A 125000-nucleotide genomic window follows, 5' to 3' on the forward strand; every position below is an offset into this window, starting at 1 on the left:
GCTTTTTTTTTTTACTTTTAAAAGCATTTTTTTTAAAAGTTAAAAAAAAAAAAAACCTCTGATGATCGCGGGGCTCAGCTGGGCAGGGAGGGGGCAGGGATTTTTGCTCTCCGAACCACCCGCCACCATCGCTACCGGATCGGACGATCCGGTCCGAACCAGGAGCATTTCACCCCTGCCCCCACCCCCAAAGTGACCTAGTTAGGATATTGTGTCACCATCTTCCGGCCATCTCACATCCTCCTCCTTTGCCTCTCTATGAAACCACAAAACTCGATTGTCTGTTCTGCAAACATGAGACGTAACAAAAATGCCAGTTTGACTTCCTCCTGCTTCAGAGGGTTGGCATGGGGAAGAGACAGGATACAATCCTTCAGCATTTTAAGTTATTTAAGTATTTAAAAGATCCAGAGTTCCTGTTCCAGAGTCCAAGTTTTGGTGTTACAAAATTACCTGTGTTTGGAAAAAAAACCTCTTTCTTTTGCTCTAAGTCTTTTTGGCTTTTACAGTCCTTACATTCACAGTATGTTGTAGATTAGAGCAAGGGTCTCCAACCTTGGCAACTTTAAGACTTGTGGACTTCAATTCCCTTTGCTGGCTGAGGAATTCTGGGAGTTGAAGTCCACAAGTCTTAAAGTTGCCAAGGTTGGAGACCCCTGGACTAGAGTGACTCCTGTTTTCCCTTCCTGGGCTATTGGGTCTTTTGACTTACTTAAGAAGTTATGGAGGGCTTTGCAAGTAGTCCTCAGATTAAGACCAAAGTACATCCCAAAAGGTCTGTTGCTAAGCAAGACAGTTATTCAGGGAGTTTTCCTCCGTTTAACAATCTTTCTTGCCACGGTCCTTAAGCAAATCACTGCATCTGGACAGAGGTGGGTTTCAGCAGGTTCTGACCAGTTCTGGAGAACTGGGAGCGGAAATTTTGAGTAGTTTGGAGAACCGGTAAACACCACCTCTGACTGGCCCCGCCCCCATCTATTCTCTGCCTCCCGAGTCCCAGCTGATCGGGAGGAAATGGGGATTTTGCAGAATCCTTCCCCTGGAGTGGGGTAGGAATGGAGATTTTACAGTATCCTTCCCCTGGAGTGGCGTGGGAATGGAGTTCAATTCTGAGCTGTATATATGTTCAGCTCTTGGAAATTTTTGTTTTACAGTATTTCAAAGTCGTGCTGTACACTATTGACGTACCAAAACATTGCAGAAACGCTCTGGAGCTTTAATATTATTTTCTATCACTTGCATAGCATGAAAATAAGCCCCTCATTTTGCATTCTTTCTCGTAGGATGCAATTTTCCAGGTTTCCCTAACTCTCATAGAAGTGGGATGTTCCATTTCCTAATTCTTTGACACTCCATGCAAAATATTGCTGGCATATGAAGGAAGTCTGCTATATTTCCTCCCACAGAATGGACTGCATTCCAGCGCTGGCAAATATTCCTAATAACCTTGGCTTCCTGTTGGTTTTTTTTTTTTTTTACTTAATGAGAATTGCAAGGGTGACAGCAGCATCACTCTGCCAAGGACAGGATTAAAGATGGCCGCTGGATCTTTGCCAATCTATAGAACGTGTGCAGTCTTATCCTAAGAATTATGCAAAGAAATTAAGGCAGGAGTTCTAAATATATATGCGAGGAAATCCCTAAAACCAAGCGGCATTAGGACGGGATAAAAAAAAGAAGAAGAGCATCTGTTCTCTGCTGGATTAAATCTTGTTGCCTTCGTTTCCGTTTTCAGCTAAAATAACCCTGTCATTTTAGGATGTTGAGCTGGGCCTGTTCTTTTTTTTTTAATTATTCAAAAAGTTTTACAAAAATTTTTTTCCCCCTTTCCCCCCACCTCCCCTCCCCCCTCCCTTCACAACCCCCCTCCCCCCCCCGACTTCCCGGAACGAGCACAAAGTATAGTTAAAAATAAAACAAACATATGCTAAAAAATTTTCGTCCCAACTTAATTATACTCCTTCAATTCTCATCAGTTCCTAACTTCCCCCGAGAACAATCAAAAATAATACATCATAATCATTCAAAAGCAGTCTGATAACTCTTAGTCTGATATCTACTTTGAATATAGTCAATCCATTTTTTCCATTCCTTTAAGTATCTTTCTTGCATATTGTCTTTCAGAAAGACTGATATTTTCGCCATCTCAGCCAAATTGGCAACTTTCAATATCCATTCTTCTATTGTAGGTACTTCTTTTTTCTTCCAATACTGTCCTATTAATAATCTTGCTGCTGTTATTAGATTTAAAATCAGTTTAGTCTCAATTACTGTACAGTCCGTAATAATTCCCAACAGAAAAAATTGTGGCAGGAACTTTATCTTCTTTTTCAGAACATTTTGTAAAATCCACCAAATTTTTATCCAAAAGGCCTTTATATCCTTACAAGTCCACCAAATATGAAAATATGTAGCGTCATCACAATTACATCTCCAACATTTTGCTTGCATATCTGGATACATACACGATAATTTCTTAGGATCTAAATGCCATCTGTAAAACATTTTATAAAAATTTTCCCTCAAATTCTGTGCCTGAGTGAATTTAACATTTCTAAGCTGGGCCTGTTCTTGTCCTTTCATATGGGGACCGACATTTACTCTGCAAAATTAAAAGTGCAGCAAGGATTCAGGGCTACTGTTTCTGTTCTGGAAAACACTTCTTTCCTTGCCAACTATCAAAACCCTGGCTGGGACTCTTTGCTGGTGAAATACAATGCATGTACTCAACAATACCACCTTCTACCCTGTTTCCCCGAAAATAAGACCCAACTGAAAAATAAGCCCTAGGATGATTTTTTCCCAGGATGCTCATAATATAAGCCCTACCCCAAAAATAAGCCCCAGTTAAGATTGTCAGCAGACGGAGGCGCTGAGTACTGTATATCCCTCCCAAATAAGACCTAACTGGAAAATAAGCCATCATGCATCTTGTGGAGCAAAAATTAATGTAAGACCTGGTCTTATTTTGTGTTGTGGTCCCCCAGCAGCCTGCGGAGCTGGCAACGGAGTTGGACAATGATGAGGCTGAGGAAGAACATGGGCCAGTCCTGGAGGCTGGGGAAGGCCTGGATGAGGGCTCTGCATTGGAGGCAGAGATGGGACCAGGGCCATCTGGGAGTGATGTGCGGACTCCAGAGCCTCCAGAGGCTGGCAGTAGTGAGGCAGAGAAACAGGAGGAGCCTGTTCCTAGTGCACGCATGAGAAGAGCTGCCAGAAGGCAAGAGCAGCTCAAGCAAAGAGGACGATTCCGAGTAGGGCCAAGAGAGGATTGGCCCCTCCCATAAAGCTTAAAAGACCAGCAACAGCGTTCGGGCTCTTTGTCGGAAAACAACATTGATAGACTTGCTCCTTATCTTGCTGCATTTATTTCTTGTCGGCGTCTTCTGCTTTTGAACTTTTGCCAAGAAAGGCCTTTGGCAGTTTTCCTAATTAGACCAAGGTTGGTGATAACACTGAAGAATTGTGTTATGAAAAATTTGTTTTGATTTAGTTTGGACTATGCTGAGAATGAGTTCATTCTCAGCTGTTCTAATAAAGTCTGTTTTTGAACTGATTGCATCTGCTACTACCTACTTGGGCCTGGGTCACAACATTTTGAGGGAAACACGGTATAAAAGTAAAACAGATTGCAAACATAATTTACAGGTAGTCCTCAACTTACAACTGTTCATTTAGTGAATGTTCAAAGTTACGACGACACTGAAAAAATTGACTGTTTTTCACACTAACAATCACTGCATCATCCCATGGTCACCTGATCAGGATTCGGATGCTTGACAACTGGTTCATATTTATGACAGTTGCAGTGTCTTATGATGAGATGATGAGCTTTTGCGACCTTCTGATAAGCAAAATCAATGGGGAAGCCAGATTCACTTAACAACCGTTTTACTTACTTTAACAACTGCAACAATTCACTTAACAACTATGGCAAGAAAGATCGTAAAATGGGACAAAAAACTCACTTAACAAATGTCTTGCTTAGCAATATAAACGTTGGGCCCAATTATGGTTGTAAATCAAGGATTACCTGTACAGGTTTCTCTGGTGTGGGTGGTCCAAAGCAGAAGTTTTCTGCTTCCTTAGTATACCCACCAGATCACAACACACACGTACAAACTGTCTCATACAGGCAGTCCTTGACTTATGACCAATTGAGCACAAAATTTTTTGTTGCTAAGCGAGCCATTTGTTATGCGAGTTTTGCCCCATTTTACGGCTTTTCTTGCCACATTTATAATAATAATAATAATATCAGAGTTGGAAGGGACCTTGGAGGTCTTCTAGTACAACCCCCTGCCCTACACCATCTCAGACAAATGGCTATCCAACATTTTCTTAAAAATTTCCAGTGTTGGAGCATTGACAACTTCTGGAGGCAAGTTGTTCCACTGGTTAATTGTTCTAACTGTCAGGAAATTTCTCCTTAGTTCTAGGTTGCTTCTTTCTTTGATCAGTTTCCACCCATTGCTTCTTGTTCTACCCTCAGGTGCTTTGGAGAATAGCTTGACTCCCTCTTCTTTGTGGCAGCCCCTGAGATATTGGAACACTACTATCATGTCTCCCCTAGTCCTTCTTTTCATCAAACTAGACATACCCAGTTCCTGCAGCTGTTCTTCATATGTTTTAGCCTCCAGTCCCCTAATCATCTTTGTTGCTCTTCTCTGCACTCTTTCTAGAGTCTCAACATCCTTTGTTAAGTGAATCACTGCAGTTCAGTTAGTAACATGGTTGTTAAGTGAATCTGTTTTCCCCATTGATTTCGCTTGTCAGAAGGCCGCAAAAGGGGATCACATGACCTCGGGACACTGCAACCGTCATAAATAGGAGTCAGTTGTCAAGTGTATGAATTTTATTCGCAGGAATGCTGCAACAGTCCTATGTATGAAAAATGGTCATAAGTCACTTTTTTCAGTGCCGTTGTAACTTCGAACGGTCACTGAACCAATTGTTGTAAAGGAATGCCTGTAGTTTTAATGCAGGAGTCAGCAACCTGTGGCTCTGGAGCCGCTTGTGGCTCTTTCACCCCTCTGCTGCGACTCGCTGCCACTCAAAATATGCATCACCCGCCAGCATGCGATTTATTGAGCTTTGCAACCTCCAACCTCCAACCATGGGTAAATCCAAGAAAGGAAAAGTTTCAGAATGTTTAATTCAACTACATATGCTAGTTTTATGGCCGCTCACGAAATAGTCAGGCACCGGAAGGGTTTTGTGGCTCCCGGTGTTTTCTTTTCTGTGGGAAACGGGTCCAAATGGCTCTTTGAGTGTTTAAGGTTGCAGACCTCTGCTTTAATGGCTTGATCCCTATTCAAAATGCGGTTGTCCTGTGTTCTTTGAACCTTACCTAAAACAAACCAGAATTTTTTTCTCACAATATCATGCCCTTATGTTCCAGATTTTCATGATTTCCATTGCTCTGAAATTTAAGGGCAGGTGGTCCCTATTGATTACTAGCTAAACACCTGTGCTTCACTACGAAACAATGTGATTGGGCATGATAAATTGAACTAACCTGGGTAGATTCCACAATGGACATCCCTCTCATTGTCATCATCACCAGCAAAGTATATCTGGAGAAATGAAAGCTGCTGCTGAGGCCCCGCCATGATGCTCTTTATCCTGTGGTAGACCTGTCCCTGCACTTTGAATGGTGGCATATTCAGCTGTAGCTGCCAGATTAACGTAGGGGTTATCAGATGCATACTTTTTTTACAGCCTCTCTATTGATTTCGGGGTGACTTTGACAATACTTTTTTACAGCTTCCTTACTTGTGTTTTCCTAATCGCATCTGTAAATCTTTTCCTCGTTTTTTTCCTCTTTTCCTTTTAACTGGTGTTACAGTAGAAGAAACAGATGCCAGTTTGAACTGAGGTAACGGAATGTGAGGCAACTGGCAGTTGGAACAGAGTTCTTTTCCACTGGGGAGGGGGAGTAGAACGTCTAACTCCTTAGCATCAGAGCGTGTTAATATATTGTATATGCATATACTGTGTATGAAATACTAATGATCTGATGGTCATTTCGAAAAATCCTTTCTTAGCGAGCACCTAGAAGCCAAGAGGAACGTACATGTCAAATTTCAAGTTTGTAGGCTTTACTGTTCTGGAGATTTCGTGATGAGAGTGGATTTCGCTTTTAAATATATATATAAATTCAAAGGATACATTCTGTCTACTTCCAATACTGTCTTCCAATATTGGATAGATTACTGCACAGAAGGAGTTGACCTATTCTCCAAAGAACCTGAGGGCAAGAAAAGAAACAGTGGTGGAAGCTTATCCAAGAGAGATCGAAACTAGAAGTAGAGATTTCCCAACAATGGGAACAATTAATCAGCGGAACGACTTGCCTCCAGAGGTTGTGGGTACTGCATAGTGGTGGGTTTCAATTTTTTTTACTACCGGTTCTGTGGGTGTGGCTTGGTGGGTGTGGCATTGCTTGGTGGGCATGGCAGGGGAAGGCTACTATAAAATCTCCATTCCCACCCCGCTCCAGGGGAAGAATACTGTAAAATCTCCATTCCGTCCCCACTCCAGGGGAAGGATACTGCAAAATCCCCATTTCCTCCCGATCAGCTGGGACTTGGGAGGAAGAGAATAGATGGGGGCAAGGCCAGTCGGAATGTTTACTACCGGTTCTCCGAACTATTCAAAATTTCTGCTACCAGTTCTCCAGAACTGGTCAGAACCTGCTGAAACCCACCTCTGGTGCTGCATCATTAGGAAGAGATTGGACAACCACTTGCCTGAAATAGTATGGGGGTCTCTTGCTTTAGCAGGGGGTTGGGCTAGAAGACCTCCAAGGTCCAATTTTAGTATTCTGTTCTGTTATAACTTATTCATTCTTATTTGGAAACATAATAACAGAGTTGGAAGGGACCCTGGAGGTCTTCTATTTGGGCTAGTAGACTCAATGATGAGGATCCCACAGGGACACCAATGAAGACCCCATAGGGACTGCCACCGCCTCCATGTGACATACTGCATTAGAATTAGAATTATGAAAAAGTCATTCACTAAGAACGTCCATTTTCTAATCTTTCCTCAGCAGGCGTTTACATGGCACCAGAAGGCTGTGAAAACTCCAATATTGCTCTTTAATTACATCACAGTGGCCTTATCTCACCTCAGCGCCGTGCCTCAAAATATTATGCTGAGCCTTCTTGTCCTGTGAAATAATTAGCTTTTCCAAGCTAAGCTATCAAAGGGCCATGCTGAGTAAATTTGAAAATGCATCCTCCACATTGGCTTTTTTTTTTTTTTTACTTTCAGGCCATTTAAAAAGTGAAAATAATTCACTCTTACCAATCTTAAAAAAAAATAAAAAGCTGATGCTTCTAAGCCAGAAATTTCAGCTGGGACAAACAGCGAGAAGCGGAAATTGCACAGAAACATTGCACAGAAGCAAGATCTGGGAGACCAACAAATAGCACAGCTAGAAGTTCCCCTCCCCCTCAAAAATTGGTCATATCTATAAAATATCTATCTATAAAATACAAGAGAAAACAATAGATTCAAACTTAATGTCAACCGCTTCAAACTTGATTGCAGAAAATATGACTTCTGTAACAGAGTTGTTAAAGCTTGGAACTCATTACCTGACTCTATAATCTCTACTCAAAATCCCAAAATCTTCAACCAAAAACTGTCTACTTTTGACCTCACCCCATTCCTGAGAGGTCTGTAAGGGGCGTGCATAAGAGCACAAAAGTGCCTACCGTTCCTGTCCTATTGTTCCTTTTCATTATATCAATTTAACATAGTTATTCATTCTTTTGCTTATATATATATTTTTCTTATATGATGTGTTGTTGTTTTATGTCGATGTTTGTATACTGTTGTGACAAAATGAAATTTAAAAAAAAAATAGAAGCCACAGATGAAATGGTGGAAAAAGTCAACTCACACCAAATGAATGAATGAATGAATGAATGAATTAATTAATTAATTAATTAATTAATGAGTCAGGTCATGAAATGTTCAAGCTCTCACAGAGAAGGTCTCCTCAGGGTGCCGTCTGCCAAACAATGTCGGCTGGCGGCCCCCAGGAGTAGGGCCTTCTCTGTTGGAGCATCGACGCTCTGGAATGAACTTCCCCCTGGCCTACGCCAAATGCCTGATCTTCGGACCTTTCGCCGTGAGCTAAAAACATACTTATTTATTCAAGCTGTACTGGCATAATGGTTTTTTAACATTTTAAACTGGGTTTTATTGTTGTGGGGTTTTAAAATTTTTTTAAATTTTAAATTTAAATTTTTAAACATTGGCCACTTTGTAATATGCTTTATTTTAAATTTTGATTTTAATTGTATATATATTGTGTTTTATTTTGGCTGTACACCGCCCTGAGTCCTTCGGGAGAAGGGCGGTATAAAAATTTAATAAATAAAATAAATAAAATAAATAAATAAAGAGGAAGAAAACCAAACTGAGATAATATCAAGAATTCAGCCAGTTTAGTTTAGTGGCTAAGGCATCAGTCTAGAAACAGGTAGTTCTAGTACCACCTTAGCAGGGGTGAAATCCAGCAGGTTCTTACAGGTTCTGGAGAACCGGTAGCGGAAATTTTGAGTAGTTTGGAGAACCGGCAAATGCCACCTCTGGCTGGCCCCAGAGTGGAGTGGGAATGGAGATTTTGCAATATCCTTCCCATAGGAGGGAATGGGGATTTTGCAGTATCTTTCCCCTGCCACGCCCACCAAGCCATACCCACCAAGCCACATCATGCCCACCAAGCCACACCCACAGAACCAGCTGTAAAAAAAATCGGATTTCACTACTGCACCTTAGGTACAAAGCCACCTGGTTGACCTTGGACCAGTTGTTGTCTATCAGCTCTAGGAAGGAAGCAATGGCAAACCACTTCTGAAAAACCTTGCCAAGAAAACTGCAAGGACTTGATCAAACAGTCTCCAAGAATCAGAAACATTTGAATGGAAAATATACGCATATATATATATTCTGTGATGCTGGTATATCCTGCCATGTTGCCGAACGTCCAAAGTCAGTCTTGTAACCACAGAAGAGGGCCAACCATTGGAACTTCCTATTCAGGTAGACACCTTTTTTTGGGTCGGTCGTAACTTTGGTCACTAAGCGATTGGCCGTTAGTCAAGGACTATCTGTATAAGCGGGCACTCCGATTTGCAGAAATGTGCTATGTTTCACTTTGCACCACGTGGAACTTGTCTCGGCTTTTGGGGATGGACTGAAACATACCATTTGATCAGGAGGGCCAAAATATTTGCAGTGTCTTGATAGTCAGAGACAGCCAAGTCCTGAAATAAGGATCTGGGTGCCATCAGCCGCTTGCTTATTTATTTATCTATCTATCTATCTATCTATCTATCTATCTATCTATCTATCTATCTATCTATCTATCTATCTATCTATCTATCTATCTATCTATCTATCTATCACATTTCTATACCGCCCTTCTCCGAAGACTCAGGGCGGTTTACAGCCAAGATAAAATCGCACAAAAACAAACCTTAAGAACATTATTAAAAATCTAATTCAAAATTTGGCCCAATAATTTAAAACTAATAAAATATAAAATAAACCCTAATAAAACCACCCATGTTAAAATTGCGATTAGGCCAACCCTGCACAATGGAATAAGAGAGTCTTAAGCTTGCGCTTAAAGGTCCGGAGGTCAGGGAATTGGCGTAGCCCCAGAGGTAACTCATTCCACAGGGCAGGAGCCCCCACAGAGAAGGCCCTCCCCCTGGGAGCCGCCAGTCGGCATTGTTTGGCCGACGGCACCCTGAGGAGGCCCTCCCTATGGGAGCGCACAGGTCGATGGGAGGCTATTGGTGGCGGAAGGCGGTCCCGTAAGTAACCCGGTCCCAAGCCAAGGCTTAACAAATGTCTCACTTAGGAACAAAAATCTTGGGCTCAATTGTGGTCGTAAGTCGAGGACTACCCATAGCTAAGATCCTCTTTCGATTTTGATGAATTTCATGGAGAAACCAGATTTGCACTTAGACCCTGAAAAGATAAGATTCTGAAAAGGCATTGGAGACCCCCAACGAAGATTTCAGAAGTAAGGTAGCAGTTTACAAATTGCTGTGGAACAGCTGGGCAATTAATGTGTCTCTCTCTGAATCACATCCGAAGGAGATCAAGACCTTAAATTACTGTTATGGCTTGCATTCTTTACAAAGAAGCCTCTCAATAAATATTTTCCAGCGAAACCAGGAGCTTTAGTATTTATATCCTGTTTTAATTGTGCCTTAGAGTGGGCCTTGCCAGAAAAAAGGAGATATAGTATTAAATATGACTTAAAAAAAATCCAACCAGATTTATTTATTTATTTATTTATTTATTTAATCAAATTTTTATACCGCCCTATCTCCCGAAGGACTCAGGGCGGTTTACAGCCCGATAAAATACAAATATCATACAAGGTAAAAACATTAATTAAAAAACTTATTTAAATAGGCCAAAATTTAAAATTACAATTAAAATGTTAAAACCCCATTACCTAAAAATTAATAACTAACCCCAGTTAAAATTAAGTAAAACTTTTAATCCAGTCCCGCTTGGATAAAAAATGCGTTTTCAGCTCACGGCGAAAAGTCCGAAGATCAGGCACTTGGCGTAAACCAGGGGGAAGTTCATTCCAAAGCGTAGGAGCTCCAACAGAGAAGGCCCTACCCCTGGGGGCCGCCAGCCGACATTGTTTGGCGGACGGCACCCTGAGAAGACCTTCTCTGTGTGAGCGTACGGGTCGGTGGGAGGCATGAGGTAACAGCAGGTGGTCCCGTAAGTACCCGGGCCCTAAGCCATGGAGCGCTTTAAAGGTGATAACCAAAATCTTAAAGATGGTTCCAAAATTATTCCTAAAATGACTAATTCTAATTAAGGCATATACAGTAGTGGCCAAAATTATGGAAACCTTTTGGGAAAAGTGTATTTTCTAAAACTAGTTAATAACACTACTTTTTGGGGGGAGTAGTACCATTAAATTATATATCAATGGAAAGATAATTTAATCAAGGATGTAATGCAATAACTTTTATGAAGGATTTGCTATTAGAATAGCAGTTATAGTATAAAGAAAAAAAGTGAAAGATGTAGAAAAAATGAGACATACAAAAATTATCACCATAGGAAAAAATGGGTGATAATGATCTATTAACTGGATTTTATTGCTGGGTCGCTTCTGACTAACAAGTTTCTTCAGTTGTTTTCCATAGATTTTCAATTGGGTGAAGGTTTGGGCTATTCCCAGGTCATTCCAGCAGTGGAATAGGATTATCTTGAAACTCCAAAAAAAAGTGGTGTTATTAGCCATCAAACCTCAAAAGGTTTCCACAATTTTGGCCACTGTATATCTCCAAGCCCAATTGGTCAAAAATTGGGCAGATGTTCTGTCATTTCTTCCTCAAACAGAAAAACATGACTTACCCTAGTGGTGGGATTCTACGGGTTCTCCAAACTACTCAAAATTTCCACTATCAGTTCTCCAGAACCTGTCAGAACCTGCTGGATTTCACCCTTGCTTGTATATTTTTATTCTTCCTCTTGGGCCCAAAGATTTACCTTTGGCTGTTTTTCAGCGAGTGGAAATTTCATTCTCTTATGTTTTGTTGCCTCACAACAGACAGCAGCACAAACTGGATATCTACGTTTCACTGCTCCATTCTAAATTTACAAGTATAAAGGATCACTTGCTTAGTCTTAGCAAAGCTAGCTCTTTCTATCTATATAACAGTTTCAATTTCTGTATGTTCCCAAGAAGTTCGTTTTTTAACACAAGAATCAGAAAATCCACGTATTGTGCTGCTTTCCAAACGAACCTACCTCTTGATGTCATATCTAAATCCCGATATATATTTGTTTTTATTTTTGCACCAGTTATAGTTTCTTCAGTGCACTTGATCCGAGATAATTTTTTACCTTCTATTGCTTTAGATCCCTTTGAATCCTTCTATAATCTATTCCTTCGGCGGATGTGTAGAGTGTAGATCTCGGAACGCGACGGTTGTCTGCAACTTGGGTGGGTTTCCACATTCCAACGTGTTTCTTTCAGTATTTTATAAACATTTCTTTGATCATCTCGTGCGTTTTGTAAAATGCCAGCTGATGGTAATCTACCTCTCAAATGTCAACCCATCAATAATTGTGCTGGTGATTTTTTTTGTTGACCTGTTCTTATAAGCCCCAAAAAAACAAAAACAACCCAACCCAATGAAAATAAGAAGCATCCAAATTTGAGAATTGCAAGATTGACATCATCAGTCCTATCGGGTAAACCACACAGGAAACATAACTTAGATAAGCTAATTCTTTTTTTATTGTAAGGCTACATTATCAAAATCTTTGAAGTCTGAAGGTGCAAATTTCCTGCTGCTACTTTTAACCTAATCAGGTTAGGTTAGGGTGTTTCCTAAGTTTTTTTTTTCCCTCTGACTGTTAATCCATTTGGGGCTCCTCGTCTCTTATCTGATCATTTCCTGGGCAGCTTCTCTTCCCTTGGTCCCACAAGGCCATTTAGACGTTCCATTACAGAAGAAACCTTGATGTGGCTGAGGGAAGACCCCTCCTTTCCTAGAGGAATGAAATGTTTTGAGAAAAAGGCAGAATATTATACTTCTCTGGATGAGAAATGGAGTAACATGCTCTTGGAGACAGAAAGACACAGCCTCAGTGATGGAATTCAAATAATTTAACAACTGGTTCTCTGCCCTTATGACCAGCTAGGTGGGTGTGGCCATGGTGGGCGTGGCCAGGGGTGTGACAGGCAGCACTCGGCCTCCTGCACCTCCCAGGCTGCAGAGTAGGGGAATGCGTTATACCCCCCCATCCCCGTTTTGGGCCTAGGAGGCCTCCCTGAAGCCTCCTGGAAGCAAAAACGGGCCGCGGGGGAGCACACCATGCCCCTGTTCCCTGTTTTGGGCCTAATAGGCCTCCCTGCACTTACCAGGGAGCCAAAACAGGGCACGTGGAGACTCCTGGAAGGAGAGGAGAGAGCCGGGGCCAGCCAGCAATTTAACTACCAGTTCGCCCGAACCGGCTGAATCCCACCACTGGACAGCCCCCACCTTTCTTAATAGCTTCCAGCAGATATTTTTTGCCCATTAAGAAAAACTGGGCCATCCTATCTACAGAACAAAAGACCTTCCGCTCCAGGGTGATGGGATTAAGACATGACCCTCTAGGACGTAATAGGATTAACCCACTAGCAGCTGAGCTCACTACATTGCACAATCTCCTAGGGACATTGCATCAGGGTCCAAATTTCAACCAAACCTGAGAGCTCAGACACGCTACAGAGCTAGCTATGACCCCCTACAAAAGCCAATAGAATACACGTTCTTGCACAGGAACAGGAAGTTCAAGTGCAAAGCCCAAGAGAAGGTATAAATACCCCCCACACACTCTCTCAACTCCATGTGGTCAGCTGCACCAGGACCATGTGCCTGGTGGTTCTGTTCATCATTAAACCATCTTTCCAACCAACCTCCATGTTTCCAGTATCTTTCTCCCGGCTGGGAACTGAACCAGATGGATATTTCTTCCAACATGGCCTTGTGAAGGGCCAGGCTGGGCATCCTTGGTTAGCAAGGAGCAAGGTTGTGGTCAAGGTCAGCTCAGGTGGCAGATGCTGCAGAGTACAGGTGACCAAATGGGCATAGAAGGGGTTCCAAAGGTGCTTTTCGAAAGACAACAGGACTTTCTTAGTTTTGTTCCTTGAAGGTATTTCGCTTCTCATCCAAGAAGCTTTTATAGTTCTTGGTTGAGAAGCTTCTTCAGCTTCTTGGATGAGAAGTGAAACATCTTCAAGGAAAAAACAAAGAAAGTCCAATTGCCTTTTGAAAAACCCCTTTGAGGCAACCATGACCTGGGTGACTGAGACTCTCTATAGGCACAGAAGGCGGTTATAAGCGGATGGGGAGAGTTGCAATGCCCTGCAGTCATAACTGTGGGCAGTCTGCCAAGCATCCAAGTTTTGATCACATGACTGTGGCGGTCACTGCAAGATTTATAACTTCAGGGACTGGTTGTAATTCCCTTTGTTCAGTGCCGTTGTAACTCGGAATGGTTGTTGAATGAATGGACGTAAGTCGAGTTCTACCAGTAGTTACGTGACAATCCAAAAATGTGGGGCTATATGGGGATTTTATTATATATAGAAAATGCAAGGATGATAGTCTTTATCTGGCATTTGTACCTCACCTTGTTGTTGTTCTGTTGCTAAGTTGTGTCTGACTTTTGACGGCACCATCACCATAGCGTGCCAGGCTCCTCTGTCCTCCATTCCTCTCCCACAGTTTGCCCAAATTTGTGTTCATTTTAGTCTTTTGATACTGTCCGTGGGGTTTTCTTGACAAGGATCCTGGAGCGGGTTGCCATTTCCTTCTCCAATGGGGTATGTTTTGTCAGAACTCTCCACTATGACCTGTCTGTCTTGGTTGGCCCTGCATGGCATAGCTCATAGCTTTGTTTAGCTGGGCAGCACTTTTGCCATGACAAGCCAATGATCCATGAAGGGGCAGGGGTGAAATGTACTTATCTTTCCTCCTAGCTTGCTGATGTGCACACGCCATGCATCTATGTGCATGCCATCATCTGCGCATGTGCAAAGCTTTCTGCGCACGCGCAGATGGTCAAACCGAGACATGACGACATCCTGGTTTGGGGGGGGTGGAGCCTCCCGCCGCCGGTGCTACCGGCTCTCCGAACTACCTGCCGCCGCTGCTACCGGCTCCCATGAGCCAGATAGAGCCAACAGCATTTCACCCCTGTGAAGGGGGTGAGCCATCTTTTTCTGTTTGAGGAAGAAATGACAGAACATCTGTCCAATTTTTGACTGATTGTGTTTGGAGATATACAGTGGCCAAAACTGTGGAAACCTTTTGAGATAATTTTTGAGGTTTGATGGCTAATAACACCACTTTTTTTTGGAGTTTCAAGATAATCCTATTCCACTGCTGGAATGACCTGGGAATAGTTCAGACCTTCACCCAATGGAAAATCTATGGAGCCGACTAAAGAAACTTGTTAGTCAGAAGCGACCCAGCAATAAAACCCAGTTAATAGATCATTATCACCCATTTTTTCCTATGGTGATAATTTTTGTATATCTTGTTTTTTCTACATCTTTCACTTTTCTTCTTTATACTGTAACTGCTATTCTAATAGCAAATCCTTCATAAAAGTTATTGCATTACATCCTTGATTAAATTATCTTTCCATTGATATATAATTTTATGGTACTACTCCCCCCCCCAAAAAAGTGGGGTTATTAGCTAGTTTTAGAAAATACACTTTTTCCAAAAGGTTTCTACAATTTTGGCCACTACTGTATGCATTGGCCCTGTTATTTGCTGAGCAAAAATTACACTTGTGGAATGTCAAATTGAATTCTGTGGCTCGCCCCGAGGTTTAATTATAACCAAATTGTTTCAAACAATGTCGATGCAGGAAGACCGGCGCTGCCGGTTCTGTGCCAAGGTCTAAACAAGACATGCCCAAACTTCCTTACCATTGTTGTGAGTGTAAACAATGCCTTGTCAGGTTCTGCTGCAAGCTATAGCCCGGAGCAAGTAGCAGCCCATCCTTATTGAGATTTTTTTTTAGATAGCAAATGTTGATGGCTTTAGGACAGTGACGAGGGGCGCAGGGACCTAATGTGTGGCATCTATTTAAAGCCCGTTGGTTAAAACTTGCTGCCCTCAGGTGTAATGGAAGACATCACTGCCACATTCTCAATGCAGGCCAAAAAGGTTGCTTTCCGTACATAACTTCTCGCACATCTTGTCTTTTGCCACAGGCAAGAAACGTCTCAGAGGTTTTTCTCACTAAGGGATATCTAGCATCACTCATTATTTGCTCTACTGATATAGGCCTGTGCTTGGAAGCCCAGCTACCACTACTAAATGTATATAGTAGTCATATTACAGCAATAACAATAGTACTAAGAATTATATTCCGCTTCATAGTTTTACAACCATTTCTTAAATGGTTTAAAGCAGGGGTCGCCAATCTTTCAGTCCTCAGAGACCACTAAATTCATAATTTTAAATCCCGTGGACCACTAATATGAATCTTTAAAAAGATAAATAGTATTTAGTGCAATATAAAAATGCAAATAATTTTTTTGCGGACCATCAAAATTTTCTCATGGACCACCAGTGGTCCGTGGACCACCAGTTGGTGACCGCTGGTTTAAAGAGTCAGCCTATTGCCCCCAACAATCTGGGTCCTCATTTTAACAACCTTGGACGGATGGAAGGCTGAGTCACTCTTGAGCCTGGTGAGATTTGAACTGCCAAATTGCAGGCAGCCGGCAGTCAGGTCCTCATTTTACCAACCTTGGAAGAATGGAAGGCTAAGTCAACCTTGAGCCTGGTGAGATTCAAACTGCCAAATTGCAAGCAGCGGTCAGACAGCAGAAATACCCTGCAGTACTGCATTCTAACCACTGTGCCACCGTGGCTCAAAATTGAGCCAATGGGAATTGAACTCCTGGCAGCGAGCTGAATTTGCCTGCAATACTGCATTCCAAACACTGCGCCACCACGGGCTCCTTAAAAAAGGATAAATTATAAATTATAACCATAATGGAGCCTGCCCATCACAGTTGTAACTCGTGATACTGGTAAAGCAAGTCAGTCACATGGCTGACTTGATTGCATAACCTTTTTTTTTTTTTGCGGTGGTAAAGTCAATGCCACAGTTGTTAAGCAAATTGAACATTGGGCACTATCTAACAAAATGAAATTCAACAGTGAAAAAAGTAAGGTTCTACATTTAGGCCAAAAAAACAAAATGCACAGGTACGGGATATGTGGTACCTTGCTCAATAGTAGTAACTGTGAGAGGGATCTCGGAGTCCTAGTGGACAACCATTTAGATATGAGCCAGGAGTGTGCAGCAGCTGCCAGAAAAGCCAACACAGTTCTGGGCTGCATAAACAGAGGGATAGAATCAAGATCACGTGAAGTGTTAATACCACTTTATAATGCCTTGGTAAGGCCACACTTGGAATATTGCATTCAGTTTTGGTCGCCACGATATAAAAAGGATGTTGAGACTCTAGAAAGAGTGCAGAGAAGAGCAACAAAGATGATTAGGGGACTGGAGGCTAAAACATATGAAGAACGGTTGCAGGAACTCGGTATGCCTAGTTTAATGAAAAGAAGGACTAGAGGAGACATGATAGCAGTGTTCCAATATCTCAGGGGTTGCCACAAAGAAGAGGGAGTCAAACTATTCTCCAAAGCACCTGAGGGCTGAACAAGAAGCAATGGGTGGAAACTAATCAAGGAGAGAAGCAACCTAGAACTAAGGAGAAATTTCCTGACAGGTAGAACAATTAATCAGTGGAACAACTTGCCTGCAGAAGTTGTAAATGCTCCAACATTGGAAATTTTTAAGAAAATGTTGGAGAGCCATTTGTCTGAAATGGTGTAGGGTTTCCTGCCTGGGCAGGGGTTGTACTAGAAGACCTCCAAGGTCCCTTCCAACTCTGATATTATTATTATTATTATTATTATTATTATTATTATTATTATTATTATTATTATTATTATTATTATTATTATTATTATTATTATTATTATTATTACATACTGTGGTTATTAAGCAAACCAGCCAACGGTTTGTTATGGGGAGGTTTTCCAAAAAGCCAGTAGCAAAGGCTGATTTTTGGCAAAACCATTGTAAAACGCAGCCATATGATTGCAGGATGCTGCAAATGGCTAAGCAACAGAAGTGCGGCCATATGATCACAGGAGGCGCAACTGTTTGAATTTCAAATTCAGGTTGTAAGTACTCCCCAGGAAGGTCCACTGGGACTTTGAATGGTCACTAAGCAAAAAGTCATAAATCAAGGACTATCTCTAAAGCCTCTTTCAGTTTGTGCCACTTCCCACACCTACTGGAACAACATTCAAAGGCTTTCTTCATTAAGGATCTTGAACTGAATTTAGACTTGGCTGCATTAATTTAAAGTTTTCTCAAGGCAGCAACATCATGTGCCCCAAACAGCCAAGTGTTCCTCATCGATCCGTTAGCTTTGGGTAACCCAGAATGGATTGATCTTTCTTATAGTTCATGGTACCCTTAAGTATTGTCTCTAATTTCAAGGTTTGTATCAAAGTTTATTTATTTATTGATTAAATAAATAAACCTGTGAGATTAGATTTAAATCCCTACTTCATTGCACTTGCTATCTTTTATCTCTTTGTTTTACTGATTAGGACAGGAACGGTAGGCACGCTGGTGCTCTTATGCACGCCCCTTTCAGACCTCTTAGGAATGGGGTGAGGTCAATAGTAGATAGTCTTTGGTTAAAGCTTTGGGGATTTTGGGAAGAGACAACTGAGTCAGGTAGTGCATTCCAGGCATTAACAACTCTGTGACTGAAGTCATATTTTCTACAATCAAGATTGGAGCGGTTCACTTTAAGTTTAAATCTATTGTTTGCTCGTATATTGTTGTGGTTGAAGCTGAAGTAGTCTTCGACAGGAAGGACATTGTAGCAGATGATTTTATGAGTTATACTCAGGTCATGCCAAAGGCGGCGGAGTTCTAAATTTTCTAAACCCAGGATTTCAAGTCTGGTGGCATAAGGTATTTTGTTGTGATCAGAGGAATGGAGAACTCTTCTTGTAAAATATTTCTGGACACGCTCAATTGTATTAATGTCCGAAATGAGGTATGGGTTCCAGACAGGCGAGCTGTATTGTATGCTCTGGTTAGTAGTGTAATCTTTCTGGAGAAGAAGCTACGCAGGATTAGGTTTACAACTCTTAAAGCCTTTTTGGCGATGTAGTTGCAGTGGGCTTTGGCACTTAGATCATTTGATATGAAAACTCCAAGGTCTTTGACGGAGTGAGGGTCATCTACAAGGTAATGTCCATCAAGCTTCTATTTAGTGTTCTGATTCTTTTTTCCAATGTATAAGACAGAGCATTTGTTGGTTGAGATTTGGAATTGCCAAATTTTTGACCATTCCGACAAAAAGTCAAGGTCTTTTTGAAGGGTAGCCGCATTGTTGGTAGTGTTATTCTATTCTATTCTATTCTATTCTTTTTTTTATTTAATTTTGTCATAACAGTATACATAAACATTGTCATAAGTAAAAAAACATATCATGAAGAAAAAAAATATATATATATATATATAAATAAAGAATATGCATTAGCTATATTGGATATATATTATATATTAAATATATAGAATATATTATTCTATTCTATTCTATTCTATTCTATTCTATTCTATTCTATTCTATTCTATTCTATTCTATTCTATTCTATGGTTTGCATGTTTGTTTTAAATTCCTTCCAAAAACCAGTTCCTAAAACTGACAAATACAGGGTTTGTTCTTTATGAGCCCCAAAATAAAAGTGAATGGGAAAGAAGAAACAAACGGGAACGCGGGCAAGAGGCGCTTAGCGGCCGGCCGGCTCGCGCCAGCTGCACATGCGCACGGGGCCGCCTCGGACATTTTCCGACGGTGTGGCTTCTATTTTTTTGGGTGGGTAGGTGGGTGGGGGCGGGGGAAGGCTTTGCGACAGCAGAAGAGCGGGGCGGGGAAGCCGTTTGCGCTTTACGGCGGAAGAACCTACTCTACGGTGCGCCCGGCAGGCCTCTTCTGCCTCGGCGCGGGTCCTCGTCCGCGCTTTACGGCCGGGCGCGAGAGGCGGGGAAGATGTCTGAGAGGAGGCGTGGAGCCGGCGGGAGAAACGAGGCACCTGAAGCGGCGGCGGCGGCGGCGACGACGACGGCAGCGGCGGGAACGGAGATGCCGACCAAGAAGCAGAAGCTCAGCAGCGACGAGAACAGCAACCCCGGCGACCTCTCGGGAGACGAAAATGTGAGCGGCCCCCGGCGAGAAGGCGGTTGAGGGGCTTTTCAAAGCCTTCCCGGCCTCCTTGGGGAAGGTCCAAGGTGGTCGGGGCCCGGGCCTAGCCCGTCTCCTAGCAACCATGAGAGGAGGGGGGGCTGGGGACAGCCCTTCTAGCTGGGGATTGACCTTCAGAGAGATGGGGCTGCCAACCCCCATCATCTCCCCCCCCTCCACCCCGGGCCCAGACATGGGGATGGTAGGCCAGGAGAGCGAAAAAGGGGCTTCCAACTTCATTATTCCCAGCTTTGTGATGGGATTGTGCGGGTGATAGGGCTGGAAAGAGAAGGTGGAACTGTAATCCCATCATTCCCAGCCTTTTTATGTTATCTGGGGATGATGGGGTTGGAGAGTGAAGGGGGAACTGTAATCCCATCATTCTCAGCCTTGTTATGTTGGCTGGGAATGATATGGCTGGAAAGAGAAGGTGGAACTGTAATCCCATCATTCCCAGCTTTGTTATATTATCTGGGGATGATGGGGTTGGAGAGTGAAGGTGCAACTGTAATCCCATCATTCCCAGCCTTGTTATGTTGGCTGGGAATGATAGGGCTGGAAAGAGAAGGTGGAACTCTAATCCCATCATTCCCAGGCTTTTTATGTTATCTGGGGATGATGGGGTTGGAGAGTGAAAGTGCAACTGTAATCCCATTGTCGGTTCCAAGGAACACCCCCAACAAAATAAAGCTCTGAGGCTTGAGGTTCCTCAAAGTTCCAATTTATTAGAGATGTCATGTTGGCACAGCTGGGAAAACCCGAAACTGAAAGCTTCCAGGTTTTTCACACCCAGTTGACAGTTCACAGTCCTGCCCCACACCCACAAGTTCATCATATTGTCCAATCTTCACACTCAATTTGATACAATCTTCAGGCGGTCTCCATCAGATGCAGGATGTCCTTGAATACGGAATGTTGTTATGACTAACTTTCTACCGCTCCAACAACAACCCCCTCCCAACTTTCCCAGCTAAAATATGTGGCAGTTAAGAAGCAAAAAAAAAAATCCTTCCAAAACTGACACCCATTACTCTCAGCTGAAACACAGATAGTCCTCGATTTACAGCAAATCATTTAGTGACTGCTCAAAGTTACAATGGCTCTGAAAAAAGTGACATGACCTCACCTTTGCAGCATCCCCATGGTCATGTGATCAAAACTCAGAAGCTCAGCATCTGATTCATATTTATGATGGTTTCAGTGTTCTGGGATCATGTGATCACTTTTTGCAACCTTTTGACAAGCAGAGCCAATGGGGAAGCCAGATTCACTTAACAACTGGGTTACTAATTCAACAACTGCAATGATTCACTTAACAAATGTGGCAGAAAAAGTCATAAAATGGGGCAAAACTCATTTAAATTTCTCACTTAACAACACAAATTTTGGGCTCAGTTGTGATTGTAAGTTGAGGACTATATGTATTTTGACTGTGGATGTTAAAGGCGGAGTTGCAATTCCTATCATTGTTTGCATGTGTTGATTGGGGATGATGGGTCTGGAAGCACCAGTTTGAAAAGGGAATGGCTGTGCAGGTAGGTATGTTGAAATATAATCCTCCCTTAAATTATCACCTGGGGACAATTGGCATTCCCTGGTAATAGATTTTATTTTCATAGGTAATAAGCCTATGTTAAAATAAACTTACTGAAATAGAAAATAAACATGTCATAGATAAGCTTCTTAATTTGTCTCTATTCTATTTTCAGAATATTCAAGCATAAAATGGTCATTCTTGAATTCAGAAGTAACGCTGGCCAGACAGGGTTTCTATCTTAGTGAGAATTTAGCAACCCAGTCAAACCATTTTATTGGCCAATATTGAGAAGGATTCAGGAAGAAGTTTTTCTTTTACGGTGTTACCCAAGATTGTAGATTTTTCCCCCTGTAAAGTGTCTTCTTCCCCTTTCCAGAAGGATTCCTAAGTTTTTTGGAATTGGTTGACACAACTGAGAATTTTAAGAATACAGTGTGAGATGTTCTTCCAAAGGGGTGTTCATTTCATGAACAAACATGATTTACCATCAGTGTTTTTCAAACTTGGCAAATTTAAGATGTGTAAAGTTTAACTCCCAGTATTCCCTAGCCTTCATGTTGGCTGGGGAATTCTGGGAATTGAAGTCCCACATCTCAAATTTGAGTTTGAAAAGCACTGCACACCAGGAGGGCATCGCTAATTAAAAAGAGCACTTTATCATCTTAACTAATCTCTCTCACATATTTTCTCCTAAAGGATGCTTTTGCCTAGTTTTTCTTTCTCGATGCATATTTCCTAGCAAAGCCATCTATTGATTTTAATTTTAAAGCAAAGCTTGGTGCCCAGAGTCTGGAAAAAAATGCTGGAGGCTATTGCTTAAACTTGCAGCATTCCATACTGAACGTTTTATAAAATGAAACAAAAATGGCTATTTGCAGACATGCTGGTCCCTACTGGGTGCATTATTATTTTCAGTTGTTTGTTTGTAAGTGCCAGTATTATGAAGCAGGATTATAAGAGGCCGAGTATCTAGTGTTTGTAGAATACTCTTAGCTAATCTATTCAGAAACTTGTGTTTTTCCAATCATTCTGGAAAATGTCTGCATTTCAGGCATTGCTGTTGCTGGTTTTGGTTTGTAATGAAATCTATCTTGTTTTTTGTTTCCAGGATGACGCTGTTAGTATAGAGAGTGGTACTAATACTGAACGCCCTGACACTCCTACGAACACTCCGAATGCTCCAGGAAGAAAAAGTTGGGGGAAAGGAAAATGGAAATCAAAGAAATGCAAATATTCATTTAAATGTGTGAACAGCCTCAAGGTATTTGCAGGCTTAAGTATTTCATGAGTTTGCTGCTGCCTGATTAAATACTATTTATCTTTTTTTAATCAAATTTGTATGTCACAACATATTTTGATGGTTATCAAGGTACAAAAACACAATAAACACAAAAATCCTAAGACAGGTAAAAGCTCAAACATAATGTACAGCATCAGATCTTGCCAAAACTCTCTTGGAAAGCTCCATATTCAGCTCTTTTCTGGATGAAAGGCAATCTTGGAAACAAATGAAGGTCTCTCCAGAGCAGGGGTCTCCAACCTTGGCAACTTTAAGCCTGGAGGACTTCAACACCCAGAATTCCCCAGACAGCTTTGCAGTTGAAGTCCTCCAGGCTTAAAGTTGCCAAGGTTGGAGACTCCTGCTACAGAGGGTCAGCCTTATCACCACAAAACGGCTTCGATTCCCCCGTACCTCCTTAAAATGGATACTGATCCAACTTGGTAGAAAGCTTCTCCCTCCCAAAATTAGGAAAATTGTTAAAAAAATAAAGTGCTCATAGTGCATTCTCTTTGTGAGATAATAAGATTGTTCAAGATATATCCTCCAAGTACTAAAGTTAAGTTATATCACATTATTGTTACATTTTCAGAAAATCCATCTCTTCATAGTTTTTTAAAAAAAATATCTGTTACAAGTTCAGTTGCACTTTATTGTTATGGGAGGTATACCTAGATATAACTGGAACAACAGGAAATTGTATTTTAGCTGTTGACAGGAAATTGAAGGGTGCACTTTCTTTTTTGGGGAATGGCTAAGAACAGCAACTGAACATTATAACTTGAGTTTCCTTCATGACATTTTTAGAGAGGACTGTAGAAGCATAACCTTCATGCACAATACAGAAGCTTTATTTTGGATAAAAGATATTTAATCAAAACAGATTCTGAAGTAGTTTCTAGATTCAGTTATTGAATTCAGCCTCTACTCTCATCATTTTAGCCTCTTTTTTTTCTTATCCTTTCCTTCCTGTTCCTCAAATGTTGCCTCAAGAGTTTTATATAATATTAAAATGCCCTAAAGATGTCCTTGTCTCTCCGGCATTTCAGGAACATAATCTATAGAGTTTGCAATTGGCTCACCACTGCTGTTCTTCGGGATGCTTTTCTTTGTCCCAAAAAAGGCTGCTGCCTTGGTATCCCCGTAGTTGTCTTTCATCCAAATGCTGGTTGTCCTTGACTTATGACCGCAATTGAAACCAGCATTTTTGTTGCTAAACAAGGTGGTTGTTAAGTGAGTTGCACCCAATTGTATGACCTTTCTTGTTAGGGCTGTTAAGCAGATCACTGCAATTAAGTGAATCAGGTGCTTGTTCAGCAAATCTAGCTTCCCTTACTGAATGTCACGACTCCAGGATGCTGTCACAAACCGCAGCTTACTGCAGTCACATAATTGCAAGCCAGCATCCAAGCGCCTGGATCGTGACTGTGCGACGGCCAGAACTCCGAGGACTGGTTGTAAGTTCCCCTTGTTCAGCACTCTCATGATTTTGAAGGGTTCCTGAAAAATGGTCCTAACTCGACTACCTGTACAATAATTTTGTTAAGCCTATTTATGTCCCTCCCGAACTTGTTTTAATGCTGGATGAAATGCTATAGTTTGAATTTGACTTGCGGTTTCTTTTTTAGGAGGATCACAGCCAACCATTATTTGGGGTGCAGTTTAATTGGCACAGCAAGGAAGGTGATCCCCTGGTGTTTGCCACTGTTGGCAGCAACCGAGTGAGTAGCTTCTTAAAACTCACCTTGGGCATCTTTCTTTCCAATACAATAGACTATCTGTAGTTTAGAGAGGAACTTGGTACTCTCTGAGCTGAATTGTTTGCTTGCAGGCATTTCATTACTCAACCAGGTCACCTTAGCAGCAAACCCCACACTCACTTGGCGGTAATGTTGTTACCTGGTTGGGTAATGAAACAAGCAAACAACCAAGTTCAGAGAGCACAACAAACTCCACAACTTCTTTTCTTCTTTACTTCCGGGAGGGGGGTCTGCTGTCCCACTTTTGAAGGTTATAGGATGCCGTTTTCGGAAAAGCTGAACAGTGCTTTTGAATTCATGAGTTGACTCTTGGAACTTGTGATGAATTAAGACAGCAGGGAACAAAGTTGGTTGTGGTTTCTGACTGCAGCCTACGCAATGTGCCTTGGAAGCATAGGCTTTTGAATGAAAAGCAGTGGACTTGTTCCACTGGGGATATGGGGAGCAGAGAATTTCACCAGAGTTTAAAAATATAGCCTAAGCCTAAGCTGATTGAATTGTGACTTGTTATTTATTTGTATCCCATCTTTTAAAAGAATTTTTACAAGTAACTGAAGGCGGAAAATGTATCTGGATCAAACTGTCTTGTTTTAGTTAATTTTCTATGTTTTATTATACTGTATGATATAATTTTGCAGTGGGAGGACCATAGGTTTGCTTGGCTCCCCGAAGACTTATATTGTAACTGTTGTTAAACACATGCATCTATACGCACATAGATATTCAAGGTTACACTAATAGAGCTGAGCAGATCTGCAACAGGTGAAATAGATTATGGCTGGATAAATACATGGTGGGCCTGTTTAAATTAAGCTGTTTGGGTACCTTTTCTTTCTTTCCTGCTGCTGAGAAAAGTTAATTTTCGAAGTTTTCAACTTTGGTGTGGGAGGGCTTAGCTTTAACCTCTTGTGTTTCGCCCATCTGTAGGTAACTTTATATGAATGCCATTCCCAAGGAGAAATACGGTTATTACAATCCTATGTGGATGCTGATGTATCCTTCGTTACATACGTTTCTAGAATTGTTTCCAGGAAGGCATCATATTTCTCTTTTTAACAAGGTCCATATCACAAAAAAATCTGTTGATTTAAAAAAAAAAAATCTCCGAAGGGGGTGGTAGCTCAGGCTGTAAGAAGCCTGTTATTAAAACACAGCAGCCTGCAATTACTGCAGGTTCAAGCCCGGCCCAAGGTTGACTCAGCCTTCCATCCTTTATAAGGTAGGTAAAATGAGGACCCAGATTGTTGGGGGGGGCAATAAGTTGACTTTGTAAATATACAAATAGAATGAGACTATTGCCTTACACACTGTAAGCCGCCCTGAGTCTTCGGAGAAGGGCGGGATATAAATGTAAATAAATAAAATAAAATAAAATAAAACGATGCTGCGTCCTGTGGGATCTTGGATCTTACCGCTTATTAGTCCCAACTGCATAATGATTGTCTGTTTTCTTTCCCCCTTTGGTCCCCTTTTCTCATTTGTCCATGACACATGGTTTCCTTTGCATATGTTGTTGTTCCAAAGGGATTGACAGCATCGCTGTAGTTTTCTGCTGTGGTCTCTTAAGGGTGGTTTTGAGCACATCACATTTCCTGAACCTGCCTGGAAGAACAAGTCATTTCATAAGGTTCTGTTGTAGTAATAAGGGTTTATAAACAATGAGAAATACACTATCACTTATTCTATATTCAAGATGCTATTTAAGGATTTTGAATGCTTTGCCAAAATATTTCTTTTACTTTGAGGAAAGCATCTACCTAATTAAGAGTATTGCTGGGGGGAAAAAGTAAATGTTGATATGTATTTGTGATTTACAAATGGTCCTAACTATTTTGTGTAGTACTTCCTATGTTGTCATTTCTTCCTTAAAGTTCTTTTTGTTTTATCTCCTCTGTATTTTGGGGGGGGCATTTATCTTAGTGCTGTTTTTTTTTTTAAAAAAGGAAAAAGGACTTTGAGTCAGGAACCTGACTGAAATGGTATAGGGGCTCCTGCTTGAGCAGGGGATTGGCCTGGAAGACAGAGTCTCTTCCAACTCTGCTATTCTGTTTGGAGCTGCTGTGCCCAGTGTAATCGTGGGAGCTTAAGTCCCGCATGTCAAATTGGGAAATGCTGGCATAAAAGCTAATATGGTAGATTAGAGTATGCGATAAACCCCTCTGTATTTCAGAGTCCTGAGAATATAAGCACGGCTAGTAGGAGCGATAGTTAAGAACAGGATCAGGATTGCAATTTAGAGAAACGGGTTTCAGAAGGATTGAAATGACACCCAGGGAACAGTTTAATAGCTGTTTTGCAATTTCTAGCAATCCTTTCACTCATTTTCCAGCCTCTGCTGCCTCCAGATTTTATCCATTCCCTTGACCTTATATGAACTCCTCTGCCTCCTCTTTTAGCTCCCTGGAATAGCCTTCTCCATCTGGTGTCCTTGCATCGAATCAGTAACTATGCAGGGAATTTATGGGAATTGTTCTCCAGAAACATCTGGAGAGAACTAAGCCAGAGAAAGCTGCTGCAGAGCTGTGGGCTGTTAATATTTTAATGGCTGCTGCACATATTGAACCTAATCGTCCCTTGGCTCGTAATTGATTTTTATGTCAAATGGCAAATCATTTGGGCAAACGACCGAAGGGGTAAACATACTTTTTAAGCTGCCACTTTTCCCAAATGAGTGTCTTTAATTGTGCAAGCCTTTTTTTTTATCCCTGTCAGTGGAAAGTCCGCCGTTGTGTGTATTGCACTTAACTACATTCTTCAGGCAGATGAAAACTTTTATACTTGTGCGTGGACTTACGACAGCAATACAAGCCATCCTCTTCTGGCAGTGGCTGGCTCCCGAGGCATTATTCGAATAATTAACCCCATTACGATGCAGTGTATAAAGGTGAGTTGATCCCAGAGATAAATAATGAGGTTCAAATATTGTCTCTGGCCTCTTAGTAGAAAATATGTAGGGTGAGGTGGGGACCAGAGAGGTCAGGCTTTACCATGCAAAGAGGCTGAAGTTCAGCCTCTCCAGGAAAATCTGTGAAATAATCCTGCCTTAAACCCTTCAAGATTAATTACAGATAATCCTTGAGTTACAACCATAATGAAGATGTCACAGCAGGGGTGAAATGCTCCTGGTTTGGACCGGATCGCCTGATCTGGTAGCGATGGCAGCGGGTGGTTCGGAGAACCGGTAGCAAAAATCCCTGCCCACCCCCCCTCCCCCACAATGCCCAGCTGAACTGTGCGATCATCAGAGGCTTTTCTTTTTTTTACTTTTAAAAGCATTTTTTCTTCGGCCGAAAAAATGCTTTTAAAAGTAAAAAAAAAAGGCTCTGATGATCGCGTGGCTCAGCTGGGATCATCAGAACCCTTTAAAAGCATTTTTTCTACAACCTCTTCGGCCGAAGAGGTTATAGAAAAAATGCTTTTAAAAGGCTCCTCTAGCTATCCCAGCTGAGTTGCCTGATCATCAGAAGCTTTTAAAAGCATTTTTTCTACAACTTCTTCAGCTGAACAGGTTGTAGAAAAAATGCTTTTAAAAGTAAAAAAAAAAAAGTTGACCATGCCCACCCAGTCACATTCCCCCCACCAAGCCACGCCCACAGAACCAGTAGTAACAAATTTTACATTTCACCCCTGCGTCACAGTCATAATTCGTGATAGTCACCCCCATGATTGATACTATATTATACCTTTTTTGAGGTGCTGATAAAGTGACTGCCACAAACATTAAGCGAACCAATGGTTTAATATGAGTTATTTTTGCTGAAAACTGGTTCTCGGCAAAATGTTAGTAAGATGTGGTCATGTGACCGGGATGCAACTGTATTACAACTGTATTACAACTGTATATTCAGGCCTATTGCTGAGTGTCCAATGTTGTCATGTGACTGGGTGGGCTGAATGTGGTCATGTGACTGGGTGGGCTGGCCATTGGAACTTCAGAGCCAGGTTGTAAGCATCCCCAGGGAAACTGCCATAACTTTGAACAGTCACAAATGAAGGATTATCTGTACTTGGACTAGTTGCATCAGAACTCTGGGATGGGATAAGACAGGGTTGTGTGTTGCCACAAGGAAACTAATCTCTGGATTTGATTGCAGCACTATGTGGGCCACGGAAATGCAATAAATGAGTTGAAATTTCACCCGAGGGATCCGAATCTTCTTTTGTCTGTTAGCAAAGGTAGGAGAATAAATTCCTTTTAATAGTTTTTAGGAGTAATATACTGTATTAGTGGCCTTTTTTTTTTGTACCAGCAAGAAGGAGAGCAAGGATGGCTGTGAAATTAACAAAGCATCATATTAAAAAGTTATAAAACTTTAATGATGGATAGAGACTATTAGAAAAAGTGTTGTATCATTAGGTATTAAATTTGTACCCTATGACTATCATTAAGTGTTGTACCTTGATGAACGTATTTTTTCTTTTATGTACACTGAGAGCATATGCACCAAGACAAATTCCCTGTGTGTCCAATCACACTTGGCCAATGTTCTGTTCTGTTCTGTTCTGTACTACTCTACTCTACTCTACTCTACTCTACTCTACTCTACTCCTATCCTATCCTATCCTATCCTATCCTATCCTATCCTATCCTATCCTATCCTATCCTATCCTATCCTATCCTATCCTATCCTATCCTATCCTATCCTATACTTGTAAAAGAGAAAAGGCCACGTTGATAAATGAAAAACCACTATGAGCCACAGGAGAATGAGTACCTGGCACTCAAATCACCTGCTTGGTGGGTAGGCTAATGGTGGTAGTGCTGGGGCTGGCAGTAGTAGGGCCTAGAGGTATTAGAGCCACTCATTGGTGCATCTTTGGGGATGGCAGTGAATTTATTGACTTTTTAAAAACCACCAGTAGGGCCACATGTTCTGCAAGGCTACTCCAAATGTTGCTTATTTATATTTTTCTAGGAAGCAAGGACACTGCTGAGGGATGCTGGGATATGTATATGTGAAATAAGATAGGCTCGAACTATAGCCTTGAACCTTGTGTGGTTACAGCAAATGATACTTTTTTTTTCAAAGTAAATCTTGGAATTATTAAAAATTTTGCTATATTTCAGAGAGATAGCAGATGCTTTCTTTTTGTAGCTGCGCTGAAAATTTATACCATTGAAGATTTTTTCTTTAGAAGTAAGCTATGGTAAGCCTGAAGAGACACCCCCCCCTCCCCGCCTGTTAGATGGAAGCTCTTTGGCAGCCTAGATGCTTGAAATCTCATGTGATATCTGGGCCTATTTCTTTTAATTAAGCATTTGTATGTCTCTGGCATCTCTAACTAACTTTTGATGTCGTTCACTATAATATGTAGTTATAAATGAGGAATATGTTAATGGTGAGTTACATACGGATTACACAATCTAATTTGGTTTCTTGTATTTTACTAGATCATGCACTCCGATTGTGGAACATTCAGACAGACACTTTAGTTGCGATATTTGGAGGGGTCGAAGGACACAGAGATGAAGTTTTAAGTGCAGTAAGTGCTATACTATTATGTGGTTTGAGAAACTCTGGAAATCACCTTGCCTTTGATTTTTGTACTGAAATTAAACTTTATAAACTTGAGAAAACTTAAACAATTACGAACGCTTTGTGATAAGGTTTATTTGGAGATGAGAGTGTTTTCTGGAGTGTTGTCTTGCTTTGCTTTGAATATTGGATGCAAAACTTAAAAGCTGTGACTTGGTGTGTTTTGCATACAGGATTATGACCTGCTTGGTGAGAAGATTATGTCCTGTGGCATGGATCACTCTCTAAAGCTCTGGCGGATCAATTCAAAGAGAATGATGAATGCCATCAAAGAATCATATGAGTACAACCCCAATAAAACGAATAGGTAAGAAGCTGTCTTGATCCGGGTGTTACACTTCCCTTTTGAGTCTAAAAGTCACCTTACAAAATCATGTATCCTCTGATCTAAAACTGGTAAGTGCTTGGATTTAGAAATGGATTAATCTCAAAACTGAGAGTCCAATCCTAGGTAAGGAATAGGGACACCCAGGTTTTCATCCATTGTCAGTCACAAAAATACATTGGTTGTATGTGGACCAAACACTGCCACTTTGTCTTACAGGGTTGTTTTTTGTGGGGGAGGAAAACACTGTGGATTTATACTACTATATTACCATCATGTGCATAGGATTCCAACATTTGCATCTGTATTTCATTTTATTTGGTTATGTAAGACATGCTCTATAGAATTTTATAAAAACGCCCTTTACTGAAACACTGAAAGGGTAAAGCTTTATAAATCAATATCAGCATTAAAAACCAATTACCTGTTTTTGTTTTCATACCTTTAAACACTTAAATCAATTCCTTAGCTCACACACGTGAAAGGAAATTGTATTCCATACATAAATACATGCACATCATGCTGTTGCCTTTGGAGGCAAGCTGTGTTACGCAGACAGAAAAGGAGTAAGAAGTAGTGAAAAAAATGAGGACAAAAGGGGGAAAAGACAATAGACTAATGGTATTTTACAATACCATTCATTATGTCTCTCCATGCCTTTTTGTCATTTCCAAGTATCTTTATTTCTACCACGTACTTTACATTACCTTTTGTTTTTTAAAGTCAACCTCTTCCTGAGGATCACTTAAATATTCCGTTGCTAGTGCATTCAACTTAATGTATTTTTCGGAGTATAAGATGCACCTTTTTCCCCCCTAAAAGGGAATGAGAAATTGGGTGCGTCTTATACACCAAATGTAGTCCCACCCACCCACCCACTGGCCCACACCCTTTGGCTTCTGCCTCCCAGCAATTTACCTCCTTGCAGCAAGCAGCAAGAAGAAACAGCCCATTTCAGCTTCAGCACAGCCTAATTAGCACAAGTTGATTGTCCCTTGGATCGGCCTCCCGACTCTCAGCTGTTTCAGGCTGCAGGGATTGCCATGGCCTCTACTGCTTGCTGCAAGGAGGTAAATTGCTTGGAGCAGATTTTTTTTTCTTGTGCTAATCAAGCTATGCTGAAAATGAAAATGAAAGTAAAGCAGGCTGTTTGCTGCAACAAGGCAAAATCGCTGGGAGGCAGAGGCAGATTTCTTTTTCTTGTTTTCCTCACCAAAAAAGGTAGGTGCGTTTTATAGTCCAGAGCGTCTTATACTCCGAAAAACATGGTACTTATATGTTTCTTATTACATACCAGTTTTCTTAGATATTTAAGAAACCAGAATAGCTTCACTGAACCTGGGACATGAGAGGAATTGCACTAACGTTTGCCTTGTTTTTAGACTCAAAATACGTTACAGGTTGTTCTCGACTTACAATTGAGCCCAACATTTTGTTGTTAAGCAAAAATGTTAAGTGAGTTTTACCCCAGTTTACAAACTTTCTTGTTACAGTTGTTAAGTGAATCATTTCAATGATCATTAATCATTGAAATTAATCATTGAAATTAATAAAACAGTTGCTAAGGGAATCCGGCTTCCCCATTGACTTTATCAGAAGGTAGTCACATGACTGAGGACACTCATCATAAATATGAGTCAGTTGCCAACATCTGACTTTTGATCAGGTGATCACAGGGATGCTGCAACGGTCGTAACCGTGAAAGTCCCTTTTTTACAGTGCCATTGTAACTCCGACCAGTCGCTATACGAACTGTTGTAAGTTGAGGACTACCTGTATGTATTGTGTTTCAATCAGAGACCAATCATTGTATTTAAATGGTTGCATTCAGTGCAGGCCTTCTCCCGATTTTTCCTGGTTTTTTTCATGTCTCCTTTCTTTTATGTGCAGGCCCTTTGTTTCTCAAAAGATTCATTTTCCTGACTTCTCTACAAGGGACATTCATAGAAATTATGTCGACTGTGTGCGATGGCTGGGTGATCTGATCCTTTCCAAGGTATTTCTTTCATTTTAAAATTACTTTTTTTTTGGTTTCCATTATCTGTGTTTTGATACCTAGAAGGTAGCTTAAAAACAGTTTACTGTCGGAGGCAGTGGTAGTCAACCTGGTCCCTACCGCCCACTAGTGGGCGTTCCAGCTTTCATGGTGGGCGGTAGGGGTTTTGTCCAATACTGGAGCACTTTCCTTTTTTTTTAATTTAATTGACTGTTTAAAAATAAATTCATAGCATTATTTAAAAACATTTTCATTAGGTTTTCATAAAATTCCCCGGGACAATTTAAATTTCTGAAAATATACTATTTGTATTGCCCGCGGATAAGTTTAGTTCACGTTATGTAAGTGAAACCAAATGGCTCTATTGTGCGACCAGAAACAAAAGAGCCTCGTCCCAGAATAGCTCATGCATCTCCCCCCACACCACCCAGCTGTAACAGACAAGCAGAGCTGGTAGCCGGCGCCCCCCCCCCCAACCCAATCCACAATGCACGAGAGGCATGCACAGACGACAATACATGGCGCATTACTGTGGAACCGGTGGGCGGTTAGAAAATTTTACTACTAATAGAGATAAAAAAGTGGGCGGTAGGTATAAAAAGGTTGACTATCCGTGGTCTGAGGTAAATAAATTGTAGAGTATGGATCTATGCTCTGTTGCTATTTCTTTCAAAAACGCAGTTCTTCATGTATGTTAAATGTTTAATATTAGCTGCAGTTTGGATTAGGAAAACATTTTTGTCACTAATATTGCTTTTTCCCCCCCCATTTCTCTCTGCAGTCTTGTGAAAACGCCATTGTATGCTGGAAACCTGGCAAAATGGAAGACGACATAGATAAAATTAAGGCCAGCGAGTCTAATGTGACTATTTTAGGGCGATTTGATTATAGCCAATGTGATATTTGGTATATGAGGTTTTCTATGGATTTCTGGCAAAAGGTAAGAACCATATACGGTTGAGCAGTAGAATAATACAGGTAGTCCTCAACCTGCGACCACAATTGAGTCCAACATTTCTGTTGATAAGTGAAACATTTGTTAAGTGAGTTTTGCCCCACTTTATGACCTTTCTTGCCACAGTTGTTAAGTGAATCATTGCGGTTGGTAAGTTGGTAACGCGATGGTTAAGAGAATCTGGCTTCCTCATTGCTGACTTTGCTGGTCAGAAGGTCACAAAAGGTGATCACATGACCCTGGGACATTGCAACCGTCATAAATACGAGTCAGTTGCCAGACGTCTGAATTTTGATTATGTGACCATGGAGATGCTGCAGTGTTGTAACTTTGAACGGTCGCTAAACAAACTGTTGTAAGTCGAGGACCACCTGTATAAGGAGTAAACTGGGGTTTTAATTGAATGTAAGGTACTGTGAAGCACCTTGAGTGTATGAAGGGTTCATTGGGATTAAACAGCCCACCTATGTGTAGGAATTAACAATGAACAGGAAAATTCAGGGTGGGTGACTGAGTCAATCAACTGTAACACGCCTGTAATATGACAGACTTCAGGTTTTTGAGTCTGTCAGGATTGCATGATGCTCTGTGGTCTTCCATTACTGAATGCCTCGGTGATACGGGTGAATGAGAAACTGAAGGTAGTCTTCAGGTTACGATGGTCATTGGCACTGGGACATCACGTGACTGCTTCACATAGCAAAGGAAAATCCAGGCCATTCTAGTTGCCATCATAACCCTGAGATGCACATGTTATTAAGTGGAAAGCAGTAAGAGCTGCAGGTAAGGAACATGGGGATGCTGCCAGGTATGGGCCAAATGCAAGTTGCAGGAGGGGGTGGGTTTAAATCTCATTGATGTAATAGCAGTAGCACTTAGACTAGACTTATATACCGCTTCACAGTGCTTTACAGCCCTCTCTAAGCGATTTACAGAGGCAGCCTATTGTCCCCAACAATCTGGGTCCTCATTTTACCGATCTCAGAAGGATGGAAGGCTGAGTCAACCTTGAACCTGGTGAGATTCAAACTGCCAAATTGCAGTCATCAGAAGTAACCTGCAGTATTGCACTCTTAACCACCACCGAAGAGCACCACCAGAGCTCTTTGGATGATTTTTCTGGGAAACAGGAAAAGCAATTCAGGTGTTTAAAATAATATTGGCAAAGGAATGAGAACAGTAAGTCAATGGAGTGGATATCCCAAAGAAATAATTTAAAACTAAGGAGAAATTACCTGACAGTTAGAACAATTAATCAGTGGAACATCTTGCCTCCAGAAGTTGTGAATGCTCCAACACTGGAAGTTTTAAAGAAGATGTTGGATAACCATTTGTCTGAAGTGGTGTAGGGTTTCCTGCCTAAGCAGGGGGTTGGACTAGAAGACCTCTCAAGGTCCCTTCCATCTCTTATTCTGTTCTCAGCTTTTTCAAGAGGCAACTGGACAAAGACAACAGATAATTCGGTCAGACTTCATTCTCACTAATCAGCAATGTTTGCTGTTATGCCAATCCTGTGTTTCCCATGTATTTCTAAAGTGAAGAATTCAGTCTCTTGGATGACTATAAATATTTCCACTATGGAAAAGGAAAGCTTAGTACAGTACATTTCCATGACTGGGGAATGGAATTTTTCTGGAACGAAGAATGCTAGAGATTTCCAGGTTTGTTTTTTTTAAAAAAAGAACACACACAATGTAAATGGTTTCTGCAGTTGGGAATTTACACGTGTTCTTAATCGAGAACATGCTTGGCAGTAGCAAGCGATGACCTTATTAGTACACAATGACCTAGTTTTAAATAGCTGAAGCCTTTGAATCAGCCTTGACAAGTTTCTACAGCTTGGCAACATTTTTTATAAGTGGTTTGCAAATTGCTTCATTCGTAGGACGAGAAAGAGTGATGGACCCAAAATCACCCAGCCAGTTTCCATGCCCAAGGCAGATCTAGAACTTGAGCTTCCTTGTTCCTAGTCCAGTGCCTGAACCACTAGACCAAACTGCCTCTGTTATTTAACTGTATATTCACATCCCAAAAGTGGTGTTAATTATAATGGCTTCTTCACTTTGCAGACTCTTACCCAATCTGGCATGTTACAGCTGTGTTAAGCTACAATTTCAAGGCAGTAGTCTACATTTATGGAGATCACTGAACCAGGGGAAGGGTGACCTAAACCACAATGTGTAGGGTTTTATGAATTACTTCTGTTAAAAATGTTCAGCGGTACAAAATATTTTATTATAGCCTTACTAGAGAATAAGGGACATCACCAGGATAAACTTCATTTGTACAGGTAGTCCTCAACAACCACAGTTGAGCCCAAAACTTCTGATGCTAAGCGAGACGGTTGTTAAGTAAGTTTTGCCCCGTTTTACAATCTTTCTTGCAGTTGTTAAGTTAGCGATATGAGTTTTAAGTGAATCTGGCCTTCCCATTGACTGTCAGAAGGTGGCAAAAGGTGATCACATGACCCCACAATACTGCAACTGCCATAAATACATGCAAATTCTGATCACATGACTATGGAGATGCCACAAATGGCATATGTGAAAAATGGTCATAAGTCCCTTTTTTCAGTTCTGCTATAACTTTGATCACTAAATAAAAGGTGGCAAGTTGAAAACAACCTACATTACATCCATTGTAATGTCCTTCCTGTTAATGACATTTTTAGTTTCAATAACAATATAACAAGAGCTACCAACAGATTTAAACTCAATGTCAACCACTCCAGTTTAGATTGCAGAAAACATGATTTCTGTAACAGAATTATATATGCTTGGAATGCATTACCTGACTCTGTGGTTTCTTCTCATAACCCCAAAAGTTTTATTCTAAATCTATCCACGGTTGACCTCACCACTTTCCTAAGAGGACTCTTAAGGGGCATGCATAAGAGCACAAATGTGCCTACCGTTCCTGTCCTATTGTTTCTTCCCCTATATATATATATGTGTTTATAGTATCTTGTTTCTCCTCATATATATGTTTATATATTATATAATCCTCTATGTTATACTTGTATATATTGTTACGAAGAATAAATAAAATAAAATAAATAAATAAAATAAAACCTACATTACTAAACCATAGTTCAGGACCATGGAGAAAGCCATTTTTCTAAAATACTTACAAACATGAGGATTCTATTACTACATTAGTATACAGCTTGAACAATTTATTTGGGGCAGGAATTAAGCTCCAGGCATTTATTGAGTTGCCTGAATAAGAAGGGTTTGAATATACATTTGTTGAAGTAAATATGAATTACAACATCTCGCAGAGTTTCTCAATTGTGACAACTTGAAGAGGTGTGGACTTCAACTCCCAGAATTCCCCAGCCAACTGTGCTGGCTGGGGAATTCTGGGAATTGAAGTCCATACCTCTTCAAATTGTCACAATTGAGAAACATCTCTGTAACCCAAGGTAGTAGGCTGCGATATTGAACAATACATTTTAGATCCTTTGATCCTTGTGTCGGTGGTACAGGATTGAGTACATGTATCTTCCAGATGCTGGCATTGGGCAATCAAGTTGGGAAACTTTACGTATGGGACTTAGAAGTAGAAGATCCACATAAAGCAAAGTAAGCATATATAAATCTTCGATACTGTTCCAGTTCTTGTAAGCACTGTGAAACATGCATGTATACCTCTTAAACTGTGATGTTTAAAATTGGAGTTGGAAACATTGATAGTTTTAATTGGTATGCCTTTTGTTCAACAATGAGGGGGGTTGCCACTATAAAATAACTGGGATATAGGTACCTACTTGCGCCCCTTAATAACTTATGTATGATCTCCCTTTTATTTCCGATTAAGAATGTACAGTAAACCCTCGTTGTAATGCAGGGGTGTCAACTCAAGGCCTGAGGGCTGGATCCTGCGGGGCACAATGGAAACAGCAAAGGACTGGCCTGCAGTGCCTCTACCAGCAAAAATGGAGGATTACCTATGGCCCTCCTGAGCCCCTTTTTCATTGGCAGAGGGTTTTCAGGAGGCCGTCGCAGCTGAATATGGAGCTCGAGAGCCCGTTTTCGCTGACAGAGCGCTCGGGCCACCACAGGCATCTCCAATATGAGTGACATCAAGCTCCCCCCCCCCCGAGGTCAAACACAACCCTGATGCGTCCCTCAAATGAAATCAAGTTTGACACCCCTGTTGTAATGAGCTCATGGAAACCTCGTCTCTTAAAGCAGGGTACCATTAAATCTAAACAGTTTTACACATGCATATGTAATGGATTTTATGCATATGTAAAATGGAAATGGGATTTTGTCCACATGATTTTTCACCTTTTATATGTGCTTAAATTAGTTTTACACATTTAATGGATTTTATGCATATGTAAAATGGAAATGGGATTTTATCCACGTGATTTTTCAACTTTTATATGTGCTTAAATTAGTGAAGGGGCTTTATGAATGCATGGGAACATATAGTATATTAACATATTTTGGTTACTGCGTCTGAATCTCTAAACAAGTATTTGACAGATAAAAATCAGCACTTCATGATTTTCTAATATGCCTGTAACAAATTAAGGATTTCCAGAATCTGAACCTTTATAGACAGCAAAGATTTACCTGATATAACCCCCTCATGGTCATTTACCAGAACATACCTTTTATCACAATTCCAAAAATGTAAGCCTAGATTACAGCATCATCAACAACATGGTAGAAGTACTTTTCCCCTCTTTCTTGCATCAGCTTTTTTTTAGCCTGGAGAAATATTTCTTTTTGAATGAATCCATGTCTTTAATCTGAAGTTATTAAACCAGGATCCATTTTTTCAAATTCATTAAATCTTGATTTATTTTAACTTTGGGCATAGTATTCAGTGAGGTTGTGGGGAAGATGACTTCTTAAAATGAAGTTTAAAATATTTAGCTCGTTTTTTACATTGTCCAAGATGCTTTCTTTCCTTCAAAGAAATGTAATACTTAATTTCTTTTAATAGGTGCACAACTCTTACTCATCCAAAGTGTGCTGCTGCTATTCGACAAACCAGCTTTAGCAGAGATAGTAGTATCCTTATAGCTGTGTGTGATGATGCCAGCATCTGGCGCTGGGACCGGCTTCGATAAATGACGGCTTCCTGAGTCTTGTACAGCTTTTTTGCCATAATGATTTCTCACCTGCTGATACTGTAAACTGCTTTCAGAGTAATCTTTCCTTGCCTCTGTCAACAGCTGAACTTAGAGATGTTTACATTTGATTTGGTAGCATTGTCCTTTTTTTAAAAAAAAATACTGTTTTTTTAATAAAAAATTATTTTTGTACATTTGAAAAAATTATTTTACTTTTGGTGTTTGAAAGCTGGAGAACTTCCTCTGTATTAAATAATTGCTATTTTGTATATTTGTGAACTAAAAGACAAGCAGATAAAAGTTTGTGCATGTGAGAGAGACAGGTTTGATAAGATAAAGAAAGAGAACATTTTATGCAGGTTCTAGTCCCTTCAAATGTGGGCTTCATTATTTTCAAGTAGCTAATTTTTAACAATGAAAACTTGCTTGAAAGCATTGTGTTATTTGAAAAGTCAGTTATTGTGACTGAATCAGGCTTACCATAATTCAAGCAAGGTTCCACTCATGGCTTTTTCCCTTTATGACTTAAAATATGAAGGATACATTTTTATTTTAATGTGAATTGGCATGTAGAAACGAACAGATTGGACTGGTCAGTTTTATTTCATTCCTCTCCTGCAGCCCTTCCTTTTATTTCACCCCCCCCCCCCACTTGGCCTAGTTTTTCTGAAAGTTGTGCATTCAGTCAAAAATTATTAGGAAGCAGGGATAAAGGACTTTACAGAAATGCAATGTATTTATGAAAGCAACTTAAAATGTTTTGAAGCTTCCATAAGAACTTGAAAGAAAAGAAGATGTAGCTGTGTTAGTAGTTGCACTATGGAATCAACTTCTCAATATATTTGGGAAGACGCCCAAAATAAGAGGCACAGTTCTATTTTCTATATATTTATATTCTATTTTCTTCAAGCAACTCAAATGTAATATATACAATATATGACACTTATTACTCCAACTCCCTCCTCCTCCTCACCCCCAGCAACAACCCTATAAGATTGATTGGGCTGAGAGAGATACGTTACAGAAACATGTAAGATAAGCTACTTGCCATGAAGAAAATGTGAACGTGTGTAATTTGGTGATTAAATAAAAATTGGAACAGTATGTATAATTTTTAATCTTAAAATTGCTTGTTTTGACCACTTATATCAATTTTACTTTACTTTTTTGGCTATGCATAAAACAGAACAAGCAGTGTAAACTAGCCGATTGGTTAGCCCAAATATATAAGAACATTAAAATTCATTAAATTATTATCCTTACCTTATTTAAGTTGGGAATTAAATTGAAAAAGGCTACAATTTTTAGGTTTTAGGATAACCTTTTCTAATATATTTAAGTACAAGTAGTCCTTGACTTTTTCCACCCCATCAAGTTTTTTATTTTATAACGTATAAAAATTCCATTTTCAATTAAACTGTGTTGTCTGGGTACAAATAGTTTTAGGAGATAGTAATCAGAATATTTACAATAGTGTTCATTACATTAGTATTGATTCAATAATAATAATTACTTAACCATTTTAACATACCTCCCTTATATCATTGATTCTTTCCTTACATTTCCTGTTTCTAACTCCTGTTTTTATCAGCTAACCATTGATAAAATAAATCCCAGGTCAAAAAGTATTCAGTTTCTTCCTTTTCCTTAATTGTAAGTGTTAGCCTGTCCATTTCTGCACATTCTAGTATTTTTTTAATCACATTTTCGTCTGTAGGGATCTCCTCACTTTTTCACTGTTGTGCAAATACAATTCTAGCTCCTGTCAATGTAAAATCAGATATGCATTCCCCTTACATTCATCCGGTAAAATGCCCAGCAAAAAATATTTCTGGTTTCAAATCAATATGTAATCCTTGACTTAATGACCACAATTTTTTTTATAAAAGTTTTTTATTTTTTAACAAGCATACACAAATGAACAAACAATACATTTTTGGGGAACAGAGTATTGGCCGAGTCATAAATTTGTACAACTTTTAGTTATCTCCTAACATAATTTTATATATTTCACTTTTTGCCATGATATGCTTTCTCTCTAATTTTAATTTTCTTTTCCTTATTTGTTATATAACTAATCTTTCCATTCGCCCTAATCTCTAATCTTAAACAATTTTTCTCTTTTTCCCCCCCTCCTCTCATTGCTTCCTCCAAGTTAAAACGCTTTTAACAACCACAATTGAGCCCAAAATTTTCATTGCTAAGGAAGACAGTTGTTAAGTGAGTTTTGCCTCATTTTATGAACTTTCCCATCACAGTTGTTAAGCAACTCACTGCAGTTAAGTAAATCTTGCGGTCATTAAGGGAATTTGGCTTCTCCCATTGACTTTGCTTGTTGGAAGATTACAAATTGTGATGACATGACCCCAGGACAGTGTTTAACTGTCATAAATACACCTCAGTTGCCAAGTGCCTGAATCTTAAGTCATGTGAATATGGGGATGCTGTCATGGCAGTAAGTGAAAACCCATGATAAAGTCATTTTTTTTCAGTGCCATTGTAACTTCAAATGGTCACCAAATGAATGGTTGTAAGTCGAGGACTACCATAGACGTTATGGCTCTTTTTCAGGGGTCTCCAACCTTGGCAACTGTAAGACTTGTGGACTTCAACTCCTAGAATCCCTCAGCCAGCAAAGCTGGCTGAGGAATTCTGGGAGTTGAAGTCCACAAGTCTTAGAGTAGCCAAGGTTGGAGACCCCTGCTCTTTTTACACAAAACCTCTCTTTTCATTTTGCTTCAGAAAAATGAACAAAAGACCAAAAAAAACCCAAAAAGGATCAGTAGGCCTGCTTTTTGACAGCCTGCTTTCACTGAGGTATGAAAAAAATGGTAAGTGCGGAGACTTCCGTGGTTGATGCCTTTTGCGCACCTAAAAGAATTCTGTGAAATCGGAAAGCTTGCCCATTCCCTCCACAGTAGAAAGGGATAATAAAGTCTCTTATTTGCAGGGAGATAATAAAGTTGCATTCCGTAAGTTTCTTTTCCAGGGAGGAAGGAAGGAAGGGCAACATCTCCCAAGTCGAAGCATACAAGCAAAATACATTTTTACAAAGGAACTTCATTTCGTTATCTTCGTGCTCACACACATCCTCCACCCCTTTCATAGCCTCGAGCCTACATTTCCCAACAGACCCTTCGGCCTCCGCTGCGGAGATTCCTATAGAAACGGAACGAATGTTCTGCTGCGCTGCATGCTGGGATATGAAGTCCTTTTTTTTGTGTGTGCTTCCACCAGTTTTTAAATAATTTTCTCCTTCCGCCTGCCCCGGATGTACTTCCTTGGGGCGGGGTCGAGTGGGGGGCGTCACGGAGGGGCATTGGGGTGTTCGTCCGGGCGGCTTGTAGGTGTCTAGAAAGGCCACCTCGGAGGACCAAGCCGGGTGCTGGCGCCGTCGCCGCCATGTTTGGTTGCTTGGTTGCGGGGAGGCTGGTGAGTGGCTCCCGCCTGTGGCCTCGGAGGATGGAGTGGGCGGGCTCCTCGGCCTGGATCTCCGTGGCAACGAAGGGGAGGGGGAGAGAAGGAGAAGTGGTGACCATGGAAACGAGAGGGCCGGCTGGCCCTTTGGGGTTTCTATGGTGAGCGATGCGCGGGGCGACCCTTAAGCTCCGCCTCCTGCGGTTTGCGGCTCGAGGGGACCCGATGTCTTGAAACTACAACTCCCATCACCCCTCGGGCAGCCGTTACTGTGGTGGGTTGGTGGGAGCTGTAGTCCCAGTGCATCAAATGGTGCCTGAGGGAGGTAGACAAGGAAGGGTCTGAAGTGATGTGCGGGAATTTACAAACTTAAAATTGCATTTTTGGAAGTTTTCAACAGACCTCATGCCTTCCTTAACTGTGATTAAAAAAAACAACAGCTCAAGAGGCGGAATCCCTTATTGTTGTATATTTCTGAGGGGGAAACTTATACATTGGACATGAGGCTCCTGTTTCAAGCATATATATATATATCTTCCCCCTCAGAAATATATATATACATACATACATACACACACACATATATATATATATATACACACACATATACATATACATACATATACATACATAAATATGTCTGTCTGTCTGTATGTATGTATGTATGTAGGTCTTTGGTTATTGGGGTTTTCTCCCGCGTAAAATTGGAAGTGTCTTGGCGACGTTTCGACGAAGTCTCATTCGTCATCTTCAGGCTTCAGCTTCGTGCTTCTGGGAATGTTGCTCCCAGAATGTTCTGTAAGCACGAATATATATATATATATATATATATATATTCATTCATTTTATCTGTGCCTGCTTCCTCTCAGCTCTTACATAGCCTTTTTTTACAGAGCTACCTAAGCTCAGATTCATCCTTTAGGGATGAATTCAAAAAGTGACATCCTTCACCACCACTATTTGCACAATTTATATTGCAAATTGGGGGTTTTGCACGAAAGGTTGCAGCCCGATATCTGCAATTGGATGTCGGGCTTGTAATCTTTCATGCAAAACCTACTTTTTCAAGTTGTGAAATTGAACCCAATGCTTGCATTCTACTTTAACTAATTTTGGTATTTGGTATTTAAAATGGATTACAAATGTGATCAATAATAATAAAAAAAATGTGTCTGAACAGCGAATTAACAACTTGTGGTTTTTGCAGCCATGGCCATTATTTCCAGTGGCGCTTTCCTCAATTCATTTGGATGCATTGCATTTTCAGCGGAAATCGCTTTTTCGTGAGTCGGACTGATTTATCAGGTGGCTTAAGCATGTCAGAGATCATGCTGAACTTGCTAATGGAGAAGTGTTGTGCTACATATGGATTCCATTGAGCAGAAGGCTAGAGTAGGGATGAACCAAATTGCACAAAATGATGCATTGCGACGTGAGCCAGTTAGCCTAAAGATTTGTTCAGGGGAAAAGCGGATTGTTTACTTTTTTTCAGCAAATTAAAGTGACTCTTGTTGTGCAGAAACTGTCTGGACTATTCAAATGGAATTAATTAATAACCCTGAGATGTAAAGAGCTATGATTATTGAACTCTTTGATGAGCAAAACTGGGGAAAAGCGGCTGCCCATTTAATGGAGCTACCCTTGAAAAGTATCCAGAAGCTTGTTGTGGTCCACCAGCAGCCTGTGGAGCTGGCAATAGAGTCAGGCAGTGATGAGGCTGAGGAAGAGCATGGGCCAGTCCTGGAAGCTGGGAAGGCCCGAATGAGGGCTCTGCGTCAGAGGCAGAGGTGGGGCCAGGGCCATCGGGAGTGATGTGCGGACTCCAGAGCCTCCAGAGGCTGACAGTAGTAAGGCAGAGGAAAAGGAGGAGCCTGTTCCTAATGCACGCATGAGAAGAGCTGCCAGAAGGCAAAAGCAGCTCAAGCAAAGAGAACGACTCGGGAGTAGGGCCAAGAGATGATTGGCCCCTCCCATAAGGCTTAAAAGACCAGCAGCGGTGTTTGGGCTCTTTGCCGGAAAACAACATTGATAGCTTTGTCTTGTTGCATTTGTTTTGTATTGGCGTCTTCTGAACTTTTGTCAAGAAAGGCCTTTGGCAGTTTGCCTAATTGGACCAAGGCTGGGGAACTGTGTTGGGAGGAATTTAGTTGGACTACGCTGAGAATGAGTTAATTTTCAGCTGTTCTAATAAAGTTTGTTTGCTTTTACACTGACTGAGTTTTCTACTACCTACTTGGGCCTGGGTCACAACAAACTTCAATTGGTTCAGAATATGGCAGCCCACATCGTTTTGTGCAGGTCTAGATTTGCACATGTGTCACCTCTCCTGCGAGAGGCGCATTGGCTGCCAGTTTGCTTCCAGACCCAATTCAAGGTGCTGGTTGTCATTTTTAAAACCCCTACATGGCCTGAGGCCAGGTTATTTGAAGGACCATCTTTTCTCAATTACATCTATCTGACCCACAGGAGCAGGGAGGATGTTGCGGGTTCCCTGTCTTAGGGAGATCCATCCAGGGTTGAAATTCCGCTGGTTCTATCCGGCTCGGGAAAACCGGTAGCAGCGGCTGTGGGAGGCTCTGCCCACCCACGCGGACATCAGGACGTCCCTTTTTTGCAACAATTTTTAGCCTCTGCGTATGGACAGAAGGCTGCATGGACGGATGATGCGGCACGTGCAGATTTGCGAACTGGTAGGGAAGGGAAGTGAATTTCACCCCTGGGTCCATCTAATGGGACCAAAAAGAAGAATCTTCTCTGGTGGCTCACTCCCTGTGAAGCATCATACCCGCGGAAATAAGTTGGGCCCATCTTGACTCTCTTTTAAAAGGCCCTGAAGATATGGTTTTGCCAAGGGACCCCAGGTGATATGGAGCCTATCAAGGGGCTGATTGATTGTTGTTGTCAGAGGATGGGAGGTTTATGGGGTTGGGGTTTTATTTCTGTAAACCGTTTGGAGTCACCATGAGTTGGGCGGCCACATACATTTTCTAAATAAACTTTTTTTTTATAGGTTCAAACAGTGGCACAGCAAGTAGCGGAGGACAAGTTCGTGTTTAACTTGCCCGACTACGAGAAAATCAATCATGTGGTGGTCTTCATGCTGGGGACTGTGCCCTTTCCAGAGGGTATGGGCGGATCGGTCTACTTTTGCTATCCTGACGAGAACGGTGTGGCCGTGTGGCAGCTTCTTGGATTTGTCACGAATGAAAAACCAAGTGCCATCTTTAAAATTTCTGGTCTAAAATCTGGTAAGAGAGGGGAATACAAGTGTGTATAAGTGTGTGTTAACACAGGGCACAGCTGGGCAATCTTTTCTACATTTTCGCAGATTCCTGAAGTCCTCCCAAGACTTCAAACTTTAGAAATAAGAGCTAACTAGGTGTGCATCCAATAGGACTAACATATCTGTTTGACCAGGAAACATTGGAAGCCAGTTTAGTGTAGTAGTTAAGGTGCTGGCATAGAAACTAGGAGACCGTGACTTCTAGATTACCTTAGGTATGGAAACCAGCTAAGTGATTTAGAGCCAATCACCAGGAGACTGTGAATTCTAATCCAACCTTAGGCATGAAAGTCAGCTAGATTACTTTGGATCAGCCATTCTCTCTCAGCCCAACTTGCCTCACAAGGTGGTTGTTGTGGGAACAGGAGGAGGAAGGAGTATTAGGTATGTTCACCATCTTGAGTTATTTATAAAGAATAATAGGGGATAGAAATAAACATTAGTGTAGGGCTCAAGTAGTTGCTTAATCCTTACTCTTTTTTTCTGCAGAACGCAAAATAGGAAACAAATAACACACTCCCTTCCAAACCCCTGTCTATGTCAACTAAATAGCAGACTTTTATGAGATGTGTGCTTGCAAACACTTTTAAATCCTAATGTCAAAATAATTAAAAGCCAGTATTAACCACCCATTAATAGGGGAAAAAAGGTTCTAAGAAAATATATGTCCCAAAACGTAAGTTACACTAACTAGCATTTTAATAAGTGGTAACAACGCCAGCAATGCAAATATAATATAGTACAGAATCACTATACTATAGTAATAGAATTCACATATTTTAATAAAACTATGAAACCTGATGGGAATCCATTAGCATTTTATCCTAATAAAGCGGAGTAAAATAAACAGGATTTGTTTCTTTTAAGCATTATATTCAACCAGTTTATTTCAGTGCATTTTTTTGCATTCAGACTTTTTTTTTCTTTTCTTCTTGTTCACTGAAATATAGAAGCCAATAGCAGAATCTGCAAGGGGGATAAAATCAAACCATTGCTCCTGTCCTTTCAGTTCTTGTTCTAGGACAGTGATGGCTAACTTTTTCCGGACTGAATGGCCAAAGCGCTGCATGCGTGCCTGAACCCCCAAAATGCAATGCGCACATGGCCCCCCTGCAAGCCCCTCGCTCCCCATGCATGCGTGCTGCCTCACACCCCCTGCGCATGCACACATGGTCCCTCTGCACACGCCCCTCCCCACATGCACACATGCCCCCCTTACACATGCCCCGTCCCCACGCATGTATGGCAGAGACCCAATGACCGTCTGGCCGGCGGGAGGCACACACGCATATGCGGCACAGCTAAACTGGGGCGACAGCTCGCGTGCCCACAGAGGGCGCTGCATGTCAACTTCCGTCAACTTCCGGACCTCCAAACCTTCCGCTGTGAGCTTAAAACACATCTATTCATCTGCGCAGGACTGGACTAGATTTTAAATTTATATTGGTTTTAATGGGTTTTATTATATATACTGTTTTTTAATTTGGCTATGTGGAATAAGTTTTTTAATGATATTTTATTCTGTATTTATATGTACTTTTTTATTTGCCTGTGAACCGCCCTGAGTCCCTAGGGAGATAGGGCGGTATATAAATGTGAAAAATAATAATAATAATAATAATAATAATGCCACCAGTGACGTGTGCCATAGGTTCGCCATCACAGTTCTAGGATAATTTGTTTTTAGAAATCAGTGGCTGGACAGTTTATTTTTATTTGGGAATTTGTGTTATGGCCAATCTTACAGTCTTTGCATAACTGGGCAGGTTTAATTAGGCTGTTCAAGTTTTTCCTGTTTGTAATCCTCTGAAGTTTTTATCAGAAGAAATATTAGCATATTTACACCTTGAGATCTGAGTCGGCTTGCAAGAGAGATTCCAAAACTCATTTGTACTTATTCTTCCCTGTACGTACTTTTATTTGAAGAAGTTCATGTCCATTTTAAATCAATTTTACTTCCACAGAGAGGAATATTTTTCTTTTTCAAACAATGTTTTTATCTCCAGAACCCTGTTCCATGACATAGCTGCATGAAATTAATTTTGTATTAGCCGCTAAGGTTTGGACTCATGGCCATGTTATTTGCACTTTTCTGTTTGATGAAAACAAATATAAATAAGGGATTGTATTCCCCACCCCTCTTTTTAAATATTCATTTTCATGGGGACTGTTTAGCTATGCTTCCTGGCAGTGTGGATTATTTTATTTCAGACAGCTATTTTATAAGAACTGCTGTAAGCAGAGAGCTAGCTGTATTTTAATGTTTCATTAATTGTTCTTTGTTTCATACCATTACAGTAACTGATGTGTTTTCCTCCCGCGCAGTCTTGTGTATATCTGCAGTTACTTCAGAATTGTCCTTGCGCTGAGAAGCAGACCAATGCATTAGGGTAGCTGTGGTGTGTTCCTTTCAGGTAAAGGCAGTCAGCATCCATTTGGAGCCATGACTATCCCCCAAATGCCATCTGTGGCCCAGATTGGGATTTCTGTGGAGCTGCTGGAACTCTTGGCCCAACAGACTCCTATAGCAAGTGCTGCTGTATCATCAGTCAATTCATTCACAGAGGTAATTGCAAATATAGGTTGTTGTTTTTTTCCTTCAGTAAATGGTGTTTGCTAGAAAACTGGTAGAACAGTACCAGAACCTTGGTAGAGCAGAGCAGAACAGAATACAACAGAACAGAACAATAGAATATAGAATAGAAAATGGAATGGAATTGAGTGGAGTGGAGTGGAGTGGAGTAGAACAGAACAGAATGGAACAGAAGATATTTTGAACAGCATTTTGGGAATAATAGGGATTGTGTTACCTGTTACGGTTGGTTTTTTACACTGTATTATTTGGTTTATTATTGTCTTTATTATTGAAAGGTGTTTTGTTTCATTTTCTCATTGCTATTAACCATGAGACGTCCTTATGACAATGTTCCAATACATAAAAAATAGCTCAGTCTGTTCTAAGAATTGCAGTAGAGATGATTACAAAAGTGGAAATTGTTAACATGTTTTGATTATTTTTTTTTCAGTTCACTCAGAAGATGTTAGACAATTTTTATAACTTCGCATCATCCTTTGCTGTTACTCAGGCCCAAATGACACCCAACCCATCAGAAGCTTTTATTCCTGCAAATGTGGTTCTGAAATGGTAAGATACAGTACTTCTTAAGCAGTAGAAGTTTCCGCGTTCCTGCACCGAACCACAATAATCATAATTCCAGAGGGTTAATCTTGTTAATCATTGTCAGAATAGTTTGATTAACTTAAAAGTTCTGCTTAGTAACCCATCAGCAAATTTTGAGGTCTTTATTTTTCAGTTCTATTTTCTATTAGGATTGCAGATATGCAAGTATGTTGTGACAAATTACTCCCTCCCTAAGTGAAAGAAAGTAGAATACTTGATATATAGATTCCATTTTTTATAGTGGATATCCTATGCTGATTTGCACAAATTGATTTAAATTACATATGAATAGTATTTTTATCATCAAGGAATGATGTTAGAAACCAAATGTTTCTTAGCTTAATAATATACAGGGCCTTTGCTATTAATATATAACATTATAGCATGTTGAGGCTAATTCTGCCGATTGCCAGCAGTTCGATTCTGACAGGCTCGAGGTTGACTTAGTCTTCCATCCTTCCAAGGTCAATAAAATGAAGATCCAGATTGCTGGGGGGTAATATGCTGACTCTGTAAATTGCCCAGAGCGTGCTGTAAAGCATTATGGGGTGATACATAAGTCTAATTGCTATTGCTATGATATCAGCTTGCCTATACAGTAGGCAATTGCGTTTCAGTGCTGGAGATTAAGAGAAATCTTAGCAGAAAAAAAATAACAGAATAACAGAGTTGGAAAGGACATTGGAAGTCTTGTAGTCCAACCCCTGCCCAAGCAGGAGACCTTATACCAGGGTTGTCAAACTCGATTTAATTGAGGGCTGCATCAGGACTGTGTTTGACCTCTGGGGGCCGGGTTGGGCGTGGCCAGAGTGGCGTGGCCAACTCGACGTCACTTGTGTAGGGGGCACCTGTGATGGCCCAAGTCCTCTGCAGGTGAAAATGGGCTCCCGAGCTCCATTTTTGGCTGCAATGGCCTTCTGCAACCCTCTGCCAGGGAAAATGAAGCTCAGGAGAGCCGCCTGTTGCCCTTCCGAGCTCCATTTTCCCTGGCAGAGGCACCGCAGGGTGATCGGGTTCACCCTGTTTCCAGGGTGAACCCGATCTAAGCACCCTGCAGGCCGGACCTGGGGTCTGGGTCTTTGAGTTTGACACCCCTGTCCTATACCGTTTCAGACAAATAGCTGCCCAATCTCTTCTTTAAAATCTCCAGTGTTGGAGCATTTACAACTTCTGAAGTCAGGCTGTTCCACTGGTTAATTGTTCTCACTGTCAGGACATTCCTCCTTAGTTCTTGGTTGCTTCTCTCCTTGATCGGTTTCCACCCATTGCTTCTTGTTCTGCCCTCAGGTGCTTTGGAGAATAGCTTGACCCCACCCACCCCTCATTTTGGTGACAAGCCCCTTAGATATTGGAAAGGAGAACATTGTCCTTAATCTGAGATTGCCACCAAGTTAAACATACAAAATAGCTCTATTATAAAATTTTAATTTATCCACATTTTCTGTTTCTCTCCCGCCTCCCTCTTTCTTTCAGGTACGAGAATTTCCAAAGAAGACTAACTCAGAACCCTTCTTTTTGGAAAACATAATCCCGAGTCAGTTTCTTGGGAGTCCACACGAACAAGCAGACAGAGCTTAAAAGATGTAATATCCTGAGTTTGCTGAAGAACATCCGGATGAATGCCTAAATTTGAGATGAAGGGAGGAGGAGGGTGGGGGAAACCCTCAGCTTTTGTAATACTTCTGGGACTTTGCTTTAACATTAAACCCTAAAGAGTAGTCATTGCAGCATCTCCTATTTTCAAGTTAAAAAACTATAAACCGGGAAACCTACAATGTGTACAGAAAACATGATCAATAATATTAACAAGAATAAACCTTTTGATTTGGGTCTTTTTTTCCAGACTGAAGTTGTTATGGAACATGTTTGGCTATGCTTCATATAATAGCTTGTATGACTTCTAGATGTCCTGTTCAGTTAATTCTGCTTACAATAGTTGACTTGATTACTTTGGTTTTCATGTTCAAAACAAATAGTTTCATCAGTAGCCATGACAAACATTATTCCTCTGACTATATCATTCCTGATTAATTATATTTGGGTACTTCTTTAGCATAAATGGGTGACAATGGTTGTTGTTAGTTGTGAAGTTGTGTCCCACCCATTGCAACCCCATGGACAATGTTCCTCCAGGCTTTCCTGTCCTCTACCATCCTCTGGAGTCCATTTAAGCTCACACACTGACTGCTTCAGTGACTCTATCCAGCCACCTCGTTCTCTGCCGTCCCCTTCTTCTTTTGCCCTCAATCTTTCCCAGCATTAGTGTCGTGTCCCCTCCCCCCTCCGATGACCGGGTCTAGGAAGTCCGTATCAAGCATGGCAACGAAGCCTCTGCAACTTGTCAAATTCCTTCAAGGTTTATCAGGGCAGGCAGGAGTCCAAGTTGTGACTTCAGCGATAGAGTCCGATAGCAGCAAACTAGATGAGACTTTGCTTGACTCAAGGTTGGCATGCCACAAGCAGGTCCTTTATATAGTCTGTGGGGTGTGGCTCCATGACTCAGCATTTATCCAGGCCTGCCCCTCCCTTCCTTCTGCTGGTGTGGCCTCTCAGATCTCTGGAAGCGAGGATCCTCCCACTTTGAATTCTCTTCAGCTGGATCTGCTGTCAGTAATTCCAGCACGTGGCTGGCTTCCTGCTCACACGCTGTAGGAGTGAGGTTTATCAGGTTTGTTTGTTCATTCCTGAAATCCTCTCCGGGCATGGGGCCAGGGCCGGGGGCTGGAGGCATGACAGGCCTTTCATCTTCATTATCAGACTCGGAGTCTGATAACAGGCCCGGGTGTAGACGGGAGGGGCCCGGCTGAGGAGAGGAGGGAGGACGAGGCACAACAATTAGGCTCTTCTCCAGTGAGTCCTTCCTTCTCATTAGGTGGCCAAAGGATTTGAGTTTCATCTTCAGGATCTGGCCTTCTAAAGAGCAGTCAGGGTTAATCTCCCCTAGGACTGACCAGTTTGATCCCTTGCAGTCCAAGGGACTCACAGGAGTCTTCTCCAGCACCAGAGTTCAAAGGCCTCAATTCTTTGGCGGTCAGCCTTCCTTATGGTCCAGCTTTCACAGCCATACATTGCCACTGGGAAAACCATAGCACTTTTGTTGGCAGTGTGATGTCTGCTTTTTAGTAAGGAGTATGGGCCAATGGGACATTATCTTGCAGCTTGCTCTGAAGGACTGGCTGATAATCTGAGGACTGTCCCATGAATTCTTTCCTCCTTTAAGATTGCAGAAAGTTGCAGTTGTTGACTCATCAATCTGTTGCTCAAGATTTCTCCAAGCCTTATTTCTATAATGCAGAAGCCTGATGTGTAATGACTATTGATCCATTTTTTTTGGAGGGCAATTGAGAGCCACCTCTAAAAAGCAGTGGGCACATTCTGTGGGGAGAGGGCATCAAAATCAGGAGTGAAATGTAAAACTTGTTACTACTGGTTCTGTGGGCGTGGCTTGGTGGTGGTGGGGTAATGTGACTGGGTAAGCATGGCCACTTTTTTTTTTACTTTTAAAAGCTTTTTTTCTTACAGCCTCTTTGGCCGAAGAGGTTGTTAAAAAAATGCTTTGAAAAGGTTCTGACAATCTCAGTTGAGCCGCGTGATCATCGAAGGCTTTTTTTTTTACTTTTAAAAGCATTTTTTCGGCCAAAGAAAAAATGCTTTTAAAAGTTAAAAAAAACCCTCTGATGATCACGTGGCTCAGCTGGGCATGCGGGGGGGGGAAGGGGGGCAGGGATTTTTGCTACTGGTTCTCCGAACCACCCACCGCCATCGCTACCGGCTTGAGCGATCCGGTCCGAACCTGGAGCATTTCACCCCTGATCAAAATGTCTCTTGATCAGAGGAATAGGGAAAATTGACCCTTGCACTAAGGTCAGTCTGCCTTTTCAAAAGTGAAGCAGGTTCTAGTTGGTTGTCCAGAAGTCTGGCCCAGCATCTTAAAAGCTATAGAACAAGGGTGTCCAACATTGGCAACTTTAAGACTCGTGGACTTCAATTCCCAGAATTCCCCAGCCAGCATGGGTGCTTTTGCAGTGGCGGGAGGAGGCGATCAATAGCAGAAGACTAGATACTGTCCCACTCTTTTATAAGACTCGGGAAAAATTTGTTTCAGCCTCATTTTCAAACCAGCCTCCTGTCCTGCCATGTGTTGTGCTCATTGCCACCTAAGATTTTATGTGGATGGACTGCAAAGAATGTATTTCTGAATTCGGAATGTTGAATTCAGCTGCCTTCAATGTTAGCTTGGGAATTATCAATGAAACCTTGCTGTTTCTTTCTTGAAACGTTCGTATTTTCGTTCTTGAGCATACACTCAAATTCATATGTGAAGTCGAGATTCATTGGAAGGTTTCACCAATGGCAGCAGGAGAGAATTCTTGCTCCGTTTCCCCGTCCCACTCTTCAGTCCACCTCGCCCCTATAAAACAGAATATCAGAAGGCAAGATTGCTTATGTCTTATGTGTCTATTGATCGCTCATTTGTTAGTGTGCCAGGCTTCCAGGAATTCTCTAGCATTTTTGGACTTGGTCTAAGATGGTCAATAAGATAGATGCATAAAGGCAACCTCTGTCATAATCATTTAGGACAGCCCTATCTTTATGTATGGAATAAGGTAAAGGTAAAAGGTTCCCCTCGCACATACGTGCTAGTCGTTCCCAACTCTAGGGGGTGTTGCTCATCTCCGTTTCAAAGCCGAAGAGCCAGCGCTGTCCGAAGACATCTCTGTGGTCATGTGGCCGGCATGACTCAACGCCAAAGGCGCACGGAACGCTGTTACCTTCCCATCAAAGGTGGTCCCTATTTTTTCTACTTACATTTTTATATGCTTTCGAAACTGCTAAGTTGGCAGAAGCTGGGACTAGTAACAGGAGCTCACCCCATTACACGGCAGCACTAGGGATTTGAACCACCGAACTGCTGACCTTTCGATCGACAACCTCAGCTGTCTTAGCCCCTGAGCCACCGCATCCCTTATGTATGGAATAGGCAATCATAAATAAAGATAAATTCACTGATGGATGTTTTGCTGATGGAAGAATATAATTTGAAACCCATAGTGCGATGTCTTCTAACTTTTGGCATCTGCAGTTACAAAAGTTTGCATAGTTTTTTCAGCAGAATCAATAAGTTTTGCCTGTCTATCCGTCCATCTGATTTCTATACTGCCATCTCACCTGAATAATTCAAGAGCAGCAAAAATGTAATGGTCTTAGGTCAGGGGTCGGCAACCTTAAACCCTCAAAGAATTACAAAGGTCCTAACCAGAAGCCCCCCTGTTCAATTTTGGAGCTGACTGGAAGTCTGGTTCCCCCACCATAGAGTATCCTCCTAGTGCGGTGTCCTTTTTTCTCTACCTGTCCTAACCAAAAGCCCTATCAATTGTGGAGCTGACCGGAAAACCTGCCCCTTACCATAGAGTCTCCTCCTGCCACGTCATACTCCCCCCCTCAAACTGGAAGCTCCTCTCAAAATTGTGGCGCCGACCAATGACGGAGCCATAGCAGAGGGATGAAGGAGCCACATGCGGCTCCAGAGCCACAGGTTGCTGACTCCTGTCTTAGGTAATCTTGCATATCTGAACATTTCAAATAACTTATCCTCATTAATGATACATAGACCAAACTGATTTAAGGAGAGGATGAAACTGGTACATTGAACAAAAATGAATAGGTAAGATAATTAACAGCTATGAAATTAGTATTTCTGGCAGAATTTTAGATTTCTCATATTTTACTCCACTTTTCTTCGTTTGTCATATACAGTATGAGCAAGTTTCCATTTTCTGAGATAATTGTAACTTATTACAATTAATTTATTCATACCAAGCTGATGCATGACTGCCCTCATCTCGTTTCTATTGACAGAAGGCTTTGAAGTTTCAGTTTGCTAGCAACGATTAGCTTTATGTTAAGCACCATGTTTTCTTGGTAAGATAAAAATATAGCAAGAGTATTAATTAATTTTATTTTATTTTATTATTCACATTTATATCCTGCCTGTTCTGTTTCCCTTCCCCCAATACTCCCAGCAAAGAGTCCGTCAGAGGCCTTCCTTTTTTTTTCCTTTTATTTACATAGATACATGTCCTGGCCACGTCTACCCACGGGCCTGCCAAGTTTCTGGAGATAACGAGGAAATTATAGATAAGGCCAGAATTACTCACGAATATATTCTTCCCTCCATTGAAATAGTTAGCTCGCGCCAATTCATTAGCTCGCGCCAACTCATTACTTTGTCCAAGACAAAAAACCAGGAAGTCCCGCCTCCTATTTATAGTCTCTGCAGATGTCACTGCATGACAATTATGACTTGGCTTTGTCCCAACTCTTCCGCTGCTGCGCACGGCGATTACGTCTACGTGACCTTGCATCGCTCCAAAACTGTTCTTGGGGCGTTGCCAAATCAGAAGGAGGCTCCATGGAATCAGGCTGTGCCGGCCCCTCCCCATCCCTTTGAGTGGGTGCCAGGGAGGGAAAGGGCTCAAGAGAAGCAGGGCTGGCCAGGTCTTCTCCCTCACTTTCTGAATCATCCGAGTCCAGGAGTCCGGGTCCAGGAACCTGGGTCACAACACTGCCCTTCTCCGAAGACTCAGGGCGGCTTACACTATGTCAAGCAATAGTCTTCATCCATTTGTATATTATATACAAAGTCAACTTATTGCCCCCCCAACAATCTGGGTCCTCATTTTACCTACCTTATCAAGGATGGAAGGCTGAGTCAACCTTGGGCCTGGTGGGACTTGAACCTGCAGTAATTGCAAGCAGCTGCTGTTAATAACAGACTGCATTAGTCTGTTGAGCCACCAGAGGCCCTTAATAATAATTAATAATTAATAATAATTAATTATTATTAGGCCCATAATAATAATAATAATAATAATAATAATAATAATAATAATAATAATAATAATAATAATAATAATAATAATAATTATTATTATTATTAAAGGCCCTTAATAATAATTAATAATCAGAAGAGGCTTTTTTGATCCCATGTTAAAGCATGTTAATTCTTTAGAAAGAGAATAGCAGCATCTTAGCCTAGGTTTGCTGGTATGTTACAACAAATGGCAGCAGCTAGCAAACCTTGGCTAGTCTCCAAAAGATGAAACAGTGTGGGGTTTCATTCATGGATGGAAGACCACTAGGACAAAACCAAGTGTGTAGATTAAACCAGGAATCTGAAAAGACCATGTTTACATTATGCTGGGAAAGCTACCTGGCCGTATTCATGATGGGCCAAGGTGGATCAGAATGGCAGTTTTATCTATTTAGATAGTATATAGCACAAGTCTTAAAGTTGACAAGGTTGGAGACCCCTTGTATATAAGGCTGCTCATTTTAGATAATTTTTAGTGACTGTTCTTTTAAGAGATTATAAATTAGAATCCACACAATGGGATGCATGATTAAGCCCTCGCTTCAGTTGGCAGAATCAACTTGTGTCCTAAAAAGTAGATTCTCCAAGGTGTAATAAACTTACATCTCACATACTGCATGGTTACTCTCATTTTATGCATGCTTTTTGTTACCCCATAATTCAACTAATTTTAATCAGTGAGCAGGTAAAATTCTGCATTTTTAAAAACACACCTTTCATATAAAATCTGCCTCTGTTCATCCACACAACTGGAATCAGGAAAACGGAAACTATCGTGACAAAGTAAGTTTTTAAGGTACCGCAACACTATCATTTTGGGTGTGTTTTTGTTGCAAAGGAGCAACACAGCCACATGCCTCTAAGTGGTCTCCATTCAAGTATTGACAGCTTGCAAAAGTTGGCAGTTCACACTGAAGTAAGTTTATTTTGAGTTTTCACATTTAAGTCTTCCTAGATGTGAAAACTATTTATTGGCTTTTTATGTTTGTAAGCTGCCCAGAGTTGCTTCTAGGTGAGATGGCTGGCAAACAAGCAAATTAGATAAAGAGAGAGGCGGGGGGAGAGAGAGAGATGATAGATAAATAAATAGATATAGATAAAGAGAGAGAATGATACTGTAGATAAAGATGCTAGGATGTGATAGATAGACAGACAGACAAATAGAGAGATAGATATAGATAGATAGATGGATGGATGGATATAGATAAAAAGAGATAAAAAGAAAGATATGATACTGCAGATATACAGTAGATGATAGGATGTTAAAGATAGATATAGATGATAAATAGATATAAAGAGAGAGATGATACTGTAGATATAGATGATAGGATGTTAAATAGAGATAGATAGATAGATAGATAGATAGATAGATAGATATAGAGATGGATGGATATAGATGATAAATAGATATAAAAACATATGATACTGTAGATATAGATGATAGGATGTTAAAGATAGATGGATGGATGGATGGATAGATAAGTTATAGATGATAAAGATATAAAGACAGAGAAATGATACTGTAGATATAGATGATAGGATGTTAAATAGAGATAGATAGGTAGGTAGGTAGATATGGATGGATATAGATGATATATAAAGAGATATGATACTTTAGATGTAGATGATAGGATATTAAAGATAAAATAGATGGATAGATAGATGGGTGAATAGATAGATATAGATGATAAATAGATATAAAGAGAGAGAGATGAAACTGTAGATATAGATGATAGAATGTTAAATAGAGGTAGATAGATAGATAAATAGATAGATAGATAGATGTAGAGATAGATATGGATGGCTATAGATTATATAGATATAAAGAGATATGATACTTTAGATATAGATGATAGGATGTTAAAGATAGATGGATAGATAGATAGATAAGATATAGATGCTAAAGAGATATAAAGAGAGAGAGATGAAACTGTAGATATAGATGATAGAATGTTAAATAGAGGTAGATAGATAGATAGATAGATAGATAGATAGATAGATGTAGAGATAGATAGATATGGATGGCTATAGATGTAGATATAAAGATATAAAGATATATAGATATAAAGAGATATGATACTTTAGATATAGATGATAGGATGTTAAAAGATAGATGGATAGATAGATAAGATATAGATGATAAAGAGATATAAAGAGAGAGAGAGGATACTGTAGATATAGATGATAGGATGTTAAAAGATAGATGGATAGATAGATAAGATATAGATGATAAAGAGATATAAAGAGAGGATACTGTAGATATAGATGATAGGATGTTAAATAGAGATAGATAAGATAGATGGAGGGAGGGAAATGATAGATGATAGACAGACAGACAGACAGCAGAAGGGGATAACCAGTAGCAAGGTGAAGAGGCTGCTTTGGAAGACGTGAAGGACTAAGAACAGATCTCTCTGAAGAACCTCTACGTACGTGGTTGCTAAGAGTCGAAACCACCCAATAGCTCATGATCAAAGAATCAATCAACCAACCAATCAATTAATCAAACAAACAAACACGCTATCTTTGTATCAGTCCTTTTCCCCCCATCCACCCTTGAAGAGAACGACTCTAAAAGAGGCTGGAGGCTTCTAAACTCGAACGGCCAATTCCACACAAAAGCCGGGCGAGGAGTCCTCCATTGTGACGTCACTCCTGGTAACCAGGGGAGGGAGACGCGCGTCCTAGCGACGAGCCCCGCCCCTCCCCTCCATCAGCCCCGCCCCCCTCTGTCTCTTCGCCCTTCTCTCCTTCCAGGCGCCGAGTTTCGCTCCTTGCATTGATGGGGAGGAGGAGGAGGAGGAGAGCGAGAGAAGGGAAATGGGGCGAGCTCGCTGAGGCCGGGCTTTAAAAAAAATTAAAATAAAATCAAGTCGACCAAGAGGACGAAAACTTCAGAAGAAAATGTTGCCAGCAACTTTTCCCACCCGGCATTAAAAGGAGCAGCTTTGGTGACTTCGCTCAGATAAATTGGGGCCAAGAGGATGCAAAAATGTTGGACACGATCCAAAATGCAATCACACAGGCGGGCAAGAACCTCTTCATAACCCTTCCCAAGCTCACTTCCGAAGGTAAAGGTCATGGAATTGTTGCATTAATAATACACTGGTGCAACGGGACTGGGGGTTTTCTTAATAGGATTGATTGGGTTAGGGATTTTCCTCTCTTCACTGTGAGTTGTATTGTGTTGGGTGTGTGTGGACTGAGGGAGCTGAACCAATCTCGTACATATGTTGTGCACTCACAATAAAGATTTGAAATTGTAATATAATATCTGTGTGTGTGTGTGTATGTATGTACATATACGTGTGTGTGTATAGATATAGAGATAGAGATAGAGATATAGATAAATAGATGATAGAGATAGAGATAGATGATATATAGATATAGATAGATAGATAGAGAGAGAGAGAGAGAGGGGGGTTATATATATCTATATCTATTATCTAGATCTAGATCTAGATAGATAGATATAAATAGATAGGTAAATGATATTTAGATATAGATAGATAGATATAGATATATAGATAATATATAGATATAGATAGATTATAGATATAGATAGATTATAGATATAGATAGATTAGATAGATATAGATATAGATAATAGATAGTTATAGATATAGATAGATAGATGATAGATATAGATATAGATATAGATACAGATATAGATATAGATATAGCAGGGATTTGAATGGCTTTTCTGGGTATATCTATAAAAAAACCCTAGTTTTTTTAAAACTCTCTCAGTGTTGGAATACCACAGGAAGTTTCCGAGAATATGACATGGAAATAAAAAAATTTTCAGGCAAAACATGGCCCAGTCAAGACAAGCTTGGTGGATGAAGTTTGTTTCAAAATCTGTGGAAATTGGATCTAACTGCCAATTAGGTTATTATTATTGGTGTTAGTATTATTGGTGCTATTATTCTTTGATGAAGCTTATTCAAGTATTTACCTACTTATCTATTCATCTATTATTACTTTATCTTTTCCTTCAGTTAGTCCAGAATGCAGCTGCGCGGGTGATAGAGGGAGCTACGCGTAGCTCCCATATAACACCACTCCTGCGCAGACTGCACTGGCTACCTGTGGCCTTTCGAGTGCACTTTAAGGTTTTGGTTACTACCTTTAAAGCGCTCCATGGCTTAGGGCCTGGGTACTTACGGGACCGCCTGCTGTTACCACATGCCTCCCAACGACCCGTACGCTCTCACAGAGAGGGACTTCTCAGGGTGCCGTCCGCCAAGCAATGTCGGCTGGCGGCCCCCAGGGGAAGGTCCTTCTCTGTGGGGGCTCCCACACTCTGGAACGAACTTCCCTCGGGTTAACGCCAAATACCTGACCTTCGGACATTCCGTCGCGAACTGAAGACACACCTTTTTATTCGCGCGGGGCTGGCTTAAATTGAATTTTATTAAATTTTAAATTTTATTAACTAATTTTAACTGGGGTTTTTAGTTCATTGTATACTTTTCAGGCCAATTTTAAAATAAGTTTTTTAATTGCATTTTAAATTGTATATTGTACTATCTGTTTTATTTTTGCCTGTACACCGCCCTGAGTCCTTCGGGAGAAGGGCGGTATAAAAATCAAATAAATAAAATAAATAAATAAATAAATAAATAAAATCTTTTCCGCTAAGTTTAATTTTGTTAATTTCTTAACAAATAAAATGTTTTATTTTTATTTATATAACATTCAATTTTCATCAAACAGTGTATATTCTGGGTACAATTATGTTTAAATAGTCATATTATACATCTTTGTTGCGATAGGTCATTACCATCATTTTTTTTTAATTTGCATTTATATCCCGCCCTTCTCCGAAGACTCAGGGCGGCTTACACTATGTTAGCAATAGTCTTCATTCTATTTGTATATTTATATACATAGTCAACTTATCATAATAATATAATAATGTAATAGTATAATAACATTAATGCTTAGCATTGAGCATTTATTTATTTTGTCACACAGTATATACTGTATAAGCATAAGCATGAAATAATTATACAATATATAAGCATATATATGAGTATGAGTATGTAATAACTATATTAATTGGATATAACGAAAGGAAACAATGGGACAGGAATGGTAGGCACGTTTGTGCTCTTATGCATGCCCCTTACAGACCTCTTAGGAATGGGGTGAGGTCAATGGTAGATAGTTTTTGGTTGAAGCTTTGGGGATTTTGGGAAGAGACAACTGAGTCAGGTAGTGTATTCCAAGTATTAACAACTCTGTTACTGAAGTCATATTTTCTGCAATCAAGATCGGAGCAGTTAACATTAAGCTTAAATCTATTGTGTGCTCGTGTATTGTTGCAATTGAAGCTGAAGTAGTCTTTGACAGGAAGGACATTGTAATAGATGATTCTATGAGTTAAACTCAGGTCATGTCGAAGGCGGCATAGTTCTAAATTTTCTAAATCCAGGATTTCAAGTCTGGTGGCATAAGGTATTTTGTTGTATTCAGAGGAGTGGAGAACTCTTCTTGTAAAATATTTCTGGACACGTTCAATTGTATTGATGTTGGAAATGTGGTATGGGTTCTTTATCTTTATTATGTGGTATGGGTTCTTTATCATTTATTCATCTTCTTTAACAACTCTCCTCTATACCATTTTCTCCACTGATATCTCCTCCTTTCTAACGTCTGTTTCTGTTATCTAGCCATTGGTAGAATATATCCCATATAAAAAACTTCTGTTTTTTCTTTATCGTTAATAATTTTGTTAATTTCTCTCTCTTTTCAGTACCCTGAAAGGGACGGAACTCGGTTTGCCTTAGTTTACCACTAGATGGCAGCAACAAGCTATTTTGGCTGCTGTCAAAAAATGCTAAGCAGGGTCAGTCCTGGATAATATTGGCTGGGAGACAACAGGGAGATTTCAGAACTGTAAAATTAGACTGCAGGGAGATAAAGGCCATTTCGCAAAGAGGACTGCGATGTTTTTGCTTCTCTGTAGACAGCTGCACGCCATACTTATCAGGAGTTGAGTTTGATTTGAAGGAGAGGTTTTATATTTATTTATTTTGTTTATTTGTATCCAGCCTTTATTATCTTTACAAATAACTGAAGGAGGTGAACATATCTGGCACATCTTCCTCCTCCCATTTTCCTCAACACAACAACCTTGTGAGGTGCGGCTCTAAGTCATCCATTGGCTTTCATGGCTAAGGCGGGACTAAAATTCACAGGTTCCCAGTGATTGGCCCAAAGTCACCCATCGGTTTTCATGGCTAAGGCGGGACTAGAATTCATAGGTTCCTGGTGATTGGCCCAAAGTCACCAATTAGCTTTCATGCCTAAGGCGGGACTTGAACTCTCGGTCTCCTGCTTTCTAGCCTGGTGCCTTAACCATTATTCCAAACTGTCTCCATGGGTTAAGTGGCACCTTGGTTGCAATCCCAAAACATCTGGAGCACCCCTCGAACACCATCGGCATTGACAAAATCCACATCAGCCAATTGGGAAAAGGTAGCTTTACCTGGAATAGCTTATACTCTGCACTGATGCCTTTGACACCATCAAATAAGATCTACCTGTCTCAGGTCCTTGTGGAGGGAGTCACCAGGCGGATAAAAAGCCCAGATCCAGTTTAAATATCTGGCTGACTGTGTAATGAACCCTAATCATCTTCGTAATTGGAGAAAGTAATAAAATATCAAGGCCTGCAAAATAGAAGACCAATAACTGTATCCTCCACTGCCAATTAGCCTGAGTAGGTGGCTCAGTGGCTAAGACAATGAGCTTGTTGATCAGAAAGGTCGGCAGTTCGGTGGTTCGAATTCCCTAGTGCAGGTCTTCTGCATGAGCAGGGGGTTGGACTAGATCAGCGGTCACCAACTGGTGGTTCGTGGACCACTGGTGGTCTGCGAGAAAATTTTGGTAGTCCGCAGAAAAATTACTGTATTTGCATTTTTATATTGCACTAAATACTATTTATCTTTTTTAAAAAATTCATATTAGTGGTCCGTGGGATTTAAAATTATGAATCTAGTGGTCCCTGAGGTCCGAAAGGTTTGTGAGCCCTTGATTAGATGACCTCCAAGGTCCCTTCCAACTCTGTTACTGTTATATATAATTGTAGCAAAAGAGAACAGTGGTGATAGGCGCCTTGGGTGCAATCCCAAAACAACTGGAGCACCACTTGAACAGTATCGGTGCTGACAAAATCACCATCGGTCAATTGCAAAAGGAAGAGCTTACGTTCTCTGAGGATTGCAGGGGCTGTTTTTTCAGGGTCAGTCCCTGCTGTGTGGAACAGTCTCCCTGTCGTGTCCCACCCCCACTCCGACGAATGAGTCAAGGAAGTCCGTAACAAACTTGGCAACAAAGCCTTTGCCAAGTTCCTTCGAGGTTTATCAGGGCAGGCAGGAATCCAAGTTGTGACTTCAGTGATAGGGTCCGGTATCAGCAAACTAGATAAGACTTTGCTTGACTCAAGGTTGGAATGCCAAAAGCAGGTCCTTTATATAGGCTGTGGGGTGTGGCTCCATGACTCAGCATTTATCCAGGCCTGCCCCACCCTTCCTTCTGCTGGCGTCGCGTCTCAGATCTCTGGAAGTGAGGATCCTCCCACTTTGAATTGTCTTCAGCTGGATCTGCTGTCAGCGTCTGGGAAAGGGAGGGGTCAGAGGGAGTAGGCCCGAGTAATTCCAGCACCTGGCTGGCTTCCTGCTCTGAAGGCTGAGCCAAAGGAACACACGCTGTATGAGTGAGGTTTCTTGGGCTACTCCTTTCACTCCTGGAATCCTCTCCGGGCATGGGGCCAGGGCCAGGGGCTGGAGGCATGACAGGCCGTTCATCTTCATTATCAGACTCGGAGTCTGATAAAAGGCCCGGTTGGAGACAGGAGGGGCCCGGCTGAGGAGAGGAGGGAGGACGAGTCACAACACTCCCTGTGCAGTTGAGATTGTTCCCACACGATTGACCATCTGGAAACTTAAATACCAAATTATTTCATGGAGTCGGTGGTGATTGAGAAGATATCAGTGAGAATCCGTTTGATTGCTGCATATTTTAATGCTGGTTTTGCCATGAATATTGTATTGAGTTGTCATTATGTATACAGGTAGTTCTGAACTTACAACAGTTCATTTAGTGACTGGTCAAAGTTACAACAGCACCGAAAGAAGTGACTTATGATCATTTTTCACACTTATGAACGTTGCAGGATTCCCCGTAGTCAGGTCATCAAAATTTGGGCGCTTGGCAAATTGACTCGTATTTATGACGGTTGTAAAGTCCCGGGAACATGTGACCTTCTGACAAGCAAAGTCAATGGGGAAGCCGGATTCACTTAACAACTAGGGCAGTGACTCGGTTAACAACTGTGGCAAGAAAAGTTGTAAAAGGGGGCAAAACTCAGTTAATAACTGTCTTGCTTAACAACAGGAATTTTGGGCTCAAATGTGGTCATAACTCGAAGACCACCTGTACTTATAAACCATCAAGAGTTTGGCTGATTGTCATGGATATAAAGCAAATCTATCCAGCAATAAATTAGTTCAGTGATCTTCTACCTAGGATTGAGGTTCATCTTCTTTTCAGAGTTGTGTAAAAAGTGTGTTCAAAAATATGTGTGCTTTATGTTTCAGATGTTGTTAATATTTGGAACAACGTTTCTGAGTTTGTTGAGAAGCAACTGTCGCTGAAAAAGGTAGGACTTTTTGTAAATTTTTCTACTTGCATTCTTCAGATCTAGGTACCGTATTCATTACTTTTAGTTATAGGTAAAGGTAAAGGTTCCCCTCGCACATATGTTCCTGACCTAGGGGTGGTGCTCATCTCCATTTCAAAGCCGAAGAGCCAGGGCTGCCCGAAGACGGCTCCATGGTCCTGTGGCCGGCATGACTCAACGCCAAACGCGCACGGAATGCTGTTACCTTTTCACTAAACCCTATTTTTCTACTTGCATTTTTTACGTGCTTTCGAAGTGCTAGGTTGGCAGAAGCTGGGACAAATAACGGGAGCTCACCCTGTTACATGGCGCTAGGGATTCGAAACGCTGAACTGCCGACCTTTCATTTGACAAGTTTACGTCTTAGCCACTGAGCCACCGTGTCTCTTAGTTATATCCTGCCTTCATTATCTTTTACAAATAACTCAAGCCGGCAAACATATCTAACGTAACTTCTTCCTCCTATTTTTCCCACAACAATAACCCTGTAAGAAAGGCTGGCTGAGAGAGAGAGAGACTGCCTCAAAGTCACCGGTTAGTTTTCATGGCTAAGGTGGACTTGAAGTCATGGTCTCTTGTTTTGTAGACTGGTGCCTTAACCAAGACTCCAGACTTCGTGGGCATGACATTAAAAAAAAAATGTATTGGAAGGTAACACTCTTTTGTTGATATGGTTAGGTGGTGAGGAATTCCATAGTCAGAGTTAACTGTAATTGGCTTCTTTGGGAAAGAGTCTTTACTAGAATCCAGCAGGAAGCCTCATGTGTCTTCAAACCAGGCATATGACCACCAGTTAAAGACAGATTTAGTATTTAAACTCATCTATTTCTCAATTTTTCCTTCCTTCCTTCCTTCTTCCTTCCTTCCTCCCTCCCTCCCTCCCTCCCTTCCACAACTGCAAGGCTATCAGATCCATACTTGCAAAAATAGGGACTACCAGTAGATGTCAACAAATAGTTTTCAGTAACTCTTTGCTACCATCTATTGGTCATTCATAATATTGTAGTTTCTTTCTCTTCCTTCCTTCCCTCCCTCCCTTCCTCCCCCCCAGAAAGGATGATCCATCCTTCCTTCCTCCTTCTCTCCCTCGCTCTCTCCCTCTCTCCCTCCCTTCCGAAAGGACAATTCATTCATTCATTCATTCATTCATTCATTCATTCATTCATAAATAAATAAATTCATTCTTTCTTTTTCTTTCTTTCTTTCTTTCTTTCTTTCTTTCTTTCTTTCTTTCTTTCTTTCTTTCTTTCTTTCTTTCTTTCTTTCTTTTCCTTCCTTCCTTCCTTCCTTCCTTCCTTCCTTCCTTCCTTCCTTCCTTCCTTCCTTCCTTCCTTCCTTCCTTTCCCTCCCTCCCTCCCTTCCTTAAATTTTTTTTTGTTCTAACTATGATTCAGTTAAGAATCAGCCTTCCAATTCTCTCTTTCTCTTTGCTTGCCTGCTTGCCTCCCTAATGTTACGTTTTCTCTACATTTTCACAACAGACTAGTGTTCATATCCAGTGGTGGTATTTAGCTGGTTCGGACCGGTTCGGGCAAACCGCTAGTGGCAACCTGTGCCATCCTTTTTAGCCACATTTTCTAAGCCACTTGCAAACTGTGTGCGTGAATAAAGCGCATGCGCACAAGGTCATGCGCACGCACATGCTCACATTTTTGGTGTGCGGTGAACCGGTGGTAAAATTATGTGAAACCCTCCTCTGTTCATATTCTTATTTTGCTGATGTTTGTAGGGGACAACACTGGTGTGCTGAGTTACATTTGTGCCTAACAATAAGATTTATATTCTGACTTTTCAGCTGGTACTGTACGGATAGCCCTCAACTTACAGATATTCGTTTAGTGACCATTTGAAGTTACAAAGGCATTGACTTACACTTACAACCATTGCAGCATCCCCATGGTCACATGATCAAAATTGGGGAACTTGGCAACTGACTTTATGGCCCTGGGGTCACGTGATCACCATTTGTAACCTTCCCAGATGGCTTTTGACAAGAAAAACCAACGGGAAAGCCAGATTTGCTAAATAACTGCAGAGATTTACTTAACAACGGCAGTGATTTGCTTAACAACTGGGGCAAAAAAGGTCATAAAATGGGACAAAACTCCCTTAACAATTGTCTTGCTTCGCAGCTGAAATTTTGGGCTCAATTTTATTTATTTATTTATTTATTTATTTATTTATTCGAATCCTATCTCCCGAAGGACTCAGGGCGGTTTACAGCCAGATAAAAACATGAGAATAATACAAGTAAAAACAACAATTAAAAAACTTATTAATTAGGCCAAATTAAAAATATCACTAAAATAATATAAAACCCCATTAAAAACTAAATTTAAAACTAAAACCCTAAGCTAGCCCTGCATAAATAAATAGATGTGTCTTAAGCTTGCGGCGGAAGGTTCGGAGGTCAGGAAGTTGACGAAGCCTTGGGGGAAGCTCGTTCCAGAGGGTGGGAGCCCCCACAGAGAAAGCCCTTCCTCTGGGTGTCGCCAGTCGGCACTGCCTGGCGGACGGCACCCTAAGGAGTCCCTCTCTGTGAGAGCATACGGGTCGGTGGGAGGCGATCGGTGGCAGTAGGCGGTCCCGTAAATAACCCGGCCCTATGCCATGGAGCGCTTTAAAGATGATAACCAGGACCTTGAAGCGCACCCGAAAGGCCACAGGTAGCCAGTGTAGTCTGCGCAGGAGTGGTGTAACATGGGAGCCAATTGTGGATATAATTCGAGGACTATCCGTAATGTAGGTTGGGACTCAGGAGCCTTCATCGTGTTGCTGTTCCAGCTCTTACTTAGGGCTCCTCCTTTTGCAGGGTGTCCAGATTCCTGGTCTTGGGACGTTCTCCTTCCTTAGAGAGAAACTGCACATTGGCACCAACAAATGCATCCTCCTTCAGCGGCCTGTCTTCCTTCTATCGGAGAAACTCGCCCAGATCCACGGACTAAAATTCAACAAAATACGCATTCCGGGTGAGAAATTCAGTTTCAAGGTTTTCCTCTTCCTTCAAATCTAAATCTTCAAATCTCTTCAAAGAAGAAACCAGAAAGTCCAGTTGCCTCTTGAAAAAAGCACCTTTGGGACAACCATGACCTGGATGACTGAGAATCTCCATAGATATACAATCCAGTTACCCACCGAACAGCATAAATCATTTTAAAAGACTTCTTTATTTATTTTATCAGACTGTCGTCTAGGTTACAGCTCCTGTTTCTGTCTCCCAAGGCCATTCCTGCATACCATTACCGTTATTGATTGACTGGATCCCTATGGGCTTTAGGTGTCTGTAACGATATTTAAATTTAGTAGCTCAAACAGCGGAGTGGTATGATGAGTCAGAACACGCAGTTGTTTGGTTGGAGAGAAAGAGCTGGCTCCTGTGTGAGGCAATCTATGCTTTGATTGGTTGCTGTGGATTAAAGGGGGAGTGTCCTTGTTTCCCGCCTTTTTCTCTTGCGTGCTCTGTAATTTACCTCACGATGATTTTCCTGTGAGGATTTACCTCACAATGCTCCTGTTTGCCTTGACTATCTTGACTGACGTAAATATAGCTGTAAATATATTTATTTATATGAAATTATTACAAGTTTGTGTCAGAGTCTGTAACTTCATTTGGACACCTGCTGCACAATTCCCTGATATAGAGATTTTATATAGAGATTCTCAGTCATAGTTGCCTCAAATTTGTTTTTTCAAAAGGCAGCTGGACTGGGTTTTTATTCTGAGGAACAAGAAGAAGACATTTTGCTCCTCATCTAAGAAGCCTCATCCGTTGTGATGGTGGGGGGATGGAAGGATAGGTATCCTCACAACGGATGAAGCTTCTTGGATGGGAAGCGAAACGTTGTCTTCACACCTTTCACACAGGCCCTTAGACTGCTTACAGCTTGGTCCCAGAACTACTCCTGGATCATCCTCCAACATCAAGCGTGGTGTTGGTATATTTATGATGTCAGTTGCCAAAGTATTAAGAGGGTTTCACAATATCTTCCTGTCTGAGTCAAGAGCAAGATTCTGTCATGGTTCCATAACCAGAAGTTGGCTAGCCTAGACTATCTGGGAGAATTGTGTGAATGAACTCTTAATGTTATTGTCTATGGAGATTCGAAATCATCCAGGTCATGTTTGTCCCAAAGATGCTTTTCCAAAAGGTAAGTGGACTTTCTTAGGTTTTTTTTTTCCCCTTGAAAATGTTTCCCTTCTCATCTAAGAAACTTCTTCGGTTTTGAAAAAGAACCGAAGAAGCTTCTTGGATGAGAAGGGAAACATTTTCGAGGGAAAAAACCCCCAAGAAAGTCCACCTGCCTTTCAGAAAAGAACCTTTGGGACATTAATGTTATTCTGCTAACATATTTCCTCTATGTTAAAAGGAGCCGTGGTTGAGCAGTGGTTAGAATGCAGCATTGCAGGGCAACTCTACCCACAGCCTGGAGTTCGATCCTGATGGGCTCGAAGTTCACTCAGGCTTCCATCCCTCTGAGGTCTAAAATGAGGACTCAGATTGTCGGGGGCAATTGGCTGACATTGCAATCCGCCCAGATTACAGATTACAGCAGTAAAGCATTATAGTGTGATATATAAGTCTAAGTTAGGGGTGTCAAACTGGCGGCCCACGGCTGGGATGCATCATTTGCGGGCCATGCCCACCCCAGATCTGCGAAGGGGAAAAATGTCGCAAAATGTCACGTGACAGCAACGCGACGCGGTGAGTTAGATATCTAAATGCGATTGCTATGATATCAGCTTGCCTATGGAGCATTTCTTCTTTCTATATTTCCTAGGTGATATCCCAATTGTCCAGCTGAATTTCATTGTGTTGTCCCTGGACAGCCCCTTCAACAGGGAGATGGTGGAAGGATGCATCCGAGAGACCCTCCTGTCTTTCTCGAGGTCCATTGCCACCAAACAGACGGTCGAGTTCACCTTCAAAGGGATTGGTGTCCTGATTGTCCGAGATAACAAGGTGAAGATGAAGTTTTATAAAGATTTTCTTCACACCATGGATGGAAGCGGGACACTCTTAAAAGCCCTGACAAATGTAAGTTGCTTAGGTATTCATTATGTTCTAAGACTAGATGGCCTTTTGGTTCCATCTTAATAAAAACCTGCTTAATGATAAATTCAGTATGACAATGGAATCAAACCTGCCAAGGGGCCTCTGTGGCTCAGACTGCTAATGCAGTCTGTTATTAACAGCAGCTGCCTGCAATTATTGCAGGTTCTAGTCCCGCCAGGCCCAAGGTTGACTCAGCTTTCCATCCTTTATAAGGTAGGTAAAATGAGGACCCAGATTGTTGAGGGCAGTAAGTTGACTTTGTATATAAATATACAAATAGAATGAAGACTATTGCTAACATAGTGGAAGCCGCCCTGAGTCTTCGGAGAAGGGCGGGATATAAATGCAAATAAAAAAAAAGGGATGGGTTCAAGCAAATCAGGACTGCTATCAGTCTGAAATGCCTCTATTTGCACTTTTGTAATAATTAGGTATAATTAAATACGCATGTGTGTGTGTGTATATATTTATGTGTGTGTATGTGTACGCACAGGGATGCAGTGGCTCAGTGGCTAAGACGCTGAGCTTGTCGATCGAAAGGTTGGCAGTTCAGCGGTTTGAATCCGTAGTGCCATGTAATGGGGTGACCTCCCGTTACTTGCCCCAGCTTCTGCCAACCTAGCAGTTCGAAAGCACATAAAAAATGCAAGTAGAAAAATAGGGACTACCTTTGGTGGGAAGGTAACAGTGTTCTGTGCGTCTTTGGCATTGAGTCATGCCGGCCATATGACGACAGAGACCTCTTCAGACAGCGCTGGCTCTTTGGCTTTGAAACGGAGATGAGCACCGCCCCCTAGAGTCGGCAAGGACTAGCATGTAAGTGTGAGGGGAACCTTTACCTTTACCTATGTGTATACACACACACACACCAGTGGTGGGATCTGTGGGCGTGGCAGGGGAAGGTTACTGCAAAATCCCCATTTCCTCCCGATCAGCTGGGACTCGGGAGGCAGAGAATAGATGGGGGGGGGCAGTCGGAGGTGGTATTTACCGGTTCTCCGAACTACTTAAAATTTCCATTACCGGTTCTCCAGAACTGGTCAGAACCTGCTGAATATCACCTCTGACACACAGACACAAATATAAAATTAATATGAAATTAACATAGCATGTTTGTTATGTTTACAAATACTATGTTATGATTTTTCTTGGCTGCCATATATGTTTATTTTTCTGTTATATTGTAATTGTTTTCAATAGTTTTAGACTTGTTTGCTCCCTAGACTCACATGCCTGAGATAGGTGGCTATATAAATTAAATAAATAAAGAGACTGAAAATGGGAATGTCATGTTTTTGGATGACTATTTAAGGATGTTCCTGTTCTGTGTGAATATTAGAGTAGGAAGATTATATATCCATCCATCCATCCACCCACCCACCAATCCAATCCAATCCAATCCAATCCAATCCAATCCAATCCAATCCAATCCAATCCAATCCAATCCATCCATCCATCCTTCCATCCATCCATCCATCCATCCATCCATCCATCCATCCATCCATCCATCCATCCATCCAATCCATCTATCTATCTATCTATCCATCCATCCATCCAATCCATCTATCCATCTATCCACCACCCACCCATCCAATCCAATCCACTCCACTCCACTCCACTCCACTCCACTCCACTCCAATCCAATCCAATCCAACCCAACCCAACCCATCCATCCATCCATCCATCCATCCACCCACCCACCAATCCAATCCAATCCAATCCATCCAATCCAGTCAGTCCAATCCAATCAGTCATCCATCCATCCAATCCAGTCAGTCCAATCCAATCCAATCCAATCCATCTATTTATCTATCCATCCATCCATCCATCCATCCATCCATCCATCCATCCATCCATCCATCCAATCCATCTATTCATCCACCACCCACCAATCCAATCCAATCCAATCCAATCCAATCAATTCAATCCAATCCAATCAATCCAATCCATCCATCCATCCATCCACCCACCCACCAATCCAATCCAATCCAATCCAATCCAATCCAATCCAATCCAATCCAATCCAATCCATCTATTTATCTATCTATCCATCCATCCATCCATCCATCCATCCAATCCATCTATTCATCCACCACCCACCAATCCAATCCAATCCAATCCAATCCACCCATCCACCCACCCACCCATCCATCCAATCTTCTAAAGTGGTACCAACACTGTTAAAGTAGCTTTACAATAAAGTAGAATTAGCCCTTCTGGTCACGTTTGCGGTCTAGTCTATCCTGTGAGGCTAACCATAGTTTTTACCATTTTCTGGATGCCATGTTAATTCTCCTTTTCTTCAACAGAGGCCAGGAACGGTGGACTCTGTATTGTCAACCAGGGACTCATCCACTCCACCATTTCCCCCTTCCAACACTGCAGTGTTTCCAAGGTGGGTGTGCTTTAATAATCAATCCACAAATTCTTTAACCTACAAATTCATCTGCAGAATAAGGTGGGCAAGCAAGTCCCAAAAGTGCTTTTTCAAGAGGCAACTGGACTTTCTTTTTTTTTTTTGCTTTGAAGACATTTCGCTTCTCATTCAAGAAGCTTCTTCAGTTCTGGCTGGATGGTGGGGAATAGAAGGATTTATATTCCTTGCAGACAGCTGGTCATTTGCATTCTTTTAGGGAACCGTTGAGGGCATTTGGAGGTTTATCTGTATCCTCAGGGTCACTGAGTAGTGCTAATGGGTGTGGAGCCTTCTTGGAAATGTTGAAAGGACTGTACTGTAGACAGGAGATAGATGATGTCATATCCCTCCCCCTCTGTTGAGAGAAGTGTTGGCAAGAATATACTAAGGCTTGTCCACCCCAAGGATAAAACATCTAGACATAAACTGAGCAACATGATACATGCAGTACAATGCAGTGAGACATGTGCAGATCTGTACTTTGGGGGAATAAAACAATCACTTCACAACCACAGGACACAACATAGGAGAACAAACCCATCAGGACAAGATTCAGGAGTCCATCCGCATTTAAAAAACAAAGGCCACTCTTTTGAAGACACCAAAGTCCACATTCTGGACAGAGAGGACGGCTGGTTTGTAAGAGGAGTCAAAGGGGCCATCTAGGTCAAAATTGAACAGTCCTCTCTCAACAGAGGGGGAGGGATACGACATCATCTATCTCCAGTCTACAACTCAGTCCTTTCATCAGTTCCAAGAAGGCATCAGGAAGGGCCTCCGGCCAGTAAATGCTCAAGCTCTGTTCAGTCACCCTGACTCCTGAATGAAAGGGATTAAAGGTCGTAAAAAGAAAAATTAGCACACACAGCTTTAGTTTGCTTGCCTGATCCATCTTCTAAAGATCATACTTTGAGACAAAGCAGCCCTTGAATCAGTGGTGAAATCCATTTTTTTTACTACTGGTTCTATGGGCATGGCTTGGTGGACATGGCAAGGAAAGGGTACTGCAAAATCTCCATTACCACCCCACTCCAGAGGAAGGATACTGCAAAATCCCCATTCCTAGCCCACTCCAGGGGAAGGATACTGCAAAATCCCCATTCCCTCCCCACTCCTGGGGGAAGGATATTGCAAAATCTCCATTCCCACCCCACTCCTGGGGGAAGGATATTGCAAAATCTCCATTCCCACCCCACTCGGGGGCCAGCCAGAGGTGGTATTTGCCAGTTCTCTGAACTACTCAAAATTTCCGTTACCGGTTCTCCAGAACCTGTCAGAATTCCTGCTGGATTTCACCCCTGCCCTGAATCTTTTTAGTTTGATGGACTCATTTTTTCCCCCTGGTAGGCTTGATGTCAAAGAAATGGAAACCATTGCTGAAGAAGGTGAAAAGTCGAGTAAAGAGCAGGAGCAGCTGGACAAAGAGAGCTCTAAAAAAGGTTGGATGAGAATGTACATTTTTGTGAGCTGTGTTATTGTTTTTTTTTTTTACTTCACAAGTAGCAAGGATAAGCATGTGTAGATGCTCTTTTTCTGAGATCTGCTTGGAATTGGGCTGTAGAGAAAATCAACTAAGTTCTGGTAAAATCTCTGAAAAACCTAAATCATCAACCTAAATGTTCTGACCCAGCTCCCCAAACATGACAAACCCTCTGAAGTTAACTTAATGATTCCTTTATTAGGAGCGCCAGCAGCCCCAGCAAAAAGTTTCTCTCTCAATGCAGGCTATCAAATCTGTCTACCCAGAAGATGAATAGTGGTCCGCCACATCTATTCATCTCCGCCCCCTGCCTTTTATCCCCAGAGCTAGAGTGGGGCCTCACTAGCAGCGGTGGCTCTTCTGTTCCAAGGACCGGCCCATAGATTTCCACTGCTCTCCTCTCCTCTGCTTTCTGCGCAGCCGTGCGTCAGGCACTGGACCCAGCTGTTCTTTCTCTTCCTCATCAGCCACCTCCAGACCTGGGGGCTGTTGACTCTCCATCTGAGGGCTGACAGACGGTCCAGGCTCCGCCTCTGTCTTTCTCTCTGCCAGCTCCATTCCCCCTTTCCAGCTCTCAGGTTGCCTCGATGCTGACCCTGACTTCCACGCCTCCTCCTCCTCTTTTGATTCGGCTGCTGGAGGGGCCGGCGGCCTAAATCAATAAACACATTAACTTAGAACCAGCATATGAACCAATAAGGAAGCAGACCATCCGAACCAACGAAGCTATCTAAGTGCTGTCCCGGTGTTTGGAGGCTGTACGGGTCTGGATGGGGAGAAACAGGCTCAAGCTCAATCCCTCCAAGACAGAGTGGCTGTGGATGCCGGCATCCCGGTACAGTCAGCTGAGTCCACGGCTGACTGTTGGGGGCGAGTCATTGGCCCCGATGGAGAGGGTGCGCAACTTGGGCGTTCTCCTGGATGAACGGCTGTCTTTTGAAGATCATTTGACGGCCGTCTCCAGGAGAGCTTTCTACCAGGTTCGCCTGGTGCGCCAGTTGCGCCCCTTTCTAGACCGGGATGCCTTATGCACGGTCACTCACGCCCTCGTGACGTCTCGTCTGGATTACTGCAATGCTCTCTACATGGGGCTCCCCTTGAGGGGCATCCGGAGGCTTCAGTTGGTTCAGAATGCGGCTGCGCGGGTGATAGAGGGAGCCCCTCGTGGCTTCCGTGTGACACCTATCCTGCGCAGACTGCACTGGCTACCTGTGGCCTTCCGGGTGCGCTTCAGGGTTTTGGTGACCATCTTTAAAGCGCTCCATGGCATAGGGCCGGGCTACTTATGGGACCGCCTACTGCTATCGAATACCTCTCACCGACCCGTGCGCTCTCACAGAGAGGGACTCCTCAGGGTGCCGTCAGCTAGGCAGTGCCGTCTGGCGACACCCAGGGGAAGGGCCTTCTCTGTGGGGGCTCCCATCCTCTGGAACGAACTCCCCCCAGGACTTCGTCAACTTCCGGACCTCCGAACCTTCCGTCGCGAGCTTAAAACACACTTATTCATCTGCGCAGGACTGGATTAGATTTTAAATTTATACTGGTTTTAAATGGGTTTTATTATTTATATTGCTTTTTAATAATTTGGCCATGTAGAATAAGTTTTTTAATTGTTATTTTAGTCTGTATTTATATGTGCTTTTTTATCTGCCTGTGAACCGCCCTGAGTCCTTTGGGAGATAGGGCGGTATATAAATGTGATAAATAAATAAATAAATAAATAAATAATAAATAAAAACCACCAATCCATGACAGAACCGACCGACCCCCCTCACTAGCGGAATTCCGTGCCTCACAGCAACCAATCAAAAGTCACAAGACTTCTGAACCAGTCTTGTGAATCAACCAGCTTTATGATTCAATCAGTCTTGTGATTCAGCATGTCACAAGACCAACCGACCACCCAGGATCTATATAAATAAAGAAGATACTTCACCCAACCCGCCCCCCCACCGGCTGAAGATGTTACCTAATTTGGTAACGAAACATCCTGGATCTAAGCAGCAAGCTCGGAGGACAAATCTTTGCCTAAATCGACAACCGAAGCTATGAATATTCTTTACCGTTTCTAACCTAAATCGTGGCTGTGACGCAGAGGGAGGAATAATTGATCTCCGTTCTGATGTGCTCTTCTTTTTATTGGAAGATTTAAGGAAAAATAAAAACATTTGAAGTATTTCAGTTACCAAACATGCTCTTCTACTTAAGAGAATAAAATGTCACTAGAGGAGAATATCTGTAACTCAGTGATGTTCTTGGTGCTCTGAGCTTGGTTGTTTTCATTACCTCACTAGGTAACATCATCAAAGCTAGTGGCTGTGGGGTTTGCACCCTGTTTATATACTATATCTTGCCCTGCCAGTGTTAATGGGGTGTGTGTGTAGTTTTCTCCTTGGTAGTTCCATGATTAGGATATTGTTTTCTGCTTGTTTGTCTGGTGTTAATCCCTGCTTATCTGGGTATTGTCTTACTGGAGGGGATGCGTTACTGGTCTTGACAGACTGGGAAACTGTAAGCATCCAAACCAATTCAAATCCAAAAATGCTAGGGAATTCCTGGGAAGCTGTCATTCAGGCCAGGGGTCTCCACCTTAGTAACTTTAAGGTTTGTGGACTTCAACTCCCAGAGTTCCTCAGCCAGCAAAGCTGGCTGAGGAACTCTGGGAGTTTAAGTCTACAAGCCTTAAAGTTACTAAGGTTGGAGACCCCTGATTCAGGCAAATCAGCCACCAATACACATATAGAAATAAACCATATTTACAAACGGTTCACAAGAGAATAAGGGTGATTTTAGGTGGCTGTCCTCTTAATTCCTTTAACCCTGCCTTTCCTTTCTTTTTCTTTTTTAAATAATTTTTATTAAACAGTTTTTTTAAACAAAAAAAAAAAGAAATTTTTACAATTTTCTTTTCAACATTTTTGCATCAGTAAACATTTCTTACATATCCATTTTTCTCCCTTACTTCAATTTACCATTTATACATATGGTTCTAATTATTGATTTATATACGTAAAGATAACAACGTACTCAATTTCAATCATACATTTTGTGTCCATTCCATTTCTACTTGTTTGTTACTATATTTCAACTCCTGTATCTTCCTCATTTACTCTTTCATCCATCTCCTCTATCCATTCATACCATTTCTCCCATACCATGTAGTATTCTGTTTCCTCCTTTTCTTCTATTTCTTTTGTGAGCTTGTCCATCTCTGCACCCTCTAAATCCTTTGTAATCAAATTTTCTTCCGTTGGTGTATTATTATTTTCCCAATTCTGTGCATATATTATTATTGCCGCAGTTGTAATATGTATAATTAAATATTGTATATTTTTGGTCATATATCCCTGGGAAGTATTCCTAACAAAAATATTTCTGGCTTCATCTCTATGCGTTGTCTGGTGATCTCTTCTAATTGTATTCTAATTTTGCTCTGATATTGTTTTACCTTGGGGCACGAGTCTTAAACGTTCGCCCCTGAAGTCCCCTTCTAATGATGCTCTTTTGTAGAAGGGTGATGGAAATATTAGTGTTGTATCTGCGCCCCCCGAGCCGGGCCCCCTTCCAGAAAGTGACTTGGAAAGTGAGGGGGAAGGGCCATCAGGACTTACCTCTGGAGCACCGGCTTCCCTGGCTCAGCTCCAGGAGCCAGAGGCAGGCCAGGTGGAGGAGATAATGAGGCCTCCGTCCCCTGACTCTTTCCTCCCCCAGGCCACGCCTCCAGACCCAGCTGATGGCAATCAGGCCTGGCTGGACCCTAGGTTTCGTAGGCAGGAGAGGCGGGAACAACAGAAGCAGGGGTGGGGCAGGCCTAGGAAGTGCTGAGTCATGAAGCCACACCCCACAGGATATAAAACCAGCGAGGGCTGCTATGCCTCTTACATAGCAGGCAAAATCAACTGCTTAACTAAGAGCTGAAGTACTGTTTGTTTCTGGGTGACTCATCGGCATCAAGGGAGATAACAGAGTCACTTGGCAGATGCTCGCTAGTTTGCTGCCAGAGCTGATAGTGCCGGCTAATTAAGCCATCACTCGGACGGAGGCGAGGGGGGACAGAACAATTGGGCACTAGAAGAGAACCAGTGATGCTGAGAGACTCAGACAATATTTGAATTTTAAAATGGTAGCCCAGTTCCAAAACACCTATTCCAGAGTTGGGTTGGAAGAAGACTGGGTTAAAAGAGGAAATCATATAGAGGTGTTGTGGGCAGACTGTAGAAGAAAAGCTTGCTTTGGACTCCCAAGTTCTCATCCTTATTTCATCTCTGTGTTTCTTAGAGCTAGAAGATCTTTAGCAAAAGTTGAAAATTATCCATGGTGAGCTTGAAAGCTCTTTCATTAACAACTTGCAGTTGTGTCCTAAAGGTCTCAGATAACCTCTGCTTTATTTACAGAAAATATGTTCTCGAAACGCTTTCTCTCCCGTCAAGCAATTTTTCCAGCCAAAGTGACTGGGATCAGTTTGACTGAGGACTTGGAGAAAAACTTGAAACCCAAACCACCTTCTTCTTCAAGGTGAGATCTTAAATCTGAGAGCATCGGTGAGACTTTTTTTCTTTTTTATTTAAAAAAAAAATTGCTGGATATCTTATTTCCTCTAATTAAAAGCCAATTTTGCCGTTTCTGCTAGCTCCATCACTTTTCCCATCCATTCTTCTGTTGGAGGATTGACGCATCTTTCCACCTCTATAGATGGGGCTAGATGGGGAACTCATCAAATTTGCAGATGACACCAAGCTGGCAGGAATAGCCAACACTCCAGACGATAGGCTCAAGATACAGAAGGATGTGGACAGACTTGAACATTGGGCACTATCTCACAAAATGAAATTGAATGGTGAAAAAAGTAAAGTTCTACATTTAGGCAAAAAAAAAAAAACCCCACCCAAAATGCACAGGTACAGTATAGGTGATACCTCGCTCAATAGTAGTAATTATGAGAGCAATCTTGGAGTCCTAGTGGACAACCATTTAGATATGAGCCAGCAATGTGCAACAGCTACCAGAAAAGCCAACACAGTTCTGGGCTGCATAAACAGAGGGATAGAATCAAGATCACGTGAAGTGTTAATACCACTTTATAATGCCTTGGTAAGGCCACACTTGGAATATTGCATCCAGTTTTGGTTCCCACGATGTAAAAAAGATGTTGAGACTCTAGAAAGAGTGCAGAGAAGAGCAACAAAGATGATTAGGAGACTGGAGGCTAAAACACATGAACAACGGTTCTAAGAACTCGGTATGCCTAGTTTAATGAAAAGAAGGACTGGGGAGACATGATAGCAGTGTTCCAATATCTCAGGGGTTGCCACAAAGAAGAGGGAGTCAAGCTATTCTCCAAAGCACTTGAGGGCAGAACAAGAAGCAATGGGTGGAAATTCATCAAGGAGAAAAGCAACTTAGAACTAAGGAGAAATTTCTTGAGAACAATTAATCAGTGGAACAACTTGCCTCCAGAAGTTGTGAACACTCCAACACAGAAGGTTTTAAGTAGATTTTGGATAACCATTTGTCTGAAGTGGTGTAAGATTTCCTGCCTAAGCAGGGGTTGGACTAGAAGACCTCCAAGGTCCCTTCCAACTCTATTCTATTCTATTCTATTCTATTCTATTCTATTCTATTCTATTCTATTCTATTCTATTCTACTCTACTCTACTCTACTCTACTCTATTCTATTCTATTCTATTCTATTCTGTTCATAAAGAATTCTCGCTGTAGGCACCGGTGAGACTTCTCAAAGCCATTATGCTCTAGCCTTTTGAAACAACCTTGCACTGATTCTTAAAGTGAATACAAAGACAAAACCTTCTCTTTGGATTTGATGGAAAAAGACTTGGAAAAAAATTGGGTCTTTGATGTTATATATGTTGATGGCAGCAAGATTACTTTAAACACAAAAATGGAATGACACTTTGATTCCCACAAGGTATGAATGGCTGCAAAAGTTGATGGCGTTAGCAGAGATGGTCAAATTGACTGCTGTGGTTAAAGAAAAGAACATAATTACTTTTCTTTCTTTCTATTTGGAAACCACTTCTGGATTTTTTGCTTTTTTTAAATTTGCATTTATATCCCGCCCTTCTCCGAAGACTCAGGGTGGCTTACACTATGTCAAGCAATAGTCTTCATCCATTTGTATATTTATATACAAAGTCAACTTATTGCCCCCCCAACAATCTGGGTCCTCATTTTACCTACCTTATAAAGGATGGAAGGCTGAGTCAACCTTGGGCCTGGTGGGACTTGAACCTGCATTAATTGCAAGCAGCTGCTGTTAATAACAGACTGTCGTAACAGTCTGAGCCATCAGAGGATTTTTTGCTTGGGGTGGAGAAAAAAATGAAATGTTGATCTTGGTTTTTTTTGATTAGATAGGTCTAATTTAGCTAGTTTATATTATTATATAACAGTTAAAAGTTGAAGTTTGATGTTATCCTCTTATTCTACTGCACCAAAAGGAATTGGGAGTAAATGCCTTTTCTTTCTTTTTTCCCCCCTTTGCCTTACCCATTTCCCTTCTCTTTCCTCTCCCCTATTTTCCCAATATTTTCTTTTGTATTTTGGTATTTTATATTTGGATAAACTAATGATGTTTTTGAATAATAAAAGCAAACAACCTTGCACTGAGAAATGCTGTTGCTTCCCATCCTTTCTGGCCTGGCAGTCGCATTATTTTGATGTTATTATATTTTATTTAAGATGGCGAACAGACAGGAAGAGATATATTTAAAAGTAAGGAAATAATATTAATGTGTAAAAATAATTAGTTCTGATGGGTCAGATCCTGGTTGATCAGGCAGATAAGGCTTGGAATCACCTATTTCCACCTTGCATAATTCGTTTTCCGTTGTTGCTTTTCAATTCAAGTTGGGCCTCTGTGGCTCAGGCTGCTAATGCAGTCTGTTATTAACAGCAGCTGCCTGCAATTACTGCAGGTTCTAGTCCCACCAGGCCCAAGGTTGACTCAGCCTTCCATCCTTTATAAGGTAGGTAAAATGAAGACCCAGATTGTTGGGGGCAATAAGTTGACTTTGTATATAAATATACAAATAGAATGAAGACTATTGCTAACATAATGTAAGCCGTCCTGAGTCTTCGGAGAAGGGCGGGATATAAATGCAAATAAATAAATAAAAAAAGTTCGGTAGCGATTAGTATTATCAATGCAGTCCAAATGAACTCTATCCTTCCTCTTCATCGCAAGCAATTATTGAGCCAAGGTCTGGTGCACCGGTTGGCTTTTAAATATTTTAGAGGATCATCTCGCGTAACCAACTGTTGATCTTTTGTCTGTTGGAAACTATCTCTGAAAAGCTGACTTGCATGCCATTCAATACGTAGGGGCATCTTGGTGTTTAGTTTGAGGCACACCTTTCTAAAAAGGAGGTGAAACATAAAAGTTCCTCTGTCAGTCACGTCCTGCTGTAAGGCACGGTGCTCATCTTCGTTTCTTGGCTGAGGAAGCTAGCATTGTCCAAAGACATTTTCCATGGATCATGTGGCCAGCATGGCTATATGCCAAAGGTGCATGGAACACTGATACCTTCCTGCCAAATTGGTACATATTTCAGGTAGTCCTCGACAGACAACCACAACTGAGCCCCAAATTTCTGTTGTTAAGGGAGACATTTGTTCCTCGAGTTTAGCCCCACTTTATGAGCCAGCCGTGTACAGCAGCTGCCAAAAAAGCCAACATAGTTCTGGGCTGCAAAAACAGAGGGGTAGAATCAAGATCACGTGAAGTGTTAGTACCACTTTATAATGCCTTGGTAAGGCCACACTTGGAATATTGCATTCAGTTTTGGTCGCCACGATGTAAAAAAAGATATTGAGACTCTAGAAAGAGTGCAGAGAAGAGCAACAAAGATGGTTAGGGGACTGGAGGCTAAAACATATGAAGGACGGTTGCAGGAACTGGGTATCTCTAGTTTAATGAAAAGAAGGACTGGGGGGGAGACGTGATAGCAGTCTTCAAATATCTCAGGGGCTGCCCCAAAGAAGAGGGAGTCAAGCTATTCGCCAAAGCACCTGAGGGTAGAACAAGAAGCAATGGGTAAAAACTAATCAAGGAGAGAAGCAACTTAGAACTAAGGAGAAATTTCCTGACAGTTAGAACAATTAATAAGTGGAACAACTTGCCTGCAGAAGTTGTGAGTGCTCCAACACTGGAAGTTTTTAAGAAAATGTTGGATAACCATTTGTCTGAAGTGGTGTAGGTTTTCCTGTCTGGGCAGGGGGTTGGACTAGAAGACCTCCAAGGTCCCTTCCAACTCTGTTGTTGTTATTATTATTATTATTTATGACCTTTCTTTCTTTCTTTCTTTCTTTTCTTTCTTTTATTTATTTGTCAGTCATATTTAAGATATCAGGTAAAAGTATAAACATAATTTGGATACATGAAAAGAGTAAGTAAAAAGGGAATATTAGGACAGGGACAGTAGGCATGCAGGTGCGCTTATGCACACCCTTTACAGACCACTTAGGAATGGGGTGAGGTCAACAGTAGACAGTTTAAGCTTAAAGTTTTGGGGGGTTGGGGAAGAACTGACTGGGCACAAATTTTTGGGGTAGGCATTAAGCGAATGCCGTGGTCATACAGCAAACTCATCGTTTGCTATGGGCTATGGGTTGTGGGTTGTGGGCTGTGGGCTGTGGGCTGTGGGCTGTGGGCTATGGGCAAGAAGTAAAAGCCAGCTTCTGGAACAAATGTTGTCAATTGTGCTCATGTGACAGTGGGTCACTGCAATGTCTATCAGTGTGGGCCAGTTGCTGAGCACCCAAAATATCATCACATGACCTTAGGTGATGGTGGGGAGACAGTCAGCACAACTTCAGAATCAGGTGGTAAATACCTTCTGGCAGATCTTTCTGAATGGTCACTAAATGACCAGTCATAAATCAAGGACTAACTATAGTATCCTGTAGCATGAGGGGACTGTAGAAGAGCAGGTGGAAGGCAGAGTTAAATGCTTCATCAATTTAGAGTCCTTGCATTGCCACAAGAGACCTGAATCCAGCTCCTTTGACCCTTACCTAGCACTGATTTAATGCTGACTATCAGCTGACTAGATTAATGACAGGTGCAAATAATCAGGATCATATGTTGCGTTCAAGCACAAAGGATTTATTATTCCAGCCTATATGCAAGAATCTCTTGTGGTTTTGGCAACACAAAGACTCTAGACTGATGACACACTTAACTCCTCCTTCCAGCTCTGCCTGCTCTTCTCCGACATCAACAGTGGCAAACTTTAAACACTGTTGCACACTCATACACTCCTATTGTGTTCTGCAGGCAACCAACGCCCATTCCGGATGCCTTGAAGACAGAACAGGAAGCGAACCGTACCCAAACTCCTGCATCCAGATCGCAGACTTCATCCCCAATTTGTGATGAGCATGGTAGGGCAGGACAGGTATCAGATGTAGTTCATTTTGTATTTTTAGCTGTAAAGGTAAAGGTTCCCCTCGCACATACGTGCTAGTTGTTGCTGACTCTAGGGGGCAGTGCTCATCTCCGTTTCAAAGTCGAAGAGCCAGCGCTATCCGAAGATGTCTCCGTGGTCATGTGGCCGGCATGACTAAATGCAAAGGCGCACGGAACGCTGTTACCTTCCCACCAAAGGCGGTCCCTATTTTTTCTACTTGCAGTTTTACGTGCTTTCAAAACTGCTAGGTTGGCAGAAGCTGGGACAAGTAACGGGAGCTCACCCCGTTACACAGCAGCACTAGGGATTCGAACCGCTGAGCTGCCGACCTTTCAATCGACAAGCTCAACGTCCTAGCCCCTGAGCCACCGCGTTCCCTTATTTTTTTTTTTAGCTGTACAGTAGCTTTGTGTGGTTGGTTATGACAACTCTGGAAATGATGTTTGCTACTAGGTAGAACTGGGTGGCTGGTAATCCCTTGGCCATGCTTGGCTCTTGGCACACCATTCCCTGCAATTATTTATCCAATGAGAGATGATTCTGAGCTCCAGCCAATTTTATTTAATATCCTTCCTTTATTATTTTTTGTGAACAAGGTGGTGAACATATCCAACAAACCTTCTTCATTCTATTTCCCCAACCATATAACTCTGGGACTGACCCAAAATCATACAGTTGGCTTTCATGCCTAAGGTGGGTCTAGAACTCACAATCAATCACCTGATGATTGGCACACGGTCACCCAGTCAGCTTTCATGCCTAAGGCAGGACTAGAATCATCATCTCTAAATGATTGGCCCAAGTCCCCCAACTGGCTATTATACCTTAAGATAGGACTAGAACTCACCATCTCACAGTCCTGCTATATAGATCCACTTGTCATCCACCCAGCATTTATATGAAAAAATGGATAGAATAACCTGGTCCTCTCATGGGAGTGATTTACATATAGCAGTGAGGATTTCTTTTTATTGTTTATAGATCCGAATCTGTCAGTTTTCTCTCTTTCTATAGATAGTCAGTCCAGATTAAGAAACCAGTGCCTTATAGGCCAAAACTACTTTTATTATAACAGATAGTAACAGAATCTTGCAAGTTGAAATATGTTTTCCCTTCCCTGAGTGATTTTCTTAGTCTGAGCTCAAGCCACGCTTATCTAATTATAGCCTCAGTATTGGGCTCTTTCTCCTGTCTTTCAAGGCCATTCCCTCTACAGCAGGGATGTCAAACTCAAGGCCCGCGGGCCAGATCTGACCCGCGGGGTGTATAGAACTGGCCCGCAGGGCTGCCCTGGAAACAGCAAAGGACCGGCCCGCGGTGCCTCTGCCAGCAAAAACGGAGCTTGGGTGGGCCGTGCTGGATGCTTTCCCTCTGCTGCCTAGGGTTCTGGACAGCCTGCGCCTCCTTCTGGGGGACCTCTGCGTGGCCTGAGAGGGATGGCGAGGCTCCTCCGGAGAACAAGGATTTGGCCTCGCCTTCCTCCGCTAGAGACATTGTATCCCCCCCCCCAGGCCCACCTGGGCCACCACAGGTGCCCCAGACACGAGTGGCGTCGAGCTGGCCACGCTCACCCTGGCCATGTCCGCCCCAGCCATGCCCCACCCCGGCCCCTGCCTGATACAGCCCTCAATGAAATCGAGTTTGACACTCCTGCTCTACAGGTAGCCTGTTCTCACTAATCGTCCCTTCATTTAGGCATGCAATCAGAGGCAAGTAAAGACAAAAAGTTCTAAATGATTGATGATCTCTGGAGGGCCAGGGCCAGGGGTTATTCCTCTGCCCTGCTCCTATTAGATCTCTCAGCGGCTTTTGATACCATCGATCATGGTATCCTGCTGCACCGGTTAGGGAGTTTGGGAGTGGGAGGCACCGTTTATCGGTGGTTCTCCTCCTATCTCTCTGACCGGTCGCAGACGGTGTTGGCAGGGGGGCAGAGATCGACCGCGAGGCCCCTCACATGTGGGGTGCCGCAGGGGTCGATTCTCTCGCCTCTCCTGTTCAACATCTATATGAAGCCGTTGGGTGAGATCATCAATGGCTTTGGGGTGAGGTACCAACTGTATGCTGATGACACGCAGCTGTACTTTTCCACCCCAGGCCATCCCAACGAAGCTATCGAAGTGCTGTCCCGGTGTCTGGAAGCCGTACGGGTCTGGATGGGGAGAAACAGGCTCAAGCTCAATCCCTCCAAGACGGAGTGGCTGTGGATGCCGGCACCCCGGTACAGTCAGCTGCAGCTGCGGCTGACTGTTGGGGGCGAATCACTGGCCCCAGTGGAAAAGGTGCGCAACTTGGGCGTTCTCCTGGATGGGCAGTTGTCTTTCGAAGATCATTTGACAACCGTCTCCAGGAGAGCTTTTCACCAGGTTTGCCTGGTTCGCCAGTTGCGCCCCTTCCTTGACCGGGATGCCTTATGCACGGTCACTCATGCTCTGGTTACCTCTCGCTTGGATTACTGCAATGCTCTCTACATGGGGCTCCCCTTGAAGAGCATCCGGAGGCTCCAGTTGGTTCAGAATGCAGCTGCGCGGGTGATAGAGGGAGCCGCACGTGGCTCCCATGTAACACCACTCCTGCGCAGACTGCACTGGCTACCTGTGGTCTTTTGGGTGCACTTCAAAGTTTTGGTGACTACCTTTAAAGCGCTCCATGGCTTAGGGCCAGGATACTTATGGGACCGCCTACTGTTACCGAATGCCTCCCACCGACCTGTACGCTCGCACAGAGAGGGACTCCTTAGGGTGCCGTCCGCCAAGCAATGTCGGCTGGCGGCCCCCAGGGGAAGGGCCTTTTCTGTGGGGGCTCCCACCCTTTGGAACGAACTCCCCCCTGGACTTCGTCAACTGCCTGACCTTCGGACCTTCCGCCGTGAGCTGAAGACCTATTTGTTTACTCGCGCAGGACTGGCATAGGATTTTAATAGTTTTATAATTTTAATATTTTAATATTAGTTATAATTTTATAATTTTATGGGGTTCTATCATTTTAATGTTTTAATTCGGCCATCTGTTTAATAAGTTTTTTAATTCATTGTTTTATGAATTAAATGTTTTATATTGTTGTTGTTTTTAATTTTTTGGCTGTAAACCGCCCTGAGTCCTTCGGGAGAAGGGCGGTATAAAAATTCAATAAATAATAATAATAATAAATAATAATAAATTGCGTTGAGAGGCTTTTGATCGATCGATTAAATTTTGTTACACATTTGTGAAACAACAGATTTGCCCCAGGGGTGGGCTTCAAAAATTTTAGCAAGGGGTTCTCTGCCCGGTTGCTGGGTGGGTGTGGCCGTGGCCTAGTCAGCCTCCTGCACCACGGCCGCGGCGGAGGGGGTGGCGTTTTTGCCCTCCCTGGACTCCGGAGGCTTTCCTTGAGCTCCCAAGAGGGCGAAAACGGTCTCCCCAGTCTCTGGAGGCTCTCTGAAGGCCTTCCCGAACTTCTGGTAGGCCCGTTTTCCACCATCCCCAAGCCTTCGCGCACACCCTGCACATACCTGCATCCAAAATGGACCGTGTGGGGACTCCAGGGAGGGGCAGGGCAGGCAGGGCCAGCCAGGGGTGGGATTTGGGGGTTCTCTGAATCTTAGCTAGAGGTTCTCCCGAACCTCTTCGAAACTCCAGCAGCCCATCCCGGATTTGCCCTCTGCTGTAGAATTAGAATAGAGAGGCAGCTGTCAGATATAGCGGTTACAGTATATTCTTTGCCTTGTGTGCCTCTAGGAGATGTGCTACGTGTGCATGCAGCGTGCTCAGAGGAATATCCCTGTCTACTTGGGTGAAGAAAGAAGGAGGAAGGAAAAAGAGGAAGACTGCATCCTGGCCCAATATCAAGCCATAAAAGATCACGAAGCCCTTCAGAAGGAACTGGTATTAGGACTGGGAAAAAAAAAGATGTTTTTTTTTTGCTTTCTTTCCAGAAAAACAGGACTTGAGAAGGGCCATGTTCCAGGGTTGCAATGCTCCCAATTTGGACCGGATTGCCCGATCCAGTAGCGATGGCGGTGGGTGGTTTGGAGAACCGGTAGCAAAAATCCCTGCCCACCCCCATGCCCATGCTCAGCTGAGCTGCGCGATCATCGGAGGCTTTTTTTTTTTTAACTTTTAAAAGCATTTTTTCTTCGGCCGAAAAAATGCTTTTGAAAGTAAAAAAAAAAAAGCCTCTGATGATCGCATGGCTCAGCTGGGATCGTCAGAGGCTTTTAAAAGCATTTTTCTTACAACCTCTTCGGCCGAAGAGGTTGTAGAAAAAATGCTTTTAAAAGGCTCCTCTGGTGATCCCAGCTGAGTTGCCTGATCATCAGAGGCTTTTAAAAGAAAAATGCTTTTAAAAGTAAAAAAAAAAGCCTCTGATGATCGCATGGCTCAGCTGGGATCGTCAGAGGCTTTTAAAAGCATTTTTTCTACAATCTCTTCGGCCGAAGAGGTTGTAGAAAAAATGCTTTTAAAAGGCTCCTCTGGTGATCCCAGCTGAGTTGCCTGATCGTCAGAGGCTTTTAAAAGAAAAATGCTTTTAAAAGTGAAAAAAAAGCCTCTGATGATCGCATGGCTCAGCTGGGATCGTCAGAGGCTTTTAAAAGCATTTTTCTTACAATCTCTTCGGCCGAAGAGGTTGTAGAAAAAATGCTTTTAAAAGGCTCCTCTGGTGATCCCAGCTGAGTTGCCTGATCGTCAGAGGCTTTTAAAAGAAAAATGCTTTTAAAAGTAAAAAAAAAAAGCCTCTGATGATCGCACGGCTCATTGTTGATACCCAAACGTAATGATCAACGTTGTTACGCTTAGCAACTGACTCCTATTTATGACAGTGGCAGCGTCCCTGGGTCACGTGATCACCTTTTGCGACCTTCCGACAAGCAAAGTCAATGGGTAAGCCAGACTCACTTAAAAACAGTGTTACTAACTTAACAATTGCAATGATTCACTTAACAACTTGGCAAGGAAGGTTGCAAAATGGGGCAAAACTCACCTTAACAAATGTCTCACTTACAACCACAAATGAGCCCGAGATTAATGTTGCTAAGTTGAGGACTACCTATACAGAAGATGTTTCCAAGAGTGATATGCACCATTTACAGAGCATGGGACAACCCACCATTGATTCTGAATCATGGTTTCTCCAGTTTGGTCCGGTTCATATAATAATAATAATAATAATAATAATAATAATAATAATAATAATAATAATAATAATAATAATAATAATAATAATAATAATAATAATAAATAATAATAATAAATAATAATAATAACATAACATAACATAACATCAGAGTTGGAAGGGACCTTGGAGGCCTTCTAGTCCAACCCCCTGCCCAGGCAGGAAACCCTACACCATCTCAGTCAGATGGTTATCCAACATTTTCTTAAAAATTTCCAGTGTTGGAGCATTCACAACTTCTGAAGGCAAGTCGTTCCACTTATTAATTGTTCTAACTGTCAGGAAATTTCTCCTTAGTTCTAAGTTGCTTCTTTCCTTGATCAGTTTCCACCCATTGCTTCTTGTTCTACCCTCAGGTGCTCTGGAGAACAGCCCAACTCCCACTTCTCTGTGGCAGCCCCTGAGATATTGGAACACTGCTATCATGTCTCCCTAGTCCTTCTTTTTGTTAAACTAGACATACCCAGTTCCTGCAACCGTTCTTCATATGTTTTATCCTCCAGTCCCTAATCATCTTTGTTGCTCTTCTCTGCACTCTTTCTAGAGTCTCAACATCTTTTTACATCGTGGCGACCAAAACTGGATGCAATATTCCAAGTGTGGCCTTACCAAGGCATTATAAAGTGGTACTAGCACTTCACGTGATCTTGATTCTATCCTCTGTTTATGCAGCCCAGAACTGTGTTGGCTTTTTTAACAGCTGCTGCACACTGCTGGCTCATATCTAGATGGTTATCCACTAGGACTCCAAGATCCCTCTCACAGGTACTACTATTGAGCAAGGTACCACATATACGGTACTGGTGCATTTTGTTTTTTTGGCCTAAATGTAGAACCTTACTTTTTTCACTGTTGAATTTCATTTTGTTAGATAGCGCCCAATGTTCAAGTCTGTCAAGATCTTTCTGTAACTTGAGCCTATCTTCTGGAGTGTTGGCTATTCCTGCCAGCTTGGTGTCATCTGCAAATTTGATGAGTTCCCCATCTATCCCCTCGTAATAATAATAATAATAATAATAATAATAATAATAATAATAATAATAATAATAATAATAATAATAATAATAATAATAATAATAATAATAATAATAATAATAATAATAATAATAATAATATTTTAATTTGTATACCGCCCTTCTCCCGAAGGACTCAGGGCGGTGCACAGCCAGAATAAAAATACGAAAAGAAACAATACATATAATATTAAGAACACCCCTTAAAAAACTTATTCAATTGGCCAAAAATTTAAAATACAATAACACCCTATAAAAATTTACAAAAATTTAAAACCCATAAAAGTAAATTAAAATTTTTAAAATCAAGCCAGTCCAGCTAGACGGAATAAATACGTTTTAAGTTCGCGGCGAAAGGTCCGAAGGTCGGATAGTTGACGAAGTCCAGGGGGAAGTTCGTTCCACAGGGTAGGAGCCCCCACAGAGAAGGCCCTCCCCCTGGGGGCCGCCAGTCGACATTGTTTGGCTGACGGCACCCTAAGGAGTCCCTCTCTGTGAGAATGCACCGGTCGCTGGGAGATAGAAGATGGCAGTATCTCTCTTCTTTCCCATCCTTTCCTGCTCAAAAACATTGAATTCTTTTTTCCCGCCCCCCCAAACTACAGATGAAAATGGCGGCAGCTCGTGAGCAGAACCAGAAAGTGGCATCTTATAACTTGGGCGTAGCGGAAGCCATGCGAAAACAGAAGAACGAAAAGCTGGCCGAGCCTTTTGTAAGAGCCCCACCTCCATCCCCGCCATCCTTTGCACAGCTATACGTTGCCCTTCTCTCTAGCTAGGCTTTTCGGTTCTGTTGGACTACGAGTCCCATGATCTCAATTGTATGATGAACGGTTGGGGAACCTAAGTGTCAAACTCGATTTCATTGAGGGCCACATCAGGGTGTTTGACCTCGGGGTGGGTGGGTAGGACAGAGTGGGCGTGGCCAGAGTGGGCTGGCCAGCTCATTTGTCACTTGTGTGTGGCGGCCTGAGTGCTCTGCCAGAGAAAATGGGCTCCCGAGCTCCGTTTTCAGCTGCGACGGCCTCCTGCAACCCTCTGCCAGTGAAAACGGACCTTGTGAGGGGCCGTGTGTAGGCCCGTATGTGGGCCTTGCGAGGGCTGCGTTTTCACTGGCACAGGCACCGTGGGCCAGTCCTTTGCTGTTTCCAGGGTGAGTCCGCGGGCCAGATCTAAGCATCCCATGGGCCAGATCCGCCCTCCCAGGCCTTCAGTTTGACACCCCTGGTCTAGACAATTGAAGAGAAGAACTAGGGATGATATGATAGAACTCTTCCAGTACTTCAGGGACAGTGAGAGAAAAGAGTGGATTAACTTAGTCTCCAAAGCATCAGAGATCAGGACAAGAAATAATGGGTGGATGCTTGTAAAAGAGAGATCCAAGCTAGAAGTAAGAACAGATTTTCTGGCAGTGAGAAAAATTAATCGATGGAATTGCTTGCCTCCTAGTGTTAGGATTGCTCCATCACTGGAGGTTTTCAAGAAGAGACAGGACAACCATTTGTCTTGAATGGGATAGGACAGTGTTGGTGAATCTTTTTGGCCCCGAGTGCCAAAATGGGAGCACATGAACGTGCATGGGGGAATGCTGGAAACCGGAAGAGCAGCTCCTCGGCACACATGCACACACCGGGAAGCTGAGCTTCTGGTTTCCAGCATTCACATGCATGCCGGTCATCTGGTCTTCTGGTTCCTGGCATGCGTGCGTTTGTGAAGACCAGCTGGCCAGCGTGCATGTGCGTACCAGAAACCAGAAGCTCAGCTTCCTGGTATGTGCTTGTGCACTAGGGAGCTGCTCTTCCGGTTTCTGGTAGTCCTGCATGTGTGAAGAGCAGCTGGTGCCAGAACCCGGAAGAGCAATGGGCAACGGCTGGCGTACCCGGAGGGATGGCTCTGCGTGCCACTTCCGGCATGCATGTCATAGGTTCACCATCACTGGGATAGGATCTCCTACCATGGATAGGGGATTGGATTAGAACAGCAGTCACCAACACTGAGAGAGAGACCGAATGAAAGAGAATCAGAGAGAGAGAGAGAATCAGAATGAAAGAGAGAATGAGAGAGAAAGAGTGAGAGAAAATGAGTGGGAGAGGGGGGAGAGAGAGAAAGAGAGATGAGACAATGAGAGAGAAAGTGGGAGAGGGGGAAAATGAGTGGGAGAGGTGGAGAGAGAGAATGAGAGAGAATGAGTGGGAGAGAGAGAGAAAGAGGGGGAGAGAGAATGAGAGAGAAAGTGGGAGAGAAAATGAGTGGCAGAGGTGGGGGAGAGAGAGACAATGAGAGAAAAAGAGTGGGAGAGAGAGAGAGAAAGAGAGAGGGGGAGAGAAAGAGAGAGATAAGAGAATGAGAGAGAATGAGTGGGAGAGAAAGGGGAGGGGGGGAGAAAGAGAGAGAGAAAGAAGAGGGAGAAGGCCTGAAGGACCCTATCCCATCACTGGGAGTCCAGGCACTTCAGCAAGCGGCACTCTGGGTTCGTATTAGTGGTCCGCGGGTTTTAAAATTATGAACTTGGTGGTCCCTGAAGTCCAAAAGGTTGGGGACCCCTGGATTAGAAGACCTCCAAGGTCCTTTCCAACCCTATTATTTTATGTTCTCTGAGCGTCAGATCATGGCCAGCACACACTTCCCGTCTTGTTCAACACCCCCTGTTTATTCACGTCAAGATTTGTGCTTCTTTTCTTCAGAGGTCCTTCATTTTTGAGAAGAGGCCGCCCAGTTCTACCCTTCATGAGAAGCAAGAGGAATACGCCCAGCATTTGGACATGCAGCTGGAGTGCAGAAAAGCCAGAGACGCAAAGCACAAACAGGAACAAGACTTCATTGACCGCTTGCAGCAAGTTCAGCTGGCAGAAGAGTGAGACCTTTGGGAGAAGTTGGTCTCCTTCTTCAGTATTTATCGATGAGTCCAAGTTTTCAGTGCCTCTTTCCCAGGCTTTCTAACGGTCGTAATTACGATGAGTCTGAAAGTCCTGCAGAACCCACAGGCTCACCTGGTTGGAAGATCTGGTGATTCCAGATTGAGATTTTCACAGTTGACTGGTTTAGATTAGCCCTACGAAAAGACTGGAATATCGTAGATATATCTGACCACCATTATTCTCAACCAGATGATAATGATGGGAGTTACTGTATTTTTCAGACTATAAGACGCACCTGACTATAAGACGCACATAAATTTAGTAGAGGAAAACAACAAAAAAAGTTTTCGGCCTACCTTTTTTTGGGCCTTTTTTAAAGGCCTTTTCTAGTCTTTTTTAGCCTGTTTCTGGGGCTTTTTTTTTGACCCATTTTTGCGGCTTTTTGTGGCCCATTTTTGAGGCTTTTTGCAGACCATTTTCAAGGCTTTTTGGGGTCATTTTCAAGGGTTTTGGGAGGCCATTTTCGAGGCTTTTTTGGCCCCTTTTCAAGGCTTTTTTGGCCCGTTTTCGAGGCTTTTTTGGGTCATTTTCAAGGATTTTTGGGGGGTCATTTTTGAGGCTTTTTGGCCTGTTTTTAAAAATGGTCTGAAAAAAACCCCAAAAATGGGCCAAAAAAGCCCCGAAAACAAGCCAAAAAAAGCCCCCAAAATGGGCTGAAATATGCCTCAAAAACGGACCCAAAAAGCCTCAAAAACAGGCAAAAAAAGCCCCTGAAACAGGCCCAGAAAGCCTCGAAAATGGGCTGAAAAAAGGCCTGAAAACAGGGCTTGCAGAGGCAAAAAAAAATTGGCTGACGGGTGAGCGGGGTTTCAGCAATATTCAGCCTATAAGAGCCACAGACATTTTCGGCCCCCTTTGGGAGACAAAACAGTGCATTTTATAATCCGAAAAATAGGTATAAGCAGACTCATTCAGAAGGATCTAGAGTTTAGGAAGCTTCTTCCACTCAATTGTTCATTCTACAACTTCTTCCTTCTTCCAACATGTATCCTTACGTTGCTCTTGACTGCAGATTCAAAGTAAGGGCATATGGTGTAGCACCAAAACCTGAGCTCTATCATGGAATACATATTGGAGCAGTGGTGGGATTCAGCCAGTTCACACCACTTCGGGAGAACCGGTTGTTAACTTTCTGAGCAGTTTGGCGAACTGGTTGTTGGAAGAAATCATTAGGGCAGAGAACCGGTTGTTAAATTACTTGAATCCCACCACTGCATTGGAGTAGTAATGCAATCTTTTATCTCAAACATGCAAAGTGCTTTTCCTTCTCCACTGCCTTGGCCTTTATTGTCTGCATCTTCAGTGCTTAACATAAAGTATGCCAAGCTGTGTCTTCACTTTACAGTCCTTGTTTAGTGACTGCTTTAGGTACTGTTTGAAGTTACAATAGGGATGAGAAAATAACTTTGCTATCAATAGCAATAGCACTTAGGCTTATTTACTGCTCCATAGTGCTTTACAGAACTCTGAGCGGTTTACAGAGTCAGCCTCTTGCCCTCAACAATCTGGGTCCTCATTTTACCCACCTCGGAAGAATGGAAGGCTGAGTCAACCTTGAGCCCCATCAGGATCAAATTCCAGGCTGTGGATACGGTTAGCCTGCAATACTGCATTCTAACCACCGTGCCACCAGAGGTCCTATATCCATGATGGCGAACCTATGGCATACAGAGCCATAGAGGTGGCATGCAGAGCCCTCTCTGCTGGCACATGCGCCCTCACTCCAGGTCAGATCTCCGTGGTGTTTCTTTCGTGAGCTTCTGTTTCCCTGCAAATGATGAAACAGAATGTTGTGCCTCGCCCGCCCCCCTCTCTGCAGCCGGGCCCCTCCCATCTCCTGTTATCTGAGCCAGAGACTGATAATGAAGAAGAATGGCCTGGCATGCCTCCAACCTCCAGCACCATGCCCGGACAGACTGAGCAAATAAACCTCCCCCCCACAGCGTGTGAGCAAGAAGCCAGCCACAAGCTAGAATTGCTGGCACCTGACAAAACGTGGACAGATCCCCGCTTCCGGAGAATGGAGAGGCGACGTCAGCAAAAGGAAGGGAGGGGCAGGCCTGGATAAGTGCTGAGTCATGGAGCCACACTCCATGGCCTATATAAAGGATCTGCTTTCTGGCATTCCTTGAGTCAGGCAAAGTCTAATCTTGTTGCTGAAGTCACACCTTGGATTCCTGCCTGCCCTGAGAACTCTGACAGGAATTTGGCAAAGCTGCAGAGGCTTTGTGGCCACGCTTGATACAGACTTCCCAGACCCGGCCATCAGAGGAGGAGTGGGACACGACACAGAAGCTCACGAAAGAAAAATATCTTATCTTTTGCCACACTGCCAGTGTTGGGACACCCTGCCTCCCACTGGCCAGCTGGTCTTTGGGTCTCTGTTGCGCATGCACGCATGTCCGCGCATGTGCACATTTGCGCATGACTGAACATGCAGTCATTCACACATGACTGCGCATGTGCATTTTGTGCATGTCCACGCATGCGCACATTCACATGCACACCTTTCAGTTTTGGGCATGCACACACACAGTTTGGACATAGCCATCACTGTCCTATATTAACGTTTGCAACCTTTGTAGTTTCATCTCTTTCAGTCATGTTTTTGCCATTACATTTCTTTTACTACATGTTGGTCTATTTTTTTTCTTTTTCATACCTCATGAGTGGAGAAACTGCCTAAACAAACTATTTCTTTCTGAGTTGCTTTCCTCCAGAAGTTCCCTAAAAATGCTAACCCTAAGTTAACAATCTCAGCTCTGTGACTTATTTAGTTGATTAGAATGCTGGGTGGCTCACAGCTGCTGCCTAAAATGGACAAGACTCTAATCAGTTTTACACTGACACCTCCTCCCCACTCCTAAGCAGTTCATAATAGGGAACAGGGCATTCTTTTCAAAGTGTATTCCCCATTCTATGTCAGCTTACTCTCTTCTGATCCCTTTTTCTCCAATGAATATAATACAAATATTATGTAAGAATAATAGATTACAAATATTTATTTTCTTGCTAATTATCCCAGCACTAGGGTGATTATTCAAAAGGGTGGGGGATTGGGGAAAAAGGACTATAAGATTTGCCCTTTTATCCAGCGATCTTATGAGTTGAGTTCTAGAAATCTTATGCACCATTTAGGCTTACCCAGATATTTAGGGCCATATCCTTCTGAAGCCGATGTAAAATTGTAAGCATAATGGCATTAATATGCTTTTTGACTGCTTTGCTTAAGGACCAATTTGATGGTCCCAATTGTCACCCTCACTAATTAAGATTTACCTGTAGGAGCTCAGCTGTCAACATAACTGGGGCTTTCAAGATCTGAGGGAAATGCTATAGTTTTGGGGAGCCCAATCCTAACCCACTTGCTTTAGATACCTGCTGGCTAACCTAAAAATCAAATCAAACAACATGTCATACTATGTTGAGGACCACCCAGGACTAAATCTTACTGAAATCATACTGGCTGATTCCTAGTCTTCTATCTACTTTTCTAGATTAGCTGCCCAACGAGCAAAGTATCTAAGAGACAAGATGGAAGAAAATCAAATTTATAAGACGGCCCTTGATACACAGGTAAATTGCACAAAAACAAGCAGTTTCAATCTAGAACAAGTGTGTATGAGTTTGTGATCATGAAAGGAAGTCTCTTTTCCTACATACACACCAGTGGTGGGTTGCTACCAGTTCGCCCTGGATTGGGTGAACTGGTGGCGGCAACGGGAGGCTCTGCCCACCCACCTGGACGCATCATGCATGTGCATGAGCGTGCGCGCCCCCACAAGCAAGCCAGTAGCGATGGGTCTTGAAACCCACTACTGACACACACATGGCTCATTAAATTTAGTGGGATTACTTTTATATACATATATGGCATAGGGCCGGGCTACTTACGGGACCGTCTGCTGCCACCGAATGCCTCCCACCGACCCGTGCGCTCTCACAGGGAGGGACTCCTCAGGGTGCCATCGGCCAGGCAGTGCCGACTGGCGATGCCCAGGGGAAGGGCCTTTTCTGTGGGGGCCCCCACCCTCTGGAACGAGCTTCCCCCAGGACTTCGCCAACTTCCCGACCTTCGAACCTTCCGCCGCGAGCTTAAGACACATCTATTTATCTGCGCAGGACTGGACTAGATTTTTTTAAATTTTTAAGTGTTTAAATTTTAAATTGGGTTTTAAATGGGGTTTTCTTATTTATATCTTTATTTTAAATATGCGGCCTATGTAATAAGTTTTTTAAATTAATGTTTTACTTTGTATATATATATATGTTTTTTAATATGGCTGTACACCGTCCTGAGTCCCTAGGGAGATAGGGTGGTATAAAAGTACGAATAATAAATAAATAAATAAAATAAATGACTGAAGTTACAGTGGCACTGAAAAAAGTGACTTATGACCGTTTTATACACATGACCATTGCAGCATCCCCGTGGTCATGTGATCAAAATTCAACTGCTTAGCAACCGGCACGTATATATGACAGTTGCAGTGTCCCAGAGTCATGTGATCCACTTTTACGTTCTGACCAGCAAAGTCAATTGGGAAGCCAGATTCACTTAACAACCGCATTACTAACTTAGCAACCACAGTGGTTCAGTTATTACGGCAAGAATGGCTGTAAAACGGGGCAACCAACATTCATTTAACAAATGTCTCACTTAGCAACAGAAAGTTTGGCCTCAATTGTGGTCGTAGCTCGAGGACTCCCTGTACATAAAACAACCTTCCTAAGAATGAATTACTGTGAGCAAGTTGTCTTTTTTGATTTAAATTCCCCTCTCTTTTTTTTTGTACCTAGATAAAATTAAGGCCGGCTCCCTTGCCTGAGTACCTGCCTAATTCAACGGAGGTCATTTTTGGGAAGAACGACATGAATGAAGAGAAAATGGAGGAGAGAAAGAAACGTGCTCGGGAATATTCCAAGTATCAGTTGCAGGCAGTTGCAGACCGTAAAAGGACGGCCATTCTTAACCAGCTGGTGGATCAAAGGAGAGCTAACGACATGATTCAAAGAGCTAAGAAACAGTTAAGATTGTTGTTGTTGTTGTTAGTAGCAAAGTTGTGTCCGACCCATCGCGACCCCATGGACAACGTTCCTCCAGGCCTTCCTGTCCTCTAACATCCCCCGGAATCCATTTAAGCTCACCCCGACTGCTTCAGTGACTCCATCCAGCCACCTCATTCTCTGCCGTCCCCTTCTTCTTTTGCCCTCAATCTTTCCCAGCATTCGGCTCTTCTCCAGTGTGTCCTTCCTTCTCATTAGGTTGCCAAAGAAACAGATGGAAACTGTGAAGGGTTAATATCACTTTATAATGTCTTGATAAGGCCACAGTTGGAATATTGCATCCAGTTTTGGTCGCTGTGACATAAAAAAAAGATGCTGAGACTCTGGAAAGAGTGCAGAGTATAGCAACAAAGATGATTAGAAGACTACAACATATGAAGTCCTTTGGGGATTTTAAAGGTGATCTTGGAGCACCTTGGAATCAAACTGGCCACCAACTCAACTCCTATAATATTCAGTGAATGGTGGAGGATGGAAGGATTTATGTTTCTTGCAGTCATCTGGTTGTTATTGCTAACAACCAGATTACTTCAGGGCAGGGGTGGTATTCACTTATCTTCACTACTGGTTTGCAAATGTGAGTGCGCGCGCGCACGACACCTCCGCGCATGCGCAGGACCTTCTGTGCATGCGCAGAGTGTCAAAAACGGGACATGATGACCTCCGGGCAGGTGGGCGGTGTCGTGTCCCACTCCTCCGCTGACCGCCGGGTCAGGGAAATCCGAATCAGGCGTGCCTCTGCAGCTCTGCCAAAGTCCTAGCAAAGTTCTCAAGGCAGGCAGGAGACCAGAAAGTGACTTCAGCAAGATAAGGTAGACTTTGCCTGACTCAGAGGATGCCAGAAAGCAGATCCTTTATATAGGCCATGGGGTGTGGCTCCATGACTCTGCACTTATCCTGGCCTGCCCCTCCCTTCCTTCTGTTGACACCGCTTATCAATTCTTCTGAAGCGAGAGTCACTCCAGTCTGCAGCTGTTGGTAATTGACCTTCCTCAGGCTCACATGCTGTGGGGGAGTGGAGGGGTCTAGTTGCTCCGTTTGCCTGGGCAAGGAGCCAGGGCTGGGGGCTGGAGGCGCTTCTTCTTCCTCAGCCTGTCTGGGCATGGAGCCAGGGCTGGGGCCGGGAGGCATGCTAGGACATTCCTCAGCGTTCGGAAGCAGATAAGAAGGCCCCGGCTGCGGGGAAAGCGGACGAGGCACAACAGGCGGAGCCTCCCACAGCCACCACTACTGGTTCTCCCAAACTGGATAGAACCGGCTGAATACCACCACTGCTTCAGGGAATATAAATCCTTCCGTTCTCCACCATTCAGTCAGAACTGAAGAAGCTTCTTGGATGAGAAGTGAAACATCTTCAGGGAAAAACAAAATCCAGTTGCCTTTTGAAAAAAAAAAAAAAAGCACCTTTAGGACAACCATGACCCGGTTGACTGAGGATCTCCACAGACATTTAACAAAAAGAAGTCTTTTCCAGGTGCGTTTTCTACCACTGGGTACCCACTTAGGTATGGTTGACAAAATAAGATGACGGTGGCGAATGTAGAACGAATGCATACATTTTAACGCTCACTTGTGTGATAGCGTTGTAGAACCACTAGAACAGTGGTTCTCAACCTGTGGGTCGTGACCCCGTTGGGGGTCAAATGACGATTTGCCAGGGGTCGCCTAAGACAACCGGAAATATGGGAAGTATACTTGCGAGTCGAAGAATCGCGCTCCAATGGTTGACTCCACAAGCCAGCTGCAGGCTCTTCAAATTGCTAGCCGAATTCGGCTTCAGGCGCGATGAATTAAAAAAGAGAGAAATCTTTGCTCTGATGTCTCCCTCTCAAGCCAGCTGCGATCACTCCCAATCGCTAGCCTAATCTGGCTTCAGGCGCGATAAACTTAATAGGGGAGGAGTCTCCGCTTTAATGCCTCCGTCCTCAAGGCAATCACAAGCAGTTCAGATCGCTAGCCAATACGGCTTCAGGCGCGATAAATTCAAAACGAAAATAATTTTACGGTTGGGGTCGCCACATCGTGGGGAATTGTATTAAAGGGGTCGCAGCACTATAAAGGTTGAGAACACTGCACTAGAACTTCAATTTCATCCAAGGCAAGTCAAGGAATCCAGACCCATCCAAACAGGGAGTAGAATTTACTTCATATTTTCCTCCTTGTTTGCCTTGAACCAGCTTCTTCTCTTCAGTTAACTTACTACCCCCTTGGTGGCTTTTGAACCACCACTCCGTCTCTCAAATTGGAAGGAGGGAAAAAGGTGAAACACAGAATCATGACAGAAGGACACAAGATAGATCTACAATTCTCAGCTACAATCACAATTGAGGCTAACATTTCTGTTGCTAAGCGAGTGAATTTTACCCCATTTTACAACCTTTCCTGCCCCAATTGTTAAGTGAATCACTGCAATTGTTAAGTGAGTAGCATGGCTGCTAAGTGAATTCTGGCTCCCCCCATTGACTTTACTTGTCAGACATTTGCAAAAGGGGATCGCATGGCCCGTAGGACACTGCGACGGTCATAAATTTGAACCAGTTTGCCAAGGAGTTGAATTTTTGATCACGTGACCATGGAGACGCTGCAGCGGTCGTAAGCGTGAAAAATGGCCATGGGTCATTTTTTTTCCCAGTGCCGTTGAAACTTCGAATGGTCACTAAACAAACTGTCATTAAGTCGAGGACTACCTGTCATTCTCCTTGCCTTAAAACCCTTTTGATATTCTTCTAGGTGGATGGCGGAGAAAGGTGAGCGAATGGAGAGGCTCTTCCAGATGAACCTGGCTATCCAAGAGGACTGGCGGAAAAGCGCAGGGCTGAAGCGACAGCGAGATTACGAGGAGAAGCTCTTCCAGCGGTAAGCAGCCATCTAGAGCAGAGTTCCTCAATTTTTCTGGCTTTGCAGGCCCGTGGCAGGGTGGAGAAGGGATAATTCCACACAAGCAATGGGCAAGTTCATGTGCGCATGTGACTCCATTTGCACGCGTGATCAGCCGCCGCTTCTGCAGCCCGGTTCCAAATGGCTCACAGCCAGGGTTGAAATGTAAAATTTGTTACTACCGGTTCTGTGGGCGTGGCTTGGTGGTGGTGGGTAATGTGACTAGGTGGGTGTGGCCAACTTTTTTTTTTCTTTTAAAAGCATTTTTTCTACAACCTCTTCAGCCGAAGAGGCTGTAAAAAAATGCTTTTAAAAGCCTCTGACGATCCCAGCTGAGCAGCGTGATCATCAGAGGCTTTTTTTTTTACTTTTAAAAGCATTTTTTTCAGCCGAAGAAAAAATGCTTTTAAAAGTAAAAAAAAAAAACCTCTGATGATCGTGTGGCTCAGCTGGGCATGTGGGGAGGGCGGGGATTTTTGCTACCGGTTTTCCGAACCACCTGCCACCATCGTTATCAGATCGGGCAATCCGGTCCGAACTGGGAGCATTTCACCCCTGCTCACAGTGCAGGAATGACCCAGGGATTGGGGGACCCCTGATCTAGAGGAGGGGTCACCAACCTTTAGGACTTCAGGGACCACTAAATTCATAATTTTAAATCCCGTGGACCACTAATATGATCTGCGTAATGACCAGCTGGGTGGGCGTGGCTAGGTGGTCATGTGACTGGGTGAGTGTGGCCAACTCAATGTCATTCCCATCGAGGGGCGCCTCAACGGTCTCTACTCGCCCCTCTTCTCCCAGCCATTCCTCGCCTGGGCTCCTTAGGGCGCTAACTAGTTTAGTTTAGTTTAGTTTAGTTTAGTTTAGTTTAGTTTAGTTTAGTTTAGTTTAGTTTAGTTTAGTTTAGTTTAGTTTAGTTTAGTTTAGTTTAGTTTAGTTTAATTTAATTTCTATACCGCCCTTCTCCTGAAGGACTCAGGGCAGTTTACAGCCAGATAAAACACAGTTATACACATAGCACAGAATTAAAAAACCTGTTAAAAATCTAATTCAATAGGCTGAAATAAAACTAAAAACAATAATACTTAAAAACAATAATAGAACTATAAAACCCCTATTAAAATTACTATTACGTTAAGCCAGCCCTGCGCGGTAAAACAAAAACGTCTTCAACTTGCGACGAAAGGTCCGGAGGTCAGGGAGTTGTTGTATCCCTGGAGGCAGCTCATTCCAAAGGGCAGGTATTCCCACAGAGAAGGCCCTCCCCCTGGGGGTCGCCAGTCGACATTGTTTGACTGACGACACCCTGAGGAGGCCCTCCCTATGGGAGCGCACAGATCGATGGGAGGCTATTGGTGGCAGAAGGCGGTCCCGTAAATAACCCAGTCCTATGCCATGGAGCGCTTTAAAGGTGGTAACCAACACCTTGAATTGCACCCGGAAGACCACAGGAAGCCAGTGCAGCTTGCGCAGGAGAGGTGTTACATGGGAGCCTCGAGTTGCTCCCTCTATTACCCGTGCAGCCGCATTCTGGACCAACTGGAGCCTCCGGGTGCTCTTCAAGGGAGCCCCATGTAGAGAGCATTTTGTTGATGCTAAGTTGTTGATGCTAAGCAGCCACCACAAGAAAGAGCTGGCAAAACATCTCAGTTCAAATTGGATCTGACCGAGAAAAAGGCTCAACAGAAGTACCTCTCTGAGGACTAGGAGCATAGGCTTTCCAAGCAGAGGGAAGACCTGTGGGAGTGCCAGGCCAGCTACCAGAGCCTGGAGGCTCAGCGGGCTGAGATGGTCAGCCAGTTCCAGGCCATGAGGCAGTCCCACTGGAACAAGGCCCTCCAGCTCTTCACCAGCAGCAGCGCTTCCCTCCAGCCTTCGCCCAAAGCCCCACACCAGGAGGCTGAAGCAGACCCCAGGTCAGAATTTCTGCCCTCCTCCGACCCACACAAAAAGACCCTGAAGGAGGAGACTCTCTGCAGCAACACAAACGTTCATTGCACGTATCTGGCCCAGGGGCCGTAGTTTGAGGACCCCTAATTTAGTGCAATATAAAAAATGCAAATAATTTTTCTGTGGACCACCAAAATTTTCTCACGGACCACCAGTGGTCCACGGACCGCCAGTTGGTGACCACTGATCTAGAGAACCCCCCATCTTTGACTCAAATTTGGTAATCTGGGACAAATCCTTGGATTTCTGAGACTGGAAGATGTAAGTGGGGAAGGGTGCTATTTGGCCTTTGTCACCTTCGTTTTATAGACAATCAACATTGATGCAAATACCTTAAGGGGGGGTGGAATTTGTGCACAAGGTCCATAAAATCTGTTAGGATATTGAACTTAATAGCTGGAACAGTAAAGTGTATAATAGGCCAGAACCAGAGGTGGGATTCAGCCAGTTCAGAACGGTTCAGGCATACCGGTAGCTCCAACGATTAGCTGAGAGGAAACCAGTTCACTCCAACGATCAGCTGAACCCGCCCGCCCGCCCCTGTTCTCTACCGACCTATATTTCCTTTTTTTAAGCCCAGCTGATAGGCATAGCAGAGCAGATTGCTGCTCCTCAGCTGTTTTACTCACTGGGGCTGCAGTAGAAGGTATGTTTTAGCACCAATCATACTGGTTGTTACATCAGTTGAATCCGACCACCGGCCAGAACACACATTTGTAGTTGATTAGTCTTTCTTATCTCCTGCTCATTTGCCTTGCCTGTTAGTAGCTCAGATTCATGTAGAGAGCTTAACCTTGCAACAAATCTTTATACTCGTTTGAACCAGTGGTGGGATTCAAATAATTTAACAACCAGTTCTCTGCCCTAATGACCAGTTGGGTAGGCGTGGCTCGGTGGTCATGTGACCGTATGGGCGTGGCCAACTCAATGTCATTCACATCGATGGGTGCTTCGCCTTAGCTGTAACAAGGGTTAACCAGAGAGGCAGTTTCTGTAAGCAGGGCAATAAAGATTAGGCTAGAAACAACACCAGAATGTTTCCTTCCTGATTAGCCCTGTAAAGTGGAAAAAACCCAAAAGGAGATTTCTTCCAACAACCGGTTCTCCGAACTGCTTAAAAAGTTAACAACCGGTTCTCCCGAATTGGTGCGAACCGGCTGAATCCCACCACTGGTTTGAACTGCTTGAATCTCCAAGGTGTCCTTGGTCCTTGACAAAGAAGCCTTTGAAAAAAAGCGAATTTATTGGTCTTTCTTCCCAAGAAGATGAATTTTAAAAACAAACAAACATTTCTCTCTCCTTGATCTGCAGGGCGGGAGACAAACTTATGCTCTTGGATCAGTGTGCAAGATATCGTCGTTGTTATCAGTGCAAGAAAGGCCTGAACAAATTTGGAGAAAATAAGATATGGACAGACAGTAAATATATCCCCGGATCTCGGTTAATGGTTTGAAGCAGCGCCATTTGTTTACACCTTCCTTTTCGTCTTATAAGTGCTTTTGAAATTGGTTTTTTTTTTAAAAAAAGAAAATCTGATTGTGTGAACGTGCTTATGATTTGATTCTTGTAGCCCTGTGATATAAATTTCTAATATTTTTTTTCCTTTTCTGGTGACAAGAATATGTGGTTGTTTTTTTTAATTAAAGATATATATGTATGAGTGTGTATTATGGAATACGACCCCCCCCTCACATTGCATAAAACATACATCTTTATTAATTTTTAGAAAGTGGGCGGGTTGATCTTCTCAGGCGGAATGCGAGAGTGGCATATTTTAAAAGATACTGATTGCCTTTTTTGTATATTTGTGGGGTTTTTTTGTTTGTATTTTAAAGCATCAATGTTTTGTTCAAATACAGCGAAGGACCTGGGACTGAGAGAAGAGAAAGGTTTTTGATAGTCAGGTAGTCAGTTAGATATGGGTGGGATTCAAAAATTTTAGCAACCGGTTCTTTGCCTGGTTGTTGGGTGGGCATGGCCTACTTGGCCTCCTGCACCATGGTGGGGGAGGGCGTTTTTGCCCTCCTCAAGATCCGGAGGCTTTCCTCGAGCCTTTGGGAGTGCTAAAACGGCCTTCCCTGGGCTTTGGAGGCTCTCTGGAGGCCAGAAATGGGCCCTTTTACGGACTTCTGGACCTTCCGGGAGGCCCGTTTTTTGCCCTCCACAGCCTCTGGAGGCTTTCCTCAAGCTTCAAGGAAGGCAAAAATGGCCTTCTCCGGCCTCTGGAGGCCCTCTGGAGGCCAGAAATGGGCCAGTTTCTGGGCTTCCGGAACTTCTGGGTGGCCCATTTTTTGCCCTCCCAAAGCCTCTGTGTGGGCATTGCACTTACCTGGTATGTGGGCCGCATGGAGACTCCTGGGAGGAGCGGAGTGGGGTGGATGGGACCAGCCATTCCTTGCAACTACCAGTTCAGCGAACCAGATGTAAAATTAGCATCCGGTTCTCCCGAACTGGTCCAAACCTGCTGAATCCTACCCTGCAGTGAGAGAAATGGAGTACCATCAATGGTGAAAACTCTAGAACCCTTGAAGAAATGGAACGGATAGAGATGGTTAGACCTACTTCTTCTTACACATCCAGCCCTGAGTGTGTCCATCTGTCGTCAGAAGATGTTAGCCACTCATGTGTTGTTCAGCCCTGCCCACAGGCACGCCACGTTTTCTGAGATCTTTGTCATGTTTGTTTCTATAACTACTGTATCTTCTACCAATTTTGGATGAATCTCCAAGATATCTAGTAGAGGTCCTAAAGGTTAGGGACCACTAAATTCATAATTTTAAATCCCGCAGACCACTAATATGATCTGCCTAATGACCAGCTGGGTGGGCGTGGCTAAGTGGTCATGTGACTGGGTGAGTGCGGCCAATTCAATGTCACTCCCATCGAAGGGCGCCTCGACGTCCTCTACTCGCTCCTCTTCTCCCAGCCACTCCTCGCCTGCTCGCTTGGGCTCTTTAGGGCCCCAACAGGAAGCAGTTGTTGATGCTAAGCAACGACTACGAGAAAGAGTTGGCAAAAAAGATCATTTCAAATTGGATCTGACTGAGAAGGAGTCTCAACAGAAGTACCTCACTGAGGACTACGAGCATAGGCTTTCCAAGCAGAGGGAAGACCTGTGGGAGTGCAAGGCCAGGTACCAGTGCCTGGAGGCTCAGAGGGCTGAGATGGTCAGCCAGTTCCAGGCCATGATGCAGTCCCACTGGAATGAAGCCCTCTGGCTCTTCATCACCAGCGGCGCTTCCCTCCAGCCTTTACCCAAAGCCCCGCACCAGGAGGCTGAAGCAGATCTCACGTCGGAATTTCTGCCCCCCTCCGACCCACACAAGAAGACCCCGAAGGGGGAGATACTCTGCAGCAACACAAATGTTCATTGCATGTATCCGGTCCAGGGTCCATAGTTTGAGGACCCCTGATTTAGTGCAATATAAAAAATGCAAATAATTTTTCTGTGGACCACCAAAATTTTCTCGCGGACCACCAGTGGTCGACGGACCACCAGTTGGTGACCACTGACCTGGATGATTTTCAGCCAATTCCTTGGAGACTATGAGTTCTAATCCCGCCTTTGCCATGAAAGCCAGCTGGGTGACTTTGGTCCGGTCACTCCCTCTCAGCCCAACCCACCTCACAGGGTTGTTGTGGTGGTGAAAACAGGAGGAAGAAGGTATGTTGGATATGTTCTCCACTTTGGGATGTTTGTAAAAAATAATACAGGTGAGATAAAAAGGTAAAGATTCCCCTCGCACATATGTGCTAGTCGTTCCCGACTCTAGTGGGCATTACTCATCTCCGTTTCAAAGCCGAAGAGCCAGCGCTGTCCGAAGACATCTCCGTGGTCATGTGGCCGGCGTGACTCAATGCCAGAGGCGCACGGCACACTGTTACCTTCCCACCAAAGGTGGTCCCTATTTTTTCTACTTGCATTTTTACGTGCTTTCGAACTGCTAGGTTGGCAGAAGCTGGGACGAGTAACGGGTGCTCACCCCGTTACACGGCAGCACTAGGGATTCGAACCGCCGAGCTGCCAACCCTTTGATCGACAAGCTCAGCGTCCTAGCCCCTGAGCCACCACAAAACCAGTAAATGGGTGTTTTCAGTGTGTCCCAAAAAGAAATGGCTGCTGTCCTGAATCTCACAGTCTCACGACAGGTTTAGCTAAAATAAGACAATTTAACCGTGGTTCTTTATTATATGAAAATCTTTATTCTAGTTTTAGCTAATACATACCAAACCAGGACTATTAACAGTGCTAGATTCATGGACATTGCTGAAGTAGATTTTAATCGGAGCAAAAGAACACAGTAGGATTTCACCGCATGACACAGGCAGCATTTTTGTAATGGGAAAGTCACAGCATAGGCATTTATTGATATTGTGCTTTCTCAGTTATTAAGAAACACCACATTCATTTTGGACAGTGTGGATTAACCAATGAAGACACACATTCTAGATGTTTGACTACAGATGACACAGAGAGCGTAATGAGAATCAGTTGATGTCTAATTGCTACATTATCTGTCCCAGGAAAACATTCCAATAGACCTGTCTCAAAGTTGGCTTTTCCAAAAGACAAGTGGACTTTCTTAGGTTTTCTCCTTGAAAATGTTTCGCTTCTCATCCAAGAAGCTTCTTCAGTTCTAACTGAAGGGAAGGATTTATATTGTTTGCAGTCATCTGGCCGTTAGCAGAAGAACTGAAGAAGCTTCTTGAATGAGAAGCAAAATGTTTTCGGGGGGAAAAAACAAGGAAGTCCAATTGCCTTTTGGAAAATCGCATTTGGGGACAACTATGACCTGGATGATTGAGAATCTTCATAGGCATTTGATAGACCTATTGTTGAGTAGATCTGAAGACCAACAGCTTAACTCTAACCTGGATCGTAAGGCCCCTTATGATATCTAGAAAGTGCATTAATCATGGAGAAGTGCAGGATCCAACTTCCATGGCAAGTTCAGTTTGGTTTCCATCGCCTAATCCAAGATCTTCAAGCAGCTCATAGGGTCAGAATAACAGAAGCGTTGGAAGGAAACCGTGGAGGTCTTCTAGTCTAGAACCTATATCAGTGTTGGCTAACCTTTTTGCCATTGCGTGCCAGGACCAGCGGGGTGTGTGTGTGTGTGTCACGCGTGTGCGTGCACGCGTGTCCACACCCGTAATTCTCTTGCGTGACCACCACCCCTGCTCCTGGCACGTGATGGCACAGTAGGCTGGTTTTTTGCTCTCCCCAGCCTCCAGAGCCTTTCTAGGAGTCTGGGGAGGGTGAAAACGGCCTTCCCCACTCCCCCAGAGGCCAGAAACAGCCCATTTGCCAACTTCCGGTGAGCCCAGAAGGCGCGAAAATCAGCTGGCTGTGCATGCATGCCGGAGTTGAGCTCACATGCTATAGGTTCGCCATCAGAAGATTGTGATCTACACAACATTACTTGGGAATTCTTTTTTTGGCTATGCAGCATCTCACTCTTGTTTCTGTAGTGATCTTGAGCTGGCTTGATCATTTTTCAAGAACATTGGAAAAGAACATTTAAGATACAGGTAGTCCTCGACTAATGACCACAACTGAGCCAAAATTTTTGATTACTGAGAGTATTAAACGTTTAATATTAAACCAGAGTATCGTCAGAGGATTAAACTTTTAAAGGCAGAGATCTCTGTCAGTCAGATGGCTGATGAAAGTTTAAAGGTAAAGTAAAGGTTCCCCTCGCACATACATGCTAGTCGTTGCCGACTCTAGGGGGCGGTGCTCATCTCCATTTCAAAGCCGAAGAGCCAGCGCTGTCCGAAGACGTCTCCGTGGTCATGTGGCCGGCATGACTCAACACCAAAGGTGCACGGAATGCTGTTACCTTCCCACCAAAGGTGGTCCCTATTTTGTCTACTTGCATTTTTACGTGCTTTTGAAACTGCTAGGTTGGCAGAAGCTGGGACAAGTAACGGGAGCTCACCCCATTACATGGCAGCACTAGGGATTCGAACCACTGAGCTGCCCACCTTTCGATCGACAAGCTCAACGCCCTAGCCCCTGAGCCACCGCGTCCCTGACAAAAGCTTAGTAGAATAAAATTTTAATTATTTTAGTTCAGGAGTTCACAGAACATTTGTTTCTTGTTTTACAAATTTATTTATTTAAATTTAGGTGAGGAATGAATACAGTTCAAGTATAATTTCATCGTGTGTTAATTTCTGTCGCCGGCAGGAGACAATCTGCGATTTCTTTAGCAAAGGGGCCCTCATTTAGGTTTTTAGCATTTAAAGGTCTCCAAGATGCAGGAAAGATTATAGGATTCAGAAGAACTGGAAGTATTTGTGTGTGGAGATCACCTTTGGTGGGATCTCAAGAGTATGGGGAGATGGGAATTAAGGAAAAAAATAGCAAGGGGGACACTTGTCCCCTCCTCACAAGTACCAGCAGCTATTCAGCCAAATATTTGGCACTGTTCTTTATAATAGTTGAAGGATTCAATAATCATAATTTCTTCGTAGGGATTCTGACAGTGAGTGTGATCTCACTGCAGTTACAAGGAAAATATGGGCTGAATCTGCAGATTATACTAGTCTCTTATAAGAGCTGGATCACTGGATTGTTTATAAATTAAACGGAGGTGTTTAAAATTGTTTATATTTGTGATGAAGGTTGGAAGTTCCTTCTTTATATATTTTCTCTTCCTCTTCTTCCTCCCTCTCTCTCTCTCTCTCCTTCCTTCCTTCTTTATCTTTGCATTTTTTATTCTTCCTTTCTACTATTCTTCCTTCCCCCCCCCTTTTTTTGAGTTTGTATCAGTTTTTATTATTGCAGTTACAATCTTTAATAAAATTATTTTTTTAAAAAAAGAGATGGAATGACACCACTGAAGCTCCACCTCTTTTACATCTATCAAACAAAGGGGGTGGAGCTTCATTTATTCTTCCAGGGATGCCATCTTGACTTTTTTGCCCCCTAGGGACCAAATTGCAGTGGCCCAGGGGAGGCGTCCGAGGGTGGTCTTGGTGATATTTTATGGGATGAGTTTGACCCTGTGGCTCCCGAGGACATGGACAGGTTGTTGGGTAGGTTGAATGCCACCACATGTTTACTGGACCCGTGCCCCTCCTGGCTGGTGCTGGCCACCCAGGAGGTGACACGAGGCTGGCTCCAGGCAATTACGAGCGCTTCCTTGGTGGAGGGAGTCTTCCCGGCCGCCTTGAAAGAGGCGGTGGTGAGACCCCTCCTCAAGAAGCCTGCCTTGGACCCAGCTGTTTTAGGTAATTATCGTCCGGTCTCCAACCCGCCGCGCTAAGGTTGTAGAGAGTATGGTGGCATATCAGTTTCCTTACACCTGGATGAAACTGTCTATCTAGACCTGCTCCAGTCCGGTTTCCGCCCGGTTACAGCACGGAGACGGCTTTGGTCGCGTTGGTGGATGATCTCTGGAGGGCCAGGGATAGGGGTGTTCCTCTGCCCTGGTCCTATTAGACCTCTCAGCGGCTTTTGATACCATCGACTATGGTATCCTGCTGCGCCGGTTGGAGGATTGGGAGTGGAGGCACCGCTTATCGGTGGTTCTCCTCCTATCTCTCCGATCGGTCGCAGACGGTGTTGACGGGGGCAGAGGTCGGCCCGAGGCGCCTCACTTGTGGGGTGCCGCAGGGTCGATTCTCTCGCCTTTGTTCAACATCTATATGAAGCCGCTGGGTGAGATCATCAGTGGCTTCGTGTGAGGTACCAGCTGTACGCTGATGACACCCAGCTGTACTTTTCCACACCGGGCCACCCCAATGAAGCTATTGAAGTGCTGTCCCGGTGTCTGGAAGCCGACGGGTCTGGATGGGGAGAAACAGGCTCAAGCTCAATCCTCCAAGACAGAGTGGCTGTGGATGCCGGCATCCCGGTACAGTCAGCTGCAACCGCGGCTGACTGTTGGGGCGAGTCATTGGCCCCGACGGAGAGGGTGCGTAACTTGGGCGTCCTCCTGGATGAGCGGCTGTCCTTTGAAGATCATTTGGCGGCCGCCTCCAGGAGAGCTTTTACCAGGTTCGCCTGGTACGCCAGTTGCGCCTTTCTGGACCGGGATGCCCTATGCACGGTCACTCACGCCTCGTGACGCCTCGCCTGGATTACTGCAATGCTCTCTACATGGGGCTCCCTTGAAGGGCATCCGAGACTGCAGTTAGTCCAGAATGCGGCTGCGGGTGATAGAAGGAGCCCTCGTGGCTCCCGGTGACACCTATCCTGCGCAGACTGCACTGGCTACCTGTGGCCTTCCGGTGCGCTTCAAGGTGTTGGTGACCACCTTTAAAGCGCCCATGGCATAGGGCCGGGCTATTTACGGGACCGCCTTCTGCTACCGAATACCTCTCACCGACCCGTGCGCTCTCACAGAGAGGGACTCTCAGGGTGCCGTCAGCTAGGCAGTGCTGCCTGGCGACGCCCAGGAAGGGCCTTCTCTGTGGGGCTCCCGCCCTCTGGAACGAGCTCCCCCCAGGACTTCGCCAACTCTCGGACCTTAGAACCTTCCGTCGTGAGCTTAAAACACACTTATTTAGGTGCGCAGGACTGGACTAGGTTTTTTAGATTTTTAAATTTTTGAAATTTTAAATTTTATATTGATTTTAATTGGTTTTGGTAATCAGGCTGGTTAGAATAAGTTTTTTATTAGTGTTTTAATCTGTATTTATATGTTCTTTTTATATGCCTGTTAACCGCCCTGAGTCCCTCGGGAGATAGGGCGGTATACAAATGTGATCAATAAATAAATAAAATAAAAATAAAATTCACATTTTAACAAGGCAAGAACAAGCCACTTTTTTTTTTGCATTTATATCCCGCCCTTCTCCGAAGACTCAGGGCGGCTTACACTATGTTAGCAATAGTCTTCATCCTATTTGTATATTTATATACAAAGTCAACTTATTGCCCCCAACAATCTGGGTCCTCATTTTACCTCCCTTATAAAGGAGGAAAGGCTGAGTCAACCTTGGGCCTGGTGGGACTAGAACCTGCAGTAATTGCAGGCAGCTGCTGCTAATAACAGACTGCATTAGCAGTCTGAGCCACAGAGGCCCACTTGATAAAATTGCATCCCATTGTTGTCCCCTCACTGTTTTTTCAATCTCCTTATCTCTATTCTTTGATGAAAAAAAACAATGCAGCAGACTTCAAAGGCTGAAACCACTGTTACAAAACCCTGCTTTTTTTTTTTTTTAAATTCCCATGAAATTGTCCTCTGAGAAAAGTATCCTATTGTTTTTAGGACAAATAAGAATGCAGGCAGACAATGATATCCATGAATTTTGAACTTCCTGTGGCCTTTTTTATCACTTCAGGAATAGAACAAAAATGGGAGACCAGTTGCTGATTACAGTAGCTGCATGTGAAGCAGTGAAGAAAAACAATTCTTTTAAAACGCCACGCCTAGGATGGTTAAATACAGGATACTAGCTAGATCAGGGGTCTCCAACCTTGGCAACTTTAAGCCTGGTGGACTTCAACTCCCAGAATTCCCCAGCCAAAGCTGGGGAATTCTGGGAGTTGAAATCCACCAGGCTTAAAGTTGCCAAGGTTGGAGACCCCTGTGCTAGATATTACGGACTTTGGGCCTGATTCAGCAAGATCCATTGGAAGGAATGACAAGCAACATTCGATGAATGACCAACGGGGTGAAACATCACCTGAGGAGGACGCGTAAAGCTTTTAGCTTTGGGAAGAAGTACCTGCTGCTTCTTTTCCTTTATCGCAGGTTCTCCCAATCTTGGCAACTTTTAAGACGTGTGAACTTCCAACACCCAGAATTCCTTGGCAAGCTGCTGGGGAATGCTGGGAGTTGAAGCCTGCACATCCTAAAGTTGCTAAGGTTGGGGAAAACGTCTTCACAGCAATATTTCCTCTGATGGGGTCCTGTCGTGTCCCACTCCTCCGCTGACGGCCGGGTCAGGGAAATCCGAATCAGGCGTGCCTCTGCCGCTCTGCCAAAGTCCTAGCAAAGTCCTCAGGGCAGGCAGGAGACCAGAAAGTGACTTCAGCAAGATATGTTAGACTTTGCCTGACTCAGAGAATGCCAGAAAGCAAGTCCTTTATATAGGCCATGGGGTGTGGCTCCATGACTCAGCACTTACCCAGGCCTGCCCCTCCCTTCCTTCTGTTGCCTCCGTCTATCAAGTCTTCTGACGCGAGGGTCACTCCAGTCTGCAGCGGCTCACCGGCTGCGGTGAGATCGGACGAGACACAACAGGTCCAGCCAACCAGAGAAGACATGGTGGCACTTTGGGTTAAGGGTGTACAGTACAAGGAGACGCTGGATACCTATCTGTCTGGGGTGCTCTAATCTGGATTCCTGTTGTGCCTCGCTCGCCCCCCTCTCCGCAGCCGGGCCCCTCTCATCTCCTGCTATCTCAGCCAGAGACTGATAGTGCAGAAGAATGTCCTGGCATGCTTCCAGCCCCCAGCCCTGGCACCATGCCCGGACAAACCGAACAAACAAACCTCCCCCCGATAGCATGTGCGCCTGAAGCCAGCCACGAGCTGGAATTGCCGGCAGCTGGGGACGAAACGATGCAGTGGATAGATCCACGCTTCCGGAGAATGGAAAGGCAACGTCAGCAAAAGGAAGGGAAGGGCAGGCCTGGATAAGTGCTGAGTCATGGAGCCACACCCCATGGCCTATATAAAGGATCTTTTTTCTGGCATTCTTTGAGTCAGGCAAAGTCTAATTTGGATTGCTGAAGTCACATCCTGGTCTCCTGCCTGCCCTGAGAACTCTGACAGAACTTTGGCAAAGCTGCAGAGGCTTTGCGGCCACGCTTGATATGGACTTCCCCGACCTGGCCGTCAGAGGAGGAGTGGGACACGACAATTCCTGTATTGGTCAGGGGGTGGATTTAGAGCCCTGAACTCTATGATTTTAAATCCAATACTCCCTTTTTACAATCTTATAGTCCCTTAATTCAGGGTAGAATCTGGGTACCTGGGCATTTACTGGCGGATGCCCTTCCTGATGCCTATGCAGCGCTCACAGCAGATATTTTTCTCTTTGCGTCCAGAGAGAGAAAATTACTTGCCGCTCTCTAGGATTGAACTCTCAACCTTGCAAGTGGGAGGCGAGCATCTTCACCACCAGGCCACCGTGCCGCTCACAATTTTAAATACAATAAATACCATTAAAAAATAGTCCCTGAGATTACAACATTTTAGTAATTTTTGGTAATTTCCCCCCCCCCAAGGCATAGTAGTGATTATTTCATGGTTTAAGCTTGACACAGCTAAGGGGAGCTCTGCAGGACGTTCTCTATGGGTTCCTTTGCTACCAAAATAAAATACAAATGAAATTTGGAGAAAGCCTTTCTTTTTTTTCTCAACGCTCAAGGTTAAAATTGCAATCCAGCTTTTATTAGAAAGGTTACATCCATTTGTTTAAGACTGGATTAGGGATGAATCCAATTTTTTTTTACTACCGCTTCTGTGGGCGAGGCTTGGTGGGCGTGGTGTGGCTTGATGGGTACGGCAGGGGAAGGATACTGCAAAATCTCCATTCTTACCCCACTCCCGGGGGAAGGATATTGCAAAATCTGCATTCCCTCCCCACTCTGGGGCCAGCCAGAGGTGGTATTTGCCTGTTCTCTGAACTACTCAAAATTTCCGCTACCAGTTCTCTAAACTGCTCAAAATTTCCACTACCGGTTCTCCAAACTACTCAAAATTTCCACTATCGGTTCTCCAGAACCTGTCAGAACCTGCTAGATTTCACCCCTGCCTTAATGGGAAGGTCTGAAGATTAGCTTAAAATTCCCATGCTTAACTCTATTCTAAGCTCTAACCAGAACCCTTCAGATACTTGCTATTTCTACAGAACAGGCCTGAAAAAAAGGCTATAATTTATAGCAGTGTCTCCCAATCTTGACAACTTTAAGATGTGTGGACTTCAACTCCCAGAATACCCCAACCAGCCTTAATGGCTGGGGAATTCTGGGAATTGGAAGTCCACACGTCTGAAAGTTGCCAAGGTTGGGAAACACTAGTCTATAGTCACCATCAAAGCCCCCTTTAAGTCCCTTTTTAAAATCGTGTTAGCTACAGATAGTCCTCAACCTAGGTTCATTCATTCAGCAACCGTTTGAAGTTTGAACAGTGCTGAATGAATGGTGGTTACGATGGGTCCTTAGAATTCTGGCTGTTCCAGCATTTCCACCATCACACGATCACGATCTAGGCCCTCGGCAACCAGTTTGCACTTACAACCTGTTGCAGAGCGCACAATTATATGATTGCCATTTGGAACCTTCCCTGCTGGCTTCCCCAGAAAATCAATGGGGAAGCCAACGGGAAGGGTTGCAAATTGCTGGGTTAAGTTTCCCTGACCCACACATCCTTCCCACATCCCTTCTACCTCCCTCTACTCAGCACACGCTTCTTAGGTGCCTGCTGGCCCAGGACTTACAATTCCCTCCCAGCTTCCCTATAGACTTTGGTTGTGGGAAACTGGCAGGAAGTTGCCTTGTCGAACAGCTGTGAGATTTTGGTTAACAAAGGCAACCAGGACTCTAGGGATTGCTTTTGCTAAAACTAGGAGGCCCCGCTTTAGTGAGAGAAATGACAGCCCCAATTGCCGTTGTAAGTTGAGGACCAGCTGTATTCAACACTGGAGCATGAAATGGCCAACTCTGTTTGTATATGTTGCATGAATCCACCCTAGGCCGTTATAATCTTTCAGTGTATCATGCAACCTACAAATTTGGGATACTTGAGTAAACCAGGACTTAATTAACCATGGATATACCATGGTTATTGTGTGAACATACACTTGGAGGGCTTCTTGACTTAGTCTATGCTGCCAACCAAAAAGTAGTGAGTTTGGTAGAACTTTCATTGTTGCATGGTAAGAAGATATAAGCCGGATAAAGCGATACCAGTTACCTGGAAACTTTTCAGTAAATTGGGTTAGTGAGAATTCTGCGTAACTGCTAAAATACCACCATCCACATCTCTAATGAGGATCAGGCCCCTGGGGATAGTTGCTAAGACTGGTAGAAGCCATGCAGAACTCTGGGCAAGAAGTCACTTCTGAACCCAATGGCTGTTCCACAGTTATTACATTCTCCTAAACCCTAAATAGTTACATTCTCCTAAACCAGGGGTCTATAACCTTAAACACTCAAAGAGCCATTTGGACCCGTTTCCCACAGAAAAGAAAACACCGGGAGCCACAAAACCCTTCTTTGTGCCTGACTATTTCCTGAGCGGCCACAAAACTAACAATATGTACTTGAATTAAACCTTATGTTTTCCTTTGAAACTTTTTTCTTCTTTTCATTTATCCTACCGGGAGTTGCCAGTGTATGTTGCACATTGGCGGTTGTGACATATATTTTGAGTGACCGGGAGCCACAGCAGAGGGGTGAAAGAGCTGCAGGTTGCTGACCCCTGTCCTAAACCCATGAATGGTAACCTTGAGAAAGGCCATAGCAATTACACCAGCTTAATAGATATGAAGTCATCTAGCAAAAGCATTTTCTATGAACTCTGCAGGAATTCCTAATCCAGCCTTCTTCAACCTGGAAGGGAACCTTGGCGATAGGGAATTTGAGGAGCGGAAGTTCTAATACGTTGGGAAAGGACCAGATTAGGGAAGGTCAGTTTGACTTGTGAAAGGAGATTCAAGAGTACGGAACCTTCTAAATTTCATCTAATCACATCCGTTCATTGGGCGTTGGTGGCATAATTGGTCCTTGTTTACTCTGTATGATTTCCGGCTCAGATTTTTTTTTTTTAAAAAAAAGGAAGCTGCTCATAGAAATAACTGAAGATCCTACAAGGTTTGAAGATCAAGACACCGTAGCATCTTAAGGTTCAAAGCTGCTTGAAGATTCTTCTTGCCCGCCTTCACAAAAAGAGAAACATCAAATATTTTGAGTCTTCATGGCTTCCTCCGGCCACTGGTAATTATCGATAATGAAGGAATCATAGTCAGGGCTGTAAATGAGATTTTTCACAAATGCTTCTTTATCTTCTGGTTCTGGATACCAGGAAGCCAAGTTGTGTTTGTAGGCATAGTCAACCACCTAAGAACAAGAGATAGAAGCAAAAAAATAAACATTGGACAAAGCCATTTGTTCCAACCAGATACCATCTAGCTCAGGGGTGAAATGCTCCCTGTTTGGACTGGACTGACCGATCCGGTAGCGATGGTGGCGAGCGGTTCAGAGAACTGGTAGCAAAAATCCCTGGCCACTCAATGCCTGGTCCCCCGCTTCCCACTTCTTTTAAAAAATGCTTTTAAAAGGTAAAAAAAGAGGCTCTGACGATCCCAGCTGAGCTGCCTGATCGTCAGAGCTTTTTTTTTTTTTACTTTTAAAAGCATTTTTTTTACAACCTATTTGGCCAAATGGGTTGTAAAAAAATGCTTTTAAAAGTAAAAAAACAAAGGCTCTGATGAACACAGCTAGCCGCGCGATCATCAGAGCCTTTCTTTTTACTTTTAAAAGCATTTTTGAACAAATAAATAAATATATTCTATTTATCTGTTTTTAGTGCCTGTAAACCGCCCTGAGTCCCTTGGGAGATAGGGCGGTATATAAATATGATTAATAAATAAATAAATAACCTATTCGGCCGAATAAGTTGTAAAAAAATGCTTTTAAAAGCAAAAAAAAAAGATCACGCGCTACAACTGATCACCCCCCCCCCATGCTCTTCTACTTACCCCATGCCTCCTTTTGGCGTGCACTGTGCGTGTGCACCTTGAATTTGGTGCATGGTGCATATGCGCAACCAGCGAACCGGTAATAAACCGGTTCAGATTTCACCACTGCCAGATACCATCTAGATCAGTGGTTCTCAAACTTTTCTTTGCCACAGACCCTCATGAAATACCTTTTGTGGCCAGGGACCGCCAAGACTTAAGATTTGAATCATAGCATTTCTTCAAGCTTTTGCAGACCCTCTGTGACAATATCGTGGCCTCCAATAGTTGAGAACTACTGATCTAGATAACTCACAACCTCCAAAGCCAACAACGCTATGATAGGTGTTGTAGACAACTTAGCCATTTTCTCATTTGCTCTATGGATGCCGCTACAGGTAGTCCTCGACTTATGACTGGTCACTTAGTGACTATTTGAAGTCACGACAAACCTACTTGGGGCTACTTACGACCTGCACTGGAAGATCAAACCGTCCACTCCCCTTGGTCATGTGACTGAATTTCGGGTGCTCGGTAACACTATTGCATTTATGTGGTGGTGCAGTGGTTAGAATGCAGTACTGCAGGCTACATCTGCTGACTGCCTGCAATTTGGCAGTTCGAATCTCACCAGGCTCAAGGTTGACTCAGCCTTCCATCCTTCCGAGGTGGGTAAAACCCAGATTGTTGGGGGTAAGAGGCTGACTCTGTAAACCGCTTAGACAGGACTGTAAAGCACTGTGAAGCGATATATAAATCTAAATCCTTGTTCTGTCTCCTTCCCCACTTCGGAGCAACGAGCTGGCCTTCAGCCAATGGATTCATGGCTCTTATCAGTCCTGGCAGAGAAATCGCAGCTGCCTGCCAAAGTTCAAACAAATGACTCACAGAGTAAGACTTTCAGCTCTCTTTGAAACGGTTCAGCTAATTTTTGCTTCCCGTGGAATGAGAGCAGTCCCAAAGCTCCTTATATATCCTGTGATATATATTCCCTTTGATGACGCCACCTCTCTAATCTTCTGAAGTGCAGGTCGATCCAAGCTTGATTATTATTATCATCAGCTGGGTCTGAAGGCGTAGCCTGGGGAAGGGAGGAATCAGGGGATGACGGCCTCATTATGTCCTCCGACTGGTCTGGTTCTGGCTCCTGGAGTGGGCCAAAGGAATCGGTGCTCCCGAGGTAAGCCTTACCAGCCCTTCCCCCTCACTCTCGGAGTCACTTTCGGGCATGGGGCCAGGTTCAGGGGCTGGAGTCACAACAATCCTATTGCTATTGTTACGGCTATTTACAACATCCCATAGTCATGAAAACAAACTTCCAGTTTTTGGCAAAACTGTGCCCATAGTGAACTATAGGTACTCTTCAACATATGACCACAATTCAGCCTCAAATTTACGATGTTAAGTGAGGAATCTGTTTTGCCCCATTTTTACAACTGTTCTTGCCACATTTATTAAGTGAATCACTGCAGTTGTCAAGTTAGTCACATGGTTGTTAAGTGAATCTGGTTTCGCCACTGACTTTGCTGGTCAGGAGGTCGCAAAAGGGGATCACATGACTCCGGGATGCTGCAACCGTCATAAATGTGAGTCAATTGTCAAGCATTCGAATATAAATCCAATGACCATGGGGATGCTGCCACGGTCATAAGTGTGAAAAAGCGATCATAAGTCACTCTTTTCAGTGCCGTTGTAACTTGGAATGGTCACTAAGTGAACTGTTTTAAGTTGAGGATTACCTGGATTGATTCGTTTAACAACTGTGATGTTGCTTAACTGATGTGGCATCCACAATACAACCAGTGTTTGCTTAACAGCCACTACAAAAAAAAGGTCATAAAATTGTCTGTCGTGTGACTGATTCATTTTATAACTATCATGACTTTCGACCATAATGGGAAGGTCATAAGTTCGAGGACTACCTACAAGGTAGATTTCTCTTGATGCGTATTTAGTGACTTGTAAACCGGTTGCTGAAACATTCATTGTTTAAGAACGTAGAGGAAATAGGAGTTTGTTTTCAAGAGTAGGAACTTAAATTCTAGAATAGAACAACAAGAGTTGGAAGGGACCTTTGGAGGTCTTCTAGTCCAACCCCCTGCTTAGGCAGGAAACCCTACACCACTTCAGACAAATGGTTATCCAAAATCTTTTTAAAAACTTCCAGTGTTGGAGCATTCACAACTTCTGGAGGCCAGTTGTTCCACTGATTGATTGTTCTAACTGTCAGAATTGTTCTAACTCTCATACCAAGAACTTCACAATAATCTTACTTTAATGGCAATTTTGAAGGACACGTCTCGAATCGAGCTCAAAGGTGGATAGAGCCTTCCTTCAGCCAGGTGTTCCTCTGTCACCTCTTGTGCAATGGCCTAGGAGAGAAGAAAGATGAATGTGTGCGTCACGCCCGGCCTACAACATTTAAAAATCCACCACATAAAACTCTCATAACTCCCCACACAATGGCAACAACACAATCAAATCAACCACTTGATCGGCTCCGTCTTCTCGGGCCCACTGACAAAACCATGTTTTTAGGGCCCTTCCGAAGAGCAACATGGCGGGGCCCAACCATACCTTGGGGAGAATGACATTCCGTAGGGAAGGGGCCACCACCGAGAAGGCCTTTTTTTTTTTTTTTGGTGGTCCCACCAGAGAAATCTCCCAAATCGATGGGCCCCCTTAACACCCCCTACCTTCCCGTCCGTGGAACTAGAAGGACAGTTAAGTGGGAGAATGCAAACCTCTGCTGTGGTGAGAAAGATTTCCTCGGTGATGTGACGGACTCCACAAGCGATGATTCCTAGAGCAACTCCGGGGAAAACGTAGGCGTTGTTCCCTTGGCCAGGGAAGAACGTCTGTCCATCGGAGAGGGTTACCTTTGGAAACGGGCTCCCACTGGCGAATATGGCACGGCCCTGTCCAAAGAAATCCGAGATCAAGTCCAGCCACCGTGTCGAGCCCATCGTCTCGCTCGACACAGCAGGGAAGGGAAGGAGAAATGGTGGCTGCTGAAATGGCTGCATTATTATTTTATTATTTATTATTATTAATTTACATTTATATCCCGCCCTTCTCCGAAGACTCAGGGCGGCTTACAGTGTATAAGGCAATAGTCTCATTCTATTTGTATATTTACAAAGTCAACTTATTGCCCCCCCAACAATCTGGGTCCTCATTTTACCTACCTTATAAAGGATGGAAGGCTGAGTCAACCTCGGGCTGGGCTTGAACCTGCAGTAATTGCAGGCTACTGTGTTCTAATAACAGGCTACTAACAGCCTGAGCTATTACGGCCCTATTACGGCATGCAGAGTGGGGTGTCGTTTCACAGGGTTTCGGTGATGGTGGCGCTGGGTATAGGCGGTCGGGAAGCCGGAAGAAAGGAATGGAGCATATCGGAGAAAGGAATGGAGGGGATTGATGCCATCACAGGGCCGACGCAGAGGAGCAGCGGGTTCGTTTGAAAATGTTTCACAGCTGAGGAAAGCCCATCTGATTGTCGGGGCGTGACGGGAGGGGCGGTGCGGCTCTATAAAACGAGCTGAGAGGCGGATGCTCTCAGCGCTGACTTTGAACTGTTTGAACTCCGCGTTTCCTCAGATATAATTTACAGCAGCAATAAAGCATTATTCTATCCTGGCTATCATTAGTGTCAGCGTGGTTTCTGTTTGCTGACAAGGTTTTTCCTGGAAGGCTGAGACAAGAAGTTAAGGAGGTGCATAATTTTATTTTATTTTTTATTTTTATTTATTTTGGGTTTTTTGGACCATGTGACTGATTGTTTGGGGAAGGGAGACAAACTTTTACTTTTAATTAGGTGAAAACTGAGGGAATCTTTAGAGTCGGTTTTCACCAGCACTATGCCAACATGATATATCCAATAAATGGATTCTTTGAGGAATTTGCCTACCTCGGAGTTTTGCTCCGAGGTAGGCAAATTGGAACCCTGACACCACCATCGTGAACAATGACTGTGGCATTTGCTTAATGCCTGCTGTAAAAAAATATTGTAAAATTGGGCCCGGTCACACGACAACTGTTGTGTCTGCGCCCCCTGAGCTGGGCCCCCTGCCAGAAAGTGACTCGGAAAGTGAGGGAGAAGTGCCATCAGGACTTACTGCTGGAGCACCGGCTTCCCTGGCTCAGCTCCAGGAGCCAGAGGCAGGCCAGGTGGAGGAGATACCGAGGCCTCCATTCCCTGACTCTCCCCCCCCCAGGCCACGCCTCCAGACCCGGCTGATGGCAATCAGGCCTGGCTGGACCCTAGATTTCGTAGGCAGGAAAGGCGGGAACAACAGAAGCAGTGGTGGGGCAGGCTTAGGAAGTGCTGAGTCATGGAGCCACTCCCCACAAGATATAAAAGCAGCAAGGGCTGCTATGCCTCTTCGTGGCAGGCAAATCAACTGCTTAACTAGAGCTGAAGTACTGTTTGTTCCTGGTTGACTCATCGGCATCGAGAGATAACAGAGACACTTGGCAGATGCTTGCTAGTTTGCTGCCAGAAGCTGATAGTTGCCGGCTAATTAAGTCATCACTCGGACTGAGGCAAGGGGGACAGAACAACAACCCACTTTGTGACTGTCTCAACTTATGAGCATAATTGTGGACTCAATTATGGTCGCAAATCAAAGATTACTTGCAGTCGGAAGGTTGAATTAGAGCAGTCTTACGTCTGTCCAACGGTAACAGTCTTCGGCGGTGCATTCTGCTTTGCTCGTTGGGTTGCTGAGAGCAAACACGATGGGCTTCTCATTGAAGGTCCCCATGTCCTTCAAAATCTGGTGAGTGAAAGCACCTGCCACAGCAGCCACCCCTGTAAGAAATATTTTTTTTAAAAGAAAGAGAACGAAAGGAAGAAAATAAAAGTTGGACGGGAATGGATTGACTGGCTCAAAGTTGACTCAACCCTTCCATCCTTCCGAGGTGAGTAAATTTTTTTTTTTAATTTACATTTATATCCCGCCCTTCTCCGAAGACTCAGGGCGGCTTACAGTGTGTAAGGCAATAGTCTCATTCTATTTGTATATTTACAAAGTCAACTTATTGCCCCCCCCAACAATCTGGGTCCAGAGGACCCAGAAGTGGGTTTCAGCAGGTTCTGACCTGTTCTGGAGAACCGGTAGAGGAAATTTTGAGTAGTTCAGAGAACTGGTAAATATCACCTCTGGCTGGTCCCACCCCCATCTATGCTCTGCTTCCCGAGTCCCAGCTGATCGGGAGGAAATGGGGATTTTGCAGTAACCTTCCCTTGGAGTGGGGTGGGAATGGAGATTTTACAGTATCCTTCCCCTGCCACGCCCACCCAACCATACCACGCCCTCCAAGCCACACCCACAGAACCGGTAGTAATACATTTGGAAACCCACCACTGATGAGGATCCAGATTGTTGGGGGCGACAGGCTGATTCTATAAACAGAGGTCTGTAAAAGCACTATGAAGAGGCATATAGGTAGCCCTCGACTTACAACAGTTCATTTAGTGACCCTTCAAAGTTACAACGTCACTGAAAAAAGTGACTTATGACCATTGTCTACACTTATAACTTACACTAGCACTGATGGCGTTACCTAGTTTGGGTAATGAAACGTCTGCAAGAAGACAAGCAAACTCAGAGAATACCAAGGACCCCTCATTTCAACCCTGAGCTACAAATAATAATAATAATAATATTTTTATTTATAGACCGCCCGTCTCCCAAAGGACTCAGGGCGGTGTACAGCCACAAATAAAATACAGAAAGAAAACAACAATACAAAACTAAAAACAACCCTTAAAAAACCTATTTGATATGGCTACTTATAGATAAAAATATTACCCTCTAAAATTTACTAAAAAATTTAAAACCCATAAATCAATTTAATAATATAAAATTTAAGCGAGTCCAGCAAGACGAAATAAGTAGGTTTTAAGTTCGCGGCGGAAGGTCCTAAGGTCAGGTATTTGTCGGAGTCCAGGGGGAAGCTCGTTCCATAGGGTAGGAGCCCCCACAGAGAAGGCCCTCCCCCTGGGGGCCGCCAGCCGACATTGCTTGGCTGACGGCACCCTGAGGAGCCCCTCTCTGTGAGAGCGCACCGGTCGTTGGGAGATAGACGTTGGCAGTAGACGGTCCCGTAAGTATCCCGGTCCTAAGCCATGGAGCGCTTTAAAGATAGTAACTAACACCTTGAAGCGCACCTGGAAGACCACAGGCAGCCAGTGCAGTCTGCGCAGGATAGGTGTTACATGGGAGCTCCAAACTGCTCCCTCAATAACCCGCGTAGCCGCATTTGGACTAGCTGGAGTCTCCGGGTGCTCTTCAAGGGGAGCCCCATGTAGAGAGCATTGCAATAGTCCAGACGAGAGGTAACAAGAGCATGAGCGACCGTGCATAGGGCATCCCGGTCCAGGAAGGGGCGCAACTGGCGGATCAGGCGAACCTGATAAAAAGCTCTCCTGGAGACGGCTGTCAAATGGTCTTCGAAAGACAGCCGCCCATCCAGGAGCACGCCCAAGTTGCGCACCCTTTCCATTGGGGCCAATGACTCGCCCCCAACAGACAGCCGATAACAGATAAATAGTCTCCTTTATTGGTGAACTGACAACCCTTGCGGCATTCCCATGGTCAGAATGCAGATGCTTGGCAACTCACTCACATTTATGACGGTTGCCGTGTCTCTGGGTCATGTGATCCCCTTTGGTGACCTTCTGACAAGCAAAGTGAATGGGGAAGTCAGATTCACTTAACAGTCGTGTCACTAATTTACCAACTGCAGTGATTCACTTAACAACCCTGGCAGGAAAAGTCATAAAATGGAGCAAAATTCACAAATGTTTCACTTAACAACACAAGCTTTGGGCTCAATTATGGTCATAAGTTAGGACTACCTGTATAAGTCTAAGTGCTATTGCGATGGCTAAACTATTTTCTACGCTTGTTGGGTGTGCTTTTTTTGGGGATTCACACAAATGAAGTGAAAACTTAAAACAATCAGCCTGGATTTGTGCAATCTACCACCCATAAAAACCACAAGCCAACTAAGCATGTTTTTAGAACATGATGTGAAGCAATGTCTTAAACCGCTTAAGTGTTTTATTTATTTATTTGCATACCGCCTGTATTATTTTTTACAAATAATTCAAGGAAAATATGGAACACACCTTCCTCCTCCTGTTTTCCCCACAACAAGGTTTAATTCTACCAAAGCCATGAAAGCCAGCTGGGGGACTTTGGGCCAATCACCAGGAGACTGAGAGTTCTAGTCCCGCCTTAGGCATGAAAGCTGACTGGGTGACTTTGGGCCAATCACCAGGAAACTAAGAGTTCTAGTCCCGCCTTAGGCATGAAAGCTGACTGGGTGACTTTGGACCTATCACTAGGTGACTGAGAGTTCTAGTCCTGCCTTAGGCATGAAAGCCAACTGGGGGACTTTGGGCCAATCACCAGGAGACTAAGAGTTCTAGTCCCACCTTAGTTATTAAAGCCAGCTGGGGGACTTTGGCCCAATCACCAGGAGACTAAGAGTTCTAGTCCCACCTTAGGCATGAAAGCTGACTAGGTGACTTTGGGCCAATCACCAGGAGACTGAGAGTTCTAGTCCCGCCTTAGGCATGAAAGCTGACTGGGTGACTTTGGACCTATCACCAGGTGACTGAGAGTTCTAGTCCTGCCTTAGGTATGAAAGCCAACTGGGGGACTTTGGCCCAATCACCAGGAGACTAAGAGTTCTAGTCCCGCCTTAGGTATTAAAGCCAGCTGGGGGACTTTGGCCCAATCACCAGGAGACTAAGAGTTCTAGTTCCACCTTAGGCATGAAAACTGACTAAGTGACTTTGGGCCAATCACCAGGAGACTGAGAGTTCTAGTCCCGCCTTAGGCATGAAAGCTGACTGGGTGACTTTGGGCCAACCACCAGGAGACTGAGAGTTCTAGTCCCACCTTAGGCATGAAAGCTGACTGGGTGACTTTGGACCTATCACTAGGTGACTGAGAGTTCTAGTCCTGCCTTAGGCATGAAAGCCAACTGGGGGACTTTGGGCCAATCACCAGGAGACTAAGAGTTCTAGTCCCACCTTAGTTATTAAAGCCAGCTGGGGGACTTTGGCCCAATCACCAGGAGACTAAGAGTTCTAGTCCCACTTTAGGCATGAAAGCTGACTAGGTGACTTTGGGCCAATCACCAGGAGACTGAGAGTTCCAGTCCCGCCTTAGGCATGAAAGCTGACTGGGTGACTTTGGGCCAATCACCAGGAGACTGAGAGTTCTAGTCCTGCCTTAGGCATGAAAGCCAGCTGGGGGACTTTGGGCCAATCACCAGGAGACAAGAGAGTTCTAGTCCTGCCTTAGGCATGGAAGTTGGATGGGTGACTTTGGGCCACTCTCTCTCTCTTAACCAAAGCCGCCTCACAGGGTTGTTGTGGGAAAAACAGAAGGATGAAGGAGTATTAGTTATGTTCGCCAGCTTGAGTTATTTCTGTAGTAATAAAGGTGGGATAAAAAAAAAATCTAACAAATAATAATTAGTCAGTAATTGCAGCTTGGAAGTGAGAATCAGCATTCACAACAGGAAAGCCTGAAAACAGAATGGAAGCAACAGAGAAAATTCTACAAGGAAGCGGAAAAGGTTACCAATAATAGCTGTTGGTTTTATTGTCTGCACCACTTCCTTCAGTGTCTTCACAGTAGGATGGTCATGAGCAAACATCTCCTTCTCGTGGTTCAGGTGACTCCTGCCCTGGGAAACCAGAAAAGCACAGGCCAACGTATTTCCAAGTTGTTGTGGTCCGCCAGCAGCCTGTGGAGCTGGCAACGGAGTCAGACAGTGATGAGGCTGAGGAAGAGCGTGGGGCAGCCCTGGAGGCTAGGGAAGGCCCGGATGAGGGCTCTGCGTCGGAGGCAGAGGTGGGGCCAGGGCCATCAGGGAGTGAGATGCGGACTCCAGAGCCTCCAGAGACTGACAGTAGTGAGGCAGAGGAAAAGGAGGAGCCTGTTCCTAATGCACGCATGAGAAGAGCTGTCAGAAGGCAAGAGCAGCTCAAGCAGAGAGGACAACTCAGGAGTAGGGCCAAGAGATGATTGGCTCCTCCCATAAGGCTTAAAACAGACCAACGGGAAAGCAGACGGGGGTTGCAAACGGTGGGCAGATGTTTGCAGAGTGCAGCCACCAAGCAGGATTCTCCTAATGATGACAACTCGATTACTGGAACGGCCATCATAAGAT

General features: G+C 43.2%; 4 protein-coding genes across 7 annotated transcripts in view; 3 read left to right on the forward strand and 1 right to left on the reverse strand.

The window, feature by feature from the left end:
• The first annotated feature begins 19563 nt into the window (after positions 1-19563).
• Positions 19564-39659, forward strand: EED (embryonic ectoderm development). 2 transcript variants are annotated; one of them, XM_058185875.1, is made up of 12 exons: positions 19564-19840; positions 22513-22665; positions 24312-24404; positions 25371-25436; positions 27202-27327; positions 28538-28619; positions 29836-29927; positions 30154-30287; positions 32196-32301; positions 33083-33241; positions 36767-36840; positions 38216-39659. In XM_058185875.1, exons 1-12 carry the CDS (start codon positions 19676-19678, stop codon positions 38340-38342), a joined length of 1377 nt encoding a protein of 458 aa, XP_058041858.1. In that variant the 5' UTR covers positions 19564-19675; the 3' UTR covers positions 38343-39659. The 2 variants fall into 2 exon arrangements, with proteins under 2 accessions (XP_058041858.1, XP_058041859.1); XM_058185876.1 differs by lacking the exons at positions 36767-36840; positions 38216-39659 and adding an exon at positions 35547-35607.
• A 1979-nt stretch (positions 39660-41638) lies between these two features.
• On the forward strand, positions 41639-50056 carry HIKESHI (heat shock protein nuclear import factor hikeshi). Its single transcript, XM_058186478.1, has 5 exons — positions 41639-41777; positions 44773-45010; positions 47460-47611; positions 48072-48190; positions 49700-50056. Exons 1-5 carry the CDS (start codon positions 41748-41750, stop codon positions 49752-49754), a joined length of 594 nt encoding a protein of 197 aa, XP_058042461.1. The 5' UTR covers positions 41639-41747; the 3' UTR covers positions 49755-50056.
• A 7846-nt stretch (positions 50057-57902) lies between these two features.
• Positions 57903-102711, forward strand: CCDC81 (coiled-coil domain containing 81). Its single transcript, XM_058185629.1, has 15 exons — positions 57903-58171; positions 63710-63771; positions 66605-66761; positions 68571-68827; positions 71155-71240; positions 72609-72700; positions 77136-77256; positions 82037-82157; positions 85889-86035; positions 88942-89049; positions 91021-91190; positions 94752-94830; positions 96055-96281; positions 99052-99177; positions 102463-102711. The coding sequence occupies exons 1-15, from the start codon at positions 58093-58095 to the stop codon at positions 102602-102604; spliced, it is 1974 nt and encodes a 657-aa protein (XP_058041612.1). The 5' UTR covers positions 57903-58092; the 3' UTR covers positions 102605-102711.
• An 8500-nt stretch (positions 102712-111211) lies between these two features.
• ME3 (malic enzyme 3) overlaps positions 111212-125000 on the reverse strand; it is a 170310-nt gene continuing 156521 nt past the window's right edge. For 2 of the 3 annotated variants that reach the window (XM_058186518.1, XM_058186519.1), the window contains 5 exons: positions 124409-124514; positions 120473-120615; positions 118544-118717; positions 118073-118171; positions 111212-115179 (listed from right to left, as the gene is read on the reverse strand). In XM_058186518.1, the coding sequence (XP_058042501.1) occupies positions 115018-115179; positions 118073-118171; positions 118544-118717; positions 120473-120615; positions 124409-124514 (684 nt within the window). In that variant the 3' untranslated portion in view covers positions 111212-115017. The remainder of the gene's footprint in view (positions 115180-118072; positions 118172-118543; positions 118718-120472; positions 120616-124408; positions 124515-125000) is intronic. The other variant, XM_058186517.1, reaches the window with a different exon arrangement.

Source organism: Ahaetulla prasina, chromosome 5 (genome assembly GCF_028640845.1).
Source record: "Ahaetulla prasina isolate Xishuangbanna chromosome 5, ASM2864084v1, whole genome shotgun sequence".
Classification (NCBI taxonomy): domain Eukaryota; kingdom Metazoa; phylum Chordata; class Lepidosauria; order Squamata; family Colubridae; genus Ahaetulla; species Ahaetulla prasina.

Bases quoted from the DNA above. Each gene is read 5' to 3' on its own strand.
- CCDC81 (XM_058185629.1), top strand. From the start codon at position 58,093: ATGTTGGACACGATCCAAAATGCAATCACACAGGCGGGCAAGAACCTC. The intron at 86,036-88,941 runs GTATTAGGACTG...CCCAAACTACAG, and splicing joins AAGCCCTTCAGAAGGAACTG to ATGAAAATGGCGGCAGCTCG. The intron at 96,282-99,051 runs GTTAAGATTGTT...ATATTCTTCTAG, and splicing joins ATTCAAAGAGCTAAGAAACA to GTGGATGGCGGAGAAAGGTG.
- EED (XM_058185875.1), top strand. From the start codon at position 19,676: ATGTCTGAGAGGAGGCGTGGAGCCGGCGGGAGAAACGAGGCACCTGAA. The intron at 24,405-25,370 runs GTGAGTAGCTTC...GCCCATCTGTAG, and splicing joins CCACTGTTGGCAGCAACCGA to GTAACTTTATATGAATGCCA. The intron at 28,620-29,835 runs GTAGGAGAATAA...GTATTTTACTAG, and splicing joins TCTTTTGTCTGTTAGCAAAG to ATCATGCACTCCGATTGTGG.
- HIKESHI (XM_058186478.1), top strand. From the start codon at position 41,748: ATGTTTGGTTGCTTGGTTGCGGGGAGGCTG. The intron at 41,778-44,772 runs GTGAGTGGCTCC...TTTTTTTTATAG, and splicing joins GCTTGGTTGCGGGGAGGCTG to GTTCAAACAGTGGCACAGCA. The intron at 45,011-47,459 runs GTAAGAGAGGGG...TGTTCCTTTCAG, and splicing joins AATTTCTGGTCTAAAATCTG to GTAAAGGCAGTCAGCATCCA.